Source organism: Ustilaginoidea virens, chromosome 3 (genome assembly GCF_000687475.1).
Source record: "Ustilaginoidea virens chromosome 3, complete sequence".
Classification (NCBI taxonomy): domain Eukaryota; kingdom Fungi; phylum Ascomycota; class Sordariomycetes; order Hypocreales; family Clavicipitaceae; genus Ustilaginoidea; species Ustilaginoidea virens.
The window spans coordinates 47,751-187,836 of record NC_057318.1 but is presented as its reverse complement, the minus strand read 5'-3'; the positions used below and the strand labels follow the sequence as shown (position 1 = coordinate 187,836).

General features: G+C 47.3%; 27 protein-coding genes across 27 annotated transcripts; 15 read left to right on the top strand and 12 right to left on the bottom strand.

Moving 5' to 3' along the window:
* Positions 1 to 35,374: 35,374 nt before the first annotated feature.
* UV8b_03353 (uncharacterized protein) lies at positions 35,375 to 38,190 on the top strand (the record flags this gene model as incomplete). The annotated part of the gene is made up of 3 exons (XM_043140851.1): positions 35,375 to 35,509; positions 35,598 to 35,954; positions 36,031 to 38,190. The coding sequence occupies 3 exons, from the start codon at positions 35,375 to 35,377 to the stop codon at positions 38,188 to 38,190; spliced, it is 2,652 nt and encodes an 883-aa protein (XP_042996785.1).
* Positions 38,191 to 38,193: 3 nt separating this feature from the next.
* Positions 38,194 to 38,476, bottom strand: UV8b_03352 (uncharacterized protein; the record flags this gene model as incomplete). The annotated part of the gene is made up of 2 exons (XM_043140850.1): positions 38,194 to 38,314; positions 38,385 to 38,476. 2 exons carry the CDS (start codon positions 38,474 to 38,476, stop codon positions 38,194 to 38,196), a joined length of 213 nt encoding a protein of 70 aa, XP_042996784.1.
* Positions 38,477 to 39,305: 829 nt separating this feature from the next.
* UV8b_03351 (uncharacterized protein) lies at positions 39,306 to 42,922 on the top strand (the record flags this gene model as incomplete). Its single annotated transcript, XM_043140849.1, has 2 exons — positions 39,306 to 41,058; positions 41,127 to 42,922. 2 exons carry the CDS (start codon positions 39,306 to 39,308, stop codon positions 42,920 to 42,922), a joined length of 3,549 nt encoding a protein of 1,182 aa, XP_042996783.1.
* Positions 42,923 to 43,147: 225 nt separating this feature from the next.
* On the bottom strand, positions 43,148 to 44,211 carry UV8b_03350 (uncharacterized protein; the record flags this gene model as incomplete). Its single annotated transcript, XM_043140848.1, has 5 exons — positions 43,148 to 43,294; positions 43,459 to 43,712; positions 43,791 to 43,917; positions 44,036 to 44,076; positions 44,139 to 44,211. 5 exons carry the CDS (start codon positions 44,209 to 44,211, stop codon positions 43,148 to 43,150), a joined length of 642 nt encoding a protein of 213 aa, XP_042996782.1.
* Positions 44,212 to 45,856: 1,645 nt separating this feature from the next.
* Positions 45,857 to 46,465, top strand: UV8b_03349 (uncharacterized protein; the record flags this gene model as incomplete). The annotated part of the gene is made up of 1 exon (XM_043140847.1): positions 45,857 to 46,465. The coding sequence occupies one exon, from the start codon at positions 45,857 to 45,859 to the stop codon at positions 46,463 to 46,465; it is 609 nt and encodes a 202-aa protein (XP_042996781.1).
* Positions 46,466 to 48,140: 1,675 nt separating this feature from the next.
* UV8b_03348 (uncharacterized protein) lies at positions 48,141 to 49,827 on the top strand (the record flags this gene model as incomplete). Its single annotated transcript, XM_043140846.1, has 5 exons — positions 48,141 to 48,310; positions 48,393 to 49,032; positions 49,122 to 49,493; positions 49,557 to 49,663; positions 49,728 to 49,827. The coding sequence occupies 5 exons, from the start codon at positions 48,141 to 48,143 to the stop codon at positions 49,825 to 49,827; spliced, it is 1,389 nt and encodes a 462-aa protein (XP_042996780.1).
* Positions 49,828 to 50,625: 798 nt separating this feature from the next.
* UV8b_03347 (uncharacterized protein) lies at positions 50,626 to 53,076 on the bottom strand (the record flags this gene model as incomplete). The annotated part of the gene is made up of 1 exon (XM_043140845.1): positions 50,626 to 53,076. One exon carries the CDS (start codon positions 53,074 to 53,076, stop codon positions 50,626 to 50,628), a length of 2,451 nt encoding a protein of 816 aa, XP_042996779.1.
* A 937-nt stretch (positions 53,077 to 54,013) lies between these two features.
* On the bottom strand, positions 54,014 to 55,945 carry UV8b_03346 (uncharacterized protein; the record flags this gene model as incomplete). The annotated part of the gene is made up of 2 exons (XM_043140844.1): positions 54,014 to 55,748; positions 55,797 to 55,945. The coding sequence occupies 2 exons, from the start codon at positions 55,943 to 55,945 to the stop codon at positions 54,014 to 54,016; spliced, it is 1,884 nt and encodes a 627-aa protein (XP_042996778.1).
* Positions 55,946 to 57,049: 1,104 nt separating this feature from the next.
* Positions 57,050 to 57,863, top strand: UV8b_03345 (uncharacterized protein; the record flags this gene model as incomplete). The annotated part of the gene is made up of 2 exons (XM_043140843.1): positions 57,050 to 57,439; positions 57,552 to 57,863. The coding sequence occupies 2 exons, from the start codon at positions 57,050 to 57,052 to the stop codon at positions 57,861 to 57,863; spliced, it is 702 nt and encodes a 233-aa protein (XP_042996777.1).
* A 1,044-nt stretch (positions 57,864 to 58,907) lies between these two features.
* On the top strand, positions 58,908 to 63,314 carry UV8b_03344 (uncharacterized protein; the record flags this gene model as incomplete). The annotated part of the gene is made up of 1 exon (XM_043140842.1): positions 58,908 to 63,314. One exon carries the CDS (start codon positions 58,908 to 58,910, stop codon positions 63,312 to 63,314), a length of 4,407 nt encoding a protein of 1,468 aa, XP_042996776.1.
* A 10,025-nt stretch (positions 63,315 to 73,339) lies between these two features.
* UV8b_03343 (uncharacterized protein) lies at positions 73,340 to 74,254 on the top strand (the record flags this gene model as incomplete). The annotated part of the gene is made up of 2 exons (XM_043140841.1): positions 73,340 to 73,393; positions 73,475 to 74,254. The coding sequence occupies 2 exons, from the start codon at positions 73,340 to 73,342 to the stop codon at positions 74,252 to 74,254; spliced, it is 834 nt and encodes a 277-aa protein (XP_042996775.1).
* Positions 74,255 to 75,860: 1,606 nt separating this feature from the next.
* Positions 75,861 to 76,496, top strand: UV8b_03342 (uncharacterized protein; the record flags this gene model as incomplete). The annotated part of the gene is made up of 1 exon (XM_043140840.1): positions 75,861 to 76,496. The coding sequence occupies one exon, from the start codon at positions 75,861 to 75,863 to the stop codon at positions 76,494 to 76,496; it is 636 nt and encodes a 211-aa protein (XP_042996774.1).
* A 792-nt stretch (positions 76,497 to 77,288) lies between these two features.
* UV8b_03341 (uncharacterized protein) lies at positions 77,289 to 78,314 on the bottom strand (the record flags this gene model as incomplete). The annotated part of the gene is made up of 1 exon (XM_043140839.1): positions 77,289 to 78,314. One exon carries the CDS (start codon positions 78,312 to 78,314, stop codon positions 77,289 to 77,291), a length of 1,026 nt encoding a protein of 341 aa, XP_042996773.1.
* A 1,209-nt stretch (positions 78,315 to 79,523) lies between these two features.
* On the bottom strand, positions 79,524 to 79,992 carry UV8b_03340 (uncharacterized protein; the record flags this gene model as incomplete). The annotated part of the gene is made up of 2 exons (XM_043140838.1): positions 79,524 to 79,697; positions 79,873 to 79,992. The coding sequence occupies 2 exons, from the start codon at positions 79,990 to 79,992 to the stop codon at positions 79,524 to 79,526; spliced, it is 294 nt and encodes a 97-aa protein (XP_042996772.1).
* Positions 79,993 to 81,453: 1,461 nt separating this feature from the next.
* UV8b_03339 (uncharacterized protein) lies at positions 81,454 to 83,010 on the bottom strand (the record flags this gene model as incomplete). The annotated part of the gene is made up of 3 exons (XM_043140837.1): positions 81,454 to 82,410; positions 82,484 to 82,691; positions 82,760 to 83,010. The coding sequence occupies 3 exons, from the start codon at positions 83,008 to 83,010 to the stop codon at positions 81,454 to 81,456; spliced, it is 1,416 nt and encodes a 471-aa protein (XP_042996771.1).
* A 5,382-nt stretch (positions 83,011 to 88,392) lies between these two features.
* Positions 88,393 to 91,926, bottom strand: UV8b_03338 (uncharacterized protein; the record flags this gene model as incomplete). The annotated part of the gene is made up of 5 exons (XM_043140836.1): positions 88,393 to 89,022; positions 89,102 to 91,154; positions 91,213 to 91,376; positions 91,441 to 91,598; positions 91,659 to 91,926. 5 exons carry the CDS (start codon positions 91,924 to 91,926, stop codon positions 88,393 to 88,395), a joined length of 3,273 nt encoding a protein of 1,090 aa, XP_042996770.1.
* Positions 91,927 to 93,816: 1,890 nt separating this feature from the next.
* UV8b_03337 (uncharacterized protein) lies at positions 93,817 to 94,984 on the top strand (the record flags this gene model as incomplete). Its single annotated transcript, XM_043140835.1, has 4 exons — positions 93,817 to 93,897; positions 93,961 to 94,300; positions 94,385 to 94,761; positions 94,850 to 94,984. The coding sequence occupies 4 exons, from the start codon at positions 93,817 to 93,819 to the stop codon at positions 94,982 to 94,984; spliced, it is 933 nt and encodes a 310-aa protein (XP_042996769.1).
* Positions 94,985 to 95,017: 33 nt separating this feature from the next.
* Positions 95,018 to 96,001, top strand: UV8b_03336 (uncharacterized protein; the record flags this gene model as incomplete). Its single annotated transcript, XM_043140834.1, has 5 exons — positions 95,018 to 95,221; positions 95,290 to 95,361; positions 95,418 to 95,554; positions 95,609 to 95,696; positions 95,762 to 96,001. The coding sequence occupies 5 exons, from the start codon at positions 95,018 to 95,020 to the stop codon at positions 95,999 to 96,001; spliced, it is 741 nt and encodes a 246-aa protein (XP_042996768.1).
* Positions 96,002 to 96,163: 162 nt separating this feature from the next.
* Positions 96,164 to 97,180, bottom strand: UV8b_03335 (uncharacterized protein; the record flags this gene model as incomplete). The annotated part of the gene is made up of 1 exon (XM_043140833.1): positions 96,164 to 97,180. The coding sequence occupies one exon, from the start codon at positions 97,178 to 97,180 to the stop codon at positions 96,164 to 96,166; it is 1,017 nt and encodes a 338-aa protein (XP_042996767.1).
* A 9,739-nt stretch (positions 97,181 to 106,919) lies between these two features.
* Positions 106,920 to 108,590, bottom strand: UV8b_03334 (uncharacterized protein; the record flags this gene model as incomplete). Its single annotated transcript, XM_043140832.1, has 4 exons — positions 106,920 to 107,259; positions 107,316 to 107,516; positions 107,589 to 108,413; positions 108,487 to 108,590. 4 exons carry the CDS (start codon positions 108,588 to 108,590, stop codon positions 106,920 to 106,922), a joined length of 1,470 nt encoding a protein of 489 aa, XP_042996766.1.
* A 2,121-nt stretch (positions 108,591 to 110,711) lies between these two features.
* UV8b_03333 (uncharacterized protein) lies at positions 110,712 to 112,314 on the top strand (the record flags this gene model as incomplete). The annotated part of the gene is made up of 2 exons (XM_043140831.1): positions 110,712 to 110,974; positions 111,027 to 112,314. 2 exons carry the CDS (start codon positions 110,712 to 110,714, stop codon positions 112,312 to 112,314), a joined length of 1,551 nt encoding a protein of 516 aa, XP_042996765.1.
* Positions 112,315 to 112,641: 327 nt separating this feature from the next.
* On the bottom strand, positions 112,642 to 113,499 carry UV8b_03332 (uncharacterized protein; the record flags this gene model as incomplete). Its single annotated transcript, XM_043140830.1, has 1 exon — positions 112,642 to 113,499. One exon carries the CDS (start codon positions 113,497 to 113,499, stop codon positions 112,642 to 112,644), a length of 858 nt encoding a protein of 285 aa, XP_042996764.1.
* A 705-nt stretch (positions 113,500 to 114,204) lies between these two features.
* Positions 114,205 to 116,689, top strand: UV8b_03331 (uncharacterized protein; the record flags this gene model as incomplete). Its single annotated transcript, XM_043140829.1, has 5 exons — positions 114,205 to 114,507; positions 114,617 to 115,426; positions 115,496 to 115,842; positions 115,895 to 116,007; positions 116,064 to 116,689. 5 exons carry the CDS (start codon positions 114,205 to 114,207, stop codon positions 116,687 to 116,689), a joined length of 2,199 nt encoding a protein of 732 aa, XP_042996763.1.
* Positions 116,690 to 117,230: 541 nt separating this feature from the next.
* On the bottom strand, positions 117,231 to 118,547 carry UV8b_03330 (uncharacterized protein; the record flags this gene model as incomplete). The annotated part of the gene is made up of 1 exon (XM_043140828.1): positions 117,231 to 118,547. The coding sequence occupies one exon, from the start codon at positions 118,545 to 118,547 to the stop codon at positions 117,231 to 117,233; it is 1,317 nt and encodes a 438-aa protein (XP_042996762.1).
* Positions 118,548 to 119,726: 1,179 nt separating this feature from the next.
* Positions 119,727 to 121,031, top strand: UV8b_03329 (uncharacterized protein; the record flags this gene model as incomplete). The annotated part of the gene is made up of 2 exons (XM_043140827.1): positions 119,727 to 119,971; positions 120,029 to 121,031. The coding sequence occupies 2 exons, from the start codon at positions 119,727 to 119,729 to the stop codon at positions 121,029 to 121,031; spliced, it is 1,248 nt and encodes a 415-aa protein (XP_042996761.1).
* A 1,358-nt stretch (positions 121,032 to 122,389) lies between these two features.
* UV8b_03328 (uncharacterized protein) lies at positions 122,390 to 124,417 on the top strand (the record flags this gene model as incomplete). Its single annotated transcript, XM_043140826.1, has 3 exons — positions 122,390 to 122,515; positions 122,565 to 124,133; positions 124,187 to 124,417. The coding sequence occupies 3 exons, from the start codon at positions 122,390 to 122,392 to the stop codon at positions 124,415 to 124,417; spliced, it is 1,926 nt and encodes a 641-aa protein (XP_042996760.1).
* Positions 124,418 to 127,139: 2,722 nt separating this feature from the next.
* On the top strand, positions 127,140 to 128,653 carry UV8b_03327 (uncharacterized protein; the record flags this gene model as incomplete). The annotated part of the gene is made up of 3 exons (XM_043140825.1): positions 127,140 to 127,885; positions 127,945 to 128,410; positions 128,465 to 128,653. 3 exons carry the CDS (start codon positions 127,140 to 127,142, stop codon positions 128,651 to 128,653), a joined length of 1,401 nt encoding a protein of 466 aa, XP_042996759.1.
* Positions 128,654 to 140,086: the final 11,433 nt, after the last annotated feature.

Genomic DNA, 140,086 nt, shown 5'->3' with positions numbered 1-140,086 from the left:
TATACTTCTCTAAGTCTAGGTTAAGACCGGCATCTTAAAGTCATTAGAGTATATCCTTAATGCGTCCTATATAGTCCTCCTTTAATCCTAAGGTATAAATAAGGACGTTATTAAGGTATATAGTCGCAAAATCCCTAAGTATATTTCCTAAGGCCCTATTAATATATCGTTAGAACGTTATAGGGGCTTTAATAAGGCTAAAAGGTATAATAAGCTACTTAAAGAGGCCGAATCGCGTGCGGAATATAGTAAGGTATTTATCGCCTTCTGCGATATAGATTTTATAGAATACCGCGCGTATATCGACTTTAGTAAACCACTTTGCTTAGGATAAAGATCATAAGGTCTCTTTAATAAGCGGGAGGGGGTATTAGTCTTAGGCTGTGACCTTATTTAGGGCTTGGTAATTTATGTAAAAATGCTACTTTTTATTCCCCTTCCTCGCTAGGAGGATTAAAGCTACTACCGATAAGGAACTTGCCTAAATCTATCCCTTATCTATAAGGTTGGTTACCTATCTCCGAACCTTAAGAAGCTGGTCCTATAGTATATTATATAATGGGCCCTAAGGTAGGTCTGGTATGTCAAACAAAAAACGGTGGTTTTTGCGCCTGCTTAGATAATGCAGTATGCGAAGGATAAAGGCAGTGGAATGGTAAAATCGCAGTAAGGTAAAAGTAACGGCACAGATAAGATACGAGACTAAGGCGTAGGGACAATCTGATGTGCATTAATTCTGCATACTTGCTTGCGTGCATCCATCCATACTTCCTTCCCACTATTTGGGTAGGAATATCTAGGGATTTAAATACATAATATTCCAACATAGAACATCCCTAGTGAAATCAATCTGACGTAAATATCGTAACCATACTGTGATATCATAGATATGTGGCGAAATGTGCATTTATAATGCATCGAGATTTGCGACGATAAAGTGGTGTGATCAATTTGTGATGCATCATACATTTGCGCGTAAGGGAATATGTGTAAGTACTGGGTACTCAACTTTACTAGCAGCCGTCATATAAATATAAGTACTGAATACTTAATACCTTTTTCAATCTGATGATGCGGCGATGCGTAGGAATTATCGGCGATAGATATCCAAAAATAATAAAATAAAATAACAATAAATAATTTCATTCTGACATGGTATACTTTTATCTAGGGCCTTTTTAAGCTGAATATAATAGTCTAATATATCCCGGTATAGAGGAAGGCCAAAGGCCTTTTCCTTATTAAATAGGTCGCTAAATTCTTATAACTCTGGGGGTAGTCCTTATGGCTTCTGTAGAGATGGTGTAGAGTCCTGATATAGTAGAAGTGTAATATGGAGAATATATATTATCTCTTATAGGCTTGTAGTAATAAAAGAGGTCGATTGGTCTTTAGAATGCTTCGCCTGCTAGAGTATACTATAGAAGACTGAACTAAGAATATTAACTATAGTAGGGCTAGATTATTGTACTGCTAATTCCTAGATAATAAGATTGCCCGCCGCTCCGATCTATATCTAGCATTATTTCGCTTGCAATATAATATTATAGTGTTTTATCTAAGGGAGACCTAAGATAATATTATAGGTAAGGCCTAGGATTATATAAAGTATAACCGTAGAAGGCTAGCTATTAATATTAATATCTATGCGAACGATATGCATAATAGAGGAAGTCGCTTCCTTATATTCCCCTAAATGGCTCTGAATCTCTATTGCCGTTCTGATTTTCCTGCATTATAGCAGGCGGATAGGTTAGAGACCTAACCGTTATATTATTTTTTCGCTTATAGCGCTATAGTAATTATAACCCGAGTCAATTAAGGTATTAATAAAAGTATAAGATTTATATAATATTGGTACTAAAAAGGGATGCCTATTTATTTGTTTTATAATCTCTTTTATCTCTTTTATATAGGGTCCTTTTTGTAATTAATTGGGGGTTTAGGCGTATATTTTAAGCCCTCTCGCGAGATTAGGCTTAAAGGCTAGTCTTTTCCCTAAGAGTTATTGCTACTATTATCTTTAGCGGCCTAGGAGTCTACTATAGCCACTTTAACTATTCCCAGTCTGTGGGCCTTTTGTAAACGGCATTTCTATATATAGTAGGTAGAAGCACTATAATAAAGATAAAGGTCCTTCTCCTATCGCTCGTTAAGGACCTCCTATAAGACCTATTTAGCTATATATTACTTACTCTTTAAAGTAAGCTGGTTAATACCTATTATCTGCGTATTACCTTCTGCATTTTAGTTATTATTTTATCGATCGCGAGGAGGATTAGGGTGGCGCCTAATAGTTAGGCTAGTCTTAAGGTCAATAGCAATTTGACGATAGCGGTCGACTGCTATATAGTAGTTATTATAGGAGACCCCGAGTCTAATAATCTTATCGGCTATTTTAGTATTTAATATAGAATAGAGGTATTCGAGTTTTACTTCCTTAAGCCAGCTAATTCCTTCTATAAGTGCTAGTTTTTCCTTAAATCGGACGAAGAAAGTAGCAAAAGGTTCTTTAGGGCTTTAGTATAAAGAGTACTTAAGTTTAGTAATTGTATGGTCCTATTAATATGGGTCCTTAAAGAGATATTAGAGGTATTTAAAGAATTTCGCTATATTATAATTGCAGGCCTTACTATTCTTAAAAAAGGCTGTAACTTATAATTAGACCGTAAAAGATAGGTTTTAAAAGATAAATATCTATTATATCTTTTCGTCCCTAATAAAATCCTTATCGACCTCGAGCTTATATTGCATAAAGGTTCGCTAGGCGGTAAATATTATCTTTTTACTATTAAAGGGGTCCCCTATCGGGATCGGCTTATGCTTAGGTTGGGTATAAGCCGTATCGAGAGTAGTAGGGGGGATAAGTCCGCCCTATTGTGTTACCAGGACCGGTTAGTATTCTGGTTAGGGTTTACTCGCCTACTTTGCGAGATAAGCCTATAAAGAGTTTATCTGCGATTGAATCTATTATATGCCCTCGGAAAGTTGCTGCATTTAGGTGTGTATATTACGTCGGGGGCGCTACTGCCCTATGCCGTCTGCCCCTGTCTCATTAGGCGCGCTCATTTCGATGTCGTATAACGCTTACATCATTGGTTCTATAATACGGAGTTATAACAGCAAGGCTGAGAGAGTCTATTTAAATATAAAGGACTGGCCCTAGGGCGACTGCAAATAGGCGTCAATAATATATATTAAATAGACTAAAGAGGAAAGAAAAGGATCCAAATAGGAACCTTCTATCTAGTCTATTTATATCCCGATCATAACACGTATCGGAGTCCTAGTATAGTCCTGTGACTCCGTCCGTTGCCCTTCTTAGGCTAGACGCGGGCGCAGCCCGAGTCCTAGCCACATTGTGGCGCGGGCGTAGCCCGAGCCCGTGACATTTAGTATTATTATATTTAAAAATTTCTATTATTAAAAGCGGTTTTATAGGTTTCGAATTTTATAAGTAAAAGAAAAAAAAAGAAAAAAAAAAGAGAGAAAAAAAATTAGACTTTAAAGGGTTTAAATTATAAGTTAATTTCTTTAAAGACTAATAATTCTTCGATTATTCTACTAATTAATTATAAAAATTATTAATAAGTTCTACTAACTATTCTATTAAATTAAATTAGATTAATTAAATTTTAGAAGAAAAGAGAAAAAAAAAATCTCCTTTTTAAAAAAAAAGAATTCCCTTTTGCCTCCTATTTAGGCTTATATCTTATTTAGATTATAAATCTAAACTTCTTCCTTTCTTTTTACTTCTAAACAATATAGCTTTATATTATTATACTAGGGCAAATAGTATATCTTTATCTATAATTTCGCTACTTACCCTAGTAAAATTACCTTAAAGTTTTAATGCCCTATAAATACACTTTAGTTTACCACTTAAACTATAGGTTTCTATTGTAATTAGTAATTCTAGTAGCTTATAATTTTAAGTCAATCTAGCTTTATATCTATCTTTATCGCTAGAAGTTCTATTATTTATCTTAAATTATAGTCTTATAAGGATAAAGTTATATTAAATTTATTACAATTCTTAAGGTTATTATAAAAGTAGAGCCTTATTAGCTAGCTAAATAGCATAAGACTATCTGCGACCTATAAACTAATCTTTATATAATATTAGATTTTTTACTAAATCCTAAGACTATATAAATACTATAAAGTAGGGTAAGTATAAAGGCAAGGTAAATATAAGATAACTAGAAAACGTAAGGAAGGTAAGAAATTAAGAGGCATATAGTATATTAATAGACTCAATTATGCTACCCTTCTGCTATTTAAAAAGAAGGGGAAAAGCTATTCTATATATATATAAAAGAGGGGTAGGCTTAGGCATCTAAGGTAGCTAATAAAAAAGCTTCCTATAATACTCGCTTTACTATATATATAATATATCAGCAGCCCTATTATATCGGGCCTTTTTAACCACCCTAACTACTATACTAGTAATTAATCACTATATTAGTAACTAGCCATTATGCTAGTAACTACCTACTATACTAGTAGACTACCTATTATACTAGTAGATTAGCTACTACACTAATAGACCTACTATACTAATTTAGTAATACCATACCTTTTTAATAAAGCCTACCTTAAGGCCTACCTTACTTAATATACAGTAAATAATCTACTGAAAATCTTTAAGGTAAAAGGCAAGGGCCTAGGTTAATAAGACTACTATAAGTCTAAGAGATAGTATAAGGGCCAAAAGGTTAGTAGACTAGTAGGGCATTAGGCTAGCAGTCTAATAGGCTACTATAAGATTTTAATACCCCCTCTGATTAGCTACTATAGTATTAAGCTAATTATCGTATAAAAGATAAGAAAAGAAAATGCAATAAAGGTGCTAAAGAAAAAATATAAGAAAAACCTTAGTAAAAGTTAGTATAAGTTAGTAGGCCTTAAGACTTAGTAACTCGCAGAACCTAGTAAATTTAGGGCCTAATAGTAGCTTCGTAAAACTGTTAATAAGCATACTATTAGTAGGTAAATAGGTAATTTTAACTAATCCTAACTAGGCTTACTCCCTAATATATTGGAATTTTAATAGTATATAAAAGGTTAGAAAGCTATTATACCTTATAGATAGTCTTAAGTAAGGCATTAGATTTAGCTTCTAAAGTAGAAAGTACTATTAAAAAGGCTTTTTTAGAACACTAGCTAATAGGACTATTATTAATAGTAGTAAGAAAACCTTTAGTAGATTTAGAGGTTTCTTTACAGCTAGTAAAATCGCTATTAGAATAAGCGGTTATAATAGGCTATTAGTTGCTTTTAGTAGTACTAAAGCAAATAGCTAGGTTCTTAATGCTTTTAAGGTAACTAAAGCTGCCTTTTATAGTATTTAGATATATATTAGTTGCTTTCGATATAAACCGAGAAAGGTATTAAGTAAGAAATACTAGATCGGGCCTAATTATTATTATAAGCTATATTATAGTGCCAATAAGGCTCTAATAAAGGCTTTAATCAGTAGGGCTAAAGTCTTTTTTACTAAATTCATTTAGAACCCCTAGTTATAGTAGAATTAACTGAGGTTTAATATTCTATAAGCTAAATTTAGCTAGGACCTCTGCTATAAATTAGGCTTAGTATAGCTATAGTAAACCTTTCTTCCTATTTCGTATAATCTATATGCTTAGGAAAAAGGAAGCTAAACTACAGTCTTCTATAGTATAGACCTTATAAAATTTCCTTTTTAGCTAGTTAATATAAGTTATATTTAGACTAATTAATAGGCAATTATTAATATAAGTAACGAGAAAGGTACTAGTTTACTTATTATAAAAGACGGTAGCATTAGAAGCTAAAGGTAAAAAACCTTCACTAGAAATTAGATCTTTTAGCCAATATTACTATTTGCGGGATATTTATTTTAGCCTATATAGGGCCTTCTTTAGTAAAATAGCTTACCTAATAGAGGGATTAAAGCCGGCTTCTTTAAGTAAAGTTAGTAGCTATTGCTATTAAATATTAGACTAAAGCTTGCTATCGCTATTAGTTAGTAGTAAGCTTTCTATAAATTTAAGAAATCCATTAAGAATATTGTTAAAATCCTATAGTAGCCTACTAGGCTGCTGGCCTAATGCCCTACTGGCTTACTGACCTTCTAGTCCTTATACCGCCTCTTGGACTTATGGTAGTCTTACCAACCTTAGGCCTTTGCCTTTTACCTTAGGATTTTCAGTGGATTATTTACTGTATATCAAGTAAGGTAGGTCTTATTAAAAAAAAGGTGTGGCATTGCTAAATTAGCGTGGTGGGCCTACTAGTGTGGTGGCGGCCTACTAGTGTGGTGGCTAGTCCACTAGTGTGGTGGGTAGTCACTAGCGTGGTGGTTAGTCACTAGCGTGGTGGCTAATTACTAGTGTGGTGGTTAGGGTGGTTGGAAAGGCTGGATATAGTGGGGCTGCTGACGTATTATATACGTGGCATAGCGAGCATTACGGGGAGCTTTCTTACTGGCTACCTTGGATGCCTGGGCCCACCCCTCCTTTGTGTATATATAGGATAGCTTTTCCCCTTCTTTCTAGATAGTAGAAGGGTAGCATAATCGAGTCTGTTAATGCACTATATGCCTCTTAACTCCCACCTTCCCTGCGTTTCTGGTTATCTTATATTTGCCTTGCCTTTACACTTGCCCTGCTTTATAGCACTTGTATAGTCTTAGGACTTGGTGAAAAATCTAGTATTTATACTAAGATTAGTTCACAGGTCGCAGACAGTCTTATGCCATCTAGCTAGCTAGTAAGGCTCTGCTTTTATAGTGACCTTGAGAATTGCAATAGGTTATGAGCCCGGGTTTTACTTCTTTGTTTTAACCCTACCTTTTTGTGTTCACCCCTTGGTCTCTTTTGCTTATTAGTACTACTAATATAGCTATCCTTTGGTATCTTCGGCTTACCCTTATTAACTTCAGCTTACCTATTATCACCTTTGGCTTACCCTTATTACCTACGGTATTACCCTGCGGCAATCAACGGCGTACCTAACGGCAACTTACGGCGTAACCTCACGGCACTTTTAGCGTAACCTTACGTTATTTTCGGCGTAACCTACGGCACCTACGGATTTTATAGTGTGATATCTACCATACTATACCACTGTATAACACCTTTGCACCTAGTGTACGATACCTACTGCACTGTACGGCACCTGTTATACTCTTCCACTTATAGCACTTTTGGTACGGCATTTACGGCACCTTTTATATTACGGCACCTATAGCACCTACGGCACCTACGGCACCTACGGCACTTACGGCACCTTGATATTACAGCACCATATAAGCACCTTGAATACCAACGCTATAATACGGACTTGCACAACGCCTACGGCATCCGTGCTTTTTTATATTGAGACCTGCCGCTACATTCTGCGGTTACCTTTTATAGTAGGCTACTAGCCACTATATTTACTGACTTTCCAGCTTATTACTCGACTATTTTGCTAGCTATTCAGCTAGTTATTCCTCTGTTTTACAACTATCGGCACTATTTTTCAACGGATTTTTAAACCCTTTTTGCCCACTATGGCAGAGTCAGGATCCTATAAGGTCCCTGAATCCGATACTGAAGTTAATACTAATGCACAGCTACAGCTAGATATGGACGATATGAAATCCCAGATGAATATACTAACTGACCTTATACAGGGCCTAGTTAGTAGGCAAAATAACGATTCCCAGGCTACCCAGGCTATCCAGGCTACTAACAAGAAGTCTACTAAAGCCACTGAAGCTGGACCTTCCACTAAGACTACCACTAAAGATAATGATAGTAAAGCTAACGTTATGGAAATCGACCAACCTTCTACGCCTATAAAATATAAAGGTAAAGAGCCTATTTATACAACGCCACCAACAACTATCACCAACCAAATTAGTGATGGGGCTATTAAGGAATTAGCTAAGACTGCCAACCGCTTTAAGGAGTCCCAAAAGCTAAAAAGCCCCTATAATTTCGACTAGTAGAAGCAGGCCCTTACAATACAACTCAGGGCCTTTAAAATAGCTAACTTTGTTAACGACCCCTCTATAGCAAGGCATTTTGATGAGTCTGAGCAGGTATTTCTACTACTAATGCTAAAGAATAGCTATGGTGAAGAAGCTGCAGAGGCTATAGACTGGTGTAATGACCTAGAGGAAGCTTACCTTCTGCTAGTGGCCTAGTATTGCCACTCACCAGAAGTACAGCGGGCATACTTATACCCTACCTTTTACACCCTTACATTTACCGGTTATAAGGGCACCTTAGAGGCTTTTAATAGCGAATTTAATAGCTATATTTCTCGCCTCAGAATCCTAGGTTTTAAGATCGACTCTTTCGACCAAATTAACTAGTATCTTTGGGCTGTAGAGGGGGTATTTACCCGCTGGACGGAACGCCAACGCTCTATGATTAGGGCTTATAGCGCCCAGGGTGTTATTAACAGCAGCAAATTTAACCTCCAGTATTTTATAGTTGACCTACTAGAAGAACAGCGTTCTAAAGGGTCTAATAAAGTAGCTGCTAATAATAACCCTAAGCAGCTTAAGGCTCCCAAAGACTCTAAGAATAAAGGGTCTACTAATACCGCTTCTACTAATAATAGCAAGAATAATTCTACTAATAATAGGAAAAAGAAGCAGCAACAGAAGAAGAAATAGGACTCTAGCAGCAATCAGTAAGACGTTAAGGCCTTTATTATAGGCAACTATAATACCTAGGATACTAATATATCTTATTCTTCTTCCACTACATCCACTGATATAAGCTATAGTGCTAAATCAGGCGGTAGGACCCCTAAGGATGCCCTCCTTTATAATATAGGCTCCACTTATCATATTGTTAATGATAAGAAGCATTTCACTACTTTTCACTATTTTGAGAAGGATGATAAGCCGGTAATTACTACTGGTAGTGGCCCTATTTCCCCTACTGGTTGGGGCATAGTACGATTTACTATGCTATAGGGCGTTAATCCTACCAAATGGGGTATTATAGAGCTCAAGAATGCACTATATATTCCTACCTTGGATATTAACATCATTAGCGGTGTAAAGCACTATGCCGCTAAAGGGGTACTAATTAAAAATCAGCTTTGGTTAGCAAGCCGTAAATGCATCGGCATTTTTAACTTCGAAAAATACGGCTTTTTCCTTCCACAGAAAGGAATAGACACACCACTACTGCATCAACCTTGTAGCCACTATACTAATAGTATAGTAGTAGAGGTCCCCAGCCCTACTAACCCTGCTGATTATAGTGATCCTGAGGAAACCACTATTACCCCCGTTCCTACTACTGCGACTAGTAAGGAACCTGTAGAGGCTACTAGCCCTACTACCCAACCTTCTGCTATTACGACTAGCGAAGACCCTGTAGAGGTTACTAACCCTACTCCTGCCCCTATAGCTGCTGATATAGAATATCAGAAGCTATTACAATTAGCCGGCATTTGGCATGTACGGCTAGGGCATATAGGTATTCAGCTGCTTAAAAAGACCTGTGCTAATACCCCTGGTCTACCTAACCTTAATAAGGTTAAAGATACTGATTTTCGCTGTCTAGCCTGTATACAGGCTAAGAAGGTTAGAAGACCTTCTAAAGATGCGATACCTAATCCAGCTAAATGCCTGGATATTATAGAAGGTGATACTTTTGCTATATCACCCACACTATACAATAAACGACCTGTTGCCCTTATATTAGTGGACAGAAAATCCCGATTCCGTTGGCTTTACTTACTGCCTAATAGGGAAGGCACTATTGTATTTAAAGCATTACAGAGCTTTATATAGAGCCTATAGGTCAGATATGGTAAAACGCCTGTTGAATTCCACTATGATGGTGGAAATGAAATTAATAAAATGCTTAGTGATTGGCTTGTCGAACAGGGTATAACTTTTAATACATCTTGCCCCTATATTTACGAACAAAACGGCCTAGCTGAGCGCTCCATTAGGGTTATAGCTGATAGGCTATGTGCTACTATGGCCTGGTCAAGGCTACCATCTAACCTCTGGTCTGCTGTAATTACTGGCGTTGTTATGCTAGTAAATATAACAGCTGTTACTAACAGACCTTCTAGCCCCTATTAGGAGCTACTAAAGGATTATGACCATATTACGCCGGAGCACTACCCTGATCTTATTAACCTTAGGGCTATTGGAGCAGCTATTGAAGTGCTTATACCACACGAAAAGCGTGTAAAAAGCCGCAAATTAGCGCCCCGTACCGAGCCTGGTAGGCTCCTTGCCACTCTAGGTAATAATACTTACCTGGTCTACCTTCTAAAGAAGAAGGTTGTTACTAAAACAACTTTTATTACCTTTATTCATCAAAATGAAGGTATAGGCCCTATTTCTAATGGCCTAGAAGGAGACTTTCACAGAGGGCAAAATACAGGTTTAGAGGGGGTATCTAGCAGAGAACCTGCTATTTTACTGGATGACCTTGAAAGCATCTCGGACCCTACTAACCTTACTAACATTACTAATACTAATGTTATACCGGATGACCTAGAAAGAATACCGGACCCTACTAATTTTATTAGCGTTACTAATGCTACCTTGGATAATCGTCCTATAATATAGTCCCCGGCTACTGCAAAGGATGACCTTATAGATATCCTTACTAGCCTTAATCCTACCGATATTAATGGCCCTGCTGGCCCTACTGGCCCTGCTGGCCCGACTAATCCTACGGGCCCTACCGACCCTACTGGCCTTACTGACTTATTCCCTAATCAGGATTTATGCCACCTGATATGGGATTCCTGCTATGCAGCTAAGCGTAAACTAGCTAAAAAGGCCCCCGATAGTACGCCTAATAGCTGGAAGGATGTGCTACGAAGCCCTGAAAAAGACCTTTAGATAAAGGCATTATTTAAGGAATTTGAGCAGCTATTGGATACTAAAGTCTTCCAATTTATTCCTAAGTCTAACGTTCCTATTGATAGGAAAATTATACGCAATAGGCCTGTTTTTCGGGTTAAAAAGGATGCTAATAATCAGCCTATAAAATATAAGGCTAGATTAGTTGTTAAGGGCTTTATGTAAGTCGAAGGAAAGGATTTTCAGCATACTTATGCTTCTACCTTTATTCCACCTACCTGGAGGGTTATACTGGCTGTGGCTGCTAGTAATAATTGGGAAATAGAGCAAATTGACTTTATAGGTGCCTTTCTAAATAGCGAGCTTTCTGAGACTATTTATATGGATATCCCTGACGGATTTCTTGAATTTACAGAAAGCCTACTAACTAATAGCGATAGCAAGCTTTGGTCTGATATTTAGCGATAACGGCTACTAATTTTGCTTAAAGAAGCTGGATTTAACCCTTCTATTAAGCAAGTTATCTTACTAAAGAAGGCCCTATATGGGCTAAAACAAGCACCCCGCGAATGGCAACACCGGCTTAAAGACCTAATTTCTAGTGAAGGTTTTTTACCTTTAGCCTCTAATGCTGCCGTCTTTTATAATAAGCAAACCAGCACCTTTATCGTTACTTATGTTGACGATTGCCTATTAGTTGGTCTAAATATAACTTATATTAACTAGCTAAAAAGGAAATTTCATAAGGTCTATGCTATAGAAGACCGCGGTCCGGCTTCTTTCTTCCTAGGTGTACAGATTATACGAAATAGGAAGGAAGGTCTATTGTGGCTACACTAAGCCCAATTTATAGCAGAGGTTCTAGCTAAATTCGGCTTACAGGATACTAAACCTTAGCTTATTCCACTTCAACCAGGGATTCTAAATGAATTTAGTGGAAAAGATCTTAGCCCCACTGATCAAAGCCTTTATCAGAGCCTTACTGGCACTATAATGTGGCTTATGATGATGACTAGACCCGACCTAGCATTCCCTACCCAATACCTTTCTCGGTTTATGTCCAAGGCAACTAATATGCATCTAAATGCTGCGAAAGGAAGCTTTAGCTACCTTAAAGGCACTGAGAACCTAGCTATTTGCTTTAGTACTACTAAAAGCAACCAACAGCCTATTATAACCGCTTATTCTGATAGCGATTTTGCTGGCTGTAAAGAAACCTCTAAATCTACTGGAGGCTTCTTAACTACTATTAATAGTGGTCCTATTAGCTGGCGTTCTAAGCGAGCCTCTTTAGTAGTGCTATCTACTTTAGAAGCTGAATCTGATGCATTACTTGAGACTATCCGTGAAGTATAGTGGCTTTCTAACCTTTGTAAGGAGCTGGAAATTGATATTATACGCCCTATACCGCTATACTGCGATAACCAGGGCTCTATTTCGAATTCTAACGACCCTAATCAGCATGCTCGCACTAAGCATACGCTATTAAAATTCCGGTATATTAGGGAGCAAGCCCAGCTAGGCTTGGTTAAAATTACCTACTTACCTACTAATAGTATGCCTGCTGACGGCCTTACTAAGCCACTGCCGGGCCCTAAATTTACTAGGTTCCGCGAGTTACTAGGTCTTAGGGCCTGCTAACTTATACTAACATACTTTTACTAAGGTTTTTCTTATGTTTTTCCTTAGCACTTTTTACTGCATTTTCTTTCCCTATCCTTTATACAATTAGCTTGCTACTACAGTAGCTAATCAGAGGGGGTGTTAAAATCCTATAGTAGCCTACTAGGCTGCTGGCCTAATGCCCTACTGGCTTACTGACCTTCTAGTCCTTATACCGCCTCTTGGACTTACGGTAGTCTTACCAACCTTAGGCCTTTGCCTTTTACCTTAGGATTTTCAGTGGATTATTTACTGTATATCAAGTAAGGTAGGTCTTATTAAAAAAAAGGTGTGGCATTGCTAAATTAGCGTGGTGGGCCTACTAGTGTGGTGGCGGCCTACTAGTGTGGTGGCTAGTCTACTAGTGTGGTAGGTAGTTACTAGCGTGGTGGTTAGTCACTAGCGTGGTGGCTAATTACTAGTGTGGTGGTTAGGGTGGTTGGAAAGGCTGGATATAGTGGGGCTGCTGACGTATTATATACGTGGCATAGCGAGCATTACGGGGAGCTTTCTTACTGGCTACCTTGGATGCCTGGGCCCACCCCTCCTTCGTGTATATATAGGATAGCTTTTCCCCTTCTTTCTAGATAGTAGAAGGGTAGCACAATCGAGTCTGTTAATGCACTATATGCCTCTTAACTCCCACCTTCCCTGCGTTTCTAGTTATCTTATATTTGCCTTGCCTTTACACTTGCCCTGCTTTATAGCACTTGTATAGTCTTAGGACTTGGTGAAAAATCTAGTATTTATACTAAGATTAGTTCACAGGTCGCAGACAGTCTTGTGCCATCTAGCTAGCTAGTAAGGCTCTGCTTTTATAGTGACCTTGAGAATTGCAATAAATATCTATATAAATAGTCTTAAAAAGCTCGCTATTTAAAAAGGCGCCTATAAAGTCGATTTATTCTATCTCTTTGTAAAGGACTGGCCCTAGGGCGACTGCAAATAGGCGTCAATGATATGTATTAAATAGACTAAAGAGGAAAGAAAAGGATCCAAGTAGGAACCTTCTATCTAGTCTATTTATATCCCGATCATGACACGTATCGGAGTCCTAGTATAGTCCCGTGACTCCGTCTGTTGCCCTTCTTAGGCTAGACGCGGGCGCAGCCCGAGTCCTAGCCACATTGTGGCGCGGGCGTAGCCCGAGCCCGTGACACTCTTAGTTATTATTAGTAGCTAAAGCTAGTATAACCCTATAAGTAGGTAGGATAGAGGTAGAAGTATAAGTATACTAGAAGTCCTTTCTTTCGATTTATATAAAGCGCTTAATAACTAATCTAGCCTTATATTTTATAAGCTGATTATTAGTATCCTTTTTAACCCGAAAAATAGTCTTATTGTATATAATTTTCCTATTAATAGGAATGCTAGACTTAAGAATAAATTAGAAGACTTTAGTATTTAAAAGCTGCTTAAATTCCTTAAATAGTGCTTTTATCTAAAGGTCTTTTTTAAGGCTTCGTAGCATATTCTTCTAGCTATTAAGCGTACTATTAGGGGCCTTTTTAGCTAGCTTACGCTTAACTGTATAGTAGGAATCCCATATTAGGTGATATAAGGTATTACCTGTCGGAATCGCTGTCGCAAGGTGCCCAATTGGGCACCAATTGGGCACATTGCGACGGATGTGCCGCGCACACCCGATGCGCACGATGTGGCCACTTTGGCCCCTTTTGCCCCTTTACCCCTGAGCCCGGTAGGGCACGCGGGCAGCCCGGCCCGACTGCGCCGATGCACGTGACAGCGGCACGCACAAAAAGGCCACATCGTGTAATTACCCTCTTTTGCTTCCTTTCTTTCCTTTTAGATAGTCAGTTATAAGTAAAGCAATAGAATCCGTTGCTTCGTGACCTCACGGTACCTGATACCACGCGCGCGACCCTACGTACAACTGGGTATACCGAGTTTATATCAACATTACCTTCCTAAGGGAATAAATCGGTAGGGCTAATAAAGTCGGTAGGACTAATAGGTATAGTAGGGCTAATAGGTCTAATAGAGCCAGTAGGGCTAGTAGGACTAGTAAGGTCAGTAGGATTAAGGCTAATAAGGATATCTATAAGGTCATCTTTTATAATAGCCGGGGATTATAGTATAATACCTTTTAACTTAAAAAGGTAATCTATAGTAGCATTAGTATTAGTAGTACCATCCGGGGTAGCATTAGTAATACTAGTAAAATTAGTAGGGTCCGGCATACTTTTTAGGTCATCCAATATAGTATTAGTATTAGTAATACTAATAAGGTTAGTAGAGTTAGTAGGATTATAAATACTTTTTAGGTTATCTAGTAAAATAGTAGGTTCTTTACTACTAGATACCCACTTTAAACCTATATTTTACCCTCTATAAAAGTCTTCTTTAAGGCTACTAGAAATAGGGCCTATACCTTTATTTTAGTAGATAAAGGTAATAAAGGTCGTTTTAGTAATAACCTTCTTCTTTAAAAGGTAGACTAGATAGGTATTAGTATAGGTCTTTTTAAGTAGCTAAATACCTATATACCCTAGCCGTATATGCCAAATGCCGGCTAATTATAATAACTTTTGATATTCTATATCAGCAGCTATAGGGGCAGGAGTAGGGCTAGTAACCTTTATAGGGTCTTTACTAGTTATAATAGCAGAATATTAGGTAGTAGGGCTAATAGCCTCTATAAGTTCCTTATTAGTTGCAGTAATAGGAATAGGGGTAATTGTTGGTGTCACATCAAGGGGTACCCAGTTGTACGTAGGGTTGCGCGCGTGGTATCAAGTACCGTGAGGTCACCGGTCAAAGGTATGATTACTTCTTTGATTATGACTGATTAACTAAGAGGAAAGAAAGGAAGCAAAAGAGTAATTACACGATATAGCCTTTTTGTGCGTGCCGTAGTCACGTGCATCGGCGCGGTCAGGCCGGGCTGCCCGCGTGCCCTACCGGGCTCAAGGGCACAGGGGCAAAAGGGGCAAAAGTGGCCACATCATGCGCAACGGGTGTGCGCGGCACATCCGTCGCAATATGCCCAATTAGGCACCTTACGATAGCGATTCCGACACTGGCAGCTTCTCTTTTTATAGAAGCAAATATCGGAATCGCTAGGATGTAAGGCGCACACATAGAAAGAAAAGTGCGGCGCGGTCTCGGCAGGTTATGCCGCCGATAACGCCATCGCGCCGCGCGGCCGGCTTATATAGGCTCATACCGTACAGCCGGTATATTAAATATCGCAGCCAAACAAAGGGGCAAAAAGGGGCGGCAGTAAACATAGGAAAAACGGCCGCATTGAATACAACATTAAATATAGGAAAATCCACACACTTGCCACCTATTATATCACTAATACCTTCCAAACGCAGTCAGATATTGACCGGCCTCTTTACCCACCCTTCCACACGTATAACAGCCTAATTTCGGTCGATAAAGGTCTCAAGGGCTTTATTAGGCGTTCCCTTAGTTATTACATCGGCGAGATTATCATTCCCATTAATCCAACAGATCTTATAAATCTCCCGGCGCTTATATAACTATCGTAGGGCCATAATATCTATCATAAGCCTCTTTTCCTTAGTAGTACTTAGCTTAATAAGGCATTCGTACAGCGAAAACGAATCCGTACATACAACTATAGGGATCTTCAGTAATCCCAGCCTACTGGTAATCATGTTAAGGGTCGTGCCTATCGCATATGCGATATCGACCCCTTGCACCATGCTATACAGCTCCGAAGCGAGTGCGCTACGCATTACCCGCTTGCTCTTTATAGAGCTGTAAGTAATAATATTACCGGTCAGCTGGAAGGCGTTATTCGCAGTATCTGTCTTATTCCCTAATACAATCACGTAACCAATCTGGGAGCTTAAATCTTTATTATTGGCAAAGGATCCGTCAATAAATACAAAGATCTTAGCTGTGGTAAGGGCTAAATTGATGTACCGTAAGCCACGATCCTAGTTATCACGCTGCCATTAAAGGCGTTTATTCAACCTCGCGATATCTTCAGGGTCAGGTTGCTAATATTATACTGCGACAGATAGGTCAAAAGACGCCTTAGGCTAGCAGACCGTAGCCACATAAGTACCGCGAGCGCGTTACTCGACATAATTACGCTGGGCCGTAGGCGCATTCTTATCGATAGTTGTGATCTTCATGCTTTGACCTTTCTGGCATAACGTCATTATGCCGTCGGTAGTGACCGTCAGCACACATCCGTTAAATATTAGGGACACAATTAGTAATAGCCTCGTCTTAGGCTTGGCATTAAAGCCTGCCTTAGTAAGCTCCAATTCTTCCCATTAGAAGAAGGCATCGTCACTTAGGCCAAGGGTATCGTCAGTCTGCATACCCACAATACCAAAGCATATACTAGTATTGCCAGCATAGTTAGGGACGTCAGTACGGTCAGTAACGCCATTGCGGTCAGTAATACCAGTACGGTCGTTACCAGCAGATATCAGCAAATAGGGGTCATAAGTCGATATGGTTATACCCAACTTCTCGCGATAGTGCCGGAAGTATATTGCCCACCAGTAGGTGCCTGCTTCAGCTATTCCGTATAGTGGCTTTACTACTTCCATAATCGTATTATCGGGGTATTGATGCGCTATTTGCTTAGGTAGCTTGGCGATAATTAAACGATTGAGGGTTATGGAAGATTACACGTAAGCCTGCGTAATATCACGTATCCAAAGGAATAGGCTGTGAGAACGTTATAGTGATGGAGCTATTGATATTAGTAGCCTTTAACTCGCCCATTAAATTGTGGGGGATTAAGTCAATATAAATTACTTCTCGTTATCACTATGACCTTATATTACAAGCCTAGACTTCTCGTACGGCATATCCATGCCTTTGCCCTTGATTTCTCGTACCATACGTGAGTTAAATAGGCGTTGGGCTCCATATTGATTGATATTAAAGGTAATAAATCGGAATACATTATAGGCTTATAATACTTCAATCTCTATACGGTCCGACTACTCAAAAGGGTCTCTAGGGGTTATGATCTTGCCTTCCTAGCGTAATTAGCTAGTAAGCTATAGGTCGGCTTACTCTTTAGCAGTCAGAAAAGAGGTATCAATAACGGTATTAGAAGCGATAGTATTAACGAGGGCCTCTTCTTAGTCCTCATTAATCATAACGTTAGATACCACCCTTACTAGTGATACTAGCCTGACTTAATTAGGGCTAGTGGCTAGCGATAGATATATCGCGGCTATAGGTGCGGCTGTAGTTAGTATCCTGACTTCTATCCTGCTGGGACGGGCCGGGCCTTTAGCATAGACGATATCTTTAGGATCGTCTATATCGGAGTCGTAGTTATAAGGTTTAACGACCATTAACCGGAACTTAATAGGGCTATATGGCATCTGCACGATATATGTCTTACCTTTGAGGCTGATTAGCCGGTATGGCCCGTGCTATCCACCCTTTTCTCTCTATACCTATACATCGGACTATAGGGGTAGTCGGTAGATAGGCCATATATCTAGGCCGTTCCATTAGGTAAGGGCATCGCGAACCTGGCGTCTAGCGAGGCATTTTCTAGCTTCGTTAGTAGCCTTTCGTAACATTAAAGCACATTATAATACTAATAGGCTAGGCGGTGAGTCATCCGTAAATTAAGGATACACTCCAAAGACTAATAACATAGGCATTAGACCATTAGGTCCAGCCGAGTCATTAACAGCCTTTACAGTAAGCTATAATTTCTATTCCTTTATTATTAGATCGCCTACTTCGTTACTAACGATAGTATAGGCTCTGCGTAACGGGGCGTAATATTTTTCGACTTTGCTAATACTATTATAGGCTTCTATAGGAATTTTATCTACATTAATAGATAGAAGCCGGGCATTATAGCAGAATTCGGCAGAGGCGAAGTTAGGTCTAGCATCGTAAACTATCCAATCCAGCGGGCTAAAGTAAGTATCGATCCAGCATTCCTTAAGGGTATTCTAAACGTCTCGGGCCTTCTATCTTTATAGATCGAAGAACCTAGCTGCCTAGAAGCTTATTGTAGCATCCACAATGTATAATACCGGCCGATTGTCAATATGAAGGATATCGACGATAATTTCGTAGTTGAATTAGCTAGTATCGTTATCCTTAAGGGTGAATTTAAACCGGTTGGGTGCCTTAGCATTCATCTGGCATTAATGGCATATATAGGTGATACTCTCGATGATGTTACGGTTAATATCATTATAACCAGCCCATTAAAGCAATTTGGTAAGCCTATTGATGGAAGGGTGCCCGAATCGATGATGTAGCTAACGGATTTCCTGTGACGATAGATAGAAGGCTGTAGTATCCGTGGCATTAAGAGTCCACCATAGATATCCCTATTTCCTAATAATTAGAACCTTAATATTCCCTTAGATTAACAAGTTATCGATATTATCCAGCTTCATGCCCATCCTATCTATATCCGTAATAGAATAGAAAAAGGGGGTGCCACTATTAAGAACGTGGAAGGGGATATTGCCGAATATCGTCGGAACATTCAGTATACCAGAAGATATGGCAGAGCCTGCTCCAAAATTAACAGTATGCTACTTATCCATTGACTCGATCGTTAAAGATTTCATCGCTCTCATTAGGGCTCTTGCTTGCCCTATGCCTGCTATGGATAGGCCGGAAGCGCCGGTATCTAGTAGGATTCCGCGGAAGGTGTAGTCACCATAGCGTTCTTCTTCTAGAAAGGCAGAATTACGGTCTGGTGAGGGCATTCAGAAGAGGTTAATTTATAGGAAGGCATATCGGCATAATTCATCTTGCAAGGCTTGCAACGTCTCAATTGGTGATGCCTCTATTTGCAGGGGGGCTTGGAAATACTGAGTGGCTATAATTTATAGTGCGACAGCATCCTCTATATCCCAATATATGACCCCTGCCATCATAACTTCAATATCTTCAACAATATCATCAAAATCGGCATCTTCAAGGTGGCTTTAGTCGGCAGTCCCTTTATATTCCTATAGGAAAATACAGAATTTCCTGTCATTAGGGGCGGTACGGTTGGAACGGTTTTTCAGCTATCGTGCCTTTGATTCTTGTTGTTCTTAGGCAATATAGTTGGATAACTAATATCCTGATTTATTGCAAACGAAGCATTTTCTTTGATGGGGCCTGGCTGGAAAGGCGCGATTTTGTTATTGCCGTTAATACTGCTGCTATAGGCCGAATCGGCGTTAAGGGCGTTAGTGCCGATCGTTAGATTGACCATATCTACAGTCTGTGAACAGCGCCATATTGTCATCAATATCGTCAGTATCGTAATATTATTGCTATTGAAGGAAATGATGCTGTTGATTTGTATAGACTGACTTGTAGATGGAAAGGGATCGCCATAGGTTAGCGGCAAGGCCTTCGAATATAGGGGCATAACGATATAAGGCCTGGCTACACTCAGGGGTATCCCTTATAGCGTTAAGCACTTGCTGATGAAGCTCTATATCAGCTGTAAAGGGGGGAAAAAGACCACGATATAGGCGTTAAAGTTCCTCTAGTAGGATGTTGAGGCATTCTAACTTTGACTTATTAGGATGTTTCGCGATAGTTGATTAGAGCGTTATTCTGTTCTAATGGTGCAAATAGAATTGCTCTGTGCTCTCATTTTCGAAATAGCTCTTGACTTTGCGGACTATATCGTCAAAAGTGAGGGTATCGCGAATACGTTCAATATTATCAAAGTAATAGGTCTCAGTATCGCCGATAAGCATAATTTAGAAGGCTCTAGCTAATATATTGTCGGGTAATCCTAGTAGGCGGCATTTACTCTTAAAAGAGATGACTTTTGGTACAATAAAGTCATCTATTTTGCCGCTATATCTATCCTCTGTGCGATAGCTGCGTAAGAGGTCAGATATCTTCTTCGACACATTATTAAACCCGGCCTCTGCGTAGGCTTTTCGGGTATAATCTTCCGGAGGGTATTCCAAAATAGCTTATCGGTTGCCTTATGGTAGGAAGTTTACTGGGGCTTCGTTTCTTCCTATTAAGACGGTCCGTTCATCGGCCTGGGTAGGCCGATAGTGCCGGGAGGGGTCCGGTGCCGTGCCTATCTTTAGTATTATAGGCATTTGAGCCGGTGGTTGAGGCATTTGTGCCTATAGATTGTGGCTGCGATACCATGATTCGTGATATCTAGTATTAGGGGCAGCTATTTTATCAATATTAGGGGCTTGCCCGGTGCCGCTGGTAGCGGTATATTGGGGAATATTGATATTAGTGACTTCGAGCGTGTTACCGTCGGGTCCCTCTATTAAGGGAAGCATATCATCGGGGCGTATAACCTGACTTCTAGCTCTTGTGGGCATACTATGATTCCGAGGGGCATTAGGATAGCCGCCTCGGCTAGCCCGGCTAGGGGTATAACCCCTAGGATGAAGTATCTGGTCGGTCGGGCTATAGTTATCATCCGTTGTATGCTGTTATTGTTATCGGGAGCTTTCCCCTGTCTTAAATAGCGGCCTATTGTAAATAGGCGCTTTCCCTTTCTGTTGTAGCGGCCGGCCCCTTTCTTCTTCGGTAGGAATAGGGGCCTTCTTTAACGTAGATAGAGGGATAAGGGGTTATTATGCCATTGGTATTGCAAAGTCCCTGGGGGTCGAAGGGGCTTATAAAGGTCTTCGCGAGGGTAATCGCGAGGGTGTTCGTAAGGGTATTCGTAACGGTATCCGTGAGGGTATCCGTAAGGGTATTCGAACATGTTGCAAAATGGTGATTCAGAATACTGTTGGAAATGTACTGGATACCGACAGTGGCGTACAAGGCGTTGCAGAATAAAACAAGGAGCTGGTTAAAGATTTAAAGCGCACAAGAGGTTGACCAGAGCAAAGATGTCAGGGAAATCTGATTCTAATTGTTGGTGACTATTCTAGCTAGAAAGAGGGAATTTTGGGCATATTTCTACCATCTTGAAAAAGTGGTTGAAAATAATGAAAAACCGCAAAAATAGCGAAAAACCCGACGAAAAGTCGGTCTGCCCAACCGTGCCCAATATCCTACCCAATGCCTACCCAACCAAGCCCAGTAGCTTATAGCGGTGTGCCGGATGCCCTATAACAGCCTGCCGTACGGGCCGGAAGCCCTATATCGGTCTGCCGTAAATGACCGGTGTAGCGGGTGACTGTATATAGAAGGCCGAAAGTGCTGGTATTAGCAAGGTTTGCCCATTTGGTAATCCCGTAGAAATGCGCCGCCTGTTGTGGGCCCTGTGGCCCGCTGTGACCGGCCGCTGTAGCCGGCTGTGGGGCGCTGTGCCGGTGCCGTGACCGGCGCTGTGGCCCACTGTAATCGGCGTTGTGGGGCGCTGTGCCCCACCATAGCGCCTGGTATAGCCACCGCGATATCTCAACGTAGAGACATCGTACGGTAGCGAGACCAGTACCAAAATACAGCTAAAAAGGCGCTGATTTCAACACCCCCTCTGATTAGCAACATGGCTAATCCTAGCGTTAGAATAAAAGAAAAAAGTCCCGTAAAAAAGAAGAAAAAATTATAGGGATTACAGCCCTAATAATTGCCGAAATATAGGGAATTTCGGGCTTGGGAGTGGTTTGGTAAGTCCATCCGCAGGCATATCTGTCGTGGGTAAATAAGATATTTTTACCAGGCCACCGTGGGCCTTCTCACGTATATACCGGAATTTAAGCAAGGTATGCTTAGTGCGGGCATACTGATTTGGGTTATTTGCGTTAGAAATAGACCCTTGGTTATCGCAGTATAGTAGTATCGGGCGTTAAATATCGACCTGGATTTCTTTAAACAAATTAGATATCCATTCCACTTCGCAAAGCGCCTTAAGTATTGCATTAGACTCGGCTTCAAGCGTTGATAAAACCATAGTCGAAGACCGTTTTGACCTCTAGCTAATAGGCCTACTATTTAAGGTAGTAAGATAACCACTAGTGGACTTCAAAGTCAGCCGGCACCCAGCAAAATCACTATCAGAAAATGCAGCTAATACTATAGTAGCTTTAGCGGCTCGGTAATAAATGGCTGTATTTGCCGTACTAGCTAAGTAGCGAAAAGCGCCCTTAGCAGCATTAAGCTGTATAGTGGAAGCCTGTTGCATATATCGTGATAGGTATTGCGTTGGAAAGGCAAGGTTAGGTCTTGACATCATCATCAACCACATCGATATCCCTACCAGCTGCTGGAATAAGTATTAATTACTAGCATCCAGCGGCGTATCGTCAGCCTCAGCAAGTATACCGGGCTATAGCGGGATTAGATGCGGTCGTGCGTCCTTAAGGTTAAACTTCTTAAGGACTTCCGTAATAAATTGCGATTAGTGCAGCCATAACAGGCCCTTTTCTCTATCCCTAATAATCTGCACTCCTAGAAAGAAGGAGGCGGGTCCTCAGTCTTCTATAGCATAAACCTTATGGAATTTGGCCTTAAGCTGGTCAATATAGCTAAGGTCTAAACCGATAATCAAGCAGTCATCCATATAGGTTATAATAAAGGTATGCATTCCTTTATTATAAAAGACAGCAGCATTAGAAAGTAACGGCTTAAAACCCTCTTGCACTAAAAGGTCTTTTAACCGTAACTGCCACTCGCGAGGGCCTTATTTTAGCCCATACAAGGCTTTCTTCAACAGTATAACCTATGATGCAGAGGGGTCATATCCAACCTTAGTAAGCAAGGCTAGAAGTCGTTGACGCTACAAGTCAGACCACAAGGCTGGATTAGGTAAGAGTAGGCTTTCTACAAATTCTAGAAAACCAGCTGGAATCTCTATATAAATCGTCTCCAGTAGTTCACTATTTAGAAAGGCACCAATAAAGTCGATCTGCTCTATTTCCCAGTTATTTGCAGCAGTAAGAGCAAGGATAATCCTCTATATTGGTGGGATCGAAGTAGAGGCATAGGTCTCCGTAAAGTCTTGCCCAGATACCTACATAAAGCCTTTAACAACTAATCGTGCCTTATATTTAACCGGGTTATTATTCGCATCTTTCTTAACGCGAAAAACAGGCCAATTACGCAATATTTTCCTACTAGTAGGAATACTAGTCTTAGGAATAAATTAGAAGATATTTAAATCGATTAATTGCTCGAATTCCGAAAATAAGGCTTTTACCCAGCTATCCTTATATGGGCTGTGTAAGACTTCCTTCCAGCTATTAGGCACACCTTCTGGGGCCCGTTTTGCAGCCTTAATCTTTGCTGCACAGCAAATATCGTACATTTGCTGGTAAAAAGCATAGGAAGGGGGGAAATCCTGTGTGGGAGCCTCTGGGGGGCTGCCTAGGTATCCGAAAATCTGGTCGTTTTTCGGCTGGGTGGGTGGGAAAGCACCCTATTAGTCAGTCTGTAGGTTAGACTATTGGTCAGACTGTTGGTTAGTCTGTAGGTTAGGCTGTTGGTCAGCCTGTAGGTCCAAAAGTGACCTATAGTATCCATAACCTAGGATACCTTGCACGTCTCGTATCCGTGGTATTCTTCCTCGAATTCTACCCCTAGTAGCCCTAACCTGGTATGGCTGAATAGGCACCTTTTCTAATACTCGAAACATTTTCTCCCACGGTCTCTCATTTAAGGCGATATCTAGACTCTTGAATTTCAGATATTCTAGTGTAGGCAGCGTTTTACTATGGCGAAATGCTGCATTTACTAGGAAGCCGGGCGAAAAGGCAGAATCTATTATATCGGAAAGTCGCAGAAAATCAGTGTGTGTAGGGCTTTAAGATTCAGACCATTGAAAATTTTCTATGTGGGGCGAGTCAGAATTTTCACATATGCGGGGTATGCCCACTTTTGTGATGGATTCGGAAAATCTCTGTGGTTGAGATTCCTGGTGACGAGAGCTTTCTGCATTTCCTAGCATTTGCAGCCTTTTTGTATGGGAAAAAGGCGCATTTTCCTTAGCCGGTAAAAGCGGACCGTCTTGCCCAAGCTGAAAAGCTAATGTTGCAAAATGGTGATTTAGAACACTGTTGGAAATGTACTGGATACCGACAGTGGCGTACAAGGCGTTGCAGAATAAAACAAAGAGCTGGTTAAAGATTTAAAGCGCACAAGAGGTTGACCAGAGCAAAAGATGTCAGGGAAATCTGATTCTAATTGTTGGTAACTATTCTAGCTAGAAAGAGGGAATTTTGGGCATATTTCTACCATCTTGAAAAAGTGGTTGAAAATAATGAAAAACCGCAAAAATAGCGAAAAACCCGACGAAAAGTCGGTCTGCCTAACCGTGCCCAGTCTGTGCCCAATATCCTACCCAGTGCACACCCAACCAAGCCCAGTGGCTTATAGCGGTGTGCCGGATGCCCTATAACAGCCTGCCGTACGGGCCGGAAGCCCTATATCGGTGTGCCGTACGGGCCGGAAGCCCTATACCGGTGTGCCGTAAAGGCGCGGTGTAGCGGGTGACTGTATGTAGAAGGCCGAAAGTGCTGATTTGCCCATTTGGTAATCCCGTAGAAATGCGCCGCCTGTTGTGGGCCCTGTGGCCCGCTGTGACCGGCCGCTGTGGCCGGCTGTGGGGCGCTGTGCCGGTGCCGTGACCGGCGCTGTGGCCCACTGTAATCGGCGTTGTGGGGCGCTGTGCCCCACCATAGCGCCTGGTATAGCCACCGCGATATCTCAACGCAGAGACGTCGTATGGTGGCGAGACCAGTACCAAAATACAGCTAAAAAGGCGCTGATTTCAACAGCTAAGTTAGGCTGAAGCGATTTGGAATCGAAAAACGGCGAATTGCTGGGAAATATTGCAGAGTGCTGTGGTAGGCCCACTAGTTGTGGTGGGCCCACTGGTTGTAGTAGGCCCGCTGATTGTGGTGGATCCGTATGCTGTATTAGGCCCATTAGTTGTGGTGGGCCCGTGGGCTGTATTGGATCCGTGGCCTATGGTAGGCCTGTGCCTTCGACTAGGCCCATACCGTCGGTCTTAGACGAAATAGGCATATTTAGGCGAAGCGACTTCCAAATAGGCTCTTCCAGAGCAATTTGGTCGATGTTTACCCCCTCTAAATTAGAAGGCGGTTGGAAATCAAAAGTGCCCTCTAGGCCACTTGAAATAGGGCCTATACCTTCATTTTGGTAGGTGAAAGTAATAAAAGAGGTCTTGGTGACGACCCGGCGATGTGGGATATAGATGAGGTAGGTGCCGTTACCTAGCGTAGCTAGTAACCTACCTGACTCGGTCCGGGGGGCCAGCTTGTGGCTAATGACCCGTTTTTCTGGAGGGATTAGCATCTCTACAGCCGCACCAATAGCCCTAAAGCTAGTAAGGTCGGATAGGTAGTAGTGCGTAATTTCCGGAAAATCCTTCTTTAATTCCTCGAAAGGTGACAAGGAACGGTTTATAACTGCTATTAGATTTACTAAGGTAGTAATACTAAGAATTACTGCAGACCAAAGATAAGAAGGTAACCAAGACCAAAGCATAATAGCTCTAAGTCGGTTAACGATAACCCGTATAGAGCGTTCTGCTAACCCATTTTGCTTATGAATATAAGGGGAAGAGATTAAAAAATCTATACCCTTAAGAGCTAGCCAGGCTGTAATAACGTCGTTGATTTCCTTGCCACCATCATAATAGAATTCAATAGCTGATTTGCCATAGCGATTCCTAAGACCTTGGAAGAACCCCTGTAATACTAGGAATACTGTAGGTCCTTCCTTATTAGGTAGTAAATACACCCAACGGAAGCATAATTTCCGGTCAATTAAGATGAGGCAAATAGGGCGTTTATTATATAGTAGAGGGTTAATTTGGAAGATATCGCCCTCTATAATATCCAAATAATACATAGGGTCTGGTATAGCCCCTGATATAAAACGCCGAACTGACTTTGCCCTTTTACAGGCGATGCAGTTGAAATCAGAATCCTTTACCTTACTAAGATCAGGTAACCCTATGGTTAATGCACAGGTTTTCTTTAAAAGTTGGATTCCAATATGCCTAAGCCGGATATGCCAAAGTCCGGCTAGTAATAGCAGCTTTTGATACTCAGTATCAGCTGCTAGGGCTGGGTCGAGGGTGACCGGGGCCCTCTATAGTAGTTGGGCTGTATTAGGAATAGCAGCCTCTATTGGTACCACCGAAAAACCAGGACTAACTAGTAGGTCAGCTAATAGGATTTCTTGCGAATTAGCTGGTGGAAGTAGAAGGTCCGAGTCAGCTGGTGGGGTAGGTAAATCCTCTGGTAGGGGATATTCCTCGTATTCTTCTGGGTTAGCTAGGGCAGGTAATTCAACCGAGATACTATATGAAACCGGTTGGCTGGTATAGTGTAAAAACGGCGAATCTACCCCTTTTTGTTATAAAAAGAAGCCATACTTCTTAAAATTAAGAAGCCTAATGCACTTATTGTTGCTATTAATAAGGCTTTGGCCCTGAATACTGCCACGATTCAGATAGTGTTTAACGCCGCTAAAGATATTAATATTAAAAGCTGGTATGAAGAGGGCGTTGGTAAGCTCTAAGGTGCCCCACTAAGGTGGGTTGGTGGCCTATAGCACGGTAAAACGCGCTATGCCCCACCCACTGGGCTTGATTAGGCCACCACCTGTGCTGATGACTAGTCTATTTCCGGTATAGTGTTGGAAGTAGGTGAAGTGCTTTTTATCGTTGATAATATATACCGTAGAACCAGTATCGTAGAGCAAAGAATCTATTGGCGTTTTCCCACCGGATTGTGCACTATAGCTAGTAGCTAGAAATTGCATACATTCGCGGTCCTGGAAGGAAGAATAGGCTGTCTCACTAGGTATAAGACTTAGAGTATTATAATTCCCTAGTACGAAGGAATCAATAGTCTTTTCCTTTTCATCGGTCTTTTATAGGGTATCTGCCTTATTAGCTGAATCTTTCTTTTCTTTATTCTTCTTCTTATTTTCCGGCTTGCCCTATATGGCTGAAAAAGACCCTTATTGGGTAGAAGACCCCTATTTATTCTTTTTATTGGCGTTGGTAGTAGTGTTTTTACCACCCTTACTAGTGTTATTACTAGCTGGCTTGCTACTATTGCTGTTAGTAGCGGCACCCTTGACCTTTGCGAGGTAGGTGGTAGCCCTTACTACTAATGACCCTTTAATGCGTTATTCTTCCAGTAAATCAACTATATAAAATTGCAGGTTAATATTTGATGTATTTCCCTGAGTATAGGCGATTCTCATCATTATGCGGTGCCGTTCTGCCCACTAAAAAAAGACCCCTTCTACAGCATATAAATACTGGCTGATTTAGTCGAAAGGTTATATATAGGAGCCTAAAATTTGCAGCCTAGATAGGTAGCTATTAAAAGAGGCATTGAAAGATTCTAAGGTACCCTTATAGCCTGTAAAATTTAGTTAATAGAAGGCAGGGTATAGGTAGGTCTGCTGTACATCTAATAAGTGAGAATACTATTTAGTGAGTAACGTAAAGGCTGACTCTGGGTCAGTATACCAATTAATAGCGGCAGCTGGTCCTTCTATACAATTATTCTTAATAAGTAATAGTAAAAGTGCTTGCTCTGAATCGTTAAACTTACTAGCAATAGAAGGTTCTTCGATAAATTTAGCGATATTAAGTGCCCTAAATTAAATCATAAGAGCCTGTTTCTATTAGTCGAAGTTAGATGCCCCCCTTAGCTTTTAGGATTCCTAGAATCTATTGGCTATCTTAGCTAGTTCCTTAATAGCTATAGCGCTAACTTGGCTGCTAATGCTGGATGGAACCGGCAGGGGTTGCTAGGCTTTAGGTAGTAATAATAGGTTATTTCCTTTACCCACAGGGGTTTAGAAGGTATCCACATCCATCATATCTTAGGATAGTAGGCTAGCAGCAGGCTTAATTAGTCTATCTACTAAGGTACCCACCTTATCAGCCAAAAAATCGATTTTTAAGTTCATTCGATTAAATTTATAATTGAATTCTTTTCTTATTTCCTATTGGTCTTCCCTAAGCTGGGCAATTTCCTAGTTATTATTAGATTCTTCTACCTCTGCCGTATCAGGGACTTAGTAGCCTAGGTTATTAGTAGGAACGTTCTGACTAGCCATTATAGGAAGAGAAAAGGTGCCGGAAAGTCTTAAAAATGCGAAGAAAATTAAGACTGAAAATCTAGATAAAACTAGAAGAAAGCTACATTAAGGAATAACCTTAGAAAATCCTGTTGCAAGGATGTATTACAGCTTGGTGTGGTAGCTGGGTTTCTAAATCTGGGATGATCAGTCCCTTATTAGTAGATTTCTGGAAGGTTAACTGCTAAATGCGTTAAAATCCTAAGTTAGCGTAAAAAAGTCTTAAGCTGGAAGCCTTAAGACACCGGGCTCATAACCTGTTGCAAAATGGTGATTCAGAACACTATTGGAAATATACTGGATACCGACAGTGGCGTATAAGGCATTGCAGAATAAAACAAAGAGCTGGTTAAAGATTTAAAGCGCATAAGAGGTTGACCAGAGCAAAGATATCAGGGAAATCTGATTCTAATTATTGGTAACTATTCTAGCTAGAAAGAGGGAATTTTAGGCATATTTCTACCATCTTAAAAAAGTGGTTGAAAATAATGAAAAACCGCAAAAATAGCGAAAAACCCGACGAAAAGTCGGTCTGCCCAACCGTGCCCAATATCCTACCCAATGCCTACCCAACCAAGCCCAGTGGCTTATAGCGGTGTGCCGGATGCCCTATAACAGCCTGCCGTACGGGCCGGAAGCCCTATATCGGTCTGCCGTAAATGACCGGTGTAGCGGGTGACTGTATGTAGAAGGCCGAAAGTGCTGGTATTAGCAAGGTTTGCCCATTTAGTAATCCCGTAGAAATGCGCCGCCTGTTGTGGGCCCTATGGCCCGCTATGACCGGCCGCTGTGGCCGGCTGTGGGGCGCTGTGCCGGTGCCGTGACCGGCGCTATGGCCCACTGTAATCGGCGTTGTGGGGCGCTGTGCCCCACCATAGCGCCTGGTATAGCCACCGCGATATCTCAACGTAGAGACATCGTACGGTAGCGAGACCAATACCAAAATACAGCTAAAAAGGCACTGATTTCAACAGAACAATTATAGCAGGGAGTGAATTCCTCGAGCTTGTAATAGAGGGGGCATTCTAGTTCATTTATATCTCCCGTTCGGTATAAGCAGTAGGGACTGATTATTCCCTATCTGGATTTAACCGGGATATAAAGGTTTTATATGCAAATTAGAGATCTATTTCCTCTTAAGGCTACTTAGGCATATGCTCTTATTGGAGATAGTGGGTAAAGGTCTTAACTGCTAACGATCCTATGCTTCTAACGTATACCCTACGTTCCCATAGGGTTGTTCGGAATTCCCGTAGAAGCTATTTATTGATACGGTTGAATAGCTCCTCGGTCTATTCCTCATAATCATTATGGAATTATTCCCATAGATCATCATCTATCTCATCGCTTATTATATAGTTATTGATGAGGTAGGCGATACGATTGTATAACTATTCATCTATAGTATTAGCAGGGTCAATCTGCCCTTTTGAATTAGCCCAGTCCTCTGTGATAGTATCGGCGTAAGGCCTAAGCTTTTCGGGTAGTAATCCTTCTATCATAATATTGATAGGGGTAGGCATGTATATTAGAAGGAAGTAATTAATAAAAGAAAGAAGGAAGTAAGGAAGAAGGTTAGGAAGGAAAGAAAGAAGGAAGTAATAATCGGGCAGGATGTTATAGGCGTTCCGGTTGCTTATTTAACTGTTGAATATAACGGTAAATAGGTTCTTTACCGTTGTGAGGCTCTGAGTCGCTTGCGTAAGAACCTGCGTTTATATGCCTGCTAATGGTATTCACTAGCTGTTACACTATCAGTGTGATATTTAGCGATTATTCCTCGTGATAGACGAGTAGGGAAGGTTAGACATAATCAGTTTATCCCTTGGTTCGTAATATCTGTAGCCGTTCCTCTGAATAGGCTAGATCACATTCCTTATTAGCACGATTTAATTAAACCGTCTCTTCTTGCTGGTCCTAGCTAATCTGTAAAGTGAACTTCAACTTCACTAATCAGTATTAGTATTACATCAAGGGGTACCCAGTTGTACGTAGGGTTGCGCGCGTGGTATTAAGTACCGTGAGGTCACCGGTCAAAGGTATGATTACTTCTTTGATTATGACTGATTAACTAAGAGGAAAGAAAGGAAGCAAAAGAGTAATTACACGATGTGGCCTTTTTGTGCGTGCCGTAGTCACGTGCATCGGCGCGGTCGGGCCGGGCTGCCCGCGTGCCCTACCGGGCTCAGGGGCATAGGGGCAAAAGGGGCAAAAGTGGCCACATCGTGCGCAACGGGTGTGCGCGGCACATCCGTCGCAATGTGCCCAATTGGGCACCTTGCGACAGCGATTCCGACAGTAATAGTAGTATCCTTAGGATTACTATAATTAGCAGGGTTAGTAGGGCTGGGGACCTTTACTATTATACTATTAGTAATAGTATAATAGCTGCAAGATTGATATAGTAATAGTGTGTCTATTCCTTTTTATAGAAGGAAAAAGCCGTATTTTTTAAAGTTAAAAATGCCGATGTATTTACGGCTTGCTGACTAAAGCTGATTTTTAATTAGTACCCCTTTAGCGGCATAGTGCTTTACACCGCTAATAATGTTAATATCTAAGGCAGGAATATATAGTGCATTTTTAAGCTCTATAATACCCCAATTGGTGGGATTAACGCTCTATAGTATAATAAATCGTATTATGCCCTAACTAGTAAGGGAAATAGGGCTACTACTAATAATAATTACAGGCTTATCACCCTTCTCAAAATAGTGAAGAATAGTAAAATGCTTCTTATTATTAATAATATAATAAGTAGAGCCTGTATTATAAAGGAGGGCATCCTTAGGGGTCTTACCGCCTAATTTAGCATTATAGCTTATATTAGTGGATATAGTGGTAGAAGAAGAGGAATAGGATATATTAGTATCCTAGGTATTATAATTGCCTATAATAAAGGACTCGATATTTTACTATTTGCTGCTAGAGTCCTATTTCTTCTTCTATTACTGCTTCTTTTTCCTATTATTAGTAGAATTATTCTTACTATTATTAGTAGAAGCGGCATTAGTATTAGTAGGGCTAGTAGCCTCTATAAGGTCCTTACTATTTATATTAGTAGGACTAGAGATAGTAGGGCTAATAGCCTCTACTAGTTCTTTACTAATTATAATAGTAGGAACGTTACTATTTCGCCTACTAATTAAGCCTTATATAAGGATAATTAGGGTGTTCATCTAGGACTTTATATAGTCTATATCTAGCTGTAGTTATATAGTAAGATTAGCTTTAGAGTCGGAATCTAAAATAGCCTTATAAGTAGAAGGCCTAGACTATGCCATTATAGTAGCTAAAAGTCGTTAAAAATGGTGCCAATAGCTGTAAGAACAGATAAATAACCAGCTAAATAGCTAGCAAAATAGTCGAGTAACTAGCTAGATAGCTAGTAAATATAGTAGCTAGTAGCCTATTATAAAAAGATAACCGCAGAGTATAGCAGTAGGTCTCAATATAAAAGTATAAATGCCGTAGGCGTTATATAAGTCTGTATTATAGTATTAGTGTTTAAAATGCTTATATAGTGCCGTAATATAAAGGTACCGTAAGTGCCGTAGGTGCTGTAAATGCCGTAGAAGCTAGGTGCCGTAGGTGCCATAGGTGCCGTAATATAAAAAAGGTGCCGTAAGTGCTATACTAAAAGTGCTATAAATGGGAGAGTATAACAGGTGCCGTATAGTGCAGTAAGAGTCATACACTAGGGGAAAAGATATTATATAGTAGTATAATATAAAGAATATTATACTATAAAATCCGTAGGTGCCGTAGGTTACGCCGAAAATAATATAAAGTTACGCTAAGAGTCCGGTAAGGTTATACTGTAAGTTACCGTAGGGGTACGCTAATAATTACCATAGGGTAATACCGTAGGTAATAAAGGGTAAGCTAAAGGTGATAATAGGTAAGCCGAAGTTAATAAGTATAAGCTAAAGATACTAAAAGATAGCTATATTAATAGTATTAATAAGCAAGAGAGACTAAAGGGTAAACACAAAAGAGGTAGGGTAAAAATAAAAAAGTATAAACCCGGGCTTATAACCTATTGCAATTCTTAAGGTTACTATAAAAGCAGAGCCTTATTAGCTAGTTAAATAGCACGAGACTGTCTGCGACCTATAAACTAATCTTAGTATAATACTAGATTTTTCACTAAGTCCTAAGACTATACAAGTGCTATAAAGTAGGGCAAGTATAAAGGCAAGGCAAATATAAGATAACTAGAAAACGCAGAGAAGGTAAGAAGTTAAGAGGCATATAGTGTATTAACAGACTCGATTGTACTGCCCTTCTGCTATCTAAAAAGAAGGGGAAAAGCTATCCTATATATATACAAAAGAGGGGTAGGCCTAGGTATCTAAGGTAGCTAATAAAAAAGCTCCCCGTAATACTCGCTTTACTATATATACAATACATCAGCAGCCCCACTATATCGGGCCTTTTCAACCACCCTAACCACCGCACTAGTAACTAGTCACCGCACTAGTAACTAGCCACTACGCTAGTGACTACCTACTACACTAGTAGACTACCCATTATACTAGTGGACTAGCCACCACGCTAGTAGACCCACCACGCTAATTTAGCAATGCTACACCTTTTTAACAAGGCCTACCTTAAGGCCTACCTTACTTGATATACAGTAAATAATCCACTGAAAATCCTTAAGGTAAAAGGCAAGGGCCTGGGTTGGTAAGACCACCGTAAGTCTAAGAGACGGTATAAGGGCCAGAAGGTTAGTAGACTAGTAGGGCATTAGGCCAGCAGCCTAGTAGGCTACTATAAGATTTTAACAAAATTATATTTTTTTAATTTAACCGCAGCCGAATTCTTTTAACCGTAGCTAGGCATTATTCTAACCGTAACCAGGTATTATAGGAATGACTGCAGCCACCTAATTCAATATAGACCCTTATATATAGCTATCAGTCTAAAATATTCGATTTAATTGCAGCTAAATTCTTTTAACCGCAGCTAGGGACTCTATAGGCCTTTACATACAGCTATAGACCTAACTTCTTCTGACTGCAGCTAGGGACTCTATAGGCCTTTACACGCGGCTATAGACTTGACCTAACTGCAGCTAGGATTTTATAATTATAATTATAATTATTTAGTTGTTTATAGTATTCGATCTTAAAAAAAAAGGTTTATAACGAAGTATTACTAAATCCGATCAAATGCGTATTAAGGTGTGATAGATGCGTAACCTATTGGAAAGAAAAAAAAAAAAACTTTAAGAAGAAGAAAAAAATAATGAAGATATATGCGATAATATAATAACAGACTAACTCGTCCCAGTCTCATCACTATAAATTCTTTCCACTGGCATGGGGCCAAAATATGTTGTGTAGGAGGTTTGATTATTCTTAAGCTAATCTAGTCTGAAACCCCACTATTTAATCCCTTTACAGTTGATGGCGCAGCCATGCCTTTTCCTCGATTAAAACGTCAAAATCTACCCGCCTTACCCGCTGTGGCTTTTGATAATCAGTGTGGAGATAATACTGGCTCACCTCGCCATGTTTCATCTCGGCCGCTTGTTCTCGCCCTGGCGAACGCGTCGAAATGAGACAATATGCATCCACGCGCCAGCATGCTATGCAGTGAGAAGAATCGGTGAGGCGAGGCTGTCACGAAGCCCGCTTGGAAAAGGGGTCCAGCCGGAATCCGGTTGACTTGGGTGGTCCAGGCTCCGTACTTGATGGTTTCACTGATGCCGTGTATCATGAAACCAGTCTTCCCTGCGAATTCTTGCCACCAGTTTTGCTGATTGTTGAGCGACCAGTCCAGACTATGCGCAATACGGGCCAAAGTTGTGCATGCATGCGTCACACGACACGGGGTCAACCACGTACTCCGTCTGCTATGTGTGCGCCCAGCTGACCATTTTCTTCCATCGTGGGGTTTGCGAACTTGGCTCGGGGCGAACTGGCTGCTGCATAATTCATCGAAATTGTGCAGTCACATCGCGCTGCGCGTGCCCTGCCATCTCGACCCCGGGGCCCAGACTCGGGACTTAGAAGTTAGGAGCAACCACTATCGAATCGCGTCGGCTAATCACGACAATTCGGTACCTTACCGGGGCCGCCGCTGGTCAATCTGCCTCTCTGCCCTTTTCCGCGCCGTCGTGCTTTGTTTAGCATCCGTCACTAGCTCGGGGGCATCATCTGACAAGGCCAATTGACCTCGGCATGGGCGGGAGTAGTTTTGTTTTTCATTTACGGAGTACCAGGATTTGAGGCGGTATTTGGTGGCTCCAACTTCCGCGGCTATCTCGGTCATGGCCATGTTTGTGCAACTAGGGCTGAACACCGCGCGCTTCGTCATGCCACCAGAGAAGGAGCCGTTTTCTCGACGGAGTAATCTGATTAGTTTCTACACCAGCATGGTGCACTCTGCAGCCCTTGTATGGGAAAAGCCTGTGCCTGTACAGCAAGCCTGCACAACAAGCCAGCAATGGCTAATGATGCAAGGGGAAAGCACCCTGCACCCCTGCACCCCAGCACCATAGGATCCGGGGACGGGGTCGGTTGCACGAGGTAATTACCTACCTCGCACGTATCTGGAGTCCTGCACCTCGTTCGGCTTTCGGCGTAGCTTTTTCCACCGGTGTCGAAACTTGACTTTGGTACAGGGGATTTGATCTCCGCTCCCGAAACCACTTGGAGTCGTGACATCGGCTTTGATGACGAGCTCCTCACAAACAACAAGCCTTGCTTCGACGCGGCAAGGTATAAATAGTTCAACTTCCCCTCTCGCATCGTCCTGTTTGTATTATGCTCGGCAATTGGTGATCCCGTTTCCTGTATCGGGTTTTCCGTTCAGAAACACATTCGTTCCTTTAACCTCCATCGTGGCTTTGTTTTCGGGTCAAAGCTCACAATGGTGCGCGCCTCAGTGTTGGCGTCCCTCGTAGCGGCCGCTGCGTCGACCTTGGCAGACAAGGCCAAATCCGACCGCAAAGTCTCCAGGGATATCCTGTCTGGCGCATACATAATCGAGCTGCACAACGGCCAAGTAAGTTGCTTCTCACGGTGGACAAGACATGCCATACCGGAGGACCGATTGGCACGGGGTTGAGATTCGAGTTCTTACAATTTCCTAGGACCATTCCTCGGTTGAGCAATCTATCGGCAAAGATGGCGCAACTCGAATGAAGTTCAATTACGAGCTGTTCAATGGACTTTCAGTTCAAATGCATGATCATGAAAAAGCCAAGGATAAAGCTGCGCAGTTGGCAGCTTTGCCCGCTGTCAAGGCAGTGTATCCTGTCAAGCTCTACCCACAACCTAACCCCAAGGTTGACTGGGTCGCTCCTCCTAATCTTGATTCGTCTGTAGCCTTGGAGTCTTTGCGAGTCGCCCAGGATACCTTTTCGCCTCATGTCATGACGCAAGTCGATAAGCTCCACGCCAAGGGCATCACTGGAAAGGACACGAAACTTGCCGTTATCGATACTGGTGTATGTTCTTGAGCCTTTGCGTCCCTCCACTGGCGGTTCCTCCCACAACACAATCGCTGATGTGATCTCTTCATAGATTGACTACCTGACTGCTGGTCTTGGAGGGTGTTTCGGAAAGGGCTGCCTTGTGTCGTTTGGAACTGACCTTGTCGGTGACTCTTACAACGGCAACAACACTCCTGAACCCGACCCCGACCCAATGGACTGCGCGGGCCACGGAACTCACGTTGCTGGTATTGTTGCTGCCCAGCCCAACAGGCTCGGGTTCACTGGGGTTGCCCCTGGAGTCCACTTGGGTGCTTACCGAGTCTTTGGCTGCAACGGCACCGTTAGTAGCGATGTCCTCATCGCTGCCTACAACCAGGCTTACCAAGATGGCGCCAACATTATCACTTGCTCTGTTGGCTCAGACGGCGGCTGGCCCGAGGACCGGTGGGCAGAGGCTGTCTCACGTATTGTGGAAAAGGGCGTTCCTTGTGTTCTGTCTGCTGGCAACAGCGGTGATCAGGGTCTCTTCTTTGCCGACGACGCTGCGGATGGTCGGCGTGCTACTGCAGTTGCTTCCTTTAACAACATTGACATACCGACTCTCTACTACAATGCCCAGTATCAGATAGACGGTGGCGCAGATTCCGAATTCAAATACGCTTCCGAAGACGAGCCCAATTGGCTAGGTGTCGCTCTCCCTGTCTGGGCCAGCAGCCTTGATCCCACTGTCGCCGACGATGGCTGCAAACCGTTCCCCGCAGACACCCCCGACCTGAGCAAGCACATTGTTTTGATCCGTCGTGGTACTTGCTTTTTTGCAGAGAAAATGGCCAATGCTGTGGCCAAGGGCGCCCAGTACATTATTCTTTACAACAATGTTCGTCCTGGCGCCCTCAACGTCGGCCGCAGCGACGCCACCGGTCCTCCCCCCAAGGCCGCTGCTATGATTGATGCTGCTACTGGAGAATCCTTCATCAAAGTTCTGAAGGCTGGGAAGAAGCTCACCTTGAAATTGCCGAGCCGTCTCACCGTACCGATTCTCGTTTCAGAAAAAAACTCCCTGACGGGCGGCGCTCTCAGCGAATACACCAGTTGGGGACCGACCTGGGAAATGGCTGTCAAGCCTCAGTACGGCGCCCCTGGCGGCAACATTCTTTCCACGTGGCCTCGGAGTAAGGGGGGGTTCGCCGTGCTCTCTGGTACGTCCATGGCGGCCCCTCATGTCGCTGGAATCATTGCCTTGATTCACCAGGTTCGTGGCACCTACGACCCCGGGTTGGTTCAGGACCTTATTTCTGCCAATGCGAACCCGCAGGTCTTCAATGATAAAACCAAGTTCTACGACTTCCTTGCCCCCATCCCCCAGCAGGGTGCTGGTCTAGTACAGGCCTACGACGCTGCCTACGCTACTACTCTTCTCTCACCTTCAAGCCTGTCCTTTAATGACACCGACCACTTTGCCAAGGAGCTCAAGTTCGAGCTAAAGAGTGTCGGCCACGGGCCGACCACCTACAAGATCACCCACGTTCCTGCCATCACCATGTACACCCTAGCCAAGAATTCTAACTACGCCCTGGGATTTCCCAACGAAGCGGTCCACGCTGCTGCTACTCTCAAGTTTAGCGACACTAGCATCACTCTGCAGGGCCACCAGACCAAAACGGTTGCCGTGTCCGCCATTCCTCCCCAAGGCCTAGATTTTAAGCGTCTCGCCCTCTGGTCCGGCTATATTGCTATCAACGGCTCTGATGGAACGTCTCTGTCTTTGCCATACCAGGGTCTTACTGGTTCCCTCTTCAAGTCCACGGTTCTGGCTGCCAATGATACCTGGGTTTCCAAGTCGACTGACGAGGAAGGCAATCCCTTGCCACCCGGTTACACTTTCGTGCTGCCCATGCAGGGTATCGCTACTAACAAGGACTTGCTGCCGCAGATCACAATTAACCAGGCGCTCGGGTCCAGCATTGTTCGGGCCGATGTCGTGCCCATCACCCCGAGCCTTTCCAAGATGACTACCGAACACTGGGGCGTCCGGACCATCGGCCAGCCTTTTGGTTTCCCGATACTATTGGCGACGCGCTCGGTGAGGGGCTACCTCTGGGATGGTCGTCTGGATTCGGGTGCTTTTGCTCCCCCCGGTGAGTACAAGTTTGTCGTGAGAGCTCTTAGAATCTTTGGCGACGCGAGAAAGAAGGAGGATTGGGACGTGAGCACGACGACTTCAATCATCATCAAGTATAAACAGTGATTGTCAAGCGCGGAGGCAGCGCGATGAAGCACAGGATTGTCTCATAATGATTATTGAACTGTAGCGCCCTGTAGCGCCCTGTGGCGATCTTGATGCATCGTGTTGGGAAGGGATCGTAGACACTCTATCCAGTAAGATGTTGAGCACTTGGCGCAGGACAGCCTCCTTTCATGTCCGACATAACAGGTCCTCACCTCATCACACATGTGTTGCGAATAAGGGTCCTACATTCGGTGCCAAAACGTAGCTTCACTCGTGAAACGCAGAGACTCGGTACTTTTCCCATAAGCCCTAAGTGCGAATTTGATCCTATCACCGACTTATGGAATGGAGACGTTGCTGAATACTCCTGAGAAATTCGAGACGAGAGCAATTCGGATGATATTGGCTGTCGGCAGCATAGCCAAAGGTTCCTTCAGCCCGTTCCCAAAGGCCAAATCGTGCTCATGGTGGGTTGCAACGTACAACGTCCTGGCGATGGGGACACAGCGCTGCGTCATGTCACCAATCAGATTCCAGAGCCCCGCAAGTGGCTTCAGGCAGCAGCTTTCTCGGCAAAGTCATTGATTGCATTGCATTGGTCGCCCCTGCCGTTTTATCTGCTAGCAGAAGAAACATGCATTGGCGCCAAATCCCTCTTTGATTCCTCGCCAAACCAATCGACTTCAAACATTTTATCCCAACGTCGTGCCTATCTTGCTCTCTCCATCCATTGCAGGCAGGCAGGCAGCCAGATATCGAAAGTAGGCGGATTGGCTTCCTCTTGCCTCAAATTCGGGAAATTATCTGGCGTCCAATACTTCCCTGCGCTGCCCCTCAACATGATATTTTTCTTCCGTCGTCTTTCGAAAGAATCACGCTTATAGCTAGCTCAAGGAGAAAGACCACCTTGAGAGCACAGAAAGACTCTGGCCCCCCTCCTCAGGAACTGGTTGCCTGGACTGTATAACTCGGATTTCAAGGTCATTACTACGCATGCGAATAAGCTCATCTTGAGAAAGCTGTTGCGTTATGGTGAGCTTAACGCCTGTTGCACTACGGATACGGAGCACCTTCGAATAGGTGCAACTTGTTGAACATTGGGCTCAAAACCCTCTTGAACACTCACGTCCCCAATGGAATGCTTCACCCCGATAGGTGGCTTTCAGCTGCCAATTCAGCGCCGACTCAGCCGTCTCTATAATGATACCAAGAAATCCAGTGATTTTGTCAGGGAGCCCATTCAAAACGACGAAAGACCGGAAATGAAATCGTTGCATCGCAAGCTTCGCATCCAAAAGGATCGCCTGGTGAGCTGGGGGCTGGAGTGGTCGGACCCAAATCAGTCAGCTGAAATAGACGAGTCTCTTTCCAAGGCTGGACTGAGCGAGGTGGTTGGCAGTATAATGTCGACCATTAAGGACATCTTGGCTGAAGCGGAACCGCTGTGGCAGAGCTCCAAGCATGTCACAAGCCGGCCATCCCCTCATCGCAAAGTACCCATCGTCCAGTGGGATAGCGCTCGCTTTGAGGATCTTGTGCGAGACCTGACTGCGTCGATTGACACCTTGTACGATTTGTCCCGGACCAGATCATCCGACTATTTTCCCAGGAGGATGTCGAAAACGACATACAAGTCGCAAAGCACGGATGAATCCCGGCCATTCGAGTCGAGTCGTAGGCAGACACCGCAGCAGATCAACCCAGAGAACCTCACTCATCTTCGATCAAAGCAACAAGACGATGCCGCCATTCCCCTGAGAGAGGTAGTTTTCATGAGCAAGACTGCTTACTCGGAGCTTACTCAAGGGTCAACGACCAGGGAACCTTGGGCCCCCCTTCTTCTTGAATATGCTACATTTGACTCTATTTACTCGGTAACCGGAGTCATGCCTCCCATGTCGAGGTTTGAGAAACTCTCTTCCGCCCTTCAGCAGGAACCCCAGAGGGCCCCCGGGACTTGGACGGGGCTGCCTCGCCTTTTGGGCTATTTTGAGGATATCGACAATTCCAGAATAGGTCTTGTTTACAGGTTTCCCGCTTCTTTCAACCATGGTCCGGTCGAGCGACTGACTCAGCATTCTTTGTACAGCATGCCAACATTGCGCGATTTGCTTACCTGTCAAGAGGAGCCACCACTGGAAGCAAAGTTCAGAATGGCTTATAATTTGACTAATACTATTTTTGACATGCACGCAAGGGGCGTCACTCATGGAAATCTAACAGATTCAAACATATCATTTGGCGAGGAATCCATACAGGCATTTGACGGTCCAAATGCCGAGATTGATGTGCGACGGCCCCTTGTTTCTTCATTCGACTTGTTTCCAGAAGACGGCACTGCAGCTCAGATATCTCCCTGGCGACATCCTCTGGATCCGCGAACTTTACAGTCTTCACTTGGTCAGTCAGCTGATGAGCGAATTCTGGAATTGTATTCGCTTGGCATGGTGTTGCTCTCCATTGGTCTCTGGACAAAACTGGAGACCCTTTGGCCTGACCCATCGTCCATGGTCATCCCAGGGTCAACGTTGGAGCGGTTGGCAACCCGGTGTGGAACTCTCTATATGAAAGCTGTTCAGGCCTGCTGGGACGCAGTTGACAATCAGCTGAACGGGAAAGGCCGCGGTGAGGCCCTCTTATCAATGGTGCAAATGCAGGCTAGCCGGTTTCTGGAGACTTGCTGCATCTTGGATGGTGTAAGTGGTCTGGAACAGCGCTTGAACCAGGAGCTTCGGGAAGTACCGTCTGCCCAGCATCCTGCAGAGTTGAGCGAGGACGCCAAGTCTCCTGCGTGTTATCCAGCGAAGAAGGAGCAAGACAACAGACGATCCGATTCAGCATCCGAAACTGCAGACCATGCAGAATCGGCGGAAGCTGATGCCGGAGGTATTGTGGGCCCAGAGTATTGTTTTCTCCGCACCTCTTCCTCTGCTAACTGTTGTTATGCACACCAGGCAAACAGAAGATGAAGCTTTATCCTCAGGTATCGCTATCACCCGACATTGTTGATAAGTGGAATACTATCTTGATGCCGCAGATTGATCAAGCCTTGCGACACTTTTATCGGAAGCACTCCGAGTCTGTCGAGATCTCGTTGGAGTCCGTTGGACCGAGTCCACATGCAACACAGCCCACCGTGCTGGTGATTTGCACATCAGTTGGCAAAGTTCGGGCCATCCTCAAGAAGCGGCTGGGCGAACTTTTTGATGGCACGACAGGTTTCGGTCTTAAGGTGTGCCGCGGCCATGTCCTTCGATCTCGGCGCCACTCAAAGCCAGTTATTCCATCTATGGCTCGAAAAAATTCCAGCTCAAGCACAAATGGTGGCGACCAGGCGAACGGGGATGGCGAAGTCGCGGCGGTGAACCCGGCATATCAGGAGCGCCCAGGGAATGGGGCTAGTATTGGTGCTTGGATTGGTGACCGACATCTGCCTCCAGTGAGCTTTGGAGGTCTCATCTTGGTGGATGATAAACCGTACGGCATGACGGTTCACCATATGCTGGATGATCCAGACGGTGATGCCATCCAGAACGAAACCCTCCGCAGCAGCGCTGGACTTGATGGCTACGGCTGGTATGCCGAATTCATGGAGAGCAGCCAGGATGGTGATGACTTTGCCTACGAGCTGTCTGATACTGAATCAGAAGCATACTCGGAAACGGACATAACAAGCGACCAAAGTGATGATGATGAGGATGACGAGCAAGAGGGGACAAACAAGTTTGAGCCTGGAGACACTCCTGGCATTGAACCAGGATGTGGGGAAGGGTATATTATTACGCAACCTGCTTTGGATGATGTTGAAGAAGGGTTTTATCCTTGTGCTGAGACAGAAGACGAAGATCACTTGGACACGTTTACTCTGGGAGAAATGTATGCTTCGAGTGGCATCCGCCGCAAGCAGGCCCATGGCCTGACTCACGAAGTGGACTGGGCTTTGTTCCAGTTTGCGGATGGACGCCTTCCGAGCGACAACTTGATTCCTCGATTTGACGACGGATGCCCAAACACCACGGCCGCCCATGCCGGCTCTCGCAAAGAAGCCGGAAGCCTTCGGCCGACGAGCCTGGCCCCTTCATCAACGCTGCCGGGGATGGAGGTGCAGTGTTTGGCGCGCACTAGTGGATTGCAAACGGGTCTTATTCTGCCCACCTTGACAAGCGTCAAAATCTACGGTCGGTGCTCACCAAGCCACGCATACCAGGTTGCCCATACACCAGTGACCAGAAGTGCCGGCAATAAGACCCTGCACAACATACCACTGGGCATTCCCGGCGACAGCGGAGCATGGGTAGTAAGTCGTCAAGACGGCCGATTGTGCGGGCATGTCCTGGCCTGGAGTCAGCGCAAGCGTGTTGCCTATATTAGCCCGATGGATGTTCTCTTGCTAGATGTGGCTGCCACCCTGCACGCCTCTGAAGTTCGTCTACCAGGCGGAGAACCGGTGGTTTCAGTGCAAGATGCCGACCAGGACCAAGACGTCGGGAAAGCCAAGAAGGATGAAGATTCGGATGCCTCGGCCGAGGATGAAGAGGATGAAGCGGCGGAGATGGCGGCGGAGATGACGCCGGCAACCTGGCAGGTACAGGCTGATAGCTCACGGGCAGCAGCATACATTCCAAGCTCGAGTAACCAGGAATCACCGAAACCCTTGCGATTCGAGACGTCGGGCGAGCTGCCCGGGCTGGCAGGTCGACTGAAAGATGCAAAGATTGGTCGCACGCCGAGGATAGGAGTAAGCGGGTGACGCCGGAGAGGGCACAATCGGTTGGCTGTCTTGCAGATGTTGGGCGGAGTTTTCCAGTATACCCTGTGTTTTGTTCGGAATGGTTATTTCAAAGTGGGCCAAGTCAACTGGTTGGACTTGTCTTGAGTGAAACGAAACAGCATGATGGCGGGAACGCGTTTCTTTTCTTTTTTGCGTCTCTATAAGCACGATTCGTCCATTGACCTGCCGGAGACGAAGCAAAGTCTACATAAAGTCGTCCTCCCAGCTGGCGTCCCTATGTTGATTACTCGTGGCGGCCATGTTCTCCTCGGTAAAAATGTCATCGTACGCATGGTCCTTTTGCCATTTCCTTTCTTTCCACTCTTGCGCCTGCTTGGCTTCTTCTTTTTTCTGCAACGGTGTCAGCTAGCCCCCCTTTGACCAGGATAACCAGTCACTCGGTGACGGAGATGTGCTTGTTGCTCTTGTAGAGCATGTGCATGTGCAGGCGCGTGCGCATGGATGGGAGGTCAAGGGGGGGGGGAATTGCACAACGAGTGTAGGGCCTTACGCACCCTGGCTGTCTGCGCCTCGTTCTCCCTCCTCCTCAGCTCCTTCAGCATCTCGTCCCGCTCGTGCTTCAGATCAGGCTTCCTCTCCACCTTTGTCTTGTTGAGCCTGTTGACGATGGGGTTCTCGCGCGCGGGGACAAGCACGCGCCTCACTTGGCGGGGGTCCTTGAAGCACACCTGGCCGACGTCCATGGAGCCGTCCTTTTTGAGGTTCGCCCAGGGGGTGTATATCACGGCCACGTTGTCCTTTTTATTGCCTATCTCTCAAACTGTGTCACCAGCCGCGGGGGCCCGTAGCGTGCGTGCAATGCGGTGCGGTGCGGTGCGGTGCTCACCCTCGATGGAATTCGCCTTGGTCAGCTGCGCCAGGTCCGTGAGGAGATGGTCGGGGAGGGCGTCCCACGCTTGGCCGTCGTGCATGCGGAGGTAGACGTGCGCGCTGGAGAGCTTGTCGACGTGGAACTGGGGAGTTGCGCAGTGTGCGTGAGCGCGAGCGCGAGCGTGAGCGTGAGCGTTGTGCGTTGTGCGTTGTGCGTATGGAGGACAGGAGAGGAAGAGAGGGGGGGGGGGAGGCGCGCACCCAGACGTCTTGTTCCCAGCCGTATTTGATGAGGTCCTCATCTGCACAGGGTTTAGCGGGTGATCGTGGGGGGGAAGGGGGGGGGGAGGAGGCGTGAGCGTACTTTCGTATTTGTCTTTGCCGACGTAGATGAAGGCTGGGGGCTGGACGGTCGTGGAGGTGAAGTAGTAGACCATTGTGTGCGGCGGGTGTCGTGTGTCGTGCCGGTGGGTTGGGATGAGGGCGGGATTTGGTATCGCTTTCATGACGGGAGTGAAGGGCTTGGAGGGGGAGGGCTTGGCTGGTTGGCAGGCACGTTGCATGCTGGCGCGTGATTGGCTGCACCACGTCGGGGTGGTGATCCAACCAGTTGACAGTCGTCTTGGCTGGCGGGTTGCCCCAACTGTCAACCGCGACAACTCAAACTTGTGTGGGACGACGTCACCAAGGAAGGCCCAGTATCACGCTGGCTTTTCCTTCGAAAAGTCAACATCATTGTGCGTGTTTGCCATGTACGTATATTAATTGCCTCGAGGAAGAATATTTACACAAACGACTTTTCCCCAGTCCACGGCCGACTCGGAGGATGACGGGGCCTGCTGTACGGCCTTGCGGAGGAATGCGACGACTGGCCACTCCGCGGTCCCGGATAGCAGCTGTGCCTGCCGCCCGTCGTCGTCGCTGTGCCAGGGTGGGGGGTTCGTAGATGGCTGCGAGTTGCCGTCAAGCGTTTACTATCTTCCGGGGTTGGGGAAGACTCGTGTGAGGGTCAGTCGAGTTCTCGTTGGCGGTAAACAAGCAACTCGTCTCGGGTGAGCAGCTCGCCTGTAGCGAGGACACGGAGGGTACGGACCACAGCCCCCGATTCCAACATTTTGCAGTGTCCAGGCGCGAGGATTCAGTCCAGTAGCAAAGCGTAGTCTGGGTCGTGGGTGTTCGGGAAAGACTACTCTGCCATGCGAGATTGCCGAGAGAGAATAACGACGGGGATGGCAGGCGGAAAGGTGAGCACGTCTGGTCTGGTTGGCGTTGGGTTTCCGAATGACAAGATTGCGGGAAAGAAGTCGCGGGAGCGGTTATATGGCGGACAGGGGTTGAGGTGACCGTCGGCAAGGTGAGTAGCTGGCCATGGCTCTGCCGCTATGAAAACGGCATGCGTCGCTGCGGCTGGCAAAGCGAGCAGCGAACTCAAAAGACCAAAGGTTTGCACTTGGCCCTGTGATGGGAGGCAGGTAGGGAATAGCTTGGGTACTGGTACATGTATGTACCTGTTGCGTTCGTCGCATGCCAAACAAGGACCCGGTGGTAGTGTCCGATATATGGTGCCAACACGGCTCGACTTGACGGGGGCAATAGAATTGTATGTTTGCTACGTACTCCCTACTTGTGGAATCTTTCATTCTTGATGCCTTTGGGTTCGTCTCACGTGCGAGTCCTACAATGGCGTCTGCCACTGCGCACTGCGCACTGCGCACTGTGCTGGTACGGCGCTGCATGCTTTCGTCTCGCAGGTTGCTTCCGTGCAATGCAATGCAGATTGCAGATTAAATGCACCAGTTAGTTGCGTGCAAAAGTTTATCCGCAATGCCTAACTCATGCTTTGATATCGGTTCATCTGGCAAACTCTGTCCCAACTTGGATGATCAACTGCGGGAATAAAAACTCAAGAATACAGGCTGCGTCGTCTCCCGCAATGTCGCGGCATCCAAGACACCCCTTTTTTTTTTCTTTCACCTTGATCTGCTGGTCCCATAGTGACGGGAAAGAAGATACAGACGGAAAGCAGCACAGAGAGGAGAGAAGAGAAGAGAAAGGCTTGGAACCTAGCGAGAAATTACGAAAATGCGCATCCTCCGTCTTCTGGCCGCATCGGCCCTCGTCGCCGCCGTCCCCTACCCAAGCTCGAACCTGAAGCGCGTGCCCGAGGGCAACGAGGTCATTGACCTGCAGCTGCAAGCCGACGAGAAATTCCGCTGCAACATGTGCTCCAGGGTGCAGAAGATCTACGTCACGTCGCCCGTGGACACAATCTGCACAGGCGAGTTCTGCGGCGGCGACGAGGAGCACGCGTTCGTCCGGTGCCGGCGCGGCACGCAGCACCGTGACAACGGCAAGCCGGCGCGCGTGTACGACATCCAGGGCACGGTGGGCAACTCCACCAACAAGAAGTTCTGCCAGCAGTTCTACAACCACCTCTCCGCCAAGTGCAACCAGGGCCACGACTTGGCGAGCGACCCCGACGCGGTCCACCTCAAGTGCACCGAGGTGTACCGCGACGAGTATCCGCTCAAGTTTTCGGCGTTTCTGGAGCTTCGCGCGTGGGACGACGAGACGGACAGGTGTGTTGCGAGGGGCTGGAGGGCCGGGTTCAAGGGGACGGATGTGAACTGGCTGGGGGCGAGGGGCTGCCATGAGCCCGACGAGGAGAAGAAAGAGGAAGCGCGAGGATGAAAGGGAGGACGGGATGGGGAATGGAGTGGGATATCGAGTGTCCAAGAACAGAGAGCAGATGAGGTTGTGAGCCGGCAAGAAACCAGACGAGGGTGCGGAATGCTTGGTACCGAATATGCGTAATAGTGTTGCTCAATAACCACGAGCTGATTGGTGTAGCCCAGAGGTGTCGACTCTCGAGTGCCACTTCCCAACTGCCCAGCTTGGGTACCTACCGAGTACTTGCCATCACAGTATATGAAGTCCGATAACGCCGGCGCTTTGCGTGGCGTCGTCGCATTTTAGTGCCAATAACATAGCACTTCTGTTTATTAGATCCATTCATGTGTGGGATTTGTTTGCCTACCAAGTGCGGAGTACCGAGTACCTCGGACACCTGCAATCGGAGAGCACCACCTACCTGGTAGGTGGTTGCCCGCGGCCCGCGTGCAGCGTGCCTAACCCAAGTTCCTGCATGGTAGCGGGAAAAGACCCCGAATTCGCTGATACCGCCGGGCAACGTACCATGTTCCCACAGGCCGCCGTCAACGCGAATAAAGGCAATTGGGCTGCATCGAGGTGATTAGGTTGCATTTCTGGCGCCTGCCTCTCCGCCTGCCCGAGATGAGCGGAAGCTACCTACCTTACCTAACCTATCTACCTGCTACCTACCTCTAATCTAAGGTACCTAAGGTAGGTCAGGTCTGGTAGTTGGCCGGCGCGCACGGTTGGCATCAATTGCATAAGGTAGGTAGGTACTGCTCTCGGGGTACGGAGTACATGGGTTGGCAGTCACCTGTCGGTTTAGGAGGTCTGGTAGGTACCTAGGCAGGTAGGTAGGTACTTTGTTAGCAACATCCGCCTTGGATGTACTCCCATTCTCCGTACTCCATTCTCCGTGCTCCATTCTCCGTGCCCCGTACCTCCAGCTCCTCAAACTGACATGACCGAAAGAAATATATCCTTCGATTGACTCGTGAACCACTCCTTCTACTCCATCCGTACCAGGCTGACGCCGTCAAAGCCACCGCCTGCACCACACACCACCTGTGACGTCAAACAGAGGTCAAACAGAGGTGAGGATGCAGACTGGGCCGGACGGCATCAGCTTGCTTCTCCTCACCAGACCCTTTCCTCCCGTTCCCGTGGTTCGCCGACGCCCAGGCAAGCCTGTCGGAGCTGCTAGCTGCTAGCTGCTAGCTGCTGGCACCTGCTGTGCAGCTGCTGCAGCTGCCAGCCTGCAGCATGCCATGCAGATGGCCCCACCCCGCCGGATCTGCCTCCCCTTGTCGCGTCCGACCTCGCCGCCTTCGATGCGAGTTTTTCGCCTCCACGACGTGCTCAAGGTGCATCACGAGCTTACCACTGTCTGGTATCCCCCCAACATGTCGTCTCGTTCCTCCCGCCCATCTCGACTTTCCCTTTCCAACACCCCCGTTGCCGAGTACCTTCCGCCACCGCCGGCGTACCCGCGGGATTAAAATCGACCGCCGCCCCTTTTCTCTGGCGACACCTACCTTACGCAAAAACCCCTCCCTCGTGCCTTTTCTTGTTGTTGCTGCTGCTGCTGCTGCTGCTGCTATTGTTTGTTATTCTACCACGCGCGTACCGAGTACCCCGCCATCGTTACCCCTCCCTTCCCTGGTCCTCGCACAAGCGCAGCTCTTGCTGCTGGTGCAGCTTGCCAGCCGACATCATGGCCGCCGACTTTGAAGCTGTCCTAAAGGCCAAATATCCCGCCAAGGCGCACGCAAAGCGCGTCGTTGACCTGATCCGCAAGACCGTCCCTGATGCCAATGGCGTCATCTACTTGGAAGCTCGCATGACCAAGATGCAGGAGGACAATGATTCCCCCGAGCACTTTCGGTGCGTCGTCGGCTTGGACCGGCTTGGACCGGCTTTCTCGTACGGAGCGGTTGCAAGCCCAAGACGCTGACGTGCTGCGCAGTCAACGCCGATACTTCTACTACCTCACTGGCTGCAACGCGGCCGACTGCTACTACGCCTATGATATCCAGTCCAGCAAGTCGATCCTCTTCATCCCCCCCATCGATCCCGACGAAGTCGTCTGGTCCGGACTCCCGCTCACCATCGACGACGCCTTGAATCAATTCGACGTCGATGAGGTGAGACTCAGCAACGAGGTCAACGCCACCCTTGCCCACCTGGCCAAACAGAACCCCGACTCGACCGTCTTCACCATTGCCAACCAGGTTTCCGATCATGTCACCTTTCTCGAGTTTGCCAGCAAGGACTTTGAGACGGTCAAGCCCGCCATCGAGGCGTCGCGCGTCTTCAAAGACGAGTACGAGGTCGCCATGATCCGAAAAGCCAACCACATTGCCAGCCACGCCCACCGGGCAGTCATTGACCGTGCCAAGGTTGCTGCCACCGAACAGGAGCTGTATGCCACTTTTCTGGAGCGTTGCGTCTCCCGCAGCGCCCCCGAGATGCCATATCACCCCATCGTGGCCTCTGGCAGGGCCGCCGCCACTCTCCACTACACTGATAACAATGCCCCGTTGAGCGGCAAACTGAACCTGCTAATCGATGCTGGCTGCGAGTGGAACAATTATGCCTCGGACATTGTGAGCCATCCTCGACGTCCCCCGAAACAACCCAGCCACGCTTTGCCGTTCCCTCCACACTGCCAATGAGCTGACTCTTGTGGCCCCAGACGAGAACCTTTCCTCTCTCGGGCAAGTTCACCAAGGAGTCGAGAGACATTTACCAAATCGTCCTGAGGATGCAGAGAGAGACGACTGAGCTTATCAAGGGCGGCGTCATCTGGGACCATCTCCACCTCCGTGCGCACCAGATTGCCATCGAGGGCTTGCTGGCTCTCGGCATTCTCAAAGGCGACGCGCAAGAAATCCTCGACGCCCGGACAAGCGTTGCCTTTTTCCCCCACGGCCTGGGGCACTACCTGGGCATGGACACTCACGACACTGGCGGCAATGCCAATCCCAAAGACAAGGACAAAATGTTCCGCTACCTCAGATTGCGCGGCCACGTTCCTGCTGGGGCTGTTGTCACTGTAGAGCCGGGCGTAAGTGTGGACGCTCTCCGCAACCGTTGGCTTAGCCCTGTTTTTGACGCGGGAAAACAACAGATTTATTTTTGCCGCTTCATCATCAAGCCGTATCTCGACGATGCCCCCCACAGCAAATACATTGATGCCAATGTGCTCGAAAAGTACTGGGATGTCGGCGGTGTTCGGTAAGTCTAGTCTAGCTGGTCACGTGCGTTCAAGGGCCGAGGCGGGTCGCTAAGTAGACTGCAGACTCGAGGACAACGTCTACGTGACAGAGAAAGGGTGCCAAAACTTGACGACGGCGATCAAAGAGATCAGCGAGGTGGAGGCAGCGGCAGCTCGATCATAAGTTGGGTTATGAATTTCAGTAATGTGGTAACGTGTCGACACGATCCTGTATGAAACCTGCGCTATATTGCCCTGTTGGCTAGAGTTTTTTTTTTTTTTTTTTTTTTTTTTTTTTTTTTTTTTTTTTGGAACTGTACCTGGACCGGATTGTAAATGGCTGCTGCTCTTGTCTTGTCCTCACTAGCAACCTTTTGGCCAATGGCACTTAATCGACCTGCTTGCACCTGTGGTTGCGCCCGGTAACGCCTAGCTTCCCAAGTCCATGTTCATGGCAGGCAACATTGAACAAAGGTGCGTAACGCCCAGCCCCCCTGCATGACCCGGGGCAAGCCAGCTGAACTGCCAAAGGACAGCCAGATGCAGCTGCGGATTCAAACCAGCCGACCGACATGACTTACCTCGTCTGGAAGCACAGTGCGATGGGAGCTGCACCCGGAGCGTTCGTTGCCTTTGATCTGGGAAACCCAGATACAGCCGCTCTGCTCTGGCTGCTCTAGCATCGGGAACTTTGATGGATGGCAAGGATCGGATTGACAAAGATGCCGGGCAGGGGTCAGAAGCAGCCTGCGCCTAGGCCCGTCTCCTCTGGGTATCGGGATTCAAGCAACAAGCAGCAACCCCGAGTAGGGGTTGGCAACTCGCTCCAATCGCCGCCTTTCGCTGCGGCAATCCGAGTCAAAGACAAAAGGTGGTCGGCAAGAAAAAAAAAAAAAAAAAAAAAAAAACCAGGGCGCCAGACAGTTGTGCAGCATCGCGTGCGCTCCCATCCACGGCCGGCACACGTGCCTGGCTTGGCCGATCAAAAGCCGCTCGCAAACTCCTCCGGCGAGAAGACGCACTTGACGACTTGCCCAGCCTCCCTCAACCCCCCCATGTCCACCCCCATCTTGCCCACCCGGTTCCCCCACCAGTCGAGGCGGATATCCCACTTCTGCAGCGTGAAAAACATGGCCAGGCCCGCCATGCCGATGGCCGCCGTAAACGAGCTCGTCATGACGTAGGCGTACCTCTCCCACCACAGCAGATGGCGCCTCTTGACGAAAAAGTTGAAGAACAGGGCCAGCATCACCGTGCCCTGCATGTAGCTCCAGTTGAACGGCGACCAGCACATGGGCCCGGCCAGGAACACCGGGACGTTGACGTTGCGCAGCCACGATGTGCGCCACCGCCGGTGCAGCAGATGCACCAGCACGGGGAGGACGGCTCCGGCGGGAACGGCGTATACCAGCTTGGCATACGGTCCGTCGGGCCCGAACAGCCGCCGCGGGCCGATGACGCCCCAGATGACCGAGGCTTTGAAGAAGCTGTACGCGTGCGGGCAGGTAAACCGGTCCTTCTGGCTCTCGGTGCACAAGTCCTCCATGTTGTCGAGGACCCAGTGGTTGACGGCTAGGGAGACGAAGCCCGCGATGAGGGTGGCGTACACCTGCGCCGCGAATGCCCACCGCGGAGGGATCTTCCCGTAGTGCGCCAGCTTGAGGTCGGCTGTGAAGTTCAGCGACTGCGACGTGGACATGAAGCTAAACATTTTGAACATCATGTTGGGAACGGGCTTTCCCTCCAGGACGTAGCCGCCCAGCGCGAGCGCGAGGATGCTGGTTGGCACCTCCATGTTTGTAATGGCCCACAACATGCCCAGAGGGATCTGGACGAGAATGGTGAAGCCGACAGCTACGACGATGCCCCATATCGGCATGCCGGTTGGCCACATGCTGACGGATACACACGCCAGGATAAAGGACAAGACGAGGATGCCGAGGTACCACCAATGCGGACACTCCTTGTACGCGCACATGAGGCGGTTTTGCACGTCGGTAAACTCCTCGCACCGAGGCTTCCTAGACGTGAGCGACTTGACACCCGTCGTGATGGCCTTGCGGTAGTGCAAGCAGATGTAGGCGGGGATGGAGGCGTACATGGCGAACAGCGAAACGTAGTTTAGGATCTGCATGGTCGACAGCCAGGGAATGCTGTAATTTCTGTACGCCGCCTGATCGAGAGTCATGTCCGCCTTCAGAACCCGATGAACGTTGTAGACGTTTCCCTTGTTGTCGTATATCTTGTTGGTATTGATGGGCAAATGGGCCCCGTTCCACACGTTGTTGAAGTAAAGAAACGGCGCGACCAAGAACCCCGTCAAGGCCATGCCCGCAGCGAGATTCATAATGGTGAAGAGCGGCGTGATGATGGGATCGCCAAGGTAGGTGGCGATGTTCCAGTCGAGCGTGGGAAGCGGATTGATGCCCAGGCCGCAGCTTGCTCCGGTGATGATGGCCAGCACCACGCTCCGAGGCGAAATCCACGTTATCCAGTTGAACAGCGCGAGCGCCTGGAACAAGTAGTTCGGGACCCAGTAGTAGACGAACATGGCGGAGAAGCAAAGGACGAAGAAGCGGTAGCGAGACATGGTCCACCCGTTTACAGCCGCCCTGGCATTCTGACCGTGGTCCTTGTGCAAGGCCTTTGTGAGGGCGATGATGGCAAGAGGCCGCTGCCAAATCATGGCAGGCGGGTAGACCAGAAACCGCCTGGCCATCCCGGCACAGCCGTATCCCATCAGCTGCGTGGACAACAAGGTGCATACCTGCCAGGGGATGCTATTGGCCAGCGTGGTTTCGCCGTAGAAGACGGGTAGCTTGAGCACCTGCACGATGCTGTTGATGTACGCGCCCGACAGACGCGCCCCAAAGGTGACGTTCCCCATCATGGCAATGAGCAGGTGTTCCTTTTGGGTAAAGGGGCCCGGGTTGAGGGAGAATGCCCACCATGTGCCCTGACCAAAGGTGCGAGCGGGCAAAGCCTTGGCCAGGAGGACGCCAAAGGGCATGCTGACGAGCTGCACCATGTAGGGGGACATGTTTATGGTGGGCATGCGCAGCGCAAAGAACTGCTCAATGGCGGAGCCGGCAATGCTGAAGATGGTCCCCATGACGAAGACGCGGAACGTGGCTACGAGTTCGGTCGGGTCGTCGGTTGCGTCCACGACGGCGCGTACTTCTGCGTAGGCGCTGTGATTGCGAGCCAGCGCGTTGTGCTGCTCAATGTCTGCCATGAGGCCTTGGGCGGATTCCAAATCCGTCGTGTGGGAGTGTCGGAGAAACTCGCGGGCGCGGTCGACGAGGCCCTGAGGGAAGTTGTAGTCCATCTCGTTGTCGGCGATGAACCTCCTGAGGGCCGTCAAGGTCGCGCCATCCGGCGCGTTTCCAGATGCCTCGGTGGCAGCGTCGCCTTTCTCGGACGAGGCGCTCATTATGCCAAGAGTGTTTGATGCGACTCGAGCTGGCAAGTCCCGGTTGAAGCCCGTTTCCACAGTTGAGCAATAACAAGGAGCGGGAGCTCATTCTTTTCTTTCCCAGGTTTCCTCGTACATTGACCATGACCCAGCGACGGCAACTGCCTTCGCCTCTGATGGAACTCTTTTCTGCACCAAAGAAACTTGGGTTTCTTGGTGCGCCAGCATGCAGCAAGCAGGCTTATGCACCGCCAAAGTTACCCAAGCCACGATGTCCCAGGTGCAAAAGCATCCTTGCCCGTCTTTGGCTCCAAGGGCCGCCGTATTATCGCGTCTCGACTTTCGTCCCCGTCAAGATTTCCATCGGCAGGCCACTATTTCCAACTTGACGAAATCCCCCTGGCCTGCGTGGACAAGCTTGCCCATCGTTTCCGTCGTGGCCGCTGGTGGCGTTGAGAGTAGTTCGGCCTAGAGTGCTGGGTGAAATACCCATGTATTGGAGCATCAACGGGGCGCCGTGGCTGGCTCATCATCGTCGAACTGAAGGATTGAGGTTGGGCTAAAAAGAGGTGCGTCCACCCAGTGCGAAATCAAACGAAACGCGCGGGTGCCAGGGATACTGGCAGCCAAAACGGGAGATCGGCAAGCCAATGGCTACCTTTTATTCGATGAGATCTTCGATTTCGATCCACCACGCAAAGTCTGCCGCATGAATTTTCCACAATACTTTGTCCAGAGCGCAAAACAAGCCAACGAGGGAAACACTAAGAATGATGCCCGTACAAATCTAGATGCTAATGCTAGGTTTCATCATGCAATCGCCCAAGGAAAGTCTTTGCCTGCAGACACGGCCGCAGCTTGTAGCTTCCCGCTCCATCGAAGCCACTTACCGTAGTAGATCAGGTAGAGTAAACGCCATGGTCATAAGCGGTACCCTCCCTGATAAGAGAAATATCTAGAATGCATACTCCTCCACGTGCAGATATATCCCCTGCGCACCTGTTCCCTTGTGCACTGCCCGCTCATCACTCAACCTGCTTACGCAGTTCCTCGTCCTTGCAACAATCTCCTTCCCACCGCAGACCACAACAGCTGTTTCTCCCCACGCCTGTGCAACAGGCTCTCTAATCAGCGTCTCGATATCCGGCCTGCTGCTGTACTCCTTCTCTAGCTCAATTGTACATCCGCTGTCCCGCGAATTACTCGACGACGGGGGATTGCAGTCCATTTCTCGAGGATCGTCTGTGATTCTTGCGGTTCCATAGCACGAGCGCCCTGGTTTTTCGGTCGACGTCGGTTCTTCCGAGTCGTCGGCTTGACCATGGTGGCCAAACTGAACGAGTGGTACGCCGCAGTCGCGGTTACAAGATGCACCTGTGATACAGACGTGTAGTCTTACCTCAATGCCCTTCTCTCGCGCTGTTCCGGCTGCTTCGCGTGCTCTCTCCACGTAATAATCCAACTGCTCTGAGGACTTGGCCACAAGCGTGGCTTCAATCCGACGCACACATGTTCCACGGGACGTGTTTGCGACGTCCTCAAGGATGGGCAGCGTGAAACTGGCTCCCGTAGAGGCACCTATGAGGACGAGGGTTTCAAAAGCGTTCCAGTTGGTAGTTACTCCAAAGGGACCTAGGATAAACCCAGTGAGATATCGGGTGGGATTCTTCACGGCGAAGCTGTGAAGGCGTTTTGAGAATCCACTGTGAGCTCGAATAATGAGCTGTATGCTGTTGCAGCAGCATGATTTGCTGTAGCCTTGGTGGGCACAGGCAATCGTATATGGGTGAGACTCGATGAGTCCCAGCCGAGGGATCCAGAGATAAATGTGCTGTCCGGCATGCCACTTGAAGTGGGCGTCCTTGACAGTCAGTAGAGTTATGGAGTCGCCGACAGCTCGTGCTGAGATTTCATGTCCCAGACGCTTCATCCCTTGGCACCTTGAAGTGTCCCTCTTGAATTGCACATTGTGCCAACCAGTTAGCGTCCATCTTACCGCCCTGTCTGCAGCCAGAAAGCCGATTGACATCCACAGCAGGTACATCGCGTTGGCAGGGATATGGTAAGTCAGCAGGACAAGCATGGCCACGGACGAGAGTACATGCTGAACCAACCAGATTTCGTACACCATTCTACGAATGGGCACCAAACCCACGATTACGTTGAAAAGCAGCACGCCCCATGCGCCCAGGCCGTACTTTACCAAAGGCATCATTTGAAGCTCGTATTGAACAAAGTCTGCTCGCACCCATTCCGTCCAAAAGTGCCATCCATGGACGGTCGCCGTTATGAACATGGTTCGACTGACCCATCTATGCAACCAGTTCAGCCGTTCATGACTGCTTCCAATGAGGAAACCGATCATGTTGAACTTCATGGACAGCAGAAAGACCAAGGGAAGCTGCATGATGCTGACCCACGCGTTGCGGTATCCAATGCGTTCCCAATAATACGCGTCGTCTTTGACTGCGTTCCATGTCATGAAGTAGGCAATCATGGCCCAATACGACAGCAAGACTATTATTCTTCCAAGAGGTGGTGGAGTAGCCCATCGAAAGCCAGGCTTGGAGACGTAGAACTGGGGATGGCTTATTTCGCGGACGATTGCCGTCGCGGTGGCCCACAGCTGGGCAATGTAGCTGTCTGGTCTGGTGGCCACTTCAATCGAAATCGTTTCGCATGCTTTTATTCTGTGCAGGGTTAGACCTAGCACAAGGGGTTTGCTCGTCGAAACGCACCTCTGTTTCCCACTGTAAATCTCAATGCCTCGGATGACAGCCAGGAAGCCAATCACGCCTGCCAACACGTACCAAAAATCACGGGCAAAGGTGTAGTTGATATCCATTCCCAAGCCCGGATCATCATTGTGCATATGCCCCATGTCCATCTTGACTGACGTTATAGTTTGTGATGCTAATGATTGTCGTGCTTGGAGAAGAGTTGTCGTATCCGACTTCGCAGGTGTATTCAAAGTGCAGCGTTTATCATCAGTAATACGCGAGATGCGAATGCGGAATTCTCACTGTAAGCCCTTCTGAAAGAATGATTACGGATTCCGTCTTAACCTTTGGTAGAGAGGCGAATGACCAGGTCAGCCATGCGCAGGACATTGGCAGCGCCTGGGAAAATCACTGGATAATAGTTTCGGCATCTGCGATGCTTCGACCGTCAAGGTGGTGGAATTGAAGCGGTTTATTCAACGTTGAGAGTCGGTGCCGCTGTATACATCAAGCAATTTAGTCGTAGTTTAGCTGACGCAAATCTCCTCAATTAAAAAGAATCTTATCCACGGCAGGACGTCAGGTCAGACGTTAGTTTGATAATGCTCGAACTCGAATCTGTGTGCCACGCCGGGTTGCGTCAATGGTATCCGTTAATGAACATGGCTGTTCTGGATGCCAGTGGAAGGTATTGACAGCAGGTAACAGCACTACAGGGCATAACAGTGACCGTAACAACGAAAGTGCCATATTTCTGTAGCACTGCACATCCATAGTTCTGCTGCTGGCGTCTTATCGTTTCATCTCGTGGCTTGCGCTTGTTTTTCAACTAGCCAAGAAGCAAATTTGCTCAAACGCTCTCAACAATGTGGATTAGGCCCCACATTACCCACTCCTCCTTTCGACATTAACCACTGAGATGAGCTTGGACGAACTCTCAACACCATCCATGATATTTCCATTGACCTGTCTCATTTTGACCATTATTTAACTCATGGTGAACTGACCACGAGCTATGGCGGCATGCGGTGCCATGAATTGAGTCGTGGCGTTTATTTCTGACATCGGGTTTTGCGGATGTTAACCGTTATAATGAAATTAACTGGCCGTTAGATGGTACGGCTTCGGCTAGTGTAGTCCAGTTATTAAGGCAGTTGCTCCTCACATGTACGCCCAGCGAGCAGCATCCTAATCTTCTCACTGACCTTTTTATCCTAATTGCGCCACCCAGAATCCTCCGGAAAAGACTGTTCTGCCACCATTTTGCAACTATGAGATCCTTTTCTCTGCTGTCCGCGCTTTGCAGCGTTACTTATGCACACTTCCTGCTCAAATATCCTGAATCCATAGGTTTCGACGATGACAAGGAAGACACAGCTCCCTGTGGCGGTTTCACTCCCGACTTCTCCAAAAAGCTGGTCGACTTCCACATCGGCGGCGACGCCATCGCCGTCACATTGACCCATCCTCAAGGCAATTGGCTCTTCAGAGTCACGGATGATCAAAAAGCCGAGTCTGGATGGCAGCAGATCTTTCCCATCGTTCAACAAAGCGGCATTGGCGATTTTTGCGAGCCCCAGGTCACTGTCCCTAGCAAATACGCTGGCAAAAAGGGCGTACTCAGTATTGTTTCGTCCGCGACTGATGGTTTGCTGTACCAGGTAGGATGGTTCCCCAGTTTAGAGGCGCTGTAGCCGTTCGCTTGGCGTGAAAACTAAGAAACATCGCCGTGTTTTGCATCGAGGTCAACTGCTAACTCATTGCTTTTCATAGTGTGTTGCGGTGAATTTTGTCGACGGAAAAGCTGACAAGCCATCGGCTTGCACCAATGCCACATCCGTCAAGGTATCCTTCACCGATGACTCCAGGCTGTCAGCAATCGTTGGCGGCTCAGCATCTTCCACATCCGCTGCTGCTTCTGTCTCTTCTGGCTCATCTGTGTCCAAGACCTCTGCCGCCCCGGCATCCACGAGCACTGGTGCTGCATCATCGCTTCACACTTGGTCCACCACCAGCAGCCTTGGTTGGGGCAGCGTCTTCACCGCTTTATGCATGGCTACACTTGGGGGAGCACTTATGATCTGATGAGGCGGTCAACAGACTGCACAAAAGCATGGGTATACACAGGTTGGGACAAGTGTGTTTATAAAAATTTGCTGATACGATCGAGATGTTTCGTTTGAGTACTGTGTACGGAGTATGCGTCAAGCAATTTGCAGACCGGAAGCTTGTTAAGCCACTTGGACTCGGCGTGCCGCCACAATCGTTCCTTCCTAGTCCAGATGGCGACTAATCGGTTCCTGGTGGAACGTCAATGTGATTCAGCTAACACCCGATTGCAGCCTGAGAAATCTTCATTTTGTTTTTTCATCCTCTGTCCTAAAAGCGCAAAAATCCTACAAAGGGACCGGGCACATTCCTCTACACCTCCCCACAAAACAATTCGTACGTGCCACTTCACAAGGCCTTACATTCTTTGTATCTGGGTCCCTAGGTAATTTAGCGCGATCAACTCCTACTGCAAGAATCCACGCATTCAACTGCCCCGCTTGGTTGCTCACAACAATTCTCCACAATTGACGATCTTCGAGTTAGCCTTCTTACCACAACTTTGGCTTCGGGAAGTCTTGGAACCATGAACTTTGCACTCGACATCAATGGAGTGGTGGTTTCTTTCATTGACGAAGGGAAAATCCCTTCCTCCTCTCATTGGAAAACTTAACCTGCACCCAAAACAGCTATCGGCATCTCGTAGAGAGAGTACCGTTTAAAGTTGCCGGAGGTTCTTCCACCAGGTTTTCGGTCGACGACGAATTTTCCAGCAGCAGCAGTGTGAAGCTGTAAAATAACCGTCCTTGCCATGCTAAGCTTCAAAGTTTAACAAAAAGGCCCTCGTTTTCAGCTCATGCGCTTGATTATTCTCTCTTTTCAATGTCATCGTCAACCGTCAGGTTTTTCCCTTAAGAGGCTTCGCACTCTTGGATCACTTTCTCCCAGTTTCATCATCCTGCATGGACATATCATATGACCCTCGAAATTCTCATGGGCAAAAAAAAAACCCCCGCTTATCAACCTACCTCATCAATTGGAAGCAATTTACTCTGAGCATCCTGTGAGTGTGCTGACATCATGACTAGAATCGTGGAGTCCCTCAAAAGTGTGATCAGGAACTTGTCCGCTGTTTACGACGGAGGCCAAATAAACCTTGGTGATGCCACTCTTGTACCCAATCCCCGTCTGTCAAATACGGATGCCAATATCATCTTCATTCTATCAGCTTTCTCCGTCGTTACCTTTATCGTTTATGTCCTTCGCAACCAGCTTCAAGCACGTCTTCCGCAATGGCTTCGACCTTTTGCCAGGGAGGAAGGTCCGGGACCTGACAAACGCAAAGCCTGGACTCACTGGACTTTGATTCTTGGCTTCATTGGACTATCTGGCTTGGTTCTATCTATTGTTCCTATTTGTCTGGATCCGCGAGAACTGCGAGCCATCTTCGACATTGTCCCTTGGCTGTGCGTACTTCTCGTTACTGCATTCGACAGACCCACGAGCACGCCAAGAATCTTGCTTATGCAGTATCTTTTAATGCTTTTTGCAGGCGTTGGAACTTACTCTGCTCAATTTCTGCACCACAGCTTGCGTATGATCGACTATTTCCGCATCATCAGGATTGCGCTTGCACTCATCGGAGTCATCGCTATCGGCAACATGCCGCTTCGAAACCCGGCTTGGGATACCGATGACATTGGCAACCCCAAACTACCCCCGTCCTATCATGTACGAAGCCCCGAAGACAATCTCACTCTGTTTACCTTTTGGGCCATGACCTGGGTATATCCTCTCGCCGAAGTCTGTCGCCACAAGGAAGTCACAGTGGACGATGTCTGGCAGCTCCCGCTAGATTTTCAACACAACCGCCTCTTTCTGGCGTTCCGTGAGCTCCGCGGCAAACTATTACCGTGCTTGATGGAAGCAAACGGCCTGGATCTATTTATTGCCACTGGCCTGGCCATTACTGAGAAGGTCGCCGAAGTGTCCAATATTCGACTCACCAGCCGTCTTTACGGTGCTCTCGACAGTGGGAACTTCAACGAAGCCATCTTTTGGTGCGCCGTGATGCTGAGCGTGGACTTTGTGCGCCAAATATCCAAGACAACGTCATCATGGTATTCTCGTAAAGCTTACGAGAGGTCCCGTGGGGAAACCTTTATTGCCTTGTTTGGCAAGCTGCTCACGAGAGCTGTTCCCGGATCAGACGTTACCGAGAAGGGCCCGGATGAAGAGAATGTCGACAACACAGTGAATTACGCCACGGAACATAAACGATATTGTTTCAGCTTGTGTTGCGGCTCTCGCAAGAAAAAAAACACTTTGGATCCCCAAGGAGCTCCGGCATCGAATGCTAAAGTCGTGAACCTCGTGCGAGGAGACACGTACGAAATTTCACAACGTTTCTGGGACTTTCCCAGATTAGTGTCCCAACCGATCAAAGTCATTGTCACTATATACTATCTTGTCGACATCATGGGTTGGCCTTCATGCGTTGGTTTCGGCCTCATGCTGCTTTTTGTGACGAACAACGCGCTGCTTGTGCGGAAGCTTGTCAAGCTAGAACGATCACGAACCGCCCACTCTGACAAGCGCGCACAAGCCGTTGCTCACTTTGTTGAAGCCAGCCGACCCCTGAAGCTGAATGGTTGGACGCTGTCTTGGAGTGCCAGAATTATGAAGTTCCGAGCCCTGGAGATGCTGAAGAGGCTCCAAATTGCGCGGGTGGCCGCGACCATCTCTACAATCAACGTCGCCGGAGGCGCCACATACCCCCTCGCCAGTATTAGCTTGTTCACCCTCATTCTTCGACAAGGTCTCCCTAATGACGTGATCTGGCCGTCTCTTCAACTCTATAGCCAGCTAGAGGCCAGCGTGAGAGAGACGTTTGATCTCATCTCAGCTTACTGGAAAGCAACCATTCCTGTGGAGCGTGTCAATAAATACATGGGTGAACCGGATCGCGATGAGAATTCATTGGGAACTACGGACGTCAAGGATATCGAATTTCGCGGTGCTTCCTTTGCTTGGCCATCGACGGATCATCTAGTTCTCTCGCACGTCAATCTCAAATTTAGCAACGGACTCACCATTGTTAGAGGCAAGGTAGGTTCCGGAAAGTCTAGCCTCCTCCTTGCGGCTCTGAACGAGATGGAGTTGCATGGCGGCGATCTTTTGCGCCCTGACGAATCAATTGGATATGCACAGCAACTCCCTTGGCTCCAAAATAAGACCATTCGCGAGAATATCGTCTTTCACCATCGCTTCGATCCTACCAGGTACCGGCAGGTCATTAATGCCTGTGCTTTAAGCCCTGACATTGCAGCTTTTCCGGAGGGCGACCAAACCAAGTTGGAGGAAGGCGGTGTTGGATTGTCGGGCGGCCAGAAAGCTAGAGTCGCTCTGGCTAGAGCCGTTTACAGCCCGTGCCGCATCTTGCTCCTGGACGACCCCCTTGCCGCACTAGATCATGACACCGCCAGCAATATTGTTCGACGACTTTTGCAAGGACCTCTTGCCAAGGACCGCACGATAGTTATGGTTACCCATCGCGATGACTTGGTTCTTCGCGTTGCAGATCAAGTCATTGACATGGACAATGGAATTGCAAAGGTCTTGTCGGCGGAACAGATCAAGGATGAGCTGGAGCACCCGTACCACGCCGCTTCACACGGCAGGACGGTTGAAGGAGAAGATGCCGCATCTGCTCACGGGACAGACGAAGAAGAGGCTGAAGATGAGGTTGTTCTGCGCGAAGCTCCTGAAGAACCCGCCGAAACGGGGAGTGTGCCCTTGTCGGTGTATTTAAGCTATGTAAAGGCTGGGGGCTGGTGGATGTGGGCCTTTCTAGCCTTTTTCTACATGATGTCTCGAGGCTGCGATATCGCTCGAGCCCAGATCCTTGAATCTTGGGGCAATCAAACGGCGCAAGACCTGGCAGGTGATGAAGGAGGATACTGGGGTCTGCCAAGTCCGGAAAACCATCCGCACATTTGGCTGTCCATACTTGCTGGCTTCTCCGCGGGCCAGGTCATAGCATATGGAATTGCTCAGCTTCTGCTGTCCAAGATCTCCGTGGATGCCGCTCAGGGGCTGTTCCAAACTGCCATCGAGCGAGTCAGCAGGGCCACTTTCCGGTATTACGACACCACGCCTACAGGACAACTCAAAAACCGACTCATTTCCGACATGGGAATGGTGGACGGCGGAATTCTAGCGCCGCTGGAAGGGTTCGTCTTTAATTTGATTGCGCTGATTCTCAGTCTTGTGGCCATTGCCACCCACCAGCCCTTGCTTCTAATTATCCTGGGCGCAGTGTCTATTCTCTTTGTCTATTTTTTCCGTATTTACGTTCCTGTTTCCAGGAGCTTGCGACGAATGGAGATGAGGTACCTGACACCCATCATTGCGAATATTGGAGTCATGCAGGATGGCTTGGTAACGATCCGTGCGCTCCGAGTCGAAGGCCGTTTCCTGGACCGCCATTTGGACGCCGTGGATGACTTTCAGAAACAGGATCATTTTTTCTGGAGCATGGCTTTCTGGCTCGACTTCCGCCTTGGCATTTCCTCGGCCTGCACGAGAGCCATGCTCATGGTATGCATGATCTGGCTTGGTACGCCGGCAAGCGCCATTGGCTTCGTGCTAACGCAAACAACCATCGCCATGGCATCAGTGCAGCAGTTGTGCGAAAAGATTGCCCAGCTGCAACTTGATGCCGTATCCCTGGAGCGCGTCAACATGCTTAACAAGATCCCCGAGGAGCCCAACGGGGGTGATGAGCCATCAGACGACTGGCCACGCCCCTGTGACGATGTCAAATTCGAAACCATGTCGTTCAAGTATGACAAGGACTTGCCGGCAGTCCTGGACAAGGTGACGTTTGAGATTCCCGGCGGGTCCACCTGCGCTGTGCTCGGCAGAACAGGCTCCGGAAAGTCGACGATTGCAAACGCTCTGCTTGCGACTCAAACCGCTTTTGAAGGAACCGTGAAAATCGGCTGCGTAGATGTGGCAGGTGTGAACCGCACAACTCTCCGCAACCGCGTGACATTTATACAGCAGGATCCGATATTGTTCCCTGGCACTCTGCGCGATAACGTTGACCCAGAGGGCAAATTCTCCAATGCAGAGTGCGAAAACGTCATTCACCGAGTGCTCGGAAAAGACTGGAGTCTCAATTCGACCATTGACGCAGGGGGCAAGAATTTAAGCCAAGGTCAACGACAACTGGTTGGAATTGGGCGAGCGGTGCTGCGAAGAAGCGGGCTTGTCATTCTGGATGAGGCAACGGCATCGATAGATCGGGGGACGGCAGCGACGGTGCAACGTGTCCTGAGGGACGAGCTGTCTAGAAGCACTGTCATTACCATTGCGCATAGACTAGAGGCAGTTGAGGATGCGAATTGGTGTCTGAGGCTGGAGCGAGGGAGGGTTTTGGAGTGCGGGCCAGCCAAGGACCTGGCTGGTAGGTCGGACGAATGATTTGAGGGATTGGGGCAAGCAGCACAACGCCTGGGAATTTTGCTTCTTTTATGTTATGGGCCCTGGATGGGTTTTCACTTTTCTTTTTAATTTCGGCCATTTTTTCCCCTTTTTTCTTTTTTCTTTTTTTTCTTTGGCAAATTCAGCTTATCAGTTGAAACGCATAGTTTAATGGCTGGTAGGAATGGGGATTAATTTCAGGTTACATGGACCGAGCACCTGAAGCAAAATATGCACGAATCCGGCATGCCAGGGCCGCTCGGAACCAGGTCGATGAGCAACGTCCCGTCCGTCGGGTTAGGACCGTGAAAGCTGGAGTGACATTTTTGCTTTGCGGCGCCTTGCGCACTGCGTCACACATGGTGCTGCAAAGGACACAAGCCACGAAACACCAGTCTAGGACTAGTAGGACCGAACATTGTCGTTGGCGCAGCAGCCAGGGTTTCAATCGGAAACGCTGTTCGGCTTCGCGTAGGATTCGGCGTCGGAATAGCGCGTTGTTGAGGGCCGGGGAAAAGGGGCGGGGGGGGATTTAGAATGCAAGCCCGTCGAGTCGAGCATTTTTTTGCCGCTGGCTTCTAGTCGCTCGGTCCTGGGGGGGATGGAAGCCATCGAGAACCAATCCAGAGAAGGGGCTTATACCCAAAACCCACTTTTGCATTCAGCAAATTGGCCTTCGCGGTATGGACTTGGTTGTAACCCCTGCGGGGCGCATGTTCGCGCCGGCACGTGCATTCACTTGATGCGCTTGATGCGTGTGCAGGAACCGCTCGTCTCAACTCTGGGCTGTTCCATGGACCGGGATGAGCGCATCTATCGCGGGTCATGCAGTCGCAGAACGTGTCGTGTCGATTTTCAACCTGATGACGGGGGAGGGGGGTAAGGTGTTGTGGGATGGAGCCGGTGTTGGAGGGAAATTGGCTTGTCTGTAATGTGGATATCGGTCATGTCCGAGGTTAGATATGCCGAGTTCTCCCTAGATCAGTAAGCCCTTAGGGGTACCCCCTATCCCACTATAAATAGCTGGGAACACAAGTCTCTTAAAGAGGACTTAGTTCCTTCAATCAAGCATTTATCGCATTTTCCCTATGCATTTTAATATAGTAGCAATTGCGTAAATATCACAATAAAACCTTATTATTATCCCTTACCTTGTGGCCCAGCCTTAAGATCAACTATTATCTTTATTTTGCTGTAAAAGCCACTATTTTCCGGATCCTATTTAAGCAAGCTTGGGATTCCCCTTTAAATCCATCAAAAGTATTATTGCTAATATACTCGTGTAGCCTTATTAATTAAAAAGGAGGCTATTTAGGTAGAAAGTCGCGATATTTCCTTTAAAATTAACCAATAGACATCTTAACCGCTATTTTTATTAGATCAATTCATGCCCTAAATATCGTTATCAGCGAAAATAGGTACTATTACTGATAATAGCTCTAAACCAGCAGTCAAGCTGATATCCCGATATGACTAGGATATCTAGTATAATTATATTTAAAAGCGTGCTTTAGATAATAATATTTGGATATTCGTTAATCCTAAGGGCTTAGAAATACTAAATATGCCCCTTCTGCTAGTATAAAAATTAGATTAACCTATCTATTCTACATAGGCATTAGCATTAATACTAATATCTACAGTAATAGCAGATTTATTAATAGAAGCTATAGATCGTACCCCTTCTGTAAATACTAAAGCTATATCGGCAGCTAGGGCATTATTGGCAGTACTAATGGTAAGAATAAGAATAATCCGGCTACAGTAAATCGAGAATATTAAAGAAAACTACTACTTTAAGCTAATACAATACCCTAGTAGTATTACTACTGCAGAATGGATGAAATAAGCTAATATTTAGTACAATATTCAGAACGACTATTATATAATGTTTAGTCGGAACCTTCGAGCATATATAGCATAGTTTGAATTAATACTGAGCCCTAGCTATAAGATATTAGTGGCAGGCAATAAGAACATTCGAGGAAAAATTTAATGCCTAATAGAATATATACGACCGGTTTAGCTTATTATCTAGGAATACCTTAAGGAAAAATTTAAGTAGGCTATACGATGTAACCTCGGAAGATATAATTGTTAAAATCCTATAGTAGCCTACTAGGCTGCTGGCCTAATGCCCTACTGGCCTACTGACCTTCTGGCCCTTATACCGCCTCTTAGACTTACGGTAGTCTTACTAACCTTAGGCTTTTGCCTTTTACCTTAAGGATTTTCAGTGGATTATTACTGTATATCAAGTAAGGTAGGCCTTGTTGAAAAGGTGTGGCATTGCTAAATTAGCGTGGTTGCCTACTAGCGTGGTGGCGGCCTACTAGCGTGGTGTGGCATTGCTAAATTAGCGTGGTGGCCTACTAGCGTGGTGGCTAGTCTACTAGTGTGGTGGTTAGTCACTAGCGTGGTGACTAGTTACTAGTGCGGTGGTTAGGGTGGTTGGAAAGGCTGGATATAGTGGGGCTGCTGACGTATTATATACGTGGCATAGCGAGTATTACGGGGAGCTTTCTTACTGGCTACCTTGGATGCCTGGGCCCACCCCTCCTTCGTGTATATATAGGATAGCTTTTCCCCTTCTTTCTAGATAGTAGAAGGGCAGCACAATCGAGTCTGTTAATGCACTACATGCCTCTTAACTTCCACCTTCCCTGCGTTTTCTGGTTATCTTATATTTGCCTTGCCTTTACACTTGCCCTGCTTTATAGCACTTGTATAGTCTTAGGACTTGGTGAAAAATCTAGTATTTATACTAAGATTAGTTCACAGGTCGCAGACAGTCTTGTGCCATCTAGCTAGCTAGTAAGGCTCTGCTTTTATAGTGACCTTGAGAATTGCAATAATAATATAGAAGAATAATTTAACAAAATCTCTATATTATATAAATAATTAGTGCGAATAAACTCGATCCTTATTAATAGGAATACGCCTACTAAATAGCTAGCAGAAGCTCTTTATTAAAAGTATCCTACCTTTAAAAAAAAAATCCTTAATCGAATAGTAAAAGCATAAGAACGGAATAAATATCTCGATTTTCTAATAACCGTTAAATATATTTAGTAGAAATAGGAGCTAGAAGAGAAGGGGAAGATTAGCAGTAGTTATATAGCATTTATAACTAACGATACCAAACCTTTATTATAAGCCGCTTCTAGTGATACTTTGGCTTTATTTTTAGTAGAGAAAAAGACCTATAAATACTATAGCAAGCCCTATATAGTAAAGGGGCCTTATTATAAGAATTATTAGATATTAACTCTATCGATGGCTCTAAACTACTTAAAAGATAGGATCAGCAAGAAAAGCTAAAAAGCTATATATAAAAAGATAAAAAAGGAATCTAAAGAGGTGTAAAATATATTTAAAACCTTTTAAGATAAACATAAGGGCAAAAGTAAAGGCAAAAGTAATAATAATAATAATAAAAAAGAAAATAGATTAATAGAGAAAGAAAAGGAAGATAAGGTATTTATAATATCTATCCTTTCTATAGGAACTCACCCGGATGATTTAGATCTTTTAAAATCTTATATTATACTCGATAGCGGCGCTTTAATATATATTTTCAACGATATAAAATGGTTTATTAATATCGACTATAATATCGATAAGCACCTCATTCGTAATATTTATAATAGTATTTTAAAAGTTCTTAGTATTAGCTCTGTTCGAATTATATTATAGGATAGAAGGGCTATTACCTTTACCGATATTCTATATAATCTGATAATTATAGCGAATCTTCTTACTATAAAAAAGATAAGAAATAAGGGATTATTTTAGAATAATAAAGTCGACGAGATTTACCTATAAAAAAATAGTTAATAAAAAATTATCTTTTAAGTTTCTTAGGTGGAAAAAAGGCCCTATATCTTCTACTAAAGTGGTAGAAACGATATGCCTATAGATAAATTCATTATAAAGGCTCAAAATAAAGCCTTAATTATTAATGAAGCCTATTTAGCTCGAAGAGATAGCCGCCAGCCTAAAACTTCAATAAAAATACCTTATACTATTTAGCATATACATTTTAGGCACCTAGGTCGGGATTCGATAGATTATATTTTTAAGGATATATTATAGATACCTAAGGAAAAAGAAGCTTCGAATTATAAGGTTTATAGCAGCGTGAAAATCATAAAGTAGATATTATAATTATCTTATAAGCTCTTAATACCTTAGGAACCCTTTAAAGTGGTCTCTTTCGATCTATTTCTATAAGCTACTACTTTTAACGGTAATAAATATATAGCGTTATTTACCTACCGATTTACGGGAATAAAATATATTTTTACGATACCTAGAAAGACCAACCTACCTAGATATTAGCTAATCTTCGAGAATCGAGTTTTACGCCTATATGATATAGCGATCGCGATAGTTATCTTTAATAATAAAATAGTGCTTTAGACTAATAATAGTCGGGAAAAAGCTAAGCGGAAAGGCATTATAATTCGAAATTTAAGCCTTAGTTATTAATATTAGAACAGTTATATTAAACGTTTTGGGGGGGTATTAAAGACGAAGATAGCCCTTCTTAATATATAAGTAGGCTTTCCTAAGGAGTTATAGCCTATTATAGCTGAAGTAGCGGTATATTTACTAAATTAAAGCCCTAAGAAGTCGGAAAGACCTTATAATAACTAGAAGTCACCTCTTTAAATACTTTAACTTTAGCTCCATAATAATAAGCCCGCCTAGAAATACCTACCGGCAGATATTCATCTATAAATTTACTACCTCCGCGCCTATAGATATAAGGCTTTCGTAATGACTCGCAATAGGATATTACAAAAAGGCCTAAAGCTTAACCAAAGAGCTTATATTAGGTATTTAGCAGGCTACATCTCGACCACTTAGTACCTAATTTAGGTGCCTTTATTAAAAAGAAGCTACTAGTTTAATTCTAGCTATATTATATTCGATAAGACCGTTTTTTATTAAGATAAATGCTATTTACCGATTTCTAAATAATAGAAAGAGGCCCTAAATAGCCTTATCGGTAATATTAAAGAAACACCTATTATTAATGACTTTAAACTTATATTATCTAGGAATTCGATTGAAAATATCTTTACTAATAATCCTATTATTAAATAGGCACTAAAGGCATAAAATAAAGCCACTAATAATGCCCCTTAACCGATAGAAATTAATCTTAAGGTTATAGACTACCCCAAAGAAGCTATCGCTTAAGCGATACTACTATCCCTACTATTTTCGCCTAAGCCTAATAATAAATTTAAGTTGATTACTCCCTTTAATAATATATTCTTTATAAAGCTCGAAGAAAATGCTTATAATATTTTCGCAGCTTCTATCGCGAAGCTTTTAGCTATAATAGAGGCACTATATATTACGAATATGCCTAAGGAGCTAGCGATATAGAGGGAGCTTAGGAAGCACCCTAAGTGCAAAGAATTTATCGCTACTGCGAAAGAAAAATATTTAAAGGTTATAAATGAGGAGATTAGGTATATTATTTAATAAAATAATTTATCTATCGACCCTTAGATTAAGCTATTAGACCTAAAGTAGGTATTTGCCTATAAATAGGACCAAAATAGGTATCTTACTGGTTATAAGGCACGATTATGCGTTTATAGTAATTAACAACCCTATGATCTTTGTAATACCTAAGCAGTAGCGCTTACGGTATATATATTTCGGCTTCTTATGGCGTTAATATACTTTTTTGACCTAGAAACGTATTAATATAACTTCGTTATAGCCTTTCTTAATGCACCACTTAACGAGACCATCTATTACAAATAACCCAATAGATTCTATAATAGTTTCACATTTATTAGGTTATTGCGTGCTCTATATGGGCTTCAAAGGTCTCTACTACTATAGTTTAAAGAGTTATTACGATTCCTATTGCAATAAGGCTTTAAATAGGTCTATAAGGACCCCTATATCTTTATTAATAGCTTCCTTATTATATTCTTCTATATTAATAACCTAATTATACTTTATTATAAATTATAGATAGAGGCATTTAAATCGTTCTATACGGCATTAATGGCGGCATTTAAGATTAAAAATCTCGGCGAGCTATAGTGGTTCCTAGCAATTAAGGTTATTCGCAACCGTACGGCCGGAAAGTTATAGCTTATATAGAGGGCTTACTTCAATAAGCTAGCGATAAAATATAACCTCACTGCGTTTAATGATACTAAGGACCGCCTTCTAAAGCACCTACTGCATGCTATAAGACTTAAGGCATTTAATAGGATAGCTAAACCATATAATATAAAGCAATACCAATCAATAGTAGGCTCGTTAGTGTATCCAATTATAATTATAAGGCCTAAATTAGGCTATATTAGATCATAGCTATTAAGATTCCTTTAAAATCCGGGTCTAGACTATTTATAAGCCGTAAGGAAGGCACTCAACTACAGCTATATATAAAAGAATACCACGATAGAATTCCAAGCTAATATAGCAGAAATGGAGGCATTTTCTAATGCTTCTTATACCGACGATATTATAACGCAATAAAGCAGTTAGGGCTATATAATTAAGCTCTTTAGCGGCCCGATTATATATAAATCGGGTCAATAGGATACTATTACAATATTATTAATAGAGGCAGAGCTTCTTGCGATATCTTATATAGCAAAAGAGGTTATCGCCTTTAAGAGATTATATAAGGAAGTTGGGCTCTAATTATATGCCGATATCCCTATAATTTAATGCAATAATATCTAGACTATTCGCCTATTAAAAGAGGAATTCTTTAAGCTCGTAACACAGCTTCATTACGTAAATATTTATTATTATTAGCTATACTAGGAGGTTCAGAAAGGAACAATTGATATTATATAGGTTCCAACAGGCAATATAGTCGCTAACGGTTTCATAAAGCCTCTAATAGGCCAGAAATTTAAAATCTTCTGCTAGCAATTTAGGCTTATTATTTTGAAGGGATCCTATGATGCTAGACCGCAATCTTACGATATTGACCTTAGTAGTAAAGAAGAGCCTTAGAAGGATTAAAAGATGCCCTAAAAAATCAGATTAAAAGGGGCTTTTTAATAGCTATACTTATTTCCTATAAAAAATTAGAATCTACAGTTTATTATTGTTTTTCTTACTTTATATATATGCTATTAGGCCAATTTACCCCTATATAGGTAGCCTGTTTAATAATGGCACCGTCATTTTGCGCACATCGTTTTGAGTAGATTGATATTTCTACTTATTATCTTGCTCTATACTAAGTTTAGCTATATGGCAGGATATCCTAGAGAAAGTATATCCTGAGGGGGTGTATTGGAGGGAAATTGGCTTATCTATAATGTGGATATCGGTTATATCCGAGGTTGGATATGCCGAGTTCTCCCTAGATCAGTAAGCCCTTAGGGGTACCCCCTATCCCACTATAAATAGCTGGGAACACAAGTCTCTTAGAGAGGACTTGGTTCCTTCAATCAAGCATTTATCGCATTTTCCCTGTGCATTCTGACAGCCGGCCAGTGGGGCGGGCCAAGCGCGAAACATGGAGAGTAGGCGCGCGACAAAAGTCAGTCGACTTGTTTCCGCGCCTCGAGAGAGGCTCACTTATCCACAAAGAAAACCAGGGAGTCGGGGGGGGGGGGGGGGGGGGGAATAGGGAGGTCAGGGCAGAGCCGCGAACTACAGACGCCCCCCCGGGTGTCTTGCTGGATGCTGGAAATTCGAGCCGTTACAGGTCGGCAGCCGCATGCGCCTGCCTGTCCTGTCCTGCGCAACAGACGTCGTGGGAAGTTGGACGACGAGTGCGGATGCTGATGCTCGCACAGCACATCATCTCCTGCAAGGGACGCCCCGCGGGACACCCTTTGCGCGTTTTTTTTTTTTTTTTTTTTTTTTTTTTTTTTGGTGGGGGAGGCATTCGACCCTGTCTGTTACATGCCCCAGACGGGCAAGGAGGTGCGTTGATTGCGGTCAGTCCGACACAGCCATGCTATGCTTCCCGTGTATATTTGATGCTGCAATGTCCTTTGCCCCAGTAGTGTAAGACGTGGGGTCGGTTTGGCCGAAAGAAGGCTGCGACTTGGGAACAAAGGCGACGAGAGGCAGTCCATTGTTGGAATTGTTTGAATTGCGGTGAAGAGAATCAATGCCGCTTTGATGCGTTAGTGCGGGCAAATGACGTTGAAACGTGCATCCGCATAGGAAGCGTCTGGTCATGTCAGATTGGGCACCGAGTGTCGATTGTTGAAAGTTTTCTATGTACGTGGTCTTTACGATGCGGCTTAAGCCGTCCAGACTTGACTCGGTTGACTGGGTAGATGCGGCGTCGACGTCTCGGCGAGTGCAACTCAGGGAAGGCCAAAATAAAATAAGGGAAAAAGAAAAGAAAATGACAAGAAAGAGACCTGATGGCCAGGCATGCTGTTGTCCAGGACAAGCCGCGGCAGAAAAAGAAAGTAGCAGCAAGGTAAAAAAAGACGGGCAATGCCGGCAGCGGCGATGAGACATTGGCTAGGCAAAGGGATAGATATATCGATGCACGTAATGGACCATGTCGTCTGCCTACCTATGCAGCGCCTCTGTGTTGTCGCGCTGGCATGTTAAGAGTTGACATGCGCAGCTAAATGCTCACTGCATGGCTGGGGGTCTGTTCTGTGCCATCAACCCCCAGCCTCGCTCGATTCGATCATTTGTCTACTCCGCACTCCGTAGTCTGACCTCCAGAGTCAAGGCAGCGCAGGCAGCAGTGCCTGCCTCCGAGGCTGGACAAGAGCGAGGGAGACGTTGACGCGTCGAGGTTGATTGGAGCACGTACGGCAGCCTCAGACGGAGTCGGAGCAAGTGCGTTGGCTGATTGGAGCTGCGTACGGCAGCCTCACTCCCTCCCTTGGCCGCCACCAATGAGCGTTGTCGTCGACGCAGCCGTCCCGAGCGAGGCCCACGACGGCCGGGGAAGAGGGCCGCCAGCGTGGCCATGATGAGAGACTTGGGTCCTCGGTGCGGAGTGCTCCGTCGAAGCCCCATGGCAATGGCAGCAAGCCGATGCGCCTTGTGGCGCGGACAAGGGGTCGCGTGCCAGACAGACCCGCGTCGGCGGCTGCCATGCCGACGTGAGTCAATCGTCAAAGGGCGTGGGCCGGGATCGCTTGGGAAGCTGTCGGCCCCAGGATTACCGCCCTGGGGCGACTCGGGAATCCTGGGGGAGAAAGAGAAGGGAAAAAAAAAAAAAAAGAGAGAGAGAGAGAGAGAGAGGCCTGTCTGGTACGGATAAATGCGGAGCAATTTGTCGTTGCGTGTGCGCGGTATGCTGGCGGCAGGGAGTTTTGACGACCAGACAGATTCCATCGTCGCGTCGCAGTTCGCAGTTGCCGGTTGACGCAAGACCGTGCGTGCAGGGGCAAGTTGCTGCGCGTCATTGTGCCATGGGCACTGTGCTGCGGGCCGGCATGGCACTGGCACTTGGCACTGCCTGGCCTGTCAAAGTGTCAATCAGCCTTGGCGGTGCCGCTTCGGACGGGGAGTCACGGCGGGCCAAGCCCCCAAGCCCACTCCCTCCCCCCACCAACCCTCCCAAGCCTATCAGGCTAAGCAAGGCAGAAACCAAGCGGGTCAACACCCACAAAGACACCAGACGGCAGGGGGGATGGGAGAGGCCCAGGGGGGGTGGGGTTTCAAACCACACTCGTACCGTCAACTTGCTGGATAAGGAAATCACACGCCTCTCCTCTTCACCACCTTCACTGCTCCCGAGGCCTCTTTTTTCCACTTCCACCCGAGCCTTTGTCTTTAAAACAATCACCATGCCGCCCTCTTCGCATTCCAGGCAACTCCTCTTCCCCCCTCGTTCCCCCAGCACCCAGCCCCTTCTCTTCCACTTGACAAAAACCTCTTCTGAATCCGCCTCTCTCAAATTCCTTCTACGTGCTCCCCACGCCGCAGGCGCTATAAGCGAGAGAAACCTCCAACCTGCGTCGTCCTGCTTCAGTTCACATCCAAAGGGCTGAGAAGCCCCAACTTGCCTCGACGGTCCTCAACCCGCCTGGCCAACAATGTGCACCATGGACATTTACACATACGTTTACCCTGACGGGCATAAGAAGACGGTGAGCAGACAATCGCTCTGCTCATCCTCCTTGCACGGACAGCCTTGCTCCAACCATCATCTGTTCCAACACTCTCCTCAGTCTCTCCCGTACGGCCATTCTGCAGCACCGGCATTTTCCGGGCCATCTAGCTACCTTTCGCCGTATGTCGATCAATGCCCCCCCTCTCCTACCTACACTCCGCGGACATCGACCCCAGGCCACCGTTCTGGAGACGATTCGGATCGGTCATACCGCGGCTCAACAGGCGGCAGACACAGAAGGTGGTCAGGAGTCTACGTCAACGGACAAAAGGTCGATTCAAACCACCACAGTCGAGACAGAAGAGAACGCATCCTGCTCGTGGATCACCCGCCTACCCCTCCGCAAACACCTCCCCAAGCTTTTGCATTCCCCCACGCTGCCCCATCATCACCCAGCTTTGCCAATACCTCGCCTTTGGTCGTCGACGCAACACACCGCGGCCCCGCCTCTCGTCGGCCAGTAATTGTGGACGAACGCTTGTCTCGCGGTGATGGAAACCGCTCCCACATCCGTATCGAGGTCATTGATGGCGATCGAAGCAAGGACAAGCACGCCCGTCAGTCCAAGCTGACGAAAATCGCCAAGGCCAATGCGGAGATTGCAAATCGCCAGCCCGTGCCCCTCAAACGCACAGGCGCAGAGTACGGGGACACGGAGCGAGAGGAGGAGCAGCTTTTCCGGACCATTCGCCAGCTGAATATCGAGGAGCGTCGAATATCAGACATGGCCCGTGTTTCGACAAGGCTCGAGGAGCTGGAGGCTCAGCAGTACCAACTGAGGCAGCGTATGCGCCGGAACCGGGTGCAATACGACGATGGGGTTTACAGACGGGGGTGAGACCAAGAGCTCCGAGCTTTGCATAATAGTTGTTTAGCGGGTAATGGTCAAATTGCACTGGAAATGGAAACGGTAGCTTGAATTTGACTGGAGACGGAAACGGTAGCAAAGTAATGAAACATTAACTCTATGAAATTAGAGGGTCCTTTTTGCCGAACAGGTGCAGCATTACTGCTGATCGCAAACACAGCTCAGTACATGTAACAGTCCATGTCCGTACCAAGCTGAGAGCCAGGCCTCCGAGCTCCACTGACGTGGGATGATGTAGACTTGCGGTGCAAGTACGGAGCATAGAATCATGGGTAAAAGTCCTCCGGCGGTCGTAAGCACCAAAGTATGTATGATAGTATGTGCCTGGAACTCGGACCAGGGCCCCTTGGCCCAGCAAGTCTTGTGACTGTCAATCGATCCGTTGTTGCCTGGACCTTTGGAAGTGGAAGAACTGTGGGGTGAGGTTCGGGAAGGGTGTGCCAAGCGGGAGACGTGAAAGATGCGCCCTGGTTGGCTGCCCAGTACAAGTGGTATTTCTTGCATCTTTTTCAGTTGAGTCATGAGGCGCCAGGCAGCTACATAGCTCGGAGCGCTCAGCAGGCTAGTACTTGCTGACCAATCACGGCACACGTGGATCAAGGGGACTTTGTTTGTACAACTTTGTTTTACATACGAGCCTCACATGAATAAAGGTCTTTGACTATGTTTTATTTTGAGACGCTTCAAAACCATCAGATACCTACCTGTTTTGGAAGGGCATCCTGTGCCGAAAATGAGTCTGCCAGCGACTATCGCTCGTCACGAGAAAGCCCATAGCTTGGCGACTGGCGGCTATTATGACGGGGCTGCGTGCCCGTAGAAACATTTCGACGAGCCCGCTCTTCTAGCGATGGTGGTGTTTTTAGCCGCAGCAAAATGTGGAGGAGCATACCTGGCAGGTGGTACGACGCTTGTTCCGCATTACATCCGCGACCAAAACGGTTCGAGTCGGCCGAGAAGACAGGTCGAAGAATCTTGTCCAGCCCAGTGCCACAAACGACAAAAAGCTCGACGTATTCGAAAGGAGAAGGGAAAAAAAAAAAAAAAAAAAAACCTTGCAAATGGGCCAGAGGCGTAAACAGAAAACTTGCCTCCCCCACGTAGTACATAGTACCTCCCTGAGGTGAGAGTCCAGGTCCAACCCACCCACCGACACTGGGTGGCACAGAGGCCCCCACAGAAAGCCGCCGTCAGCTCTGGTAGCTTCCAGATCCTGCGCCTCTGATCGCGAACATACGACCGACTGCCCGAAACCTTCCAATGACATGGTCGCTCCGCGCAACACATCAGGCAATTGCCCTACGTCACGTTTGCATAAGGCATTTTCCAGACATTTCCATAGACGTCACGGCGGCATACGCGAGAATGTTCTACGACATGCCGAAACCTCCACCGTCAACCGTGCCTCCCCAGGTATAAATCTAACCCTCCCCATCCCTCCTGGCCTCTCGCAGACCTCACTCTTCCCTCATCAGCACCTCAAACCATCAAACACATGCAAGCTCTGAAGCAAGTTCGACCCCTTCTGCGAATCTTGACACATCCCATTCTGCACACAAACATCCCGTCTCGCACCATGGCCTTTTTCCCGCGCGCATTCTACGAGGACACATCCTCCTTCACCCCGCTCTTCCGCCTCCTCGACGACTTCGACACGTACTCCCGCGGAGGCGCCACCCACCACGAGGGGGGCAAGCGATCTGGCGGCGCCTTCTGGCAGCCCAGGTTTGACGTCCGCGAGACGGCGGAGAGCTACGAACTGCACGGCGAGCTGCCGGGCCTGAGCAAGGACAACGTCCACATCGAGTTCACGGAGCCGCAGACCCTCGTTGTGCGCGGCAGGTCCGAGCGGACTTACACCGCTGGCACCCCGCCGGCTGGCGTCATCGAGGAAGGTGAAAGGAAGGGCGCCATCACCGAGGGCGGCGAGGGCGGCGAGTCCCACAGGGCAACGGTCGAAGACGTTGACGAGGGCAAGGACAAGGAGGGCCAGCAGGGGGAGACTGCGGTCCAAAAGTCGGACGCCAAGAAGCGCGACCAAGGCGTCAAGTACTGGCTCACTGAGCGCAGCGTCGGCGAGTTCTCGCGAACTTTCACCTTTCCCGCGCCGGTGGACCAGGACGGCGTTTCTGCAGGGTTCAGGGACGGCATCTTGAGCGTCGTCGTGCCCAAGGCCAAGAAGCAGGGCTCCCGCCGCATCACCATCAACTAGGCTGAAGGGGAGGGGTTTTGACTGCGCCACGATTCTACGATGCATGATGGGACGAATTGTTTTTGCCGAGTTGATCAGATTGTCTTGCAGTTCTTTCAGTCTTTTGGAGTTGGACTCACCATGTCGCTATTTGCTATTTGCTATTTGCTCTTTTCCTTTTTTTCAAGACTGTAAAACAGTTGCAGCATAATTGATCAAAACCTCTCACCTCTTTTGGTACGATGTCTGTCCCGAAAACGCTCATCTAACGGTAGCAAAGCCAGTCTTGCAATTCCATTCCGCCTTTGCCGTCCACCTCATTTTCAGCTGGGTGTAAGACAGGTAGAGCAGCCAAGTTTCCAGCATGTTCGTTGGCATCAACTCGAGTGCCACCCAGGTAACACACAGCCTGTCCAAGACACACGAATTCGAAACTGTGGCCACATGACAGCAAACGGCCACTGTATACCCTTGGTTCTTGGAATTCCATCATGGCAGAAAGCTTACCGTCAACGATGGCTATTCCTGCTTAGGTTATGAACCTACGCCTGCCGTCGGAAACGAGGCTTTCGCACCCAAGACAACATCATACATACATGCCAATAAAAGTCGACGACGCTCATACTCTTCGTAAATGTCCGACGATGTAAAAAAGAAAACAAATCGCTGTCCGCCTTCCATGCAATAAAGACATGCTTTTTCCTCAATGCAGTACCGCAGCCCTGTATGGGACAGTCAATCGTCAATATACCCAAAAATTTAGAGGGTAACCCCCCCCCAATAAAAAAGATATTGTCCGCGGCATGCCAGCCATCACCCACTAGCTGGAGACACTTCTCTAGGTCTCACATCCAACTTCAAGGTTGGCACCTCCAGTCCCTTGAGCATCTGCTGAGCCTTGCCATCCTTCAACTGCTCCCAGTGTTCACGCAGCAGCTCCTCCCCAACCACGAGCTCGAATCCGGCCAGAAAGCAGAAGCTGATTTCTAGCCTAGCAAGCTCGACCTCGCTAACCCCGCCGACTTTGGCAATCTTGGAGTGAGGATACGACAGGTCTTCGAGGGCTTTCATGGCTACGCGCAGACCCGCCAGAACTAGCCGGTGGGCATTGCGTTTCGTTACAGGAATGGCTCGCTCGACGACGGCCAGTCGGTGGATGTACAGTGATGTGGCGAGATACACAGCCGTGCTCATGGGACAGAACTGGTGCAGGCGCAACAGGTACTGCTTGATGGTGATGGGCGGCTCCTTTTTGCTGTAGAATTTACGCGTGATGGCACCGTGTTGGAGATTGACGGGTTGAGAGTCGGCACCAACAATGACGTAGGGTGGTGGTTCGGGGGAATGGTGTTTCAGCTGAACGCCGTCTATGGGTTCTGCTGGTTCCACGGCCGCCGATGCTGGTCTCGGCGCAGGGCGATTTTGTTCTTGCTGCGCTACTAGCTGGGCTGCCATGCTGGCGCTGTATGCCTGCAACTTGTTCAAGTCCTGACTCAAGGCCCCAGCACTCGTGCTCGGTGACGCCGCTCCAGCTTGCTGCCGCAGCCTTGCGAGATTCTGCTGGGAGTGCGACCTCACGATATTGTCCTTTTCGACCTGCATGCCGCTCATTTGGGGATTGGTCAACGTCTTGGGCGAAGGCGTGGGAGGAATGTCCCCCGTCATGCGAACGAGAACCTCCACGCTGGAGCTGAGTAGGCGCAATGCCTCGGCGGCCGGCAAACCAAATAAATCGGTTCCGTCGTACTCGGCAGTCGGGGCCGCTGGTGCTGCTCGGGTATCACTCGCGTCACTCGACAATGGTGGAACAGCAGGCTGCGGGCCATACGCGTCCGACATTATCACGTCCAAGAAGGTGAAAGGGGGGCGTCGCCGGTGCTCGCCGCTGTTGTGGCAGATTGGGTCGAGGGCCAAAGACGTGCTTGTGTCGCCGCGCGTTCCCCCGCGGCCGATCTTTTGTTTTTTGCCCTTGGTGACGGGCTGGGTCGCTATCAAGATAAGCTATCGTGGTGGAGCATGCGCCTGGTGGAGTGTAGGCGCGAGAATATGTCTTCTTGACTGCCATGCATGGTATGATGTGCGTCCCATGAGAAACACGCGAAACGGTGGATTTCGCCGTTGCGAAGCAAAATGCGGGAGAATGGCAGGGCCAAAGGCGGGTGTAGGATGCCTGAGGAAAAGACTCGCATGAACTGTGGATACATCAATAAGTCGGGTCTGGCTTTTGGTTGAATAGGGATCGTCACGGATGCGACCCTTGGCCCTTGATCGCGTCTAGTGCAAACCTAGAGGAAAGGAACAACAAAAGAGGAGGAAAGGAAAATCGCTGACTCAAGCCAAGCTGTGTCCGGATGCGGAAATGCTGAGTCGATGAATATTCGTCCTGGTCACGAGGCATTGATGCAAGGAAAACGGGCTTGAGAAAAGGTGGGGGAGGAGGGGTAGGGGAAATCAGCATGTGCGTCCGCCCGGATAGACCACGGCGAAATTTCTGGTTTCCAAGTCATGTACGGTATGTATGTCAAGGTGAGTGTTCCAAAAGTCCGAGACAAACGGCTCCGACTGTTCATTTTCCTTGCCGCGTCTATCCCACAATCCGGTTCCTAGGCGGCCATAACGGAAAAGCGATTATACCGGTCCGTGATTTAGAGCTCCAATGTCGACGCTGGTTGATGCGATATCTGCGTTGGCGATGACGCTTCGTGCTCATGCATGCACGAATGGAGCAGCTGATCCGCTCCTGGATCTCTCGACAGCTGGTGCGTTGAAAAGCTTGATCTCCACCGAGTGCCGCCGATTTGCTGAAATTTGCGTCAGGCGGGATAATTTACTACTTATCCAGTGCCACCGTCGTTTTCCATCAGGGTCCTTCTTCCAGTGAGCACCGTCACCCGCGAATGCCCGACGAGAGGAGACCGCCGCGGAAAACCCATTCCTTTTTTTTTCCGATTCGAAGCTCAGATGGCGTGCGCGTGCAGGCTCTGGGGGTTCTTGTTCAAGATTAGCTCCAGTCTACGTAAACACTAGAGTCATAAGGGCTGATGGGCGTCAAAACACCTGGAGCCAGCGCAATTCTCCGTTGAATGCCCGAAACAAAGAGGATGGAAATGTTTCAGCATAAGCTTGTTCTCGAGTGTCGGCCTTGCCCATGACCAGCGGAACGGAGTGCTCTGGTGCCGCCGTAGCTTGGAGAACCAGAACTGGAAAAATCGAGACGCCGTCCTGATGTCGTCAATGGTCACGCTCGACTTCTAGGAATGCGCTGCTTCAACCAATGAATCGCCATGCCACAAAAAAAAAAAAAAAAAAACAGAGGGCCAGGCTTCTGATCAGCAGGTCAATGCATATTTTGGTTTGCCCTTGGCCTTGATCTCTATCACGACCTCGTGCTTCCCACATTCAGACCGACCGACTGGGAATAAAAGCTTATGCTAGTCGAGCAGTACGACGTGTTCCATTCGTTCGACAAAGGAACGACATTAGCGGCCCATCGACCCCAGCAAAGGGACCTGGTCATGTTGGCCGGGGCTGATCGGCAGTACAAGGGCATCTCATAGGTTGGTTGGTGACTTGCACACCTAGAGTTTGCTTCACGGCAGTGGAAACGCCCACATTTCTTCGGGGAAAGGGAGTCACGGGAGTATCTGACGAGCGTCCACCCATACAGAGTCTCAATTCTTGGTGCAACACTTCTTCGTGTCGTATGCCACGTGCTTCGGCACACCCTGCGAAGCGAGGGCAATACTCGTCCTCCCTACGCTTTTAATGTCTTACTGATAATTATGCCCCTCCGGCGGCGAGCATTGACCATGAATTTGGTTCGAGGACACAGAAACGTTGTTTTTACTTTTATATATGAAAAGCATCGGACCCTGAACGTTCCCGTGTATTGCGGTATATTTTGAAAACCAGCTCTTTATGCCCAAGAGCGATGGTATACACGACAGAACCGACATGTTGCAAACCACAAGCCGTACTAATGTGACTTTACCGGCATCGAGGTCCAGACAATCGCATACTCGGCGCCTCAACGGCCTCAGCCCAGCCGGCGCTGCAAGTCGTTGCCCACAGCCTTGGAATCGACCAGGCCCTCTCACTAAAAACGAACGGAGCACTGGCTAGCGACTTGCTAGCATTCATTGCCTGGGAATCCCAGAACAGAGCCGCGTCAAAGCTCGAGCTACTTCCTCGGATACGGTGCGGCTGACGCGGCAAGTATACCATCGCGGCATAACACCGGGCGGGGTGGCTCGTCTGAAACCTCGAGCAGGCTTTGCACCCTGCTCCGCGACCTGTAATACTCCCCCGAGAAAGCGAGACCAGGAATCCCGTAGAGTCGCGCTCGCCCTCCCCTCGCCAGTTGATGCCGACGAGCTCCAGCGAGTTTTCGCAGAACACCGCATTGTAGCACGACACGTCACTTGGACGGATGCTTCTAGGACACCTGGCTGAGATTCACTAGTTCCCTCGCTTTGATGTAGACGTGTCGTGTATGGTGTCGACGTCCACTTCGAGGCCGCCGATATATGAGCTCTCGAGTCGGGGTATATGGACTCTGTGATTATAGTATTTGAACCTGATGAATGCATCGAGAAATGATGGAAGCGAATAAATTATAATCCTGGCCTCGATCGGGTCTACTATAATCAAGACCTGATGGAGCTCAATCCAGTCGTTATAATCTCGGCTTTTCTCAAGTCTTACATTATCAAAAAGTTGCGGAAACTCAATCTAGTCGTTTCGGTCTATGCGTTTGGCAAGTCTATGTTAGAGTACACCAGATGCACGTTGCAATCTCTCTCCCACGCTAGCAACATGCGCGGGGAAACACATGTCTACCACATCGAGGTGGAAAGAAAACAACAGAAAAATACGCCTGCCATATACCGCCATTGGAAGTCCCAAGGCAAGCAGCAAGAGTACGAATCGGCCTCTGTATCCCGTGCCCAAGCAAAAAGTGTAAGCCTTGCACGTCCGTCTAAGCTGGGTCAACGCTTTGAGGGTTGTGGAAAACGTCTTTGGGATCCCATTTGGCCTTGATTTGGCCAAGTTTCGGTAACTTGCCCCCCCAGTACGTCTGTTGTGCCTCAGACCGACCAAGCATAGAGTCTACGTATCCGGCGTATCTTGTATTGGCATTCGGAGACCCTTTCTGGATGATGTCGTGGATGCCCTGGGCGAAATCCCTCGACTTTTCACGCAGGGGTAGGCCTACAACGTAAGACTGGTACATGATTAGTTTGTCGCGGTGAGGATATGCCGTGGAATCATCAGCGACTTGGCTGATGGCACCGCCGTGGGTGTCGAAAATAACGGCCCACAGGGGTGTGCCGGCATCAGCGGAACCCGTGTAGTTGAAGAGGCTGGTTACCGTCTCGTGGGTAAGGGCGTCTTGCTGGCGAAGGGCAAGGGACTTGCTGTAGAACTGCGATGGGATGTTGCTAAGCTCTATGCCGGTCTTCTCGGCAATGTGCGCCAGAGAGCCGAGCCAATCGGTGGCCTTGAAGACAAGGGTGCCGCCTCTGGGGATTTTGCCAGGGATTCCGGTGGCTACATATTCCTGCCTGGTGCCGAAAAAGGTTCCAGTGATGATGGCGCCTAGAGGCTGGGCAATGAACAGAGAGGAAAAGCGCCTATCGAGCTGGGGTTCGTTGACGAGTTTTTGCCACGATTCGTACACGGCCGCCATGTCTTGCTGCCTGCCAAAGTTGAATCCGTACGTGTACTCGACGACATGCCCAGGCTCTGGCTGTGTGCGGACGGTGAACTGCGTGATGATGCCGAAGCTAGCACCGGCCCCTCGAAGGGCCCAGAACAAGTCTGAGTTTTCCTTTTCGCTCGCCTTGCGTATTTGACCGTCAGCGGTGACAACTTCCACCTCGATGACGTGGTCGAGAGCTGTTCCCCACATGCGCGACGAAGGGCCAATTCCGCCCTAGAAAACCGCGTTGTAAGTAAGTTGGCTATGAGAGCTAAAGCACTCGATCCGCGGGGAGGCAGCAACGCACAATGGTGAGATGGCCGCCGGCTCCCACTCCGGGGCAGGTGCCGTGGGCCATGGCACGTCCACCACTCTTGTGCAGCTGCATGTCGAGTTGGCCGAGCTTGTAGCCAGAACCAAAGGTCGCTTGCCAGGAGGTGGTATTCAAGGTGAATTGTTGAAAGTTGACCATGTCAACCATGAGCCCTCCATCTTGGCCACCCAGACCGTAGTTGCTGGATGAGATGTCAGCGTGAACATTTTTGGAACACCCAACGAACGTCATGGCCGGGTTACGGCTCACCCGTAAGAATGCCCTCCAGACTTGGCTTGGACATGGACCTTGCTCTGCACGGCGCAATTGATAGCTTGGGCAACCTCGTCGGCCGTCTTGGGTCGGATAACGGCAATCGGGGTAACGTGGATGGCTTTGTTGTAGGCTTTGACCCACGACAGCTGGTACAGAGGATCGCTAGGAAATGCCACACAGGCGCTGCGTCCCTGGCAGACCGAGTTGAGACATTGCTGCAGCGGCGAGCTCTGGAAATTGCCCATGGTGCTCTCTGCAGCCGATTGAGCGGCTGGGGCGCCAGTGAGGATGACGAGAAAGAACTTGTGCACAGGTTGCCATGGTCTCTGGAGTGGGCGGGAATCGAAACACAAAAGGCAGGGTCGTTGGAAATCAGCAGGATGGAGTCTGTCTCGTTGTGTGACGATGACGAAGGGCGCTTCACTCGAGGTGGAAGGAGCGAACCAAACGAACCAGGGAAAGATGGCTCAAGAGGGTTGAAACATTGAACTGAGATACAGCGCTCAGAGAGGTGAGACTGCACTGCAGAGAGGTGCCATTGGCATCTTGTCGCGCGGAGTGCGGAGTGCTTTCTGCAGATTGCGGCTGAAATACGAGCACGGAGTACTCCGCAGGTGGAGCGATATGACTCGTCGACCCATTTGCTGACAGCAAGCGAGTACCTTAGGTGTTGGTACATAGGTACATACCGATCTACCCAGGTACACCGATACCGATAACGTTGTACTGTAATGCAACCTTGTCGTAACACAAGTTTTCTGCTGCTACGGAGTACAGCATCACTGCTGAGCAGATCCGCGCAAATCAATCACTATCACCAGCATTATACTACAGTACCATTTCAGCGTGATCTCCGTCATTTACACGCGCTTCTTGTCAATGTTTTCGTGACCCGTCGTGGATAACTTTGGGAACTTTGGAGAAACGCCCCTGGCCGCTGCTGACGAACCAAGAAACTAGCCCGGGTGGCTTGGGTGATGCAAGGATTTTCAACCGTCGGAAGCCATCAATGGATGTGTGGGAAACCCTTCACTGGCTGTTTACGTACTCTGAAAAGCCTTCCCGGCGTGTTGGCGTGCCCACCCGTCCCAAGCGGCTGTTGTTGAGTACGTAAAGATGCCGGGACCTAACTCATGCCGGGAAGGGGGTTTTCCAACATGCCGGGAAACGCTAAGCCTAAGACGCAATTTGTATCTTTGCACACATTCTTCCATAAGTAGCGACATGCCCCGCATTTTGCTTCTATTCACAGAGTACTCCACACACATTTCTGCACACGTGACCATAGCACAACCGCTCCAATCCCTGACTGCCCCTTTTTCTCTTTTACAGCATGACAAAATGTATGTTATCTAGAATCACACCTCTACCTCAGTTCCCCGCGCTCGCCCTATATATGTAAAGGTATCTCTAGACCAGTAGCTATTACCGGTCATTGCATCGTGATAAGAATCGCTTCCGAGGTATCATGTGGGCCGGCATGTTTGAAAACCTTTCCCGGCATCTTTACGTATGCGCCGTTGTTGAAACTCTTGAGATGCCCGGCAGCATGCTCCCACATGTCAATCGCGAAGAGGTGGGGGGGAGACTTCACGAGTTTCAACATTAGGAGCCGGCCAATTTCAACCACAGAGTCCAAAAGACACCAGACGCAGTATTACTATGTTTGTTGGTAAGGCCTTTATTAGTAAGTATTATGCGTAATGTGTATGATAGGATTTGCTCGGTATATATAGGATTCACTTGTCTGCAGATAGACACAGCTGCCTTCAGTCTTGGCTACAGACTTTGCCCTTATTCTCACCTAGAACTTTTTTTTTTTGTACCTTTGTTTTGTCCCAGATCGCGAGCGATATTTCTTGCTGCCCCAAAGGTCGTAACCAAAACCACTATAGAACTCAACGAGCCAACGGCTTCGTCAACATGCACATCAACACAGCTAAATGGCTCGTGCCAGCAGTAGCCGCTTTAGCCCACGTTGGCTTGGCCTACGAGACCAGCAAGCCTTGCAACGATTATTTATCAGCAATGATGACAGTGAAGAAAAGTATCGGCCAAACTCTCCCGCTGGCATTTGGCGCGCCTCCGAGACCACTTTTCGATCTACCCGGCTGGCTTGATAAGCTAATCGGGCCTGGTCTGGCATGGTGCAATAACTGCGCAAGTCCGCACGGTTTCCTCGAGTATGACGCTTTCACAAGGGAGTTGGGTAAGCTTATTAACCATGCGTCTCCTTACTCGGCTAGCTCCTGGAACAGCGTGCAGTCGCTCGGCGATGCTATGGAAGGATTATGTGCATCGAGTCAAAAATGATCTTGTGACCTATGCGGCCTCTTAGGTTAGGCGGGGCCAAGCAAAGGAAAAAAAACATGATGGGAGGAGGAAAGGATGAAGAAGGGCGGGAAATAGAATTGCAATTAAAAAAAACACAAACGAAGTTCGCTACATGTTCTACCATCATATCCAAGTGTGTAACCGCCGCAACAGGGCCTGTCGGTTGAAGACGGTAAAAGGGGAATGTAAGGTCGGTTTGTCGTATGCAAGGTAATATTACCTCCAGCCAAGGTTATCAGTTGGCATTTCTATGTACAGTTCGTGACCGATACCTAGGGCTAGGTAGGCTCTGCCACCATTAATCCCAATCAAGTGGGCTGTAATTAGCTATCAGGTGAAAAACTCCTTCTAAATACAGTCGCGATAGTTGACTCGATGTAGCCTAATCTTAGCCGTAGTGGCTCGCGAACAAGACAGTTCCCTGATTCCACAATCCTTATAATTCGTTAGTCCCTGATTTCATTAGATGTCATCTTTATATCCCCATTTTCTTGCAGCATGTCTTCAACTCCATCGCCAGCAGAGCTTTTATGACTAGACCAGCTGGGTTACCAACCCCCAGAAATCCCGTCGGTCTAACAATCCCCTTTTGAAATACTTCTTTAGTCTTATAGCTACTTATCATGTCAGCGATCCTCACCCCGTTCTTGACTGGTGAGATCCTGCGCGCTGTACCGACTTCTCCCGAGATCTCGGTGCTCCATACTCTGACTTGCCAAACTCAAAACATGACATGGCTGGTGCGGCTGCCTGAATAAAGTTATTCGCGACACAAGTTTATTCTATGGAGGCCCGATGGCGGACCCGTTGATCCGACAGGTTAACCAGGGTGGGTATACGAGTTGCAGCACTCTGCAAGCAACAGCCACAAGTCCGCTCATTTCTAAAAGACACGGAGGACAACTGTCCGTTTCGGCAGGATACATTGGGAAGCATTGTAGGTAATATCGCCTGTAACTGTAAGATGTATAAAGGACTAGATCCTTCTTGGCTACGGGACGACGTCTTTTGCTACCTCATTTTACTTGTCTTTCGATTCATCAAGAGCGATAATTCTTGCTGCCAAGAATCACTCTAGAATTCAAAGAGTCAATAGCTGTATCAACATGCTTCTCAACAACGTCAAGTTGGTTTTGCCCGTAGCCGGCTTCATCCACATTGGCTTCGCCGCCCCCGCCGCCCCCGTTTGGAATAACAACGAGAAATGCAAGGAATATTTAAAAACAATGAAAGACGCGAAATTGGTAGGCGACTTGTTCAGTCGGCCAATGGCCGTTCCGCCATTAACTACAAATCCGACTGCCTGGATTGATGTAATGCTCGAGTATGGGAAAAACTTCTGCCTGCACTGCGCGCACCCGCATACTGTCGTAAAAGAACCATCTTATGAACAGGAGGTGGGGAAGCTTTTCAATGCGGTGGCTCCTTATGTAGGCGCCTGGGAGGACTTTGAGACACTCGGCAACCATATGCAACACTTGTGTCTTGCAAGTAAGAAAGGAAACGGGCCTGGGTCTCTTGAAGCATAAGACAAAGCAGGTTTTTTGTTTAATTTTGTGGCTGTGTAGCCGGGTTCAAGTGGGACGAAGGAGAGAGCAAGGAGGAAGCAAGTCAGGAAATAAAATAGGCAATCCAGAGGTAAATGAAATTCGCTACGCGTCCTATAAGGAATTCGCTGGGTAGCCTACGGTCTAGCCGTTGTAACAGAGCTGATTCTGGGATGGCGGTTAATTGCTATTGCGTGTGATGCAGACTACTCAGATTATCGTCACAGTACTTAAAACAATCACCAGTGTTATTAAATGCTTACATGGACCAAAGTCAAAGACTGAAAGATGCTACAACTTCAATACCATTCCTCTGAAGTAATCAGACATCTTGATACTAATTGTAGTTTAAAGGGCTCGGTAAAACCAGCCCGGTAATTGGCAGCTCATTCTAACCACTGAAATATCACGGTCAAAACTGTTTACTTCATCCAAGAGTATCAAAGTTACTTTACCGATACACTCTTGGCCTGTGTCTGTACCAGGATGACCTAATTACGGAGTTTACATGTGAGGCGATCACACATATCTCTCCCCATTGTAAGCGCTTTATATACGACTGGGATTCTGGGGCTTCACACCTTGCTAACGCCAAAAAAATAGCTACTATTTCATGTCCGCTCCAGTCAACTGATTAGAGTATGCTTAGTTAGAGCTCCTTATAAGGGCTTGTATTTCTCCTGTAGAAGGTTGCTTAAGCACAAGGTAGGGAAAAAGCTCATAAGAGAAGTGCAGGCGTTCTATTTAGTTCAATTGGGATCAGGCATGTCGTCGACCTCCAAACTAAAGGGCGTTTGCATTTATAGCGTGTGAATTGAAACTATGCGACATTCCAGGTACTTACTGAATTCATTTACTCACGAATGATAAGTTTAGGCAGCTTAGTACCGGTCTCTACAGTTTTCAGGCTGGTTTATTAATATTTAGTCGACATTTGGCCTTCTGTTATGCGCTTCTGCTCAAGGACTTTCCCTTTATAACTAGCTAAAAACATTGCGCTATCTTTTCATCCTTACTTGTATGTTATATGAAGGGTAGCTTTGTATTTTTTATAGTCTACAAAGGCCCTGCCATTTCTTTATAAATTTAGTAACTTTCTAGGTATCTGGGTCAAGGGTTATTTGGGTCTCTTGCATAAGTCTGTGGTGATAATCGTCAGGTATAGACAATAATCGCGGTACTATGTCCTTGCGTCTAGAGCGGGCATACCTCCAAACGATAATAATGGGCATACCGCAAGTAACCGGGAGGGACAGATCTCGCGGGCGTTGTCATAATTTTGGGCGAAACCAGCTGCCCTATGCTACAAGAATACTCATTTAGCCATTCGTCGTGTGCTGGTTGAGCTGGAACTTTAGAAGTAGACGAGATGCAATGTTTTGAGCTCGTTGTTAAGACCCATGCTCCGAAGATGTTCAACGGGTCAGCCCGATCCGGTGATCAATAGGGCCCATTTCTATCTAAAGCTCAAGGCCAACGTAGGTTAAAGCAGCCACTGCTCAGGAGCTTGTTTGAGAAAGGGGGCCGAACCACTTAGTTTTCACCTTTTAATCGGACTGTATCTTTGTCATGGCTGAATATACAGTGTATTCCAAGGGCCTCGAGTCCCTTTATAAAAGCATCGAAGCTCATAGAGCGACAGATGCGCTGGTCTAGTCACTGGATGGACGATGGCAACTTCCGAGCATGGCAAGTTTATCGTCATTCTATTTGGCTAAATTTAAGTTGTAGACCCTCGTCAATTCTTCAAGGCGGAGCCATCTTAGCGATAGGTAACGAAATCAAAGTTTTAACGTCCTTCTTAAACCCAGCTAATTTCTTCTGCTGATCAGCAACGAGTTGCGCACCATATCTCTTGGTGGCCGCATTGGAGTTCCAATACGTGATTGACGTGGCCAGCAGTGTCAAGAACGTTCCTTGAGCAGTCTCAACTTGATGCTCCAGATTCTCTCTAATAGCCTGCTTAAAGGCCCCGGAAAAGTCGTAGTTGCCGCCGTTCTGAGCGTAAAGCGTGCCAAAGTCTCCCCACATGAGCACCAAGTTGTCGTAAACAGTCTTGAAAGACGTGACAACGTTGGAAGTTGCGCGATATGTGAAGGTGTCGACAACATCGGTCAGCAAGCCAATGCGCTCCTCCTGGTCAGTGGTCGCCTTCCAAAGCGCGTCCGAGATAAATTCATGCCCGGCTACAATGGTAGCCTTGTAAGCGTTGTAGTCTTCATCGCAGACTTGAAAGTTCGCTATATAACTATTCTGCAGGCCGGCATCGGACGTGCGACCCAATAATCCGGTGAAGAAATCAGCGATATTGCCTGACCAGGTTTTAGTGAACGAAACCGATTGGGGAAACCCCTGGGGCCAGTTGGACTGGAAAAGCTGCAGTTTCGCACATGATTAGTAGGCCGTGGTGGTGACAAGACTTGTACATACAACACAGGGTATTTGGCAGACTTACGCCATTGGTGTCGAAAACGGAAAAAGGAACCGCTCCGGCTTTGAGAGCATTGCCTTTAGCAGTTACCCCGTCAATCATGGATTGTATCGCATTACGGAATTCCTGCTTTTCAAAGACATGCTCGGTAACCCAGTTGACATAGGAAGCGAGGGTTTTCAACCCAGTTATGCCTGGGACAGCGCAAACTCCCAACTGCGCCGCCGTGTAGGCAGCACGTGTGGCTTTAAAGATGGTTGAACCACCCGGATGGGCTTGGAAGTATAGGTTGACGTCGCTCTGCCTGAGCCTGTCACACAGCTTCATTGGCTGCTTGGCATGAGCGCCGCGAATGCCGAGACCTCTAGCATCTAGGTCTTGCCGCTGGCCATGATGACTTGAGAGAAACGAGGTCTCCAACTCATTCGTGAAGTTGGAACGACTCATCCGCCGTGCAGCTCTCTGCTGATGTGTCGGAGCGCATCCACTGTCAAAGGCAGACGTTTCCAGAAACAGGTTCTTCTCACTGGCCTCTGGGTCTTTCTGTGCAGACACAAAAGGGTTCTTGGGCGGGTAGCACAATTTGTAGTCAACTTTGGGAGGCTCCTTGAAGTTGGGGTCAGCACAGCAATAGTAGGAGTAGGTGCCGGAGCGGCACCCAAAGCTATCCGTAGCAACCGTCACTTCGCCCGGTTCGCATCCGGTCTTGCAGTCGACCGAGAAATCCAGGAGCGCACTCAGCAACGGTCCCGCGATGAGCTCTTTCCATTGCACCCAGGTAGTGTGTCCTGAGCGCCATTGGCATTTGTTCCAAGGAGGAGGGTTTGAGCAGCAATAGCTCTTGAAGCCGCCGTTATACAAGCATGACTTTTGCCCTCCCTCACCTTGCTTTCCCGTCGTAAGCTCCATCGGCTTATCCTTTTCTTTCCCGCAGCCGTAAGAGGCAAAGGAGAAGCCTGCCGTAATAGGCACGTTGAGAATTACAGACACGGCAGAAGCAGATGCGCAGACGGGTGCCGCTCCAAACCACTTACACGCGCCAAAGTTGGCATCGGTGCTGGTCTTGGAACAACATAGAGACTTATGACCGGTGACGCAACCGTCGGTCTTGGCAGCAATCTCGATTTCGTTGCCTGAGCATCTCCCACCCGAGGTGGCGCCGCATAAGCCGTTGGATCCTTTCCATGTGCATATGGGCGCGTCTTTCGCAGGGCAGCAAAACGGCCTACTGGACTTGTTGCACCCGAGCTCGATGCCAAGAACATTCTTGTTTCCTTTACCGCTAGCAACAGGCACCAGACCAGAAGGACAAGTGGCGCCGCATTCACCCCAAACGCACTTACTAGCGTCGTTGGATTTTGCAGCAGCCTTGATGTTGAGAGCAAAGTCGGCGCGCCCAGCGGCTTTGGAAAGAGCTTGAATAGCCGTTCCATCCTCGTCGTCGGTGGAGGCAGCCCAGACCATTACGCCCCCGAGACATCGCTTGTTGGCATAATCCATCTTGGTGCGAAGTGTTTCTTCATCATCGTACGATACCCATTGATCTCCGTCAAAAGTGACAATTTTGACTGCAGCATCCTTGTCCGTTGTGACTGTGGCCTTTCCTGAGCTGATAATGTCTTTGATTTCCGAGTACATCAGGGTACCTGCCGAGGCAGAGCATTTGCCTGGGTTGCCGCCAGCACGGAATCCGCAGCCAGCGGTGGCGCAACCGGGATTAGACAGCGTGAAACTACGGCCGTAGAAGCCCATGCCCATAATCACCTTTTCAGGCTTGATGTCGTTGCGCCAAAGCAGATTTAGAGCCGTGTCGATCTCTGTAAGGTTGGTATGAGCGTTGACAAATGCCCCAAGATAGGGATTTGTGCCATCCCAAGTGCCATGCAAGTCGTAGCTCATCATGTTGAACCAGTCGACATGCTGTTCCATGTTTTTAATGTCAAAGTGTTGCAGGTACCAATAAGAAGCAGGAAGCGTAATACTCAGGCCCTTGGAACCTAGATATCCACGCATATTCTTAAGGAACGATACATAGTTATCGAAATCTTCTGGCACGCCGGACCGCTCTTCTGCGACTCTAATGAAGCGCATGAGCATGAGCCGTTTGTGCAATACATAGTTATAAGGGTGCTTACGGATATTCCCAGTCAATGTCTACACCGTCAAAACCGTATTTGTCCATGAGAGATAGGAGAGAATTGGCAAATGTCTTTTGATGGTCAGAGCTAGCAGCAAGCTCAGAAAACGTTCTCTTGGTTGGCTGGTCTGGATCATTCATACTCCAGCCTCCAACAGCGATCTAGGTACGCGTTAAAAAATGTTTCAGCTTGAATTGCTCGCCGTAGATTGTTACTTGCCCAAACTTTCAGGCCAGGATTGAAGTTTTTCAGGTTGGTGAGACGGGCCATATACTGATCGTCGGAATCTTGCATGTTTGCAATCTCAAAGGTGCTAGGGTTGATGAATGCAAACGCATAGTTCAGATGTGTATAAGCGCCATTGAGAAGCTTCTCTGGAGTTACTAGGCCAATGTTAGTGTACCATCCCTACCGTATCGGTAATTTCCCGTAAGAGTACTTACGGCCTCCACAGTTCTTTGTATGAGCCCAGCCTTCAAAGTATCCGATGACTCGCTTATTCGCAGAGGTTCCGCCTGAGCAAGTAGGAGGTTTGACTTTCTTTCCGCCACAGAATTCTTCCGTGGTTCCGCAGAAACCAAATTTGGAACAGCAGACATTCAAGGGACACTTGTCGCGCTTGCTCCATTCCTTGCCCCAACCAGGATTGCATTCGCTTTTCGAGTCGCAGTTGGAGATGCAGTTGCTCGCCGAGCAGTAGTCGGGGCCCATACCACAGACCTGGATATTTTGTGTAAGTACATCTACCAATATCAACGGAAATACGGCCAAGACGGGTGGTGTCGTTGATTCATTCGCTTTACTTGCATTGTTTTTACCGCAGCAGCCCAGCTTGCAAGGCTTTGAGGGGGAGCAAGAGTAATCTTGTTGGCCCAACACGACGCTGATTGCCAGAGCAAGTAATAGAGATAGCAGGGAGATGCTTCTGAACACGGCAGGCGCCATCGCGAGTGAGCTGTATCCGGTTCACCTACTATGAGGAGTTCGAATCGACCGTGGGGTGAGTCGAGCTTATTCGGATAGGAACCTTTAAACGGGTCAAGCTTGTCAAATGCAGGCGAGTCAACTTTCCAAATTTTGTACCGCAAACAATACCATCTGTGAGTGGATACGACTGTTGATCCTTCGGTCCACCCGAAGCGGCAATTTCATCTGGTCATAAGCCGATACTACACCCCACAGAGCCTTGTTTTGCCTTCTCAACATCTGGGACCTGCTTCAACTCCGAAGACCCTGTAATGGTCGCTTACGTGCTCCAATGAGGCAAGCTACAAGCTCTATTTGTCAATCGGGGAAAGGAAGCCTTGTGGCAAAACCCGTTATGTGAGGGATTATACTATTGCGGCTGCTGCGTGCTGTGTTTCTTGCGCATCTTCAGCCTCAGACATCGTTTGGCCAGCTAACCGATGAATCATACAGATCGGCAACTCACAAAGAAAAAGAGGTTGGTTTCGTTTCACCAAAATCTGACGCCACTCCAGTGCGGCTTTACTGGGCATCTTACGGAGTATAACGTGACGGATTCTTCACTAACAAAGGTGCGCAGTGCGAGGTGGAGCATCCTGCGGTCGTACTAGGTGCCAACGTATTACCGGGGCCTGCCGGGGCTCCCCCTGGTCTTTGCTATATTGGGTAGTCTCGCCGTTAGTGGCTTCTCTGCCCCACATCCTAGCACATGATCAACCAATAACCTTGAATTCTTGGATTCCGCATTTTCAAACGGTCTGGCGGCCCTTGCCATTCCAGGTGGTGCCGGCCCAGCCCTACCTAGCACCAAGGTCAGCAGCCCACTACGGAGTACATAAGCAGTGGGAATAAGCAGTGGGAATAGTGGCTGGGGAACAGGGGTAGCCCCAGGGGGGCTACTGTTGTCGATACAGGGCACAGCCGAGCTGGAAGTCGGCGATGACCGGTCGAATCCAACGGTATCCCCTGCAACAATAATACAGAGCCATTGACATCACCTAGCATCACAACATTCCCAGGATTTCTAGGCAGCCGAGGTAAGCGAGAATCCTACCACATTGTCTCACTTCGTGCAGTATACTATTGCGCATGCACATATTGATGGTTGCCAACAACCGGTACAGTTACTCCGAAGGTAAGCAGGAACTGGGTAAATTATCCCTGTAGGCAGCGAAGTGGGTGTGCCTTCCCGAATGACAAGGGCCTTCCTTGAGGGGCGGCTGAGCGGTCATGTGCTTACATAGGTACCTGGTAATTAAGACTTACAATGACTCTGCAGCGTAGCACCGATTCGCAATGGTTGCGAAATGACTCGAACACTGTGAAGAGCAGCTCGGTAGACGAGACTTGCGCAACCAGTGCATAAGACATATGCTTAGAAAACTACCCACACAGGACGCACACCAGTAAGCAACCCTGCCTTGCAACACAACAAAGCGTCAACTGATGCTCTGAGAAAGCAAAAGACAGACTAGCTCATACTTTTCTACTTTCTTTAGTAACGCGAAGAGAAAGACACAGAATAACGCCTTGCGAGACAAAGATTCTTGCACCTCGAGATAAGAAAGAGTAAAGTCAACTCAAAGCTTTCTTGTCAGGCAAAAAATCACTGTTGCTGTCATCCAGTGTTCCACCATGCTTCGCCTTCCGCTTCTTCTGACTATAGTCAGCGCACGTCTATGGCCTATTGTGGCCGGCGATGACAAGAAGTACAGTGTAAGTGAACACGGAACACAAACCATTCTCTGTGCTTGACACTAATCTGTCTTTATCTGGCAGTTCTTCTTTTCTATTGAAGTCACGGATAGCCTCTTCTCAAATATAACTCCAGGATGCAATTTGGCTTTGACAGCAGAGCTCCCCGCCTGCCCGCGCGAGTTTCTACAGCTTCTCAGCAACGGAGCATACTACTCGCTGGAGGGCCAAGAGTATATGGATGTGCTCTGCAACTCGGATTGCGCGCCACAGCTTGCAGCATATCGTCAGAAAGTATTGACGGCTTGCGCCGGCGATCCTCAACCACGTCCCGGCTTCCCTGCTACCTACTGGGTAGATGCTGTTACGTCGGTGCGCGAGCTCATGTGTCTGAAGGACTCGGCCACTGGGAAATACTGCGCTGGTATGCTGATTCCATGTATTACGCTGTTTCACCGGAGCACAAACCTGTGGCATCTTTCGTATAATTAATCTCATTGAGCCATAGACGTTCTGGAAGCTGCGTTTCAGGACAATGCAACTTCGACCGATATGCTCGGCGGCTTCGCAGACGAACAGCTTTGCTCCGAGTGCATGGTCAACGTCTTTCGTCAACAGCAATCTACTCCATACTCCAACTATGGCGAGGAAATGATGGAAGCATTCCAAAGAATCCAACAAAAGTGCAACTTGAACTATCCCACAGCATCACAGCCCCTGCAAGTCAATGCGACGTCATTGTTTAATTACGCCCCAGCTGGATATGCTGTTGCCAAATGCGCGTCCGACCGCACTTACACAGTGGTCAGTGGCGATAATTGCCTGAGCATTTCGAAAAACTCACATGTTTCGACTGGATTTCTGATCCTCATGAACGGCTTGCGAGTAGACTGCACGGATCTGCAGCTTGGACAGGTACCTAGCCTCCGGCCTCCTTTACGTTCTCTGCAGCCATACTGACCTAACAAATAAGATCCTGTGCTTGCCACCTGTATGCGAAGACTATGTCATTCGTTCGGGAGACAGCTGCGAAGCCCTTGCCTCTTCGAAAGCCTGCACATTCCAGCAGCTTGTTTCGTGGAATCCTCGTAAGCATCCCCTCGAATGAACGCGGTCGAGTGAAACATGTTCTGACATCCCCATGGTTCTCGACGACTACTGCTCGAATTTAATTGTCGACCAAAATATCTGCGTCGGCCCCCCCGGAGGAATTAAAGAATTTGTCACCATTCCCGGGGCTACTGTGACCAAAACGGCGACCTATGCTACAATAACGGCTTCTCGCCCAGCTTCGGTCGTATCGGGAACGACCTACAAGTGTGGAAAGTATTACCTTGTACAGCCGGTGAGTATGTGACGAATATTGGGCACATTGACATCGTGTTCGTAGTGCTCGTAGCTAACTGCGGATAGGGCGACTACTGTGAAATCGTGGCCATTAGTAACGACATTTCCTTTGCCCTTCTTCGCAAACTGAACCCTCAGGTATGTGTATGTTGGGTGAGCATGAGACGGAAAAAATGCTGACGGATGCATAATAGCTGGACGAAAAATGTTCCAACCTACTGTCTGGCTATCATTATTGTGTGCTGCCGTACGAAGACCCAAGCAAAACGTCTTCAACCACAGTCCAGGCTCCCACCAGCACTCCTTCGGGAACAACGAACACCTGCTACGAGTAAGCTTACTGCTGTAGAGGCAGGCCCGGATCACTTGCTTACAAACTTGGCAGATGGTATGTTGTTCAATCTGGAGACTCTTGCTCCAAGATCCAGGACAAGTACGCAATTCAGTTCAGCCAGCTTAAAGCCTGGAACCCTGTAAGTGAAGCCATGCCCAATACTATCTGCCTGTCATTGTCTATGGGCTGATGCATACAAATCAGGACCTCAACGACAATTGCACGAATCTGTTACTTGGTGTAGCATACTGTGTGCATGGCCCAGATACTCCGGCCGCGCAAGGTGCAGGGAAACGAGAACCCCGTCAGTCGCCGGCGAAGGAAACGGCTAGTCCTAGAAAACGCTCTGAAGGAGCCGCAGGAGGCGTGCCGGTGGGATGGCCTGGTGTTGACTCACCCCGGTATCGTAAAATCATGGGCTTGGGCCCAAAGGACGAGATTTAGAACAGCCCTCTCAACAAACCTCAACACGAGATAGTACCATTTAATGCAAATGAGCTTCAAATACCTCACGTTGAACAGTTACAATCGCTGTATCATTTGAACTACTAATTTTTCGATCGAGAAGACGTGTCGCAGACCTGCAAAGCCCCGATTTTGCTATTCTCACCCCATTCTCCTCCTCTTGATTGACCGTGGTGTTGGTCCCGCCCCCCACCAATATTCGTATGGCTCGTCCAAGGGAATAATCTTCGGAAGCTCTCCTCCTAGCTCCGTGCTTCCTCTGACATTGCGGGTGATTCTCGCAAGGCCCATCACGGGATCTTCTATCGTCTTCCAGAACTCATTGGCGATAAGCTCAATGGGCACCTTGAAGACAGACTTGTACCAGTTTGCCTCGTGGTGGGGATCATGCGGATCATAAGGCTCTTCATCGCCGTGTGGATTCGTAGATTCTTCCATCATGACTGCTAGCAAGAATGGCGCTTCGTCGCGAAAGGCTAGACTGTCGGTGGTTGGCAGATCATCTTGATTTGGCGAGAGAACAGACTCTACTGCCTCGGGAGACGCGCAGAGGAACATGCCGAGATCAAGCGCTCCTTTAGCCTCCTTGTCCTGTCTCAATGCGGAATAGCGCTTGCGTAGCGAGTCGGCATTCGCTCCAGCGAGTTGCTCGTCTTCGATCCAGTGTATGGTGAACGTCCTACGTCCCTCGGCAACCTCTTCATACTCGTGTCCGCGGTGGGCCTGCACGACATGGTCAAAGGGGATATTGACAAGTCTGTCGAGCCGAGTCTTGAACTCTTCCCATTTATCATCTTGGCCATACAGCGCAGTGCGAAAGGCATAGAAACCCCAAGGGCCGCTGCTGCAGCGTAGACGCCAATGCCTCAGGAAGTCGGGCGCCTTGTACTCTGGGGGCAGCGCATTAGCCAGGTCTTGCTCTTTCTTCTGATGCGCCATTTCCTTCTCGAACAGGTAATCCATCATCTTGTTGAATCCGTCGTTGCCCAAGACATGGCGGAAGCCATTTCGGATCTTCTCCTGTTCCTCCTCAGGAAGGCTGGTAGCATCTTCGTCTGGGTGGCTGTAGCGTTCCCAGCCCCATCCCTCTGGCCAGTAGGAGCTGGATGCATCAGAGTATGGCTCCTTGGTCTTGTCGATTGTTGTTTCAGGGGGCATAGTGGTGGTGTTGCAAGTGTCTGGTTGCATGAGGCTTGGAGAAGCGGTCATGTTGTCGTTGTTGCGAGGGGCAGGGCCAGCGCCATTATGTACGGCGCGGGGTGGGGTGCTGTGCTCCGTGACGCACACCCTACCCCGTATATGTATCCAAGTACTTTGACACTTGTGGCTGGAAAACACTTGGAGACAAGCGATGACGTCTTGCAGAGCGATTCGCTGTTGAAGGCGTCAAGGACTGGCCAAAAGCTGCCATAACAGCGTTTATGACAAGAGAATTGAAGCTAGATTTGAACAGAAGCCTAGACAGTTGTTGTGCAAGTCATTCTATCACCGGACAATAGCTCCAAGTAATTGCTGGAATTAATGGCAAGCTTAACGGCCTTGGCGCAGACTGGTATTTAAGTGGGCCGGATTAGCGCACCAGACGATATGACAATAGTCTGGACGGCTAGTGGGTCGAGCCGCGAGGTACCTAGCAGTGTAGCTGATTTTCCCAATTCTTCACCGGAGCTCCCTATTTGCGGGTTGCGGGGTGATATCTGCGGCAGCCATAAGGCTCAATTCAACGAGGCAACAGAGCAGGCAGGAGACTTCCCCCAGATGATGATGAGTCGGATGAGATGGCGAGCAAGACTTTTCGTTGAGGTGGTGCTCCGTAGTCTGGCTAGAGTACCCCTGTTACTGGCCAGGCGGAGCTGGAGCTCTTTATGCTTCCCCTGTCCACGTCGTCTTCTTTGTGGCCGCCAACGAGGGAGCGTCGCCTGCATCCCACGGTCACGGACAACTTCGTCATCTGTCGTTTCAGGCGCAAAATAGGGGCCGCCATACCCGCAGGAACCGTGTCCAATCTACGCTGTCAGGGGCCATAATGCTACCGAGAGGCTGCATGCCGTCTAAGTACGGTTCGGACAGACTTTCATTGACAAAACGACAGAGCTCGGCCAGCATGAGTACCTCATCGTCAATGCCACAGAGTAGGATGAGTCAGATGTCAGCGTATCTTGGGTGTTGAGCTCTTTGGCGCTGAGGCAATTGGCTCCTGTTGATGCCCACCAGTCGACTTGCTCGGGAAAACTGTCTCAATAATCATTACTGTGCGGAGTATCAATAGCATTTCCGCCTGCGAATCGTTGAATGAAAAGCTGGAGTCACAGTGAAGACTGCTGAGATCGATTGTCGAGTAGGGATATGGCCTCTTATCGCGGAAAAGATAATCAAATTGGTGAGAGTTTTGCATAGGCCATGATATCGATGCTGAGGGTGATAGGTTCAGTGAGGAGCCGCGGCACTGGCACCTTTTATACCTTTCTCTCCTCGTCTAACTTGCATTCCTATCCTGGCATCGATTTGGTCGTCAGCTATAAGTGTAACTGATATGCTCGACCATCGCTGTACTGCGTCACTCAACGGCGCACAATAAGGTATAGAACGTGTCAATGCAAGGTCAATGGTGCCTGCCCGCTTGCTCAAGAGTAATGATTTGACTTAACCCTTACCATAGATAACTAATATAGTGCGAGCCATTCTACTCGGGTGCTACTATTTTCTTAGCGTGTCCTTTGGTGCAAGAAAATTGGTTGCGACGGCAGGGATTAGCAAAGAAAGAGTTACTCTATCGTCCGATGTTAACTTTGTGTAACTTCTGAAGGTGCAAGTCTGAAGGCTTTCCGCGGTCTTATCGCTCGTCCTCTGTGACTTAAGAGAGTGGCACCAAAATATTAGCCTGCAGGTGCGCATGTCAAGCTTAGAGATACATATTTATTACACTAACTAGTATATCTATGTGGCCCTATCTATACTAGTATCTAGTACCTCAATACTAATTTATATAGGAAACCCGAAGCTTAGAGATATCTATGTGGAAATAATGCAAATATTAGTACTGCATGTCTTGCGATACTTGTTCTTTAGAGCCAAGATTGATACCGGCCCTGCGTAATCGCGAGACTATGCCACAGATTCTTAAATCCAGGCCTAAACGAATTATCTGATTAATAAGTAGACTCGGTATCTTCTATTACTTGCGCTAATAATCTAATGCAATTGCTGTACTAAACTTGACTTATTGGACTAGCGCAGGTAGTCTATTAGAGTCTCGCAGGAATTATCTTGGGGGCGGATAGAAGACCTGGTAGCTACCGTTGGAACAGCCGACGAAGATGCAATATGTTCGTCATGGTAGGAGCCAGCCGTAGGTAAACCCTGACGCCTGCAGCATAAGTATGTAAGTCAGTAAATGACAATGGCAAGTTGTCGATATCGAACACGCTAGCACTTGGCAGTGCATTTAATACCTTGTGTAAAACAATTAAAGAATGACCTCGTGATTCGTGTGACTCTACACTAGGTACTGGAAAGTGAGATCGGGTCTGATAAGGGGTCTCGTTTATAGTACACACTGCCACGGCTATATTCGGCGGCACGTCTAGCAGACGGATGTACATTGCATTGGGAAAATGGGTCGCTGGCGATAGTTCCCGTTATTACTCTACTGATACTCAAATACGTGAAAGTCCTTGACGATAGTACTAGTCTGCAGGGGTCCAGTCGTGCCTGTGGTGTTGTGCCCTCCTTAAACATATCCTTACAATAGAAGACGGCTGGAGCACCGCTGCACTTGCAACGGGGTTCCGCCATAACGCAGCAACTGAAAACCAAAACCAACAAGTAAATACACCGTAGCTCGCTGTATAAACGGGGGCAAACATGCCAAGGAGTGCTGGGCCACGTCTCTTGGCAGTTTCAGAACAGTCAGAACACGGCGCCAAGCCAGTCTGCTCAACGGATATTGCCCAGCAGCACATGCTCTAGACCTTGCTCCATACCTCATAAGTCGTGCTGTACGCCTTGCAAACTAATTACGTGGAAAGCTACCTCTTCTGTTTGGATTTAGTTGCTACTGTAGATATTCGAGTTGAAACTGCAACCACAACTTCATTAGAGTTTAGGATATGTAGCCCTAACGGTGTGACTCGTGATTCTCCCTTTCCAGACACCATTTGGTATACTGCCGAAAAAGAAAAAAAAGGGGGGGCCGCGACAATTTTTGACTAGGAAAATAGCAGATTTGGCCTCCTTTCCCCTCTTCGAACGGAAACTAACCAATCATAGGCTTTCAATCATTCCCTGCTAGCGCAAATACATCCCGACAAGGGTTGACGCTTAGTCTTTAGTGGCTTGGAGCTCTGCTCTGCGTGTAAATATAAATCATATAAAATAGCCTGCTCATCATTGCATGGTTCTATCCGAAGGGCCCACCAGGAAAGGGACCACACCGTAAAAAAAAATCGACCTTGCATACATACTACAGTGGGGTTCCAATAGTGCGCGAACAAAATGACGGCCCATGTAAACACGCAGACCTAAACATTTGAACACAAAGCCGCCGTCGCGTGCTTAGCCTAAAATGGAGACCTTCGCATATATTTTTCTATTAGCAGTGACCTTCTTCGTTTCCGCTACTACAAACATTCAAAGTACCTAGGCATACACATATTAAGGGAAATCGCTATTTAATGCTACTTTTTCGACCACTTTGGCGGCATCACATCGTGATATGTAGATAGTGCGAAGGCTGCGTTTTCTGCCAGCGATAGTACACATAAAGCCCTCAAGACGTTGATAGTCCCGAACTGCAGAAATTTTATCGTTAAATATAATTTTTCACTTAATTTGAGATATAGGGATAAGGTTTTTAGGTTCAGAGGGCGCTCTCATAAAAGTTGCGCTGCAGATCATTCCTAAATATGCCAAGGTGGCCGTTATTATGCAAGGGACGACAATTTTGCCCGCACTCTGTTTCTTTTTGGATCACGCCCTATAAGGCTGTCGTTTCGAACCAGAGAAAATGCATGGTAGGAGCTTATGTAGCCTTACATGCAGCTATTTCGCACCGTCGTGGCTCGAAACCAGGCGCTTGTTTCGTGAATCAGATGGTCGAGAGTACAAGATCAAGTGTCTGTCTTATTAACACGTCAGTTGTATCTTGAAACGTCGCGCGCCTCGACTGGCGTTTCTACTTGGGTAGTACGGACGGAGTACTCCGTACGTAGAGTACTGACCTGGGACGGGCCAGCCGCCACTGCCACTGGGAATTCCCCGCATCCCACGTCAAACTCCGCATTTCACAACGAAGGACGGAGTACAAGCAGTGCACATGACTACCGCATGATGCCGATACCGGGGCCGAGGACCCTTCGGGGCAGCTGATTGGATGACTGGCTTTGGTTGACATGACGCAGGCTTGAGTAAGCGTTGGCGCCACTGTCTGGAAAACCCACGGCGATAACAACTAGTGCGCGCGGGTGGCAGGGATAATGATACATATATACACACTCACCGGTGGCGATGCTGGCCAACAGCGATCTCAGGGTGGCTGTATTATATCAGCTGATTTTCACAATAGCACAAGTTTAAATTGCGCAGACCAAATAATCCCCGCACTTCACTCAATCTATGTCGAAAGAAATAGTATATAACGGAAATAGTACGTAGCGGATATGATCAAGCATAGGTCGAGCCGTAATTATAACGAGAACAAGTTGTCTCGCCTTGCACTTTTGTTTCCAGCTCACTAGCTCAACTTTGTACTTGTCCATTTACTTTAACAGGAGCATTTCTCCCCTGCTGATGACGCTCTGGCAAGTATAGACGAGACCGCACACTCACCTCTCTCTACCTGGATCGACCTCGAAGAGATCTTACTAGACTGGGATAGTTTTCCTGCAGCACTAAGCCCGCTATGCTGCAGACTTATATGGCATATGGCAATGTACTGACTGCAAATCACCACATTAGAGCCGCATAGCACAAGACAGAACGCATACACTCTTATCCCCAAGTCTTGTTTGGCAACAAGAGCCGAGTATCTCTAGCAACTCGATTATTCACACTTGTTCACAATGCATATTAAAGCCGCATTACTTGTGCTAGCACCCGCTTTAACCCAAACTAGCATCGCCTGGGACTATGGGCACGGTCAATGCTGGGGGCTTTTAAAATCACTTTTCACCGCGAGAGAGGCTTGATATTCTTGAAGATAACCCGATTGATGATGACCTCACGACGCCCCTTATATATGACATGGGTAAGATTGAGCAGGCGCTCAAAAATGCAGTGCAGTTCTGCGAACTTTGTGCAAGTCTCACGGTTTATGTTAAGCCAAGAACTGTTGAATGGGAAATGGGCAAGTTGTTTCACGATGCCTCTCCATATACGGGTGCCTGGGAGAGCGAGGATGCACTCGGCGCTGCAATGGACAATTTATGCGAAACAAGTAAAGAGAGCCCTTGTTGGGATTGCGGCTTTGATCCATCGACTGCGGGAAAGCAAACGCCATATAATGAGACGAGCACGGGGTAAGGGAGCACCAAGTCTCTGGTAGTTGTTGTGTGACTAAGCCGGATTGGGGTACAATAAGTACTTGTAAAGACAGTTTGGAGATGCCAAGTAGATAAGGAAGATTTAATAACTAGCATTCAGGATAAGGCGGCTTCTTATTCTGGTTCATGTGCAAGAAAATACTTATATATAAACGCTATATTGAATGTAAAGGATATGCCGATAGTCATACCAAAAACCTGAGCCTAGTTATTTTGGAGATGGGGAGTCAGTTGGATGCACATGTAACTAACTATTGTACAGCAGCAGAAGCAGAAGCAGCCACTATGCCAGGGGGCGAGAGGTCGGCACGCGTTCGCCTGCCCAACCCCGACAGATCGGTGCCTAGGATACAAGAGCGCAAGAACTCGCCGAGCAAGCGCATTCTAGCAAGACTTTCGGAAAAGGCCGTGTAGACTATTCGCGTTAAAAGATTGCTTGTCCAGGTCGAGAACAAGTGCGTGGCAGATTTTGCAAAGTCATTCCATCCCCATCTGCATATACGACTTGGACTTGCCCCCCCTTTAACTCCTCCAAAGCCTTATCGCCGTTATGCCATGTCCAAACGTCCTACGAACAACCATCGCTAAGAAAATATGCATGCATATTTATCCCCTTGGTGTCCACGAGACTCTGGCCTGCGAGTCTTGGCCACTGCTGGAAAGCTAGTCCATTCGTCGGGACCGTTCAGTATCAAGTTTGTTGGTATTCAGTGCGATTCCCGCGTCGGTCTTGAGAACACATCGCTTGACGGTAATCTCATCCGTGAACCTTGACCGATAGTCTTGCCGAAATTCGCGCTTCTCTCATCGTATCCTGGGGTTGATCCGTCTTGTCGGTGCATCACAGTTTCCTGCCATACTGGCTGCTGCTGCAATTTCGGCCTATTACTTGGTCTCTGATTTGGCATAATCCGACGCAAACGCGTAGCTTGGCGCGCATTAGCATCGCACTATCTGTCATCATTACATGCTGGTCTTTGAGCTCGATGCCGCTGATTGATCCCTTGGCCTCAACCGGCGTCACCCCGTTATACAGCGCGACGCAATGCACGAACCGACCTTCACCTTCTCCCCGCATGGGATGCTCTTCCATGGACCGTGACGGCATGCACAAGTCACTGACCCCAGAGTGGATACCTGGACATTTATTCCGTTTCGCGGCCGTCTTCCTGTTTCTATGCTAGGAATCCGAACACTGACCGGCGCTTTTCCCCCCTCCCCCACCCAACTCTAACCCCAACCACGATACTGCCTATCCTGCAAACCAAGCTAAACGATTTAACGTAAAAAGAGCCATCCACTTAGTTTTTATTCCCGCCTATATAGCCGCACGAAATTTAAGCGTCCAATGCGTCGCAAGGGCTGGCTCGGTATTCCAGCCGTTTTTATACGGATCTTCACTAAGAAGCATTTCCTATCTCCCATCCAAATGTATCGACATTGACGTTGGCTCTCAGAGCCGCACAGTTCTCACAGAATTTCTCTGAACTCTTAGAAGCATCTGTGTCATCCAGGGATTGTCAACTATATTATGAAATGGCGTTTTATGGAGCGGTTTCGTCTTCAAAATCTAGCGCAAAACGTTGACATCTTACATGTCGGACCACAATCTTTGTACGTAGTTATTAAAAGAACTGCTAAAAATCGAACCTATAAAATGTGAGATATCATAGGGCAGAACGCAGTGGACATATAACTCTTACCAAAGGAAGAAGTGGAAAAAGAATAGGACTAGGGTCATGGGTATATTCTTTCCATTTAGAGTAGTGAAACTAAGTTTATAAGAAGCAACCTATACGTACGTTAATTTGTTGCCTTATAATAATATAACAGAAGATAGTAATCTAATGCTAGGAGCCAGTGGCGATATTCTTTCTAAGGTCGCTTATAATATTTGCCGTGTGTTCCGTCTTGATACGATTGATTGGTGGGTGGCTGATTATGAGATTACATACGTACACTTCAATGTGTAAAATCGCGCACAGTGGAAGTTAAGTATAGTGACTCTTTCCCCTACTAGTATAGAGAAATATTAGACTTGGAGTCATGGTCTATAGCAATAAAAAGTTTGAATCCAATACTTTTTAACTCGACCTGAGCCCGTAACCCCTACTACGCTTGTAGTACTCGCGCCACGCCCCACTTTTCAGCACGAGTAAGGTCCTGTTAACCGTCCCGCGCCAATCAAATCGCGACTGTCATAATCAATCAGCGCGACCACGAGGCCACTTGAGAACCGCTATAGCGGGAGCGCGTTGCCCTCTTGCAGCGGCGCAATGGCATGTCGGCTAGACCGGACGTTCTAGATCGTAAAAGTCTGATAGGCCCTGACACAATTGAGGCTTTTTAGCGCACAGCATTAGCTCACTCTTTATAAGTGAAAGCTTCTTACCAGAAGTAGTAAGGATCTGCAACACAATTTTATAGAAGCGTCCTAGAACACCACAAGCCCGTGCTATTCCCGATGCATCGCGCTAGCGGGGACCGCGTACTTGCCCTGCTAAAAGAATAGTTGCCAAGAATATACGCTACTTTAGCGCACAACAGCAGTAAGCCAAGTGCTAAATTATTTGGCACGACGGCTTCAACTTGGCGCTTTAAAATTGTCGTTCGAGGACAGTATAAAACTATCATAAGTCATTTATATCGAGAAGCGTGCGCTAGGGCTTCAAAACGCCTCGATTTGATCAGGGCATAAGTGATGTGACATAATTCGCTCCGATTCTTAACGTATGAGATTATTCGCCATACAGGACGAACCACGAAACGTTTTAGGTGGCTTCCAGTAACATAAGGGCTTTTAGCCATGGAAATGGGCCGATATAAGGTTAGGGCTGATATAAGGTTAGGGACTACGCAATAGGGGCCGGTTATGCGAGCTTCAACATTCTACAAGCAATAACAACAAGTCGCTCCCTTCTAACATGACTCTGGCAGAGTTTAAAAAACGGAGCCGAGATCCGAATTGGAAAGCATTATATACAATGCAGAGCGAGACTGTACGATATACATACATATATACAGATATATATATATATTTCGATTTCTCTCCAGAGACAAAACCTGCCTTCACTTGGCAGATTAACTTCTCTTCTCACTTTGATTTCCTTTATTCTACTTGACCAAAAGCATTTATCCTTGCCTGCCCCAAGCCACTTTCACAATTTCAGCTCCAGCGCTCGCTCAACCAAACTCAGTATGCATATCAACAAAGCTACGTTCCTTCTGCCAGTAGCTACTTTAATCCACGTTAGCTCGGCTTGGGATACCAACGCTTCTTGTCAAGACATTTTATCAAAAATGAAAAGAACGAGGGATTTCAATAACGAGAACAGACTCGCAAGCCTCCTGGGAATGGAAGATCCAACTGTCTGGATTAAGCAACTCCTTACGGATGCAATGTCGTTCTGCCTTCGCTGCTCGGACGAAAAAGATTTTCTTAAGGATGAAACTTCTATTAAGGGTGATATTTTTTACCAGGAAGTCAACAAGATGTATTCTGAGTCGTATCCCTATACAACCACATTCGAGAGCCTGTACAACCTTGGCGTTAGCCTAAACAGCCTATGTTCGATAAGTCGAATTTATTGATATTCTTTGCGGCTTTGGAGATATGCCCAAGTAAGAAGAGAAAAGAAGAGGGAATGAAGGAGGGGGAAATGGAGGGGGAAGTATGAAGCAGGGCCGGAGATCATGTAGCAATGAACACGTAAAGGATTTTCATTATATGCCTACGATTTGACCATAAGATTTAACCGTGTGACCGATGGTTCGACCGCCCTAATAGGGCTGGCCATTAAAACAGCTGGCCCGGATGAAGATTATTTTACGGTTTTTCCCCGCATCATCTGATTAGGGTTAGAGCTAGACGAGGTTGTTTTTTCCGAATACAAATTAGAACAGTGGTTAGATTAGACGCAATAAACGAAACAGTGGGCTCTTCCGCGTTTTACACGAATTGTATAGAGGGAGACAACTGCCCTAGTGATGTCTGGTCGGTCAATCAACATCTTTCATCGAGTGAAAGCAGGACATTCCGCACTGGGCGTACAAACGGCGGGGGCAGACGACTTGGGGGAAACTGAATTCGACCTGTACAGCTCCGTCCCGGATTCTGATAGCCGTGCGAAGAATTGTGGTTGTGGGTTTGAATAAGCCAAGTTTGCATTATTGGCGCCAAAGCGTGGGAGCTTGCAAAGCAAGGGAAACCAACCAACAAAATACTGGAAGGATTGCCCTAGGTGAATGCATCCATCACGTCGACTAACTTGAAATTTCATCTCTTGCCATGGCACGACAACTCATCGCCCCTATAATTAACTTCGCCACCGCCCAACTCGCTCATGCACCCTGCAAATTCATGTAGTCCTCTCGCCCGATCCGCACTTGTGCATCTTTTCCGCAATCTCAACCGTGTCGGCCCATGAGTCAAAAGTCCGCCAGATGCCTCTTTTGCTTCCCGGATTGAGAGTCGTCTTGTTCCTCTGCGGAACTCCGTCCAGGCTCAAGGCAAATTGGGCGGCAGCACGGGCGGCGGCTCTGGTGTTGACCGTAATGGCATCCCAGTCAATGTTGTCGGTGGTGTCGCATGCTAGATGGTAGCATGCATCGGCTGGCGCACCAGCTCCGGTAAAGAGGCCAGATGAAGGAATTCCGAGCTTGAGAAAGGCGACGTAGTCGGACGAGGTGCCGAACTTCCTGCCACAACGTCAGATATGCAACCGTACAAGACAAGGTGCCGGGGCTTTTCGTACTTGGTTTCAGCAGGTTTACCCTTCGCCTTGAGATAATCCAACAAGGGAGAAGCGCCAACACGGTGAGCGTCGTTATCGGCATACACGGTATAGGACGGCTTTGGGGAGCCAATCATGTCGTAATTAAAGTAGAATCGGATCTTGTCAGCTTCGGCCTCGGTGAGTTTCGACCCATAGTGTAGGGAACCGACCAGGCCACTCCTAGTGCCGGCCATTAGCCCCTTTATCGCCATGGAAAGTTATAAAAAAAAACAGTCGGTGATTGCAACGTACTCTTCGGCTCCCCACCACGCAAAACGGACCTTGTTCCTGAAGCCCTTGTACTTCTTAAAGGAACCCATGATTTCCACGAGAGCGGCGGTACCGCTTCCGTCGTCATTGATACCCGGGCCAGCAAGGACGCTGTCCAGGTGCGCACCCAGCATGACCACGTTGTTAGGGTCCCCCTCCTTTGTCTCGGAGATGATGTTCCAAGAAGGCCGAGTTTCGGACGTAGTATCCACGACGAGTGTGACTGCTAGCTTCTCGCCCTGTGAAAGACGCCCCATCCATGCTTGGCCGTCCTCAAGAGGCACCAAACCCGAGGGGATGAGCTTGCCAACGTTTGCAGCGCCGAGCGTGGCACTGCCGTACTGCTTACCAGGAGCATTGTTGTAGAAAACCACGGCGATAGCACCGTGGCCCTGGGCCAGCTTGGCCTTGTCTGCAAATGCGCAAATCCCACGCTTCACCAGAGCTATTTTACCCCTGGCATCAATCCCCGCCCACTGGTCCTCAAAGCAACCGGATCCACGGACGTCGTCGACAGGAATATTAACCAGCTCCCCGCTAAGCCCTCCAGGTAGAGGGGTGGCCGGGTTGTACATTAGCGACACAACATACACATCATTGCCGTCTGGGCCCTGGAGCTGTATGCGGTTTACGCGGTGAAACAAGTGATTGAAGGGCTGGAGGTAGGTATCCATGTGTTTGCCGAAGCGCCTGACAGCACGCTCGAGGATAAAATCCAGCGAAGCTTTGTAGCCGGGTGTGCCAAACGCGCGGTTGCCGCCATTGTCGTTGGCAATCTTGTTCAAGTTCCACAGCACGTTTCGCAACCTGTTGTCAGTGTTAGCTAGTCCTTGGCCCAGTGCTCCAGTCAATGCATATCCTGCACCTGCATGGCTCTTACCCATCTTGCTGAATGTCGGCTTCTGCTTTATCAGGCGTAAGCTCGTCTGTGGCGGACACAGCCGACAACACACACGTATACAGCAAGCTCTTGAAGAATTTCATCATCGGCGCAGATCCAATGCAATGGCTGTGAATTGGCTAGCAAGCCTCATAGGAGATGTTGGAAAAGACATGCCCGAGGCTTCAAACACCTTGAGGGTCTTTATAGTAAGGTGTAATCCTGCGCTTGTGCCGCGCCAAATTCTCAGTCCTGCCCAAAGTTATTTTTGCGGGTCGTTGCAAGCACTACGATGGAGGTAGTCGGTAGCGAGCCAAATCAGGCAGCTCATAACAATAATGCTGTATTTGGGAGGTGGAGAGTTGCTTGGCAATTGACGGGCGGTTCGTTTAGGAGGTAGAGAGTGCTTGGCCATTGTTGGGCGTCGCGCCACGCATTAGACGAGAGGACGCAGGCGACGTGATGACATCGCAGCCTGATTGCAGATCCATACTTGTGGTTTTCAACTTGGTTGCCAGCGGGCCTTTTGTCCTGCGACCGTCTTGGCATGAGGGTATCGCAAATCGCATCCCGTCTTTGCGTGTGTAACGCATATAGGCCCGAAATTTTGACGGCGTCATAGCTTGTCTCGACCAATAGGTTGCTTGGTAGTAGATGAGGGGAAATATCAAATGGGTTAAGTGAAGTGAGGGGGCAGAGGCAAAAGAACGCGCCTGAAATCTATTGCTTACCTAATCGCGCCTTGGCCAAGTCCTACAAATGTGACATGTAGCAGCAATAGATGGCTAAGTAACTCAACAGAAATAAATTTCTGACCCCTACTTAAGCCAATTGACCCTAATACATGAAATACATGAAAAGATTTTTATAAAAGTATGAATCAGGCAAGAGCATGTAGGAGTAATAGAAGCCGGGAAGCGAGAGCTTTGCCTGGAGAATTGCGAAGACATCTAAGGGCAAGCAAGAAAGGGTCTGGTGTTCAAGAACGCAATTGTTCAGGGTGGACAGAGCGGAAACTGCCCATTCCTACCTTCTACAAGCAGAAAACTGCACGCCTAATCCTCTCAGTGCTGCTTACACGTGAATATCTCATGCCTGGCTCATGACTAGGTATTGTGTTAAGATGCGATGAACTGCTCGAATATATGCGATTCATAACCTGCAACGTCGAAAACCTCAGCCTTCTATACTTCAATCCAGACCATCTGGGTCTCTGACATCCAAGCTTTCCATTTCTGGTCTGCAGCGTCCTAGGCGAAGAGGTTGCATACGCCACCGAGGATAGTCTGCAGGCTCATGCCATACCTTAGCTGCGACATGGAGACAGGTGAGCTCTCGATTGTCCAGGCTCACAAATCTGGCTTCATCATGACCACCGTCTGCCCTGGGGTCTTGTCAACGAGCGGGATCTGATGCAACCCATGTTGCTATCTTCGCATCACCGACAGATGCTACCCGACGTTCATGTCCGTCCATCTCTCCCCAACGTCTTGGACGCTGTTCAAAAGTCTGATTAACACTTCAGAGGAGATGGTGAAGAAACAAGCAATATCGAGTTGCATTGCCGACCTAGGCAAGGATATATCTTCAACGATGATGATGCCTCTTGGTTTCTTCACCCCATCACTGCCCGATCGAACGATGGATGATCTGTGCAGAAACCAGCGGTTCACGGACGCGACAGCAGAGGCGAACGCAAAAGGGGAACAAAAAGAGAATGAGGACACAGACGAGGCATTGCAGCAGAACGAGCAAACGCTTTAAAAAAAAAAATAAAGAGCCGAGTTGTGTTGAGATTTACATGTGAGCTTTGCTAGCCGTCGTTTTGGAAACCGTAGTTTGCGACGAGTTGGACAACTTTTGTATTCAAGAGACGCAAGTCTCAACCGAGACTGACGAAAAGAAAAGAAGAATTCGCTTGCGAATGACTTGACACGACTGTGGAAGTGTAATTCAAGCTGCATGTGCGTTGGCCAATGATTACGCGCATAGCTTCGGCATTGCAAAGCACGACCCGCCCGCCCTCGAGGCACGGCGAACGAACGAAAAGAAAGTTTGGATGCCGAGAGGTCCAGGAACAGGTTTCGCCACCCACTTTTCCAACCCTTGCCATTGATTCTGCCGTTATTTCCCTCCCTTAACCCCAAACACAGATAAATGCCTCGGATTTTCTTTTGCACATTCGCTCAATCTGCTCATTTTGATACAAAGCCACGAATCCCATCATGAGTGACGGAGTGCCCCGCGTCGGGCGCAAGCCTGCCACGGTCCTGTCCGCCATTGAGCTGATTGGAAATACTCCGCTCGTTCGACTCAACAAAGTGCCCCAGTCCCTGGGCGTTGAATGCGACGTCTACGCAAAGACGGAGCTGTTCAGCGCTGGAGGCAGTGTCAAGGACAGAATCGCCCTGCGCATGATAGAGCAAGCCGAAAGGAGTGGAAGAATAAAGCCTGGCGATACTCTGATCGAGCCCACCAGCGGCAACACGTATGTCCCTGCCTGAGGACGGAGGAATAGTGATGCTAACTGCTCTCACCAGTGGCATCGGTCTGGCCCTTGTCGGCGCCATCAAAGGCTACAAAACCATCATCACGATGCCCGAGAAAATGTCTGCAGAGAAAGTCTCGGTGCTGCGAGCGCTCGGCGCAACCATCATCCGCACTCCCACCCAAGCTGCCTGGGATGCTCCCGAGTCGCATATCGGCGTGGCGCGCCGGCTAGAGAAGGAGATTCCCAATGCGCACATTCTTGACCAGTACGGGAACTCTGATAACCCGCTGGCCCACGAGCACGGCACCGCCGAGGAGATCTGGGAGCAGACGGATGGGAGGGTCACAGCTGTGGTGGCGGGTGCCGGCACAGGTGGCACCATCACAGGCATTGCGCGCGGCTTGAAGAAGCATAACAAAGACGTCAAGATCATCGCTGCGGATCCGCAAGGCAGCATCCTGGCTTTGCCAGAGACCCTTAATAAGGAGCACGCCAACCAGCCTTACAAGGTCGAGGGCATCGGCTACGACTTCATCCCAGATGTGCTTGAGCGCGAGATTGTCGACAAATGGTACAAGACTGACGACGAAGAATCCTTTGTCCTCGCGAGACGCCTCATTTCTGAAGAAGGGCTCCTCGTCGGCGGCAGCTCCGGCTCCGCCATGGCCGCCATGCTCAAGGCCGTCAAGGACTACGGCTTCAAAAAGGGCGATGTAGTCGTCGTTGTTCTGCCCGACAGCATCCGTAGCTACTTGTCCAAATTTGCCGACGACGACTGGCTCGCTGCCAACGGTCTCCTCGCCTCCAACGGTTTCAAAGCCTCCGTCTCCAACAAGACCGACTCGGCTGACCCTTACGCCGGCGCAACAATCGCCTCTCTTCGTCTCAAGCCCGTCACTTCGGTGGCCAATACCGCTTCCTGCTCCGAGGCCATAGAGACTATGCGCGACAAAGGCTTCGACCAACTCCCCGTCCTGTCCGCCGCCTCGCAGAAGCTCGTCGGTCTTGTCACCCTTGGTAACCTCCTCTCCTACATCTCCCGCGGTCGGGCTACTCCAACAAGTCCCGTCAGCGACGTCATGTTTGACTTTCGCCACCTCGACGAAATTGTCACTGATTCTCGACAAAGCGCCGCCGTGTGCCAAAACACGGCCGGCCCCAAAAGAAAATTTGTCGAGATTACGCTGGAGACTCCCCTCTCTACGCTAAGCAAGTTCTTGGAGTGGAACAGTGCTGCTGTTGTTACCGACTCTGGCACCGACAAGAATTCCTTGTCCAAGCCTATTGCTATTGTCACAAAGGTCGATTTGCTGACTTGGATGGTTAGCAAGATATAAATTCCTATAATCCATGGAGGCTTTGTGTGTCTGTTGTTCTTTTCAGGTCACTACTGGGCGTATTTTTTTTCTTTTTGATCTGGAGGCGTATTTCACGATTAGCTTGGCTTGGCGCGGGTCATACGTAGACTTGACATCTACGAAGAGGCATCTAAAAGTATTTCGTTACATGTTACACTATATTTGAATATCGGGAACATGTTTTCCGCCCACAGGTGTGAAGCACTTGATTCGAATCTCTTTGCAGAGTATGCGTTACACATGACGGTTCTATCGAAGTACGATGTTTCTATTGCAGTATGCCAACTCACAATTCAATAAACAGACTTATGTCCGTTGGGCCATCCACCACCACCACTCATCTACATCAGCTTCATGCGCCGTGACACTCCCGCCGATAACTTGCACATCAATATCAAATTCCATCATCTGCTGGAACGCAAACTTTTCAGATCCATATTCTCCCAGCCATGTGTCCTTCTCCTCCGAACCAATCTCATCCACGCCAACGCCGGAATCCAAGAGACCCTTGCTTCTTGACCGGCGAATACGGCTCAGTTCGTTTTCCAGCTGAGCCTTGACCCGACTGGCAGGCAGTGCCGTAAACAGATCCATCTTGTTTGCTGCAACCAACACAGGGGCCACCGCCTTGGTCTTGCCCTTTTCAGTAGCCTTCTTCTGCAGGAGCAGTAGCACATCGTACAGGTAGGCTGCCGTCGACACGAGCGTCTCCTGCTCTCCCAGCGCAGCGGCATCCGCCATGAACACGACACCTTTTAGCCTCTCGGACCGGCTGAGCTGGCCCATGGCCATATTGCGAAGTTTTCCGTGGCCGGGTGTATCGACGAGGAGGAACTTGGTGTAGGTGCCTGTGGAGTCTCGATGATTCCTGAAGGATGTCTTGAGATGGGCGTCGGTGGAGGCGTTCAACTCGACAGATTGAGGGGCTTGCGTGGTGTGTGTTTCGGCGGGTTTGGTGCCGCGCTCGAGGAGGGTGAGAAGCGAGGTTTTGCCAGAGTTGTCAGGCCCGATGAGGACAATGGTCGGAGGGACGGTGTACGTGGAGGATGAGGAGAGGGCAAGGTGGAGGAGGATGGGCGCGCCGAGTATGACGACAAGACCGATGAGGAAGACGGGAATGGATGGCGTGAGAAGCAGTTCGGCGATTCGTGACAGGGATGCCATGGTGAATGAAGTAGTGTGCCGTGGCACGCTTGTCTTGGTATGACTGGAGCAGTGGCGATGATTGATGGCAGAGCAGGTCGACGGACCAGAAATGGAGTCAATTGCGCGGCATCAACTGAAGGCGCCACAAGACTGATTTCTTGCTGGGATAGTTTAGCCACAGGAAAAGCTGTCTCCGCCACAATTCCGTTTGAACTTTTGGTCTGTGCTGTTCTTTTGCTTTGTGGGACCGTAGACCGCGGGTGGCCCGCCCTAATGCCCGGGAAAGTCCGAATCCCTGTATTTTGCTGGAGTTCGCGGCCTCGCTCCGCCCTGGGTTGCTTGTGCAGAGTAGACTCGTCCTTTCAACCTGTCAAGCCCCTGGTCTCTGCTTGAAATGCCGGATGCCTTTGCCTTACCAAAGCGCCATTCACTACGACGGAAATGCCCCCCGAGCGGATTTGGACCGTTTCCGTTTGTTAACAGCCACCGCCACCCCCCAGCTCCCACTTGAAGCTAACCCAGGCTTCGTCACGGCACTGTGAAGACTCCCAGCCATTTTGTCAGCTACCATCCTCACGTCGCCCGGCACAAGCGGATTGACCAGCTTCAACTAACAGCCCAGGCATTACCTCTCCACCGGCTCACGGAATCAGAACACGCGTCCGCCTTTCTTTGCCGATTCCCACTTCGGACGTTCCATAATTTTGCTCTTGTTTTCGCTACATGAGCAATTCCCAGCCGAGCAGCAAATTTCCCTCTTCCGCGGCTGCACTTCCAATACAGTTTGCGAAAAAGTCTTCCGCCGCAGCTCCAAAGCTCAACAGCGAGATGGAAATGGGCAGCCTCGCTGCTGTCGATGGCCAGGGTGGCAGTCATGCGACGGCCGCGGCTCCAGCAGCCCCCCCCCCTGAGAACGACATCATGCAGCTTGCCCGGATAGGCGACATTGTTGCCATGGAGAAGTTGTTGGAGTCGGGGGACTATGATGCCACATATAGCGATGATGAGGGTATCACGCCTTTGCACGTAAGAGCAATTAACCGCCTGCTGAAAATTGAATTGACGCCACTGAGAGCTCAGGCAACAGCTATATTGTATATTCAATGCCTTACCTGCTAACCTTTCGATGCGCTAGTGGGCCGCCATTAACAATCAATACGCCATGTGCAAGTTTCTCATCGAGCACGGCGCCGAAGTCAACCACAAAGGGGGCGATTCTGTTGCTACCCCTCTACAATGGGCCGCACAACGATGCCATTATTATACCGTCAATCTCTTGCTGCAGCACGGCGCCGATCCTCTGATAACCGATGCCCAAGGCTACAATACCCTTCACATCTCTACTTTCAATGGCAACGTCTTGTTGATTGTGTTGCTGCTACATCAAGGGATCCCTGTTGATGTTCTCGACACGTATGGACATACGTCGCTAATGTGGGCCGCATACAAGGGGTTCCCATCGTGTGTGGATGTATTCCTACGCTGGGGCGCGAGCGTACATGCTGCCGATGAACAAGGCTTTACGGCTCTACACTGGGCCTTGGTCAAGGGCAACCCAGGATGCGTTCAGAAGCTTGTTGAGTACGGAGCAGACCGGTTCGCGAAAACAGAGAACGGCAAAACACCCGCTGTGACGGCCAGCGAACTGAAGACTCAACCTGCATGGCATCGGGCGCTGAGGGAATGCGGCTACGATGAAGAGGGCAATCCCGTAACTCCGCCTTGGCCGGGGACTAACTACTTTTTGAAGGACAAGAGGGCTTTCACGACCAAGTTCTTGTTCCTATGGCCTTGGGTTATGATCTGGAGTGTGCTCATAGTCTTGTCGCATACGCCGGTGCTGCTTGGTGCGCCCGTGGCAGCTGGTATTGTGTATTGCTGTTACTGGTTTGCGACTCAGGTGTTAGAATATGCTCCACCGGATATGCGACACTTTCACAAAACAGTAAGTTTGGTCTTTCTGACCATGACTCAGTCTGCTTGTTTCCGAGGCTGACGTTGTGACTGGCTTCAGCCGTGGATGGCTGGGATTTTTGCAGGCTCACTCTTCCTTGTTGGGACCAACTGGCTGACGACGGTCGTGTGGAGCACGATGCGAGACGAGAGCTCGCACCTGCTCTTGAATCTGGTATTTGCGGCGCTTTTCAGCCTGACGACATTTTTTTATGCGGCTTGCATGCGATTTGACCCCGGATTTGTACCCAAACTGAATGGCATTGCGGAGCAAAGAGCCGCCATTGACGAGCTTCTGGCGTCGTGGAAGTTTGACGAAGCCAACTTTTGTGTTACGTGCATGATTCGAACGCCGCTTCGTAGCAAACATTGCAGACGGTGCCAGCGATGCGTGGCCAAGCATGATCAGTAAGTCAGGTTTCTTCCCCATGCCCGAGCTTTCATGCTGATTGTAGAGTAGCCATTGCCCGTGGGTTTATAACTGCGTCGGTATTAACAACCATCGACACTTTTTCCTGTATCTTGGCTGCCTCACCCTGGGCATTCTGGTATACGATTGGCTAATCTACTACTGTGAGTTCTCTCGAATCCTTGTCGCGGCATTTTACCTATCTAATGACGGCGAGCAGATTTTGGTCTGGTCTCAGCCAAGGCTTCGGAATCGTGTGCCATCTTTGGACCAGGGCTGTGCAGACTCATCCATTCCGATGCATACACTTTATTCCTGACTGTGTGGGTCACGCTCCAGCTGGTCTGGGTAACCATGCTGGTCGTCACCCAGCTCATCCAAGTATCTCGGGCGATGACGACGTACGAAAACATGACGGGTATCCACACCCGGGAAGCCGCCACGGCACTCACATCAACAGGGACGCCGCTCGACCCGTCGCTTGCCGCAGTCGCAGCCTCCACTGCCCCACCCTCCGGCCACTCGTCGAAACACGGTGCTAGCATGTTGAAGCAATGGAGCCGCATCCTCGGCGTTGATCCCTTCATCGAGACTGTTACGGGCCGCGGGGCCGCCACTGGCAAGGGCCGCCGTAGGAAGAGGAATCCCTACAGTAGGGGCTGCATCTCCAACTGCAGGGACTTTTGGTGCGACCCTGCGCCCGTGTTTGGGCCGCGGGAAAATGGCACCGCGGTGCTGGGGGGGGACAGGGTAGACTACACGGCCATGTATGAGAGCCCGACGTTGATGCATCTCGCGGGCATAAGGCGGGGCGCCTACGAAGCTCTCGGGACGGAAGAAGTGTGATGGCAGAATTCTCCGGACCGACAGCGTGCTCAGATGGTTGAGAGGTGGTTTACGATGGGGGCGATGTGGCTGGCGTGGGTGAGGCGTTTTTCACGTTGCTGGTATGTGCCTATGAATCATGACGTAGATGGTTGGCGGTCCCCGGCTTGTAGTATTTATTGGTTACCTTGGTGTATCAGTGATTAAGGTCGGCGCTGTGAATCATGAACGTGGATAGCCTTGGGGTCCTAGGCCTGTAATATTCTGTTTAGCTCAACGTATCGGTGAAGGATGCGCCGCCCAAGACGCCCCCTTTTTTGGCCTTTTGCCCTAACTCTTGGCCAACACTCCTGCAAATCTAGACGGGATGAGGACAGAACCAAGGTTCTTCCTATTCTTGCTTTTCTTATCCCAATGTTCATCATCCTCGTCCTCTGTCTCGACTTGTTCCCCGCCAATCCGGCCGTTTGAAGAGGCATAAGTGAAGGCTGCCCTCAAACCCACTGATTACACATCATCCGCCACTCCGTCGATTCTTGCGCCATCTTCTACAATGTCGATTCTATGGACACCACATTTCCACCTGCGCGACTTGTAGCCGATTCAACAGTGACCAGTCCAAGCCATGCTGCCTGAATGCCACAACAACAAGGTCGAACCGCGAGTCCAGCAACGGCACCGACCATTCTTGCACCTCCAGCCGTGGTATTTGCGGAATCGCATCCTGCGGCACCAGCGGATCAACCCACATTACCTGCACCTCGGCCGTGACGACGAGGCTGCGAGCCAGCTCCAGTCCCGGCGAATTGGCCAAATGGCACTGCCCGGGCTTGAATCCCATACCCACTACCAGGACGCGAGGACGCCTAGGAACAGCCTCTCGGGCGGAGAACCTGGCAACAATCCTGCGGGCCACATCGCGCGGCCGAGCGGCCATCTTGTCGGACGCAGCTCGCAGAAGGGGGAAATTACTATTGGATAGCAAGTAGTACGGGTTTACGGGGATACAGTGTCCCCCGACGCCGAGACCAGGCACGAATGACATGTACCCGAATGGCTTGGTAGCGGCGGCATGGCAGACCTCGTACGCGTCAATTCCATGCTGGACGCACGCGTCAGCCATTTCGTTGGCATATGCAATGCATAGCATGCGCTGGCAATTCTCATAGAGCTTCGTCATCTCGGCCACTTCGGGCGACGACACCGGGACAAGCTCGTCGAAAACGCTTGAGTAGAGCTCCTTGATTGTTTCGAGAGACCCAGGAGCCACGTCGTCTAGCCCAGCGACGATTTTAGGGATTGCGTGCGCGGCAGGCTCCGAGCGGCCCGGGTCGACTCGCTCGGGTGACATGCCGGCGTAGAAGCCCTTGCTTGCGGCCAGCGGTCCGAGCAAGGCGCGTGTCATGCCAACGGCCACGGAGCTCTCAATGACGACGGTAGAGCCAGGCCGCGCATGGGTGCTGACAATGGCGACGGCGTCACGCAGGGAGGACGAGTCGATGCTCTTATCTGGCCGGAGGAGGGTGGGCACGGCGATGAGAAAGTACGTGGCCTGGCTGATTTCCGCGGCAGAAGTGGTGAAGTGGGCTTGGTCATTGTGCAGGAGCTGCTTCCGGACTTGATCGATGCGTTCCTGGGAGACATCGTATCCTATTACTGCGAAGGCTTTGGAGAATGTGGCGACTAGGTGCTGGCCGACGTAGCCCACGCCGATGACGGCCACTGACGCGGGCGCCCCTTGGACCGGTGGGAATACTTCGGTACGGTCTGGCGATTCACTCGGAGGGGTGAGGCTGTAGTGAGTCCAGCGGGGATGGAAGCTGGTTGAGCATTCTTCGGCGTCCGAGGGCAGCGGCTCGGGGAACGGACTCAGTTTCATGGTTGCAACGGGTAATGCCTGTCAAGCGTCCAGGGCCAAGACAAAGAATGGGAATGGACTGCTGGGTCCGTTCGGGCTTGGGCCGACGATGTTCGAGGAGTATTTGACCTTGTCGGTTTTGCAACGGGACTTGTTAGTTTTGTTCTTGTTGGACCGCTGTGACGATGGCTCGGTGAGTAGCCGTTTGAAGCTTTACGAATAGAAGCACATGAAAAAACCCGGTGTCCGTTGCCACGAGCCACTCCTGCCATGGTTGATGCAGGGCAGGGATCCAAATATAGATGGCCGGCTTTTCGCGCATCAGTCAGCGAGTCGTAATCACGTCGCATGAGCTGGTACGTCATGTGGTCTTGTCCATCCCCAAGCAGTGCGACTCGGTGATACAATAATAGCAGTAAATCTCCGAGCACGAAAAATGTAGCTGAAAGATATAAATGGTGGCTTCCTCGGAGGACGTGCTGTCCCTTGCAGCAAGCTATCCGCTTCAGCACGACGTAGCACGACAGACGTAAAGACATGGTCTGTGTTAGTCGCATATACCTGGGCTTGAGTTTCCGTCTTTCCACGCCTGATTATCGCCGGAAATACACGATCGTTTCTTCCGATTTGCTGCTTCCCTCGGGGTGATTACAGGTCTTGACGGCTTTGATTTTGCTTGGCCAGCGCGTACAACATCAGTCGACCTGTCCGACGGCAATTCATCGCCCGCTATTAGATAGTCGACACAGGTACCAGGATCAGCGCTTCTAAATTGGGAGCCATCTCGTTGCTGTCCCTTGCCGAATCCGCCCACGTGCTTTTACCTGGAAAGAATCTGTAGAGGCCGGGCAGGGCCGTATCGAATTGCACTATGTATACCTGTCCGTCGTGTACATGTCGTGAATTAGCCCTCGGCCAATAGGGCAAAGAAAAAGATGCCCCAGCTACAGGCATATTCTGTACAAGGTGAGCCGATATTTCCAGCACCTGACGCAAAGGATCGTCGGAACGCGGATCTTTGCTCGTCAGGAAATGCCGCGGGAATCCGTGTTGAGCACAGCCACGATGAGGCCGTTTATAGTGTACACGGAGGGAGGGGTATAAAACACGGAAAAAGACAGCTCCAGGACGCCGGGAAAAAAAATTTACGGTTTGAGAGACACCAATAGTTTGCTGAGCCTAATCTTGCGGAACGTCGTCATGTTAGGATGGTGGAGGTTGAGTGTTGCCGCCGCCTTGGGCGCCGAGGCGGTGGCAGCAGCAGCATCGCATGTGCCTCTGGCCGTGACTCTGGTGATGTTCCGGAGACAATCGGTATGCGGCCCCGGCGAAGGCTCCTGTGATGCTGGTTCATGCTGTTCCGAGTCCGGATATTGCGGCTCCACCGTCGAGTACTGCGGCGGATCGCAATGCCAGCTCGACTACAGCCACACCTGCGACACGCTGTAAGTTTTCAATTCAAAGATGCGTGCAATAGCTTGATGTTCTAATAGGATAGATAGAGTGCCTCCCGCTGGCGGCGACACGGGAGATATCCTGCGCCCTCGCGCCGGTAACGTGCCGTACGGAGGTCCGCTGATCACCTCGTGCAAAGCGCCCGGCATGGTGGCCCTGAGCTTCGACGACGGCCCCTACACATACACAAACGAGCTGCTGGACCAGCTGCAGAGCACTGGCGTCAAGGCGACATTCTTCGTCACGGGGAATAACCTCGGGAAAGGACCCATCGACGACCCTTCCACCGCGTGGCCAGGCATCCTGCGCCGCATGTATCGGGAGGGCCATCAGATTGCCAGCCATTCCTGGACGCATCGCGACCTCAACCAGATCAATGACACGGTTCGTCGCGCCGAGCTCGTGTACAACGAGATGGCGCTTCGCAACATATTCGGCTTTGTGCCCACCTACTTTCGGCCGCCGTTTCTGGAGTGCAACGCCGTATCTGGATGCCAGGATGTGCTCGGCCGTCTGGCGTACCATTCCATCTCGGCCAACTTGGACACAAAGGACTACATGTACGATGATGCTGCTCTCATACAGCGCGCCAAGGACCGTTTCTCCCAGGGCCTCTCGGCAAATGCCGCCGAGGCTTCGTACATTGTCCTTGCACACGACTCGCATGAGCAGACGGTGCGGAATCTCACAAGCTTCATGATAGAAGTCGCCGAGAAGAGGGGCTACAAGCTTGTAACCGTGGGCGAGTGTCTGGGTGACGCTCGAGAAAACTGGTACAGGCCCGCGGCTGGCGGCAACTCGTACAGCAGCAGGAGCTGCCGTGACAGGACACAAACGCAGACGCAGAAGCAGACGCAGACGCCAACATCCGCTTGGCCCAGGACCACCAGCCGAGTCTCGGTCTCGGTCGAGGGGCGCTGCGGCGGACGGAGGGGACATACCTGCGCGGGATCCGTGTTTGGTAGCTGCTGCTCGCATTTTGGCTACTGGTACGCCTGGTCTAATCCAAAGCTTACGATTGAGCAAAGGCGTGAGTGCTTTGTTGTCTAACCTAGCCTCTGCAGCGGATCAACTCCCGAGTATTGTGGCACAGGGTGCGACCGAGACTTTGGCCGATGCGACCCGGCTGCGTATGGGGTGCAGAATACGACAAACGGGCTGTGTGGCCGTCGGTATTCCACAACGTGCCTTTATTTAGGAGCGTGCTGCTCAAAGCATGGATTCTGGTGAGTTGGGATTCACTATTTGAGTCTGCATCTTGTACTGACGCTCTGGCAGCGGCAGGACCAGTGAGCATTGTGGTGAGGGATGTCAGGGGGGATTCGGGCGCTGTGATTGAAAGTTGGGCATGGAGTCAGCTTTCTGTTTGTAAAATGGCCAATGTCTATTTCCACGGGGCTTGGCAAAGCAGGTAGTGCATCCGTAGCCAAATCACAGCATGTCGGCATCGCGATCACTAAAAACATTCCTACCTGATGCATCGGAAATAGAAAATAGCATCTTTTACTCTGACGACTTATTTCCCTACATATAGCGTTCCAGAGTAGATACAGAAGGAGGCACACCGCGAAAAAAAAAAGACTCATGTAGTACTACCAAAGCAGTGAATCAAGACACTTCATCCCGACGGGGTTTACAGAACAACAAGGGCCAGTGCTTGCTCCCCTGGTCCACCGCATGCCCCGTGTACCCTCAAGCATCTGACACGAGCTTCCCAGCCGGCACCCGGTCGGCGGATGTTGTCAATGGAAACACACGTGCGACGGCATGAAACCAGACGGCCCGGCCCTGCAGCTCATTCTCGGGAGGCCATCTCTGCATCACGCACTAGAACTTTAGATCGGTTCGTGAGGTTCCGGTCATTACAAATTTATTCCGATTACCAATCAGGCTCATATTCATCAATCATGCTCTTTGGCGCAGTGCGCATGTCTGTTTCAGTTCAAGGCACATATGAGTGGCATGACTGGTCCTCAGTCCTCGTCTTCAAGAACGAATCAACGGCTTTTCTGCAGCGAATTTCTAAGTCGCCGTGCCACGATAATATGGTGCAGGGCTTCTATGCTTGGCTTTTGAGGTCGGCATTGCTGCTGGGAAATACAATCCAGACACGCATGGCTGTTGTATTACCTGCACAGTTCCTCGGCTGCCAACCACGAACTGGGATAGTCACAGAGTCATTACAAATTTAGAAGCCGATTTTCGAATTAGCCCTGGTTCCGAGGTAGACGGTTTGAAATCCGGCGCCGTTAGAGTTGGCCTTGGCCAAAGCTATGTTGAGGAAATGGAAAGTCTGTTTTGGCATGATACAAAAGTCCAGTGGCAACATCTCCGTGACGATGCTAGATGATTATTCCTTCCAGTCTGTCTTTTTCTCATAGTAAAAGGCTTTTCCAGACGCATCACCCATGAGAAACTCGTCTTCCCAGGATGCTTACACAGGCCTTGTTCCACAGCTATCCGCCCTAGATGAGTTGATACCCAAAGCTGGAATCACAGACACTGGCCAACCAGGCCCAAGCCAAAATGATTCAGTAAGTATTCGGCAATGTTCCGCCCTTGTTCCAATCTAACCGGACATAGACGCTCGTTCGCCAAACGCCATACACCGCTGGCTCGCGGTCCACCTGCTCCAATACCTCGATCCAGTCCCAATCAACAAGCACAAATAGCTCTACAATAGGAGCAGTGCGACAAGAAGAGGCAAGGCTGAGGTGGAATGCGGAGGAAGAGCTGAAGCGAGTATCGAGGAAGCTGCTCCGCCTGCAAAAATGGGCTCTCATCATTGGCTTGACCGTGCTGAACTCCGTCCTTATCACAACCAGCCTGCTCCTCCCGCAAGCCGTGTACGTCTTTCTTGTTTTCGTGAGCTGCAACACGATGCTACAAGCCGGAATGGTTCTCTGCATCGTCGTCAACGTCGTTTGGACGAGGATATTCCGCACATGGAGGATAGAAACTCATGAGGCAAGCACTGCACCGGAAACAATGGTCCTCCTGCTGCCCTGCTACAACGAAACCAAGGAGGAAATATCGCGCTCGCTCGACTCTCTAATATCTCAGAGGGGCATTGAAAAGCATTCCCGTCTGATTTTCATCATCGTGGATGGCAATGTGCGCGGCCCGGGGATGCGCAAGTCCACGCATGACTACTTTCTCCAAGATGTGCTGGAAAGCGGCACGTCGCGGTACTTTGAGAATGGCTACCGCGCAAGAGATGGCTTGTTCATGCCAGTCAACACCCGCGTGGGTAGGTACAAGGGCATACCTTTTGTCTTTGTGGGCAAGCGGCATAATCAGGGCAAGCGAGATAGTCTGTGCTTCGTCAGGTCCTTTCTTTACCACTTCAAGAAGCGAGCTCACGGCGCTGTGACAATATTCAACAGCGAGCTGTTTGCCTATCTGGGCAACTGCTTGTTGGAAAGCGGCCTGTCGGAAGTAGATTACCTGGTGGGTATGGATGCCGACACCAGTTTTGACGAGTTTTGCATCGCCCAGATGGTGCAGGCCATTCGCAAGAACCCCAAGCTCGTCGGCGTCTGCGGCCACGTCTGCGTTGATTTCGGCAACCACAACTTTGGCTTGTGGTCGCTCTACCAATCGGTCGAATACTCCCAGACCCAGGGTCTGCGGAGAATGTTCCAGTCACGAATCACTGGCAAGGTCAACTGTCTGCCCGGATGCTGCCAACTAATCAAGGTCGATGAAGCCACCTTTGGGGATGTTGTTCTGAGAGAGAAATTCGGCTACTGTCCCAAGCCAAACGACGTCATGACGCAGCAGATTATGGGAAACTACTCCGAGGACAGCATCCATGCATCCATCATATTCAGCCTGTTCCCTGGCAAGCAGACTGCCCAGGCCTTGCGTTCCAAGGCTTTTACTAGTGTGCCTCAGACGTGGAAGGTCTTCTTGTCGCAGCGGAAACGGTGGGCATTGGGGAGCATCTCCAACGAGTTCGTCATGATCTTCCGGCCGGGCATTATCCTCGTCGAGCGTCTGCAGAGCATCGTTGCCGTCATGACCTGGGCTATTACGCCATTTATCATGTCGGCTGTAGGGCAGCTTATCGCCATGTTTGTCAGAAAGGGCGCGGAAATGTTTCAGGACAAGGTCTTTCTGGGGCTGATGAGCGCACTGTGGGTTAGATATGTAAGTGGCCTTTATCCACGGGGTTAGCCAAGGAATAAACTGAAACATGCTAGCTTTACTCGTTCTGTATTGGGTTTTGGTTGCCTCGGAATAATCTCGAGCGGTTGCAGTACTTCATGGGATTCTTTCTGCATTTATTTATGTCACCGTTTATCAACATTGCCATACTGCTCTACTCTTTGCTCAACGCCGACGATTTCAAGTGGGGAAAGACCCGAGAGGTCGTCCTGGCTGATGATGAAAAAGGCCATGTTTGCTTGGCCACGATAGCTACAGGTGTTTGATATCCATGGTTATAATTCAAGAGCCGGCTATTGGAAAGAGTCATATATTCTATGGAGATTTGCAATCAAGTAGGAGCGAATCTTCAGTCATAATATCTTTAAGAGGCTATTATGGAGTAAAAACAAATCTAGTGCCTTTACATACATAGCTCACAATAAAACTAGGCAACTTTCTCGAACTCATAAAACGAGAGGCTTAATAAGATAAGTTATCAGTCTATTTATATAAACAATTTCATTATATTTACCCAGGGCTGTCTTATTCTTGGAGGCTATTATATAACGAGTATATCTATAAATCACTTGAATAATAGACTTACTATCGTAAGATATGCGTTAGCATACCGATATTAACTTAGGACAAAGAACTAATATAAGGCGAAACGGGAAAAAAAAGAGAGATACGACTATAGAATTAGACTTATAATTTAATTTACTACTTCCCTTTAACTCTATTGTTAAAAGTTCTCGTCTGCTAGTAATGCAAACATTGCAAAATGTCGGAATCGTCGGTCAGTCGGTCAGTCAGCCAGTCAGTCAGCGCATCTGACTATACAGCATATGTGGCCACAGCATACATGCGTAGCCACGGCACGTATATATGGCCACAGCACGCCCATATGACCGCGGCACACGCACACATAAAGGCCATATCGTCGGCTTCAGTCTTGTCTTCTTCTTCCTTCTTAGTTAGTCATAATAGTCATAATCAGGGAAGAACTATACCTCTAATACGTGATACCGTGATCACATCGATGCATAAGCATCCTGCGCGCGCCTTACGTACAACTGGGACCTAGGCCAACTCAGCACAAAAAGTAAGGCAGTAAAATGGCAAAGACAAAGAAAGATTACACAGTACATTATATCACTAAAGCATAAGATTTAACTTCATCCCCTTTTATTCTACAATTTAGGAAAGAATTTTATAATAGACGAGTTTATAAATACTTAATTGCATAAAGTTTTTAATCCTCTAATTGCATAAGATAATTATAGTGATATTGATCTGATAAAAATGTGGTATAGTTATAGTGATTATATTATCTAAATTAAATAGCGTGATATTTATATCTGATCATATAATGTGTCGAGATATGCATCGTAATGTATTGCAATCATTGTGCAATTATAGAGGAAGAAATACGTATAAGTCGAGGGTACTTAGATTAGTAGCGGTATATATCATCTTTTAGCAGGTATAGCTACTAAACACCTTTTTGAAGGACGTCTTGCGGAATAATAAAACGGGCTCCCCCGCCACATCCTGACCCCTCTATACCGTTCTTTCTTTCCAGGGATTAACTCTATCTCTGGGTTTAAAATCCTTATGCACCTTGACAAGCATGTTTTGCTATACTACCGCTTGTTTAATCCTCTATGCCTCAGAGCATTTATAATCACAATGGCGCTGAATCTTTATATCCCACCTTGTAGGCGCTCCCCTGCTTATCCTCGGCACCCCCCACCGATAGATCAGCCGCTACGTATTCAGATCGACGGTCCGCTTAGCTCTCGTACGAAACTACTACCTGGAGTGGAATGGCAGTTGCAGAACATGTTCCGGCCAACTCTGCAGCCAGCTAGCGCAGAGCTTGCTAGAGTGGCGTTCCAGACAATATACGGACATGATATCCGTCCTGAGATCGATGGCGATATAGTTGTGCGAGAGGACCTGGGCTGGGTACAAGAGGATCTAAGACCGTGGACGTGAGTGAACTTTGGAATAGCACCTCTTGATTTTGCATCCGGTTGCTAACTGCTACCCCCTTATTGGCAGTAGGATTGATCCCTACGGTGTTACGTTTGACCACCTCGTCCTTCATGGCGACAGTGATCCCCAGACCTTATAGATCAATATTATTGAGACGGAGGAGGATGAGGTAGCATATGCGAATAAATAATTGCCTTTCACTGTAAACCCAGAAGAATATAGAGGGAGGAGGTACTAGCGGTGCCGAGATGTTGCCAGAAGAGGAAGGGTATATAAGATTGTGGACGAATAAATGAATCGGTGATTTGGAGAGAAGAACTATTAGGGGAACTAAGAGAGATTTTAAGGAGGGGAGAGGGGATAAGGGAAGACTGCTTATGAATGAGATAAGAGTTATAATAAGGAAGGAGTTAAAGACAGAGTAAAGGAGCAATATCAGACTAGGGTCAAGTTCAACAGGTTCTTTCCCCCCCGCTGATTCCTTGACCAAGAACCCGACGCGTCCTTACTTTTGCACCAATCAGAATTGCCATACTCTTGCCCCGAAAATCCCCTCTAGAAATGCGCCGCATTTCCATTTTGCCTCAAAATTAAAATAACACGACCCACCATCCATCGCATCGCATTAGCTAATACGAAACGCGCCGCGATTCTTCCACGAAAGCCCGAGCCAACCATATAAGTGACCGCGAGACGTAACGATAACGATAACGAACTAAGAAAAAGAAATGTCTGGAGAAAGACACAAGCAAAGGACATATCTATGATAAAAAGAGAGATAATAAAATTTATAAGTTGTAGGAGAGAAATTTATTTTTTTCAGGCAGCTTCAGGGCGCATCGATGCGCTTACTGTGATTGGTGATGTGATGGAAAAAGAATATTATGTCAGCAGGTTTTGGTTGCTAGAGTAATTTGGCATCACATCATTGCGGGGCCAACATTTTCAATCCACTTCACTTCACAACATCCACAGCACAATCCACTACGAGATGCGACAAACTTCGCCATGAGAGACACTGCATTTATTCAAGACTGGATTAATGCAGTCGCCCTAAATAAGGACACCCTAAATACCACAGACTTCAAAACTACGGGCAAGCGGGCATATCCAAGTCCTGAGCCTGATGAAATGAGTGACTTGACCCCAGAGAGGACCAAGAAGAGAAAAACAGCCAGCACCGATGACGACGATAAGATCGAGGACCTAGATGCTGAGAAAACACCGAGAGCACTATTGATTTCTCCAAGACCGGCACCATCTCCGTCAATCTCGCCAACCAAGTCGTCTGCCAGCATCAGATCGGCAAGTCTAAGATCCAGCTCTCAAGCTTCTTCATCCCGCGCATCATCCTCGCGCCGCAAACTCTCGAACCTAAGCTTAGTAGAGCACGGTATCCAGCGACAACAATTAAACGGCCCCGATACTCCTAACCTTCCGCAACGAATTGTCGATGCGCTCAAGACGATCCAGCGCCTGGAACGGGGCAAACACGTCTTTGCATCAACCTTAGACAGGAGCAGATTTACATCCCTACTAGACGTGAATGATCTGGATGATAGGGCTTTTGCCACTGATAGGGATATTGGAAGCCATTTGTTGCCGGAAGACGTTGATGAAATCTTGGCTGATGCTGAGAGATGCTTCAAGATGGACCATGACGAGGGTGTTTGGAATGTAGAGGTACATCAATATTTGCTGAAAAAGGTTCTGCGGAGATCTGGCTCCAGCCGTCTTGTCGATTTCACACTCTGGTAAGCTTAGTTCGACATTCCAAGCAATCTTCATTTACGTTGCTGACAGTGGTTTCTAGTACCACTGCCCCCATCATTCGCGACTATCTACCTCCCCGTACAGCGGAGAAAAGAGTAGACTTTTGCTTCTTTGTTGACCCGAGTTTCGATCCCTCCTATAAACAAAGGATCGAAATCCTTGTAAAGTCGCTTCCCGAAATGAGTATCAGCCACACCTCCTACGGTCCTTTGCGTGTACGCCCAACGACAGTAAGTCTGGAGACTAAGAGACCCGGAAATGATTTTGATGGTGCAATCCTACAAATCAGCGTTTGGCAATCAGCACACTGGGTTATGCTGCGTTCACTACTGGGCCAAACATGGCCAGGGAAACAAGCCTGCGGACTGTCGAGGAAGGATTACGCCGATAAAGGCCTTAGGGAACTGGGCGCTTTGCACGGCATATTGATTCAAGGTCATGACTGGATATACGTCGCGACTTCTCCAGAGTTTGTCAACGAGGAGGGAAGGGAATCTACACGAACGGTAAGTTTTGGCGCCTCCGCAGGGGAGTTTGACTTATCAGGCTAATCCAAGCAGCAACTTTGGCTTTATGAACCAATTGGGCGCACAAATACTGCATTCGGCGTGCATAAAGTATCTGCATTCCTTGAATTTTTAAAGACGTGGAGCCTACAGACCTATTGGCCATGGTATAAACGATATTTCCTTCAAGAAATCGGTACGGTCCTGTCATCAGATCCGATTGCTATAAGTGCAGTTTCATGAGTATTTGGAGTCAACGGGAATTATAATAACCCGCTCGATAACATCATATGTTAACAGACTCAAACTAGACACGGAATATTATATAAAACTTATTAGCGTAATATAAAACCAGATAATACGACCCTAAAACTTGTCTCTTTCGTATTTCTATAAGTTCTTTTAGCTAGTTGGTGGTATATTTGTCTTAGAAATTGCTGGCCTCGTGTTCGGCCCCAAGCATTGCAGCCAATCAAAATATAGCGGTTAAGATGTGGCCGTTTTTGGATCTATGGGGCCCTCATTCAGCCAATCATGAATTTCATGGTCAAGATCCATCCATTTTTAGAAGCATATCACCGCTAATTCATATCGCATGCTATTCCAACAGAGTTTCCATGCCATCAAAACTGCATGAGGCAAGGCTGGCACATGGAAATGGCGACAAGGCCTGAAATGATCGTTTATTGGGAGCCATTGGATTCTTCCGTATCCACATAGTCGAGGATTTATGCGGAAAGACAAAGAAGAAAACCGATTCATTTGGTGGCCTAGCGCGCACCATAGGCTCATCAGACATTACGCAGTCCCGACACACTGGAACTCTTGCACATCCCCAACATCAAGACCCATTCTATGGACGGCTGGCAATTAGCAACCACTCTATGTTCTAAGAGCTACATACCCTCCTAGGACTCCTACGAAGCCTCAGGACCAACAGGCTCCTCGGGAGGCAGTAAATGGGAATAAGTCTCGCTATTGAAGTGTGGAATTCAGTGAATATAACGACTGATCTTTTGCTTCGGGCGGCTATGCTGTAGCTTTTTCCATAACGATCAGACATCTCCGCTTCTCCAAACCTGCTTCGCGGCAGTTGCGGAGTAACGGCCAGGAGTTCGTTTTCACCATCATCCGTAAAAAAAGCGGGTTAGAGATAGAAGAGTCGATCGACTCTGAACTGGTGTCAAGGCGTCTTAAAGGCCTAGGTTTTCTGACTTCTCCTTTGTGTTTTTCGCTTCTTTCTTATCACTACTCTCGGCAGCGAGCAGAATTGGCACGGGAATATTATTTTCAAGTTTTCTGCGCCTGCTACCTTGTGAGGACGAGAACAAGTCGTTCAAAAATGTTAGGATGCGGATAAAACCCTTGTTAGCGTCCACCTTCCTCATCGCGTCGATATATGAAAGCTGTGTAACACGGCTCTATTATGTGCACCCTTTGAACCGATAGTAGGATGTGCAGGCGGACGGGGGGGCTCAAGTTGGACTGGCGGTACGCCGAATAACAAGTAAAGGCACAGAGTCGCTAGGTTGATATAAGATCGGAGGATAAATTGGCCAAAGTCGTGGCAAAATAGTAGGATTGTAATGGTATTGGGAAACAGGACGGTTTTTTGGGGCGCGGCGGTAGTAAAGAGCTTACTGACGCCAGCTGTCAAGTGCTACCTGCTTAAGTTTGACGACAGGAACGGGTTTAAATTCAATGGCAAACCTATATGCGTTTTTGGGGCATGATAAACCTTCTCGTTAGCTGATTTCTCTTTTCCGCGCAACCTTGACAGCAAGCTTTACTTTAGTGGTGCAAAGCGATACTACTCCTGAAGGCCTATGTGTAGATCAATGTCTTAACGGCTCGTGTTTCGCAACTTTGGCATAGATATATAGACAGCGCTCTCCTGACGCTGGCACGTACGTAATATAGATCTCACCTACCTTCGTTAATTCCAAGTGCTGTTAATTATCCACTTTAACTACGAAACCGTGATCAAAAGTACCGCCCCATGAGTTGTTTATGTAAGAGCCTATAATTAGTTAAAATACAAGAGATCAAAAAATATCATCAGGGAAAGCGGAGCTTTGCCTGAGATTTGCGAAGAAATCGGAAGGCAAGGCAGGAAGGGCATAGCTCTTTCCCGCTTTCCCTCTTTCAAATACAGTAAGGCCGTCTGTCGGCGGGGATACCGGTGGAATCACATATGTCGGGAATATTTGGCTACGAATGTGGCACATATAACCGAGGGAACAGTAGCCCCTTAGGGTTACCCCCGTGCCCACTATAAATAGCTGGTGGCCTGAGTATTATTAAGCTAAGTCAGGTCAACCCTTTACAATATACCGCTTTCTCTCCCTGCTTTCTAATATAGTAGCAATTATATAAAATAACACAATAACCTCATTCTCATCCTTTTGTTAGGTGCCACAACACTATATCGTTTAATATCTTAGATTATACTATAGCTACCGCTCTTCTCGGATACCTATTGAGGTATAATAGTAGATTCCTATTAGATCTATTGAAACCTTGTATTATTATTATATTCATATAGCCTTCTACAACAAAAAGAAAGCTATTCGGAAGATCATAATATCCTTTATAGTTCATTTTTACAGTTTATCTTATAATTAACTTATTTAGTCAGATTATCAGCCTTTTGTGCCCAGAATATTACAGATAGCAAAGATAGGTGCCGATATAGTCAATTACAATAAACCTATATACATTCTAATATCCCGATACGAATAGGATATCTAATATAATTATATTCAGAGCGAGGCTTAGGTAAAGAAGGTATATGATCTCATTAATCCTAATTAAGCAGTAATCTTTAATAAACCTAAGAATATTACGCTCTAACTATATCGATCTATTCTAGTATTATCGTCGGAAGAGATACTAATAGAAAGCGGCCCTTTTAGTAATATTAGGGCAGCCTCGGCATCGAGGGTAATATCTGTACTAACGTAAAGCTATTCGCACCTAAACCAACAGCTAAAAGACCCAAACAATTATTTTAAATAGAAATAAATCCTAGACGGTATAGGCCCTAACGAATAGGCCATTCTTATTAATACTTTATCAAAAAACAATTGGCATAATTATACCGAGATAGAACAAGCTCTTTCTAAATATATAAAGTGGTTTAATACGACCCTCAGCCTAAAATTTCAAACAAATAATAGCAATAAGGTCGATAATAAGGGATAAATTACGCATTCTTATTAAATATATGCAGCCGATAAAGACCGCCATTACTAAGTATATTATACAGCGTTTTGTTCAGGTTATAGAACGGAATCTCAATAAATGTGTCACGGACTCGGGCTATGCCCGTGTCATAGATTGACTGAGGCTCGGGCTGCGCCCATGCTTAGTCCGGAACGGATAACATAAGGTAGATACGCGGGCCTATAAGGGCAACGTTAGGGCTCTAGCCCGCGCTATATACAGATATATATAGACTGCGGAAGGGACCCGATTCGGGCTCTTCTCCCTTCCTCTTTAGTTTTATTAATATATCCGATTAATGCTTATTCGCAGTCGCCTTAGGGCTAGTTCGTTATAATTAATAAAACTCTCTCAACCCTTATTATTATACTATATGCAACCGCCGACAATAGATATAGGGCCCTTATAGAATACTATAGGCTTAGATGATGCCCGATGCGCCTCTGCTTATTAATAGGCCGCTTAATAGGAGTCAATTACTAATGCTATGGAAGTCCTTAATATAAGGTTCTAAGAATAGCTATCTTAAAATTAGGAGAGTGAGCATCGGATATACACTCAGGCCGAACAGACCGAATATTAGATGCTAGCCCTTATCGACCAGATATAATAATAACTATCGCTAGCCCCCGTAATAACCCCTGACCGGTTTTAGACCGATTCTATTTTAACCCTAGAGGAAACCCGACCTAGGCATAAGCCGATATCAGTCGGGGAACCCTTTAATAGTAAAAAGGCTATATTTACCGTATAGAAGACCTTTATAGAGTATAAGTTAGAGATCGATTAGGACTTTATTAGTAACAATAAGACCTAATAGATGTTTATCTATTAGAACCTCTCGGCTATAGTCTAATCCTAAGTTGTGGTATTCTTCGAGAATAGCGCAGCCCTTTATTACCGCTTTATAGCTTTCTTTAACTATCTATAATAACTTTTTGAGGACCTATATTAGGAGGAATATGCGATTAGCGAGCTTAAGTATACCCTCTATTAGGCACCGAAAGAACCTTTTTCTACCTTCTTTATATATTTTAAAGAGAAATTAGTATTAGCGGGGGGGCTTAGGTAGCCTAAATCGGTTAAACTAGAAATACTCTAATCCGCCCTTAACCTTTATATATCGGATAAGATTATCGGCCTAAGGGTCTCCTGTAAGGACTATAATACGGCCGTTATACGGTATTATGAAATCGCCATCGACCTAAAGATAAGCCTTACCGCAAAATATTATGCGGACCCTTACCGGAATTATAATAATAATGCCTAAGATCTATAGGCAACCGCTTGGGATAAGGATGGTAATACGCCTATAACGGGCATTAATAAGTTAGGTTCAAAAGGTAAGGAGAAGTTATCTGCTAAAAGGGTAGTATAGGTTTTAAAAGAGGTCCTTAGGGAGTGCTATTAGAAATTACTTTATACCTAATGCGGAGATGCCGGCTATAAAATGCCGGAATATAAGCTAAAGCTAGCTTAGCCTCTACTAGAGATAACCGTAGCTTCTATAGACCTAAAGGCTATAGAAGCCTTGCGAATTACCGAGCTTAGAGATAGTAATAATAATAATCCCTAGGGAAAAGATTAGCCCTTAAGCTAAATCTCGCGAAAGGGCTTAAAAAATGCATCTAGCCCCCAGCCAGGTCACGATAGGAATACTATATAAAGGAGACTAATAATATTAAGGACTGTATAGATAGATACCCCTTTTTAGTCCCGATATTATATAATAATTCTACCTTTATCGATACTCTAATTAATTTTAATTATAATTACTATAGTGCGATAAGCGAAAGAACCATCTAAAGGTTAAGACTCTAGCCTATCCGCCTACTATCTCGTAGGAAACTTAGGACTATAGTAGATATAAAGAGTCGATTAGAGGAGCAATAGACTACCCCTTTAATTACTTATACTATTTATATTAATATCGATATCGATAGATAGCTGTTAGCCGTAATATTATATATTATCTTAGGCCTTACCCGCGATATTATCCTAGGGTTACTTTAGATAGAGTACCGCAATATCGAACTTTAGGCAAAGTAGTACTAATTGAGAATTAGAGCCGCCGGCGGTCTTTTTATAAAGGAATTAACCACTCGATCTTCTAGGCCTATTACAATTAATATTTTTAGATCGGTCTTTCACGGTATACTATAACGCGCGGTATATACCTAAGATAATTTGACCTCTTTCTTCCTTATAAGCCTATAGGAGCTTATACGCATCCTCTGTATTATACTTCTGCTATATTAGAATTTAGCTTCCCTTTTAGTCTAGCTATAGATCCTACTACTAGAGCTCTAGGATTTCACTAACCTCTTCAATAAGGCAAAGGCCTTTAGCCTTTTACCGCATTAGGGCACGCTTGATTACTATATTAAGCTTAAACCGACCTTAGATAGGGGGCTACCCAACCTCCTATAGGGACCGCTATATAATATACCGCGGGACTAGCTACTTAAGGTTCGGAAATAGGTAATAGACCTTATAGATAAAAGATAGATCTATACGAGCTCTTTATTAGTAGTGGTATTAGTCCTACTCGCGAAAAAGGCGAATAGCGGATAGCGTTTTTACATAGATTACTAGGCCCTAAATAAGGTTATAGTATAGGACTAGTATCCCCTTCCCTTAATTAAGGAGATACTATATTCCCTATCTTAGGCAAAGTAGTTTATAAAGGTAGATATCCACACTGCGTTTTATAAGATTTATATTGCTAAGGGCGATAAATACCTAACTGCATTCTAGACCTACTTTAGCCTCTTTAAGTAGTTAATAACCCCCTTTAGCCTGATCGGGGCCCCTATAATATTCTAGCGTTATATTAATAGGGCCTTAGGGGACTTATTAGGGGATTTCGCTACTGCCTATTTAGATAATATTTTAGTCTATACTAGCGGCTTATAGAAGGAATATATAGACCGCATTAGGGTTATCCTTAGATACCTATAAGATACCAATCTAAATCTAGATCTAGATAAATATAACTTTGCAGTAAAGGAGGTATACTACTTTAGCTATATCGTAATGGTAGGGAAGGAGATCTGCTTAGACCCTAAGAAGATTAAAGCGATTTAAAAGTAGGAAGCCCCTATAAAATTATAGGGCATCTAAAACTTCTTAGGTTTTATAAACTTCTACTGCGATTTTATCCTAGATTTCTTTTACCTAGCCGAGCCCCTAATTCAACTAATATAAAAAGGTATTCCCTTTTAATAGCTTAAAAAGGAAGAAAAGGCTTTTTAAACGCTTAAGTAGTATTTTATCTTACACTTGGTTTTCGCCTAATAGGACCCTAAGAGGGAAATAATCCTTAAGGCAAATAGCTTTAGTATGGCTCTTAGTAGCTGCGTCTCCTAAATTAGGGAAGATAAGATACTTTACTTAGTCGTATACTACTCGGTATAGCTTATAAAGGCTGAACGGAACTATACTATCTATAATAAGGAGCTATTTGCCGTTATTACGTACCTTAAGGCGTAATTAGCTAAGCTCTATTTTATTACCGCCCTGTTTATAATCCTTACGGATTATAAAAACCTTAAGTATTTCGCCTAACTAAAGGAGATATTGGAATATTAGGCGTAATAGGCCGAAATATTAGCCCTTTTTAACTTCTACCTTTAGTACTAGCCTGGCTTATAGGCTTAATACCCTAATACCCTCTTACGATAGGAGCAAAAGGCAGATAGTATAGCACTAAGGTTTAACTAAATCCTTTAACTACTATCTATTTCCGCTATAGAGGCAGACCTGATAGAGGTTTAGCTAAACCTAATAGGAGATCGGCCGATTACGGCCCTAGGTATAATAGAGGATAGGCCGATAGCGGCTTTATCGACTAGAGTCTTTTTACCTAACGGCTCTTAGGTCTTTACCGATATATACCTATAGGCGCTTTAGGATTAGGCTATAGCTAAGGATAAATTATATTAGGCCTAGTAGAAGGCTATAGCGAATAGAGAACGACGATTCCCTATAGAGGTAAAGACTAAAGAGTAGATTATAGATTATACCCTAAACGCCTATAGAGCGCTACTCTATTAGGGCCAGGTTTAGCTCCTTTTGTTCAAGCTACTAATAACTATAGTAATCTAATAATACTATAACTCCCTTACTATAGGGCACCCCAGGAAGAATACGACCTTCTAACTCTTACAATAAGACTACTACTTTGATAGTATATCGTCTAAAATAGCTCGGTTTATTTGGAATTACTAATACCGTAGGGCGTATAAGAGCCGCTAATTGTAATAGGGCCTACTCTAGCCTTTACTAATCCTAAATCGTTTTTAGTTTTAAATCTCTATTAACTTTATAACTAACCTCTTAGCCTAAGATGCTTTTAACCTATGTTACCTAATAGTTATTACCGACCGCCTATTTAAGTACGTCTAGCTTAAAGCAATATACTTAATGCGAGCGGAGGATTATATAGAATGGTTTCTCGACTGCTAGTGGCGGTATTATAGATTTCCCGTCTAGATTATTAGCGATAAAGGCTTAGACTAGGTAGGCTAATTCTAGACCACGATATATAAGGCTATTAGGACTAAATAACTCCTCTCGATTATATACCACCTATAGACCGATAGTAGTACAGAGCGTATAAACCAAGAGGTCTAGGCTATTTTATGCATTAAAGTAGCGTTCGACTAATACAATTAGCCCTAATATCTCGCGATTTATTAATACGCTTTAAATAACCACACTTCTTTAGTTACTAGATATAGTCCTAACCGTCTCCTAAATAGCTTTAACTCTCCTATCGTAATACCTCCCCCCGATATTACGCTAAATTTAACGACCCCTAAGGGGTGAGTAGTATACTTTCTAGCTATAATATAGGAAGGGGGCGAACTCGCTTAGGCTACTATTGCCTTTGCTTAGTAGCGGTAGTAGGATATAACGAACCGCTCCTAATGCCTAACGGAATACTACTAAGTTAGGGACTAAATCTAGCTAAGCCTACGGAATATTAAGACTAACCAGCCTTATAAGAAGCTCGATTAGGTATCTACTAAATATACTATTGTGGCCGTCCTATCCCCGCTTAATATCCGACTTAATATTCCTAATAGTATCTACCCGGTTTTTTATATTGATCTTATAGAATATGCTGCTTTTAACCTACTGCCGAGCTAAATACTTATAGATATTAGGCCCAGTCCCCTATTAGTCCTCCTAGAGGATTTTAATACCCTGCATAAGGAATTTAAAGTCGAGGAGATATTAGCTACTAAAAATGCTTAGGGTCGTAGCGGTAAATATAATATACTGGTAAAATAGAAAGGGTACGACTCGCCGACTTAGGAACCGCTAGAGAACTTTAAGGATATTACGGCGCGGGCGGCATTTAAGGTTAAATAGGGGGATATTTGGATATATAATAGACCCGGTCGAACCCTATAGTAACCCTAATATGGAACGGATGAAATTTTTCCTGGCGAAGGGGGGTATATTACGGACTTAGGCTATACCCGTATTATAGATTAACTAAGGCTTGGGCTGTGCCTATGCCTAATCCGGAATAGATGACATAAGGTAGACGCGCGGGCCTATAAGGGTAATATTAGGGCTCTAGCTTGCGCCACATACGGATGTATATAGACTGTAGAAGGGACCCGATTCGGGCTCTTCTCCCTTCCTCCTTAGTTTTATTAATACATCCGATTGACGCCTATTCGCAGTCGCCCTAGGGCCAGTTCGTCACAAAATGTAATATTTTAGAATAACTTAGTGAAGTATTAACTATTTATAATCGACTAAAATAAAGTAGCTTAGTCCTCCTATCAGGGAATAAGCCTACTAATATATTAGCGAAAGCCCTTTCTTAAAAGTATCCTAGCATTTAGGATGATATTAACCGGGAAATTACTAAAGCCGAAAAGCTAGGGCAATATATTAACTTTCATAAGATTATTAAAGATATAAGGTAGTAGGTAAAACTTTAAGAGAAAAGGAATATTATTAAAAGGAAGTATACCGTATTTACTATTAAAAGAAAGCCTTTATTAAAGGCCGCCGCCGCCCCTAGGAATACTACTAGTATAGCTTTAGCTTTAGCTTTAAAAGAACCATCATCAAAATCAACGCCCTATAAATACTATAAGCAACCATATATTAAGAAGAAAGGACTGTATTATAAGAACTATTAGGCTCTTATTCCTTTTCTAGCGCCTAATAAGTTCTACTTAAAGATTTAAAAGAAAACTAAAAAGGCTATAATAGCCAAAATAAAGCAAAAAAGCAAAAACGTGCAAGCTGCATTTAAGGCCTTCCAAAATATATATAATAACAATGACGATAATAAGAATAACTCGACTAAATTAAAGGGAAAAAAAAGAAAAGTAGGCCTTTACCGCAGAGGGCATTTCCGCTAAATCCTTTTCTAATGAGTCTTCTACTTTATAGGCTTATATTATCGTTAATACTAGTGCAATAGCATATATATTTAACGACGAAAAGTAGTTTCTACACATCAATAAGGCTATCGATCAGTATATTTAAGGTATATCAGGCACTACTAGGGTCTAAAATATTAAAACTATTTATATCGTGCTAAAAGATAGGCGAATTATTACCTTTGCTAATATTCTATATATTCTAGGGATATTTATTAATATTCTTTCCGAATTATTAATAAAGAAGAAAAAATTATATTAGAATACTAAAATAGATAGAATTTACCTTAGGAAAAAAAAATGCAAAAAAATATCTTTTTGATCCGCCGAATTAAAAAGAAACCCTACATTTTATATCAAATAAACGGAAATAATATGCCTGTCGGAATCGCTGTCGCAAGGTGCCCAATTGCGCACATTGCGACAGATGTGCCGCGCCACGATATGGCCACTTTTGCCCCTATGCCCCTAAGTCCGGTAGGGCACGCGGGCAGCCCGGCCCGACTGCGCCGATATATATGACAATGGCACACACACAAAAAGGCCATATCGTATAATTACCCTCTTTTACTTCCTTTCCCCTTTTTTAGATAGTTATTAGTAAAGCAAATAAATCCTTTACTGTTACGGACTCGGGCTATGCCCGTGTCATGGATTGGCTAGGGCTCGGGCTGCGCCCGTGCTTAATCCAAGATGGATTATATAAGGCAGACGCGCGGGCCTATGGGGGCAATGCTAGGGCTCTAGCCCGCGCCACATACGGATAAGTAGGCCTCGGAGGGACTCCTATTCGGGCTCCTTCCTTTACTCTTTAGTTTATTTAATATATATATTTGACGCCTATTCGCAGTCGCCCTAGGGCTAGTCCTTCACAATTGAATAAACTCTCTCAATCCTTATTGTTATATCTTATATAACTACCGATAATAGATATAGATCCCTTACAGAATACTATGGGCTCGGACGATATGCAACGCGCTCCCGCCCGCTAATAGGCCATATAACTAGAGTCAATTACGAATGCTATGGAAGTACTTAATATAAGGTTCTAAGAATAGCTATCTTAAAGCTAAGAGAGTAAGCGCTAGATACGCGCCCAGGCCGAGCAGACTAAGCGTCGGATACAGGCTCTTATCGACTAGATACAGCAATAATTATCGTTAGTACCTATATTGACCTTAGACCGATCCTAGACCGACTCTATTTTAATCCTAAAGGAAACCCGACTAAAATATAAGCCGATACCGATCAGGGAACCTTTTAATAGCAAAAAGGCTATATTTACTGCATGGAAGACCTTTATAGAATATAAATTAGAGATCGATTGGGATTTTATTAGTAACGATAAGACCTAGTAGATGTTTATCTACTAAAACCTCTCGGCTATAATCTAATCCTAGGTTATAGCCTTCTTTAAGAATAGTACGGCCCTCTATTACTATCTTATAGCCTTCTTTATTTACCTATAGCGACTCTTCGAGGATTTATATTAAGAAGAACGCGCGATTATAAAGCTTAAGTATACCCTCTACTAAATACCGAAAGAACCTTTCTCCGCCTTCTTCGTGCGTTTTAAAGAAAAATTAGTATTAATAGGGGGACTTAATTGGCCCGAGTCGGTAAAGCTAGAAATACTCCGATCTGCCTTTAACCCTCATATATTGGAAAAGATTATTAGCCTAAGGGTCTCCTATAAGGACTATAATACGGCCGTTATATGGTACTATAAAATCGCTATCGACTTAGAGATAAGCCTTACCGTAAGATACTATATAGATCCCTCCCGGGATTATAACGATAATGCTTAGGATCTATAGGCAACCGCTTAGGATAAGAATAGTGATATGCCTATAATAGGCGTTAATAAGCTAGGATTAAAGGGTAAGAAGAAGTTATCTACTAAAAGGGTAGTATAGGTTTCGAGAGCGGTCCTTAAGGAGTGCTATTAGAATTTACTTTATCCCCGATGCAGGGATACTAGCTATAAAATACCAGAATATAAGCTAAGGCTGGCCCAGCCTCTATTAGAGATAACCGT